This window comes from Patiria miniata, unplaced genomic scaffold (assembly GCF_015706575.1).
Source record: "Patiria miniata isolate m_02_andy unplaced genomic scaffold, ASM1570657v1 HiC_scaffold_13, whole genome shotgun sequence".
NCBI classification, from domain to species: domain Eukaryota; kingdom Metazoa; phylum Echinodermata; class Asteroidea; order Valvatida; family Asterinidae; genus Patiria; species Patiria miniata.
The window spans coordinates 16,471,351-16,613,752 of NW_024037051.1; the positions used below are offsets into that span (position 1 = coordinate 16,471,351).

Consider the following 142,402-nt stretch of genomic DNA (forward strand, 5'->3'; position numbering starts at 1 on the left):
CACCCAAAAGAATTAATGCACGTGTGCTGAGGATGGCCCAGGGAAAGTCCCACGAAGATTGGGAGTTCCTGCAGGTTAATAAAATGTCATTAAAGTTAATGGGATGTGTGTCTAGGTATTTAGGATCACAAATTGAAGGAGCCCCCTCGTTACTGTGTTTTGATCAAAGGGGTAAAAATAGCAATACAAAAACAGTGTTACCTTTTGTTAGGCCCGCTGTGTTTTTGGAAATGGTCCAAACTTACAGCCTTTGTTAGCCAATGCTCGCCGTTCTTGAAATTGTGGTAACAAGTGTAAGCTTTACAAGTATACATTAAACGGTTATTGTTCCCAGGTTGTCATTACTTCCGTCAAGGAGGTTATGTTTTCATCGGATTTTGTTAGTTTGTTGGTTGGTTGGTTAGATAACTTAAAAAGTTATGGACGGATTTGCATGAACAATTAAGGGCTGGTCCTTGGTACAAACAAATATACAAATCGATTAGCTGTTGGAAGTGATCCGGGTCTGGGTCTGGATCCAAGATTTTCGGTAAGGATTCTTCCCCATTTATGAGAGTATTCTTTTGGGTGTACTGACAATATGGCGGGGAATTGTTTAGCCTTGGTAGAGGTTTGCGCTCTCTGAGTGCTTCTAGTTACTGCTGTTTACGGATTCGATAATAGGGCCAATATACCTTTTTCTGGGTTTTATTTCTACTTCTAAGTTCTTGAAGACTTTTTGTAAACTCTTCCGAGAGAAAAAAGAGAGAAAGAGATGAATCCCCTGTTGAAGCAAGCGTGAACAGGTAAAAACACAAAAGTCGCATCGCGGCTGTCACTCAAAGATAATGTTGCTCCGTCCAAACGACAGGAAAAACAGAAAAAAAAATTGGAAGAAAAACCCTTGACAGGATAATTTGCGACATAGCATGCATCACGACTCGTGACACGTATTTATTTTCCCGCTTCGTATTTCTTTCAGTGTTCAAATCAATCAGTAACCAAGCGCTAGTGACTTATACCGTGAAACGAACAAACAAATCGGCACTACAAGAAGTCACGAGTGTCTCGTGCTCAGTTTTCCTCTGTGATGAAATTGCTTTCGGGTGAATAGCGCATGCGTCTCAGAATTTCAGACCATTTTTGTTTCATGACATGACTTGCCGCTCGTGCTGAATTTGATTTTATTGTTTCTGAATACTAGCTCGATTGTATCATTAATTTTTACACAGACCTGTTATATTACACATCCCCGTTATGTATGCTCACTACTCTCTGAAACTGGAGCCAAAGTAACTGTACACCCCGGCAAAATAAATCATTTAATTACAGGCCTAGAGAAGAGATTGCACTTGTTGCAAACAACCTTGCTCATGAACACAAAGGGAATGTACAACATTTGCTTTTGCTGTAATTTTCAGATATGGATGGATTTGGGGAATATACAAAGGGAGTATACAGCTTTATATCAACTATTGTAACACTGAACTGTTTAACGTTTTGTGTACGTAAATGCTGGAAAAGCTAAGAAAAAAAATCGTTTTTTGTAGTCTGGTTTCCTGACCCACTTCAGATGAAACGGAGCAATTTATAGACGTCGGGGAATCGTAAGGTTAGGGAACTATAGTCTAGCTGGTTTGTACCCGTTCACATAATTATGTGTAACCGATTGCAAACTAAATTTGGTAAATTGTGGGCAGTGTTTGAAACAAGTAAGTTTTTCTCCCAACCATGGTCGGCCGACCATCGTTTGAAATTGATACAAAAATTCCATTTTTTTTTAAATGACAGCATACCAGGTGCCATGATTTCACAGGATGCTTGAGGCTATTATTCATTTACAGTCAAGTAATGTGTTTCATAATAATTTGGTATAGTTTTGTTTTTTGAAGTTTGCAAATCTTGTAAATTACCTTTGAGCACAGAAGCAATTACTGTTGTTGCAAAGTGTCTTGCTTAGGAAAGTGAATCTCATAGCTTGACTCAAACCCACCTATCCAAAATACTGACCTCACTTTAATAGCGTTTGACTTTACTTAACATTATTTAATAATTTGGTATGCATGCAGGGCCCCAGTGGAAACAAGACTTTAACTGTCTTGGGCAAATCCTGGGTAAAGAAATGCAATAAATAAATACATAGATAAATAGAATGGACCACGCGGCACTACGCACGCATAATCCCTATACGACAATCCCAGCACGTAAACCAAATTCATCACGGGGCCCACGTCACGACAGGTGTCACTCACTGCCATCCTCGTCCATCGATGAGTACTCAAGCACCCGGACTCTTCGCTTGCCACTGACAGGTTCTGTCAGAGCCTAAGCTCGAGGGGTCGGTGCACGTGTTTGCTTGGTTAAGAACCCTCGGTGGAGGGACCTTGTCTTCAACAAACCTGCGAGTCATTCAGGTGATAAATTGCTTCAAACGTCAGCTTTTTGTCCTCACCATTACAAAAAAATGTAAAATCTTTTGTTATGTGGCTGTTTCCGAAATCCGTATTCGTTTGCAAATCCGTTTTCTTCCGTATCAATTTGTCGTGGCTGTATACACGTTTCCTGTTGAGACTAAAATTGATCTACATGTATATCGAAATGGACCAATGCCAGAAACTAATTACGCGGAATATATCCACAATTTATTGACCTGAAATTATTGGACTTAGCTGAATGCATGGTGAACAGGTAATTGTAATCCTTGCTCTACCTCATTATCATAATGAGCAGAGTGCCCACGTCGATACAGTTCTGCAGATTGTATCCGTTTTACGGCAAACAATATTATTGAAGATGTGACATATTAAAGGGGCATAGTAACACTACTGCCCTGCTCAAGGGTGCATAGATTTAAGGGCAAGGGTGGAGTGGGGGTATAGTTAGACCATAGAGAAAGGACAATGGTCAGACTATATAAGCGTCGCGATATTGGGGTCAATTCTGTTTATGACAGTGGCCTACGGACTTTTACCAACAGGTTTGAGACATAATGACGTCACACTTTGTTTACATGTGTGCCTGCTTGTGAGAGAGCTTTGCGATTCCTCTCTCCACCTGGCTCCCATAGAAAAGCGCACATGTAAACAAAACATGACGTCATAACGTCACAAGTCCATTCGCAGTTATGAGGTACTGAAGCACTACAAAGAACCCCATTGACGTTTGTTTTGATGTTGTATTTTGCTGATTTTAAGTTTCCTACAAGGGGATCATGTGACCATCTTTTTTTTTGAAGCATGAAACACTGAAAAGAAGTTGCTCTTAAGATCTTTAAAAACAATATAGATTGGACAAGACAAAAAGTCGGATACAATATTGACTGCTCAAGTCAAATCTGATTGAGTTTTTCACTTCAGCGAGTGAGACAAGTCTTGAAAGCTCAAATTACAACGCCATTTTCCAGACACTTCTCTTTGTTTTAGAATAAAAGTCAGTTGGTTTATTTTACCTCAAATCATAGAAAAAGCCCTCTCAATGATGATCAGAAATTGAACATCTTAATAATAACAACAACCGACTCCATCTACACTTTTTTTTCTCTAAACTTTACAATGCACGGACGAATCCGGTGCAACTTGAAAATGTTTTCATTAAATACTTCTACAACTTTTTTTTCTTATTCAGCCGAAAACAAGATGGCGAACCAGCGCCAAACTTAACAACACCTCATCAATTGCATCAAACTCTCACACTTTAAAAATCAATATAATTCTGTATTTTTGTTTGAAAGTATTTTTTCTCATATACCATGATTTTTTTTTAGGGCAAACCAATCCTTCATATTCCATTCATTGTGAATTTGTACCATCTTTATGACTCTTTCTCATTACAGATAGTCGGTTGCAAAGACAATAAAAATTGTTACAAATGTACAAAGACCGACTTGTATTCTAAATGATACATTTTTTTTCTTAAAACCATGTTAGTATAACCACACACACCAAAATATTCGACAGTATAATACTGCAATATTCTCGGAAGACATACTAAGGAAGCTACAGTGATTATTGTATTTTGTCCCGCCCAAAACAAATTGGTTGAAAAGCTTCAGTGCCCGCGTCACATTTCACGGGTTACCAAAAACCAAAATCGTGACTGAGACCTGTGCAAAAATTGCCGGGCACCACGAAACGCTTCAACCAATCACGGGAAGGGAACACAGTATATATGAATATTCACGAAGAGAAGGAAAGATTCCTCGGCGCCAAACAACTGAAGTGCCATTCCCCCAAATGTGTGAACCACACGGCATTTTGGCGGGAAAAATCCATAAGGCACGCGTTCAAAAAGACCCACATCTGAAGTCTCGCTCCCTAAAGAGCCCCTGATTCAAGTGACCCTCTGATCTTGCATTCAAGACATATCGGTTTTCCAACTCAGGAAGAGCCAGCCATATTCTCTTCTCAGCGGCAACACGATTGCTTCCTCTTCGAGTTGAATGCAAGATCCCAAGGGGACCTCTCTAAGATGCTTTTACAAGAGCAGAGGGACCCTTGATCGGGAAAGATGGAGCCTTTAATCTCCTCAACATCTCAAGATGGCTCATCATCTTCAGAAGTACAATGTATTAAAAACAAAACCTCCAACAGAATCTCAACTCTTCAAGTTCTCAACATCTGAATTCCAAACAAACTTACACCCAACCTTTAAAAAAAAAGGCAGCAAAATTATCCTTATCTTAAAACTCGTTCTAATGCCCAGGTCAGCTCGAAAACTCTTGCGAAATATTTATCATCTACACAAATAAAATAATCAGATAACATTGGTCTTTATCATAATACTGCTGACATCTTTACAAATTAACAAGAGTTCAAAAGTTAAACACAAGGCGAGAAACAAACAAAAAAATTTAAGCTGTTTAGAGTTCTGTATACAAGTGGAAAATTACTTGGTACATAACAAAATGCATTAATTATGATGGAATTTTTTATATCAAAACAATTATGTGCATAACCTGAAATTGATCAAACTCAAAAACAAAAACAAATAAAAACTTAAAATCAGGCTTAAGAACTCTTTTCACAATCTATTCACTACCTGTTCAGATGCAGCATTTTTTTTTTAATACATTGACCCGGGTCCCGTGCAATTACTAGAGAAAATTCATACCAAGGAATGTTGATAACGTCATTTTGTTTATAAACAAAATACATCATCCAGCCAAGGTGAACTTGTAGCGGACCCTCCAACCGCACGTGACCCCGCCAAAATTGCACATTCTAACAAAAAAGCACTCACTCTATATAGGAACATCACAAGAAAGTTGTCATTAATTTGGTCTACGAATATCTAGTTTTTGAGTTTGCACCTACTTGCTTTTGCGGCTCTTAAAAAAAGGTGAAACTACCAAAATAAACAACACAACATAATAACTTAATACTAACCAATTAATGAACCTATACATGTTTTCTTTGTACAACTCCACAAGTGAAACACAATCAAGTTTTCTTGAACAAAAACTTTAAGGAAGCATTTAACGGGATCAAACACAACTTCCTGTATAAAGGTACTCGAAATAAGCTTGAAATAAGCTTCTTAAATTCTTTTCAGTGAGGCTTTACTTGTGGATACTTGTAGTGAAACGCAAAACCAGATTAAGGTCTGGGTGGAAAAGCAAATTAACAGCGCTATAAACCAATAAAAGTAGAGCGTGAACAACCTTTACAAACTCAAGACGGTAAAAGTATTTTAGAAATTCCGAGAAAGCGTTATAGCTGAACAAGTATAACTCAATGTAATCTACTCGTTATTTAAGCATGACAGTACGCGAACCATGCTTGTAAAATTCTCACGTGCAATGTGCAACAAAGTTAACTGTTTTGCTCAGTGAGCGGGACTGGAGAACCAGCTTCAGTCCCCAACTTTCAAATAAACAAAAATGTCTCTCGAATCCACCTCACATGAAAGAGTTTGTCAGCATGTCTGTGGCGAAGTTATTGTCCGTGTAGGCGCTCTGTGGCGGCAGAGAGTCAAGCTGGTACATGTCCATGGGGAGATCGTCACGGTTGAGCTCGAAGAGAAGCTCCGCATCGCTGAGCTGCATCAGCCCGTTCAGAGTGGAGATTTGGTCAGGTGTCAGCCCATTCCCGTTCAGCTCGTCCGAGCTGATCGGGTACTGGGATGGAGTGAAGGTGTCGGCGGGTTGAGGTCTGGCTTGTTGGTTGGTCGTCAGGTTGTTCATCTGCTGCAGCTCCTGCTGCTGCTGTTGCATCAGTTGCTCCTGCTGCGCCTGCGAGAGAGCTTGTGAGATCAGCGACGTCACGGCGCTGTTTTGGTTATGCGGAGGTGCATTGACAAGAGCCCGGAGGCTGCTCAACGTGGCGCTCGCCGACATGTTCATGTTGTCAAGTCCTTGGCTGACCATCTCCGTCTTGATCGGCATGAAGTCACCGCATCCGGTGCTGTTGACTCCATCCTGCTCAACCCCATGACCCTCCATCTTGATGGGGTTGAACTGGTAACACCCACCGTTGTTGATTCTGTCCTGCCCAACCATGGGAGATGGGGGACTCTGAGCGCTTGTAGCGTAAGGCTGCATGTGATTTGGCCCCTCGAGTCCAGGATTGGGGAACGTGAAGACGTTGTCCTCCATCATCAAGGGTGACATCTCCGGTGTCGGAAGACCCATCGCAGCGAGGGGTTCCGAGTAGCCAGTCGCGGTGTAGCTTAAGTCGATGGTGTTGATCGGGGAGACCTTGAACTTGATTTCTGGCATGGCGTTGGCATTGTCCATCGGTGTCGGCGATGTGCGCGGTGTGATGTCAGGCGTCTGCAGGGAGCTGGTCCCCATGTGATCAGGGGAACTGGCCGACATGGAGACCGGTGTGGCAGGCGCTGACAGCGGGGTACCAGGACTGCTGGTGGTGGTGGATCCACCTGCTACCGTAGACCCACCTGTTGGCTGAGCGGTGTTGGTGTTCCTCTTCATGGTGCGCTTGGGACCTTTGCGGCGTCGTGGTCGGTACTTGTAGTCGGGATGGTCAGCCATGTGCTTGACGCGAAGTCTCTCCGCCTCATCAATGAAAGGCCGCTTCTCCATCAGAGACAAGCTGCGCCAAGATTTACCTGCAGAAACGATACAATGGCACAACACCAATTAAGTATTGGGAACAAGTAATTTTGTTTTAATCAAAGAGTCACGTCATGAAATTATACCATTATATAAACAACAGGTGTAAACGCTTCTGTAAAAAAAATTCTGAGCATGTCAGTGAACTTGTCTTTATTCCTCAGAGATTTGCGTTATGGTTATTTATTTTCTATTTCTTTAGATTTTGGCGGCGACAGTCTTCCCAAGAGGAGCTGCTTTCACTCCCGAGTCAAGTAAGTCCAGTCAATATTTTCATTATTTTGATATTATATTGAACGTGTATTGTGGCATAGTGACTTGTCAAAAGCTGTTTTCGTTATCCTGGGCCCGGTGCGTTATCAAAGTATCAGGGTCGGGAATGTCCTGTCAAGTTTTTTTCCCGACCGAATTCAATTAGCGAGTTGACTAAATAAAAAAAAAATCATCACCAGAATCGGAGGTCAAATCTTCAGGATAGCCCAGAACAAGGCTAGAAAGATAAGATAGACAAATTCACAGCAGACGGAAGGAAGCAAGACCAGGGCTACCAAGTCCCACACTTGGAAAAACAAGCGCTAAGGCAACAAACTCTTTGTCCTTCGCTTTTAGGGATAGAAAAGATCCCCACGCACACGCATACACGAGAAACCAGAGCTTCCCTTTTTCAACAACTCGAGGCTAGTGGACCCGATCAGCTGGTGGGTGAGGTCACGCGGCGATTAGTCATCAACTCCAATAGAAGCCCAGGTAACCCTCAGAAGAAAAAAAACCTTTAAAGGGATTTTTCCTTTGAGAATGGAGATCTCCAAATCAAGCGTAAATCAAGCCATGGTTGATTGACCCGCAGAGAGTAAACGAGTTTCACTCTCCATCCGTGACTACAAGCACAACTCTTAATAAAACCAAATCTGCAAGCTGCTAGTGAAATATTGCTCCAAAAATGTGACTGTCATATCGATTATACAATTCGAGTTTCGATACAATGGAAGCCCAACAAGCATCCTTGTTACAAAAAACTGACAAATAACACATCTTCCCCACGATCAAGCATAGGAACAACATTAAGTTTTTTAACAGTGATTCAGAAACACTTCAATGTTTTAATGTTTTGTAGAGTTGCATCACACATAATCTTAACGGCATGACACAGGGTCGTTTGCTTGACATGCTTTCTGTTTTTCCCAATAATAACGCCTCGACATCCAAAGAAGAATGTTCAAAACCTAACCTGTTGTAGTTTTAGCTCGGTGGATATTACACTTTCGAGAACTCTTCAACAATGATTCAGAAACAATGAACGTTTAATGTTATGTGAAGAAGTTGCATTACACATAACCGCTATCATCACTTCAAGTGTTCTATCCAAACCTCACTCAAACATCGCAGGCGCAAAGGAAACATAGTACATCCTCGTGCGACCAGAGAAAGTTGGACCCAAGCCACCATCTCAAAAAAAATCCCAACCTCAGACCACTCAACGCAAACTGAAGGTGCTCCTTTAAAACCTTGTTTTGCTCCCGTCCAATATCCCCAGGTACGTGTGTAATACCTCGCATAAATAACCCCACAGCTCTCTTGCCAGCTGACAGTATCAAAAGTGCCCGCTTGACCGCACACCCTTTATTATGTCCAACCCGCAGCCAACCAGTATAATATATTATTAGTTCATAACAACTTCCCCCAATGTAAACAACAGGCTCTTGTATTTGCCACGGCCCCAACACGGAACAGGCTGCTGGAAATGGAGAAAGGAGAAGGCACACAAGGCGGTGCACTGGACCACAAACACTAACCCACAAGTATTAAAATAGAAAGTGCAGCACTTCAGTCTCACTCCGATGAGTGTATAATTTCGTTTCGCTTTACAATTTGACATTTGTACTCAATTGAAGATATCAACTTTATTGTGACCATTTCGCAATAAGTGGACTAGTTGTTATACCTCGTGCAAAACCTCAAACACCTATTCACAACTGAAACATAATTATTTCCCCAAACTTCAAATGTGTTGCGCAAGTTGGTCCCTGAACAGGTTTTAAGTTTATTCACGAACCCCACGTGACCAACAAGTAAATGACAGCTATTGGTTGAGTGATTGTGAAAGTGCGTGCGGGGTGCCTCGATCAGTGGGCCACGTGACCTTGAGTAGGAGGAGTCAAGGCGGTTTGCTCGGGCAACCCCCAACGACAAGGGAACTGCCATTGCAATTGGTCGACCCGCAGTTGCGAAATGCACGTAAACAGCACTCATAATCATACTGTGGATCAGAGTCTGTGATCTGTATGCAAGCATGGATTGCATTTGTACATGAGCACGCACATAGTGCATGCACAACGCTTTCAAAATCAGTAATGTGACATGTTCTTGCTCTATGATGCGTTCAGTTCAACATTAGCAACTTGAAGTTACCGGCATGTTTTTATACGACATTGAATACTGTGCATTAACTTTCCTGTTTGAATTCGACATGATGGATGGTAGTTTAAACAGAAGTTTCAGTGAAACTCTGGCGAACGGGGTCATATTTCGTCCAAACAGAGAGAAGCTTGTAACAAAATCATAAAATAAGGGTTTTTTCTTCCTAAACCGAATCAGAATATACTAACATTCCTCCAAACGTATTTAACACTTCTTAAATGCTTCCCACTACTATCACTAGGCTACAATCGTACAATAACCGTGCTTCCAAATACAGAAGACGTATTTACCTTTAAGTCCTTACTTATTCAAGAAAATAACTTTTTTTTTTTTTTTTTTAATTGTCCGCATATTAGCTCATACCTTCCCATCATGCTTTGAGGCATTACTTAATACATTGGTCACTTGTGCTCACCCGGGTTTCATTATACAGGGCAATAGTTTACTATTACACCATATGCAGAAATGTATATTTCATTATCACACACCACGTATTACGCTCACACAGTACATGTACATGTTAATGCTTCCGTACGACTAAATGAAAACACAACAGTTGCACATCGTTTGATGGCAATTTCAATTTCAAAAACAAGACCTAAAAAAAATACTGGTACATGTTTATCCACACGGGTTCTCGTCTTAAAACCGCAGGGTTGCAAATGTCTTTTATTCTTCCAATCCCAAAGCGATACTTGCAATATCATCCCATCAGCAAAAAAAATGACAAAGGCTTTCCTTCACGCTAGACCTACGGCATGTGTTTCAAATTTGATTGTAATAGATAGGGGAATAGTTGCTAGTGACTCCATGCAATGCATCATATACAGATTCGCGACCTCTGACTAATACAATAATACCGTATACCGCTTATAGGATGACTCAAAATACACTGTTATGGTGATCCAAATTCAATGTTACAGTGCATTATAGGATATTTTTCTTATAACATCCAACTCGTAGTACAGCAACAACCAGTGCATTATAAGATATTTTTCTTATATTAACATCCAACTCGTACAGCAACAACCAGTGCATTATAGGATATTTTTCTTATATTAACATCCAACTCGTACAGCAACAACCAGTGCATTATAGGATATTTCTCTTATATTAACATCCAACTCGTACAGCATCAACCACTAGCATAATTGTTCTGGTTATATACAAACAGCCCGGAACAGTGTGTGTTTCGATACAACCAGGCACACTTAGAATATGTGTGTGTACATTAGGTCATCAATAATGCTACCATCGCCAATCATGTTGCGACCATGTGCATGTAGAACATGAAAGCGAGACAGACGATCGATACCAACCTATCAATAATGTTCACAATAAACGTGCACCCGCACAGACACCCCACTAGTTAGCTATGTATCCCACTAGGTTTCAGAATGGTTTTTGTTGTTACGGCCCAATACATTTATAGCCAAGATATTTTTGTAGGCCCGTTAATACCGTTAAAGGTCATGTCAAAATATGAACTGTGCTCCAAAGTACTGTACTATACACGCACTGTTGTTTTCCTTGCCTACTAAAAATGAAATAGTTCCCATTGTGACGCAACTTTTTATAACATTTGCTTTTAAGTAAAATTGAGGACTGAGTTTGGAACTCCGGAAGGTGATAAAAACTCAGCATGTTAGTGTCTAATATAATCCTTGAACATCCAGTGTCACCGGTGACTTGGGAGTTTTGACTGAAAGTTAGAACAAGATTTGTGAGTGACAGTCGGAGACTCACCGAAGTGCCGAGGGAATTGTATAATATTACGGGGGTCTGTTTTATGTCAAAGTCAAAATGACTGCATGGTTCCTATCAAGGCAGTGACTCCTGCAGTACTTAACATAAACAGTTCACAGCGCTAAAGGAGATATAGAGATATTTTCTGAAACAACACATGAGTATTATGAACAGTAGTTGTCATGCACACACAGCTTTAAACTACGCTGTAACATCCAACGCAAACTAATAATTTGTTCCAGTTTTGTTCAAACCACGAATTCCTGCGATTCAAATGCACAATAATTTGCCAGTTTATGGTCATACCAGGTTTTCCCCCACTTAATTCCAACCATTACTGCGCATGCAATTTCTGAGAAATTTATGTCCAACTTCGCATGCAACTCAACAGCTGTTTACAAAAATAGTCGTACAAATACACAAGCACGGCAATCACATTTCATTTTCCCCAGTCAATTATAATTCCCTTTGCAAACACTAAAATATAATGTCTCAGACGTGAAAATACCTCGTTTCCACTTTCCACACACTATTAGTATTACTATTAATAAAATCTCGCAGCCCATTTAATAAAAAAAAAATCACCGCATTTGGGAATTCAGATCGGCAATTTTCAGGGATCCCTAGTCCGCGCACGGTGTTTACTTGTAACGTGAGTAGCCGAGCTGTCATTGATTTACACGGGCAAGTAAGAGCATCGCTGCGGGCACTGAAAATGGCCTTGACATGGGTAGTGTATTAAAGATCATAGAAAACTGTACAACGCAATGGGCCTGTTGACAACACTGCCAACAAACTGCGCACAATATACACAACACGACCAAAACCATCGCACATGTGTTCAGTTAGAATCTGTGGAAATGGACATACATGTACAGCATGGAGTACATATGGTTCGCACACACATACACATGGTTTACAGCTTTATGTGACAAAATATGCGTCATTGGTATTACACGGAGCACAGACCCGCCGTATGTATCGCGCAGTTGGTTTCCGTTTTGTTTGCTCGCCAATCGCATGTGCATAATGATTTGTCAGGGTTCGGCTCCAAGCGTAAATTTGTAAGGGTCCGGCTCGATCCATAAATTTTGCATTGCGACATGCTGGATGGTTGGACTTGACAGTCATGGTAGTTAATGCATGGAGATCGGTGGTTAAGCGCGTAGAACGCACAGGTTTAAACCGAAAAGCAATTTGACACCTGATGTGTGTGTGTAGATTGAAAAAGGGCAAATGTGCTTCTTCCTTGCGTGAAGCTGTATCAAGATTGCTCGTACTTGTTTTAATTTGTTGTATGTGGAACTGGAGGGATGAATAGTGGTTTCGTTACGGAAAAGCAGCTCCGTGTTTAAAATACCGGTAATAAAAAGTTGATGTGGTAGTATTGCAGAGTTTTCTGCTATGGTAATGGATTATTCATGATACTCACCTAGCATTTTACTGAGATCGGCGTTGTGAAGATCGGGGTTCTGATCCGCTAGTCGTTTTCTCTCGTCCTTGGCCCACACCATGAAGGCATTCATAGGTCGTCTTATCCTAGTTTCCCTCTTGCCTCTGCCGTTGCTCCCAGCATCGCCAGAGTTCTTCTCCTTCATATCCTCCAGCCACTTGCATCCGGCCTGCTGGAGCAGCGCGGCGTTGCCGGGCTCCGAGAGCAGGGCCACGGTGCTCAAACCCCCGCGGAGCATCAAGGTATTCCTGGTCATGTTTAAGTCCTGTTGAAGCATTTCCGAGACGGTTCTCATTGTGCGATGATAGCCGATGTCGTCAAACCAACTAAACTCTCCAAGAAGCAGTAGTGTTTCTCACCGACCGCATCCAGTGAGAGCTCACCAAATTGTGTTGTAATGAACACCCCGGTTTGGGTTATTTCACAGTTCGCGATCAGCTGGAGCAATCAGCTGTTCTGCCTTCATTGACACACTAGTTCTTTAACCGGCATCCCCGTTAGGTCTGTCAGTCAGCGACCAGGAAGGCCCGCCCCCCGTGCGCGTGAACTAATGCGCCTGCACGTGACCTTACGGGGCTCGCACAGTGACGCGTACCTCCGCCCACTTTGTCATGCGGTGGTGTCGGAGCGGATCAACTAGTCTAGCGCCCGCTACGTTCACACCACAATTCTCACTCACATGCACATCGCACCTGCGCTGCGTGTACGTTGATATGCATTTGGCAGATTCACCGATTGTATGGCGTAACGGTAAAGTGGAAAACTAAACGCGTGGTTTGTTTATGACCTTGGGATTATTTGAGTTAAGTTGAAAGCTCTCCGGGCATGATTGATTGTGTTTCTGGCACAGTGGTTCGCTGTCATATCATAAACCTCTCGAGCTATTGCGAAATCTCAAGAAAAGAAAGGGCTTACAAAAAAAAAGGCTTTTAAAAGTCGGTATCACGATCGCAAAGTCCATGGTCAGCGTGAAAACAGGCAGATGGGTTGTAATAATAGAAAGTCAGTAGGGTCAAGAGTTGATGCACAAGGAATCAAAACATAATTTAGTAAAGAAAAAATTCCTTTAAATTAGATTTAAATTAGATGTAATCCAGTCTGCTTGATGTTATACCTTTTGGTACTCGGCACTTTTTTTTCCTCAAACTTTGGGCCTACATGTCATGTTTTTGGTTTTTACTAATATCTTTTTGTTCAATGCAATATTTTTGATGTTGAGAGTCCACAATTGACAGAAACACTTCGTTTTGAACTATCCTGCGGAGTCCGACTGACTTTATTTCTAACTTTCTTTGCGTTGTCCGTTGCTCTTTTGCCACGAAATTGAATAAATATACATGTGCGATAAATTTGTCATCAATGTGACCAGATGATGGTGATTCAGCATCAAAATATTCACCATCTTCATCATGACTGAGTAATCGCCATGTTAATTAAAAGTTATACTCGTCAAAACCACCTGTTATGTTTACCTGATTGGCCTTCGTATTCATGAATTTGAGCAATTCCTCGCTTGCGTGCGAACAGTGTCAACATTGAGATGCCAATAAAACGGAATTCCTGTTTACTGTCAATTCCACTTCCCTGAAAAAAAGGGTCAAAAAGCTTGCCGAATAAAACAACACATCCTGCAAAACTATCTCACGGTGTGTTGTAATTTTGTGAATTATTAACTTTTTTTTTATTAAAGATCTTTATTTTATGCGGCGTGTTTCAGCTTTTTCTAAAATGCAGCTTTGCTCATCTCAGTGACAATTTCTGATCCAAGTTTACAATCGCGTTAGGTAAACAAATTCTTACAAGAAATTTCCCAGGCTTCCTCGACAATTACCGTAACTGAATTCCTCGCGTCAAGATGATGAGAAGCTTAAGAACATAATCCCTTTCCGCGGAGACATGCAACAAATCGGATTAAACAGGATTATTCTCCCCATCGTCTTTAACAAATGCACCGAGATTAAAGGATTTACTTGAGGGCGACATTTCTGCTATAATTCTTGATGACGAAGGCCCCTTCGGAACATAGTCGTTAACAGTTAAACGAAACAGAAATGATTTCTTGAACTAATAAGGTAGAATCACTGTTCCCACTACATTTGTACAGCTTGTTGTCTCTGGGAAATTATAAGGATTCCCTAGCTAGCTTTAGAATTAAGAAAAGAAATAACATAAGCATCCTACAGAGGACCCCCCCCCCCCAAAAAAAGTTCCTAAGCAAGAACTTCTCTTAACCTTGGCCGTAAGTTTGCCATTTTTTAGTCCACGAACATCGTACATTCGCCCACAACCTCAGAACGTCCTATTCCCGAACCGAGTCCCTCTTTTTTGAATCTTAGTTTCCCAGGATTTCTTGTGGCTGCCGTGGTTCCTCTTTTACAAAGCCTTCGAAGAAGATGCCAAGCTGAGGATTCAAACCATCCCTTTTTCTAGCTCCATGTTCCCAGCGATTCTTGGATAATGAGTTCTACAGCTGTAAGGGATTAAAGAAACACCCTGTCATTCAGATTCCTCCATCTTGAAAAAAAAAACCCAAACACAAAAACCTTAGATCCTCAAATTCCCAAAGAAAGAAGTTTCGTTGCTCCTACATCCCACCCCTCTCCCCTGTCAGCTTGTTGATTCACAGACCCCTCGATCCCCTGTCAATCAAACTGAATTCCCCGTACGGCTATCAATATAACTGACTCCCGGTGCGCACGGAAGTAGTAAACAAGAAAACCGCAAAAACTTGTTTGTCGTAATTATTATTGTGAAGTAAACCCTAAGAAGTAACAGGTCTGCGCTGTATACAACATTTAAACGGGCATGCCTGTACATGTACAAGTACATGTACATGTACATGTACATGTACATGTACATGTACATGTACATGTACGTTGCGCGTGCACGCGTGTAGCGAGTCAATACCAAACAACAAAGGTTCTTTTGTTGTATATTTTAAGTATCTACCAGCGCAACAGCAAAAACAACCCCTGCACGGGGCATAGTTCATGAAAATGCATTCGACTATCAAAACAGCTTTTTATTATTCCTCATTTCACGTACAAAGCCGGGTTCGGGGCCTACTTTGGGATAGTATTGTATCAGATAAGAATTGTATCAGATCATAATGAGAGTGCGTTATGTTTTTTGCAAAAATGTGAAGGGGGCTGAAAAAAAATCAAATAACAACACCTATTGTTTTGGGTACAAAGTCAAAGTTCCTTATAATTTTTATCTATTCATCTATAATCTAATTTCTGTCGTGTCAAAAGTTTTTCGGTCATTTATATTGGGCCATTCTTCTTGTATAAAAAGTTGAAAACACAAAATGATAAAAAGACAGTAACTTTTAATCGTTGTGGGTTTTTTCTTGTTGGTTCTCTCTGTTTCATTTTCATCTCTTTTTGCAAGTGCATGCAGCTTCGCTTCAAATTGACGATTCGTACGTGAAGCAAATAATCAAAATCTTCCTTCCAAAACCGAATACCCCCTTCTAGATCGAATAATCGAAGAAAAAAAAATAGTTCATCAAAAAGCGAATACAATCTTCTCAACTTAATAATCGAAGAAAAAAATCATCCCAAAACGAATCCCCCTTTCTTGATCGTATAATCTAAAATATTTCCTCCAAACTTTAAGAGTATGCGATTCTCCTTTAAAAATGAACAATGAAGATGACTATCTGGATCGTATCGTGCTCATTTGAAAGGAATCATTCAAAACATGAGTTCAAATATATGTCAATTTTACTATCACGCACGTGCCAACGTAATGTTCGCTCCTAGACTCTGAACCCGTAACTGCAAACATTGCATCATTACTCAATCATGTTGGAGCGTGACAACCTAAGTATTTTTCAAATGTGACGCGCAACTTGAAAACAAGACTAGGCATGCCAAGTTCAGCTGGTCCCTCACTAGTTTGGTCCAAGTGGTATAAGGTAGTCATCTGAGTCAAATTTGTGGACCAAAGTGAAGCTACAGCAAGTCTAATTCACAACTGCATGACATGCAGCAAGTGAGTCGGTCAGAGAGTCAGTTAGTCATACAAAAAAGGACTGTAATCTAGCTCTCTGGGACCAGCAAAGTCACGTTTGTTTGCCAAGGTTTGACTGATGCAAGTCTAATTCACAAGTGACAGTCAGTGAGTCAGTCAATGAGTCAGCTAGTCATTCAGTCCGATAGGTACACAATGAGTCTGTAGGCTGGCCCTCTGGGACCAGCAAAGTCACATTTTTGGCCATGGTTTGACTGATGCAAGTCTAATTCACAAGTGACAGTCAGTGAGTCTGTCAATGAGTCAGCTAGTCATTCAGTCAGATAGGTACAAAAGAAGTCTGTAGGCTGGCCCTCTGGGACCAGCAAAGTCACATTTTTGGCCATGGTTTGACTGATGCAAGTCTAATTCACAAGTGACAGTCAGTGAGTCAGTCAATGAGTCAGCTTGTCATTCAGTCAGATAGCTACAAAAAGGACTGTAAGTAGCCCTCTGGGACCAGCAAAGACATATATTTTTTGGCCATGGTTTGACTGATGCAAGTCTAATTCACAAGTGACAGTCAGTGAGTCGGTCAATGAGTCAGCTAGTCATTCAGTCAGATAGGTACAAAAGAAGTATGTAGGCTGGTTCTGTGGGACCAGCAAAGACTTGGACCAAAGTGAGACCTAGTATGCAAGTCTAATTCACAAGTGATGGTCATTCATTCATTCACTCAGTATTAAAAATCAGTCCGTCGGGTCGGCCAGTCAGTCAGTCAGTGAGATAGGTGCAAAGGGTACTATAGGCTTGCCCTCTTGGACCAGCAAAATTCACAATTTGGGGCCAATATGAGACTGCTGGAAGTCTAATTTAAAAGTATCAGTCAGTCAGTCAGTCAGGCAGTCACAAAGCCTCAAGTCACAAAGACGATTATGGGCTGGTCCAAAAAAAACAAGTTTCCAACCATCAAATCTAACAAGGAAAGACTCACGAAACTACTGTAAAAATAATCATGATGGTGCATTTTGTGTCATTTTGTTTTCGGATGGCTTGTTCTTCCGCATAGTTGAGTCAAAGTACAACCGTTTGAACAACAGATTCCCCCTCAAAGTGACAGTGAATTGTTTCACATCTGAACCATATCAAAACCGCGAAGGTGAATATATTCCGTTTCCTTCAAAGTGTTATTTAGACAACTAGCCTATTTCCCTATTCGTTATGGAATGCCTTTCCAGTAATATTTTGTGGGAAGTTGAGAGATACTGGAAAACGATTATGATAGATTATGCATACTCTTATAAATACTTATTTAAACAAAACCACGGCAACCATATACTGGAAACAATAATTACGGGGCCAGTCGCACAGGTCTATTCTTTTAAACTTGATTTACAACAATTATCAGCGTTTGAAGTAGGTTTCTACCGCTTTTGTTTTTAAAAATCGAGAAAAAAATTGTTTGGCCGAGTGTCGAGTGTTAAGTTTGCCAGGCCCGACAAAACATCAATTTTCAGTGAATATTCATTTAGTTTGGACTTCCCAACTATTCCAAGTTACCGCTTGACATTCGACATCAGCTTGTGTTTTTACCCGATGTATTCTGTACCTTTTATGTGACCCACCGTGTGAAGTAACAGTAAAACATGCATATTTTCATATTCATGAGCAAAAAGTGTGCTGTCATTTCAGGCAGAAACCTCAATGTTACAGCTATTTCAGCCCCAAACTTTTGCCAGATATTCGGATACTTTGCTGTCGTAAATGTTCTTTTCTTCGGTGATTCGTTGTTGGTTCAGTAGACATGAGAGTAGGCCAATGAGCAAAGTTTTCTCACAGATGTTTTCAACGAGCAACTTTTGGGTTCACAATTTGAAAAGAAACCCCCTAAACTGAACAGTGTCTTCCTGAAATGACATCATATTAACAGCACCTTCATTTGTCAGGAAAAGCATATTTAAAAACAAATGTTTAGACCTAAATAAAAGTGAGCTTTTCAATAAAAAAGTAACATTTTTCATGCACTTAAGAGGAGTAGAAAGTCGCACAAAATATGTCTTCAAGTAAAATTCATGTCATGGGCCCTTTAAGCCAAAATAGAACCCAGATTCCGGTCAGCTCTGGCCAGGGACATTTTAGAGTGTATCCCTCGCCACCCGTCTCACACACACCATAACAAGCTATACAGGGTGCAGTCACCAAAAAAGCGGAACCCAAACCCCCAAAATTCTATTTCATATATAAAAAAATATGTAGCACCAAAAAAAATAATGAATGGAAAGCCAATTTCATGAGGTACTTTTAGATGAAAAATGACTGAAATTGGTCAATCCGTTCAGAAAATATCACCATTTAAACACAATGACCCTAAAACATGTCTCGTCCAAAAAAATGTGATTTCAAGAATCGTCGTCGCAATTGTCTTCAAACATCACCAGCGATAAAATCTCAGTTTAAACCTTAAAATATTCAACAAAATCCCTTTGAAGGCCAGTCCTTTACAAAAAGTAGATTTTATAAATCGTATTATTTGCCTAACCAGGGTAGTTAATAATGATGTTGTGTACTGCAGTTGGTGACAGTTGTTGAAACAAGTATCCTGTGTCATTTTCTTTGTTGTTCCAAACAGTCCAAACACAATGAATTGTTTTTTTTTTTGACGAGACAGGTTTGAGGGTCATTGTGTTGAAATGGTGACATTGATTCTTTGAAGGGATTGAGAAATTTCAGTACTTTTTTCATTTAAAAGTAGCCTTTGAAATTGGCTTTCCAGTCATGATTATTTTTGGTGCTACATATTTTTTTAAAATATGAAATATATTTTATGAGGTTTGGATTCCGCCTTTTTTTTTACTCACTCTGTATTATATAATGAAAATACCCTTAGAGCATTTTCACAAGCTTCCTCATAGCAAAGAACAGCCTTCAGAATGTATTAGTACATGTATCACTAACGCTTCTTACTTGTTCAAATCTCTACCCGCTAATTGAACCAATAAACCTTGCCTGGTAAATTGGTTATGCAAATTTGTAATCGGTGGTGAAGGCGAGTATGATCTCCCATTCACGTTTACATCATTAAAATGAGATTGGAAAACGCACGCGAGCGTGGAGACTTAAAATGGACAGTTTAAATGTAAGTCCATGTAATGCATTTCAGCTGCAGAATTAAATCGTATTCAGTGTTTTTAACAATTTCCAGGTACGGTACGCATAAACGGTTATTATGAAACAAGGGTTCATCCATAGTGCATAGGCACTGTAGCCCGAAAGCCTGGGAAAAAAAAACTAGAGAAGGACTATAATGAATTAGTATGCAAAGACCAGTATAATGTCAAAAAGCACAGAATTTTGTTAGCTTGATTCCCAATATTCACTGGCAACCTTTTTATGCATCTGGTCTACACTATGGGCCGGTTTTAGCCCATGCGTTGCCGCTCCAGGTACTCCTATACGATTGCACTGCCGGCTCTCTTTTTCAGCCTACAATCATTTTAAGGCACAAGTGCCATTTAGCCAGTTTGGGGGGTCAGTCAGTCAGTCGGGGAGTCCAGTCAGTCGGTTGGTCGGTCGGTCGGCCGGCGGTCGGTCGGTCGGTCGAAAGAAAACAATTTGCCCTGGGACCAGCAAAAAATGATAATGTTGATGTGTTAGACTATGCTGTCCTCAAGAATACATTATGTTTACGACATCCTCGCGTGAGTACAAATGCAGTCGTAAACACTGGATCTATTGAGTAGTTTTAATGATTTGCCGGGCGATAATTGTACAGGTAGGATTGAAGTGACGGGGCTTATTAAAACACCTGTCTGGCTGTGCAAGGCCAACGTGAACGTGTTATCAATCCAGCAAAGCAAACAGTCACGACCGGCTGTTGACTAGTCTGGTCACAGACTCCCGTACAGGGTGAGTCAAAAAAAAGTAGCACCAAAAACAATAATGACTGGAAAGCCAATTTCATAAGCTACTTTTAGATGAAAACATTACTGACATTGGTCAATCCGTTCAAAGAATATCACCATTTAAACACAATGACCCTAAAACCTGTCTCGTCCAAAAATGCGATTTCAACAATCGTCGTCACAATTGTCTTCAAACATCACCAGCGATGAAATCTTAGTTTAAACGTTAACAATATGCATAGTCCTTTTGAAGGCCCGTCTTTTCAAAAAGTAGATTTTATAGTTCATATTGGTTGCCTAACCAGGGTTGTTAATCAAAATATTGTGTACTACAGTTGATGACAGTTGTTGAAACAAGTATTCTGTGTCATTTTCTTTGTTGTTCCAAACAGTCAAAACACACAAAAAATTGATTTTTTTTGGACGAGACGGGTTTTAGGGTCATTGCGTTTAAATGGTGATATTCTTTGAACGGATTGAGCAATTTCAGTAATTTTTTTCATCTAAAAGTAGCTTTTGAAATTGGCTTTCCAGTCATTATTATATTTGGTGCTACATATTTGGTTAAATATGAAATATATTGTTTGGGGTTTGGGTTCCGCTTGTTTTGACTCACCCTGTATTAGTATTTACCTAATTGATGTCTGCTTGGGTGATCGATTAAACGGAAGTTGATGTCAAGATATTTCATGTTATGTAGTCATGAAGTCTCGATATTTTCAATATGTGTTGTAAAGTGTAATGATTAGCTTCAAAGAGTCCATCTACACGTTTTTCAAACAAAACAAAGTTTTCATAGTTGGTGCAACGTTCAATAGACAGATGACACTAAGAGACAGTCGGAATATCCTCATAAAAAGCTTTTTTCACGTAGTCTGTTATGCTTTCAGAACATTCGTCCTTGTATTATCTGCTAAGTGGCACGTGCACTTTGTTTTAAAATGTTTTTTTTGCCCTGAGCTTTAATGATCTGGCATGCGATTGTACTAAAATTGCTGGTAGACAGCTGCGAGTAAAGGACAGTTCACCGCGACTTGAAATAATGCACTGGGTCCCACACCTCTGATGACGGGTTTTGAGAACGAAGGTTCGAATGCAACCAGGGGATGATAGTGCTAGAACCTTAGTGGTTATTCATGAAGTTCAAATTCAGTCTGAGGACCGTGGAGCTTTCACTTCATGGGCAATGCATGCACAGCATGAGTTCGAATCCAAGTATGGTACTTGCACCTTCCTGGCCATTCATGGGGTTCGAATCCACTCTAGGGATTATGGTGCTTGCAAATCACTAGTCATGCATGGGTTCGAATCCAACCTGGGATTATGATTTTTGCACCTTTGTGGTCATGCATGAGGTTCGAATCCACTCTGAGGATTATGGTGTTTGGACCGTGAGTATATAGTCGTGCATGGGTTCGAATCCAACTTGGGGACTATGGTGCTAGCACATCATTGGACATGCATGGGTTCGAATCCACTCTGAGGATCATGGTGCTTGCACCTCAGTAGCCATGGTTCGAATCCAACCTGGGGACTATGGTGCTAGCACCTTAGTGGTCATGCATGAGGTTCGAATCCACTCTGAGGATTATGGTTTTTGTACCTCAGTATAGTCGTGCATGGGTTCGAATTCAATCTGGTACTATTGTGCTAGCACCTTAGTGGTCCTGCATGAGGTTCGAATCCACTCTTAGGATTATGGTGATTGTACCTGAGTAGTCGTGCATGGGTTCGATTCCAACCTGTGGACTACTGTGCTAGCACCTTAGTGGTCATGCATGAGATCCAAGCCAACATAGGGACTTCGCTGCTTTCACCTCATTGGCCGCTCAAAGCATGGGTTCGAATCCAGCCTAGACACTATGGGCATATTCGAAACTCCGTTGACGAGTTGAACTTACGCGAGAACGGGGTTTCAAGAGACGAGAACCAAAAGGCGAACGGTGTTCGCGAAAAATATTTTCACTCCCCACTTGTTGGGGAGTAGATGAAGAACGTCAAGAACAAAGATGACGGACCTAATCCCCTACCGCAACTCGCGTTATTTATTTTGCGTATAAAATTGAAAACACTCATTCATTGCAGGAGCAGCAATGATAAAAAAAAAAAGTATACGTGATCATAGAGTGGGCTTGTCTTTGACAAATTTTATAACTGTTCCGAGATTTAAACTACATTTTCGTAAGATAGGTATAGTTTTCCCTTCTTTTCATTCGGCGTTTTAATATGGCGGCTGCCATGTTGGATTTTCGCCCAGCTGCACTCTGCAACCCGAGAACGCTGTTCGCGGGTCATTTAGAATTCGCCCTATGGTGCTTGGAAATCACTGGTCATGCATGGGTTCGAATCCAACATGGGGACTTTGGTATTGCACTTCATTGGCCATGCTAGGCATGGGTTCGAATCCAACTATGGTACTTGCACCCCATCGGTCATGCATATAGGTACGCTTCTATGGTGCTTTCACCTCGCTAGTCATGGCATGGGTTCGAATCCAACCTTGGGACTATAAATGCCCACGTCCCATCTTGGTCGCGTTCCCTACCTCTTTACCTACCACTTTTCCTGCATCACCTATGAGTATTCTCATTAGCTTGTTGTCATTTTAAAAGATGTCAGATCCGATGCCTGTGCTTTGCACACGAAACATATAAAAAGTGTCATGATCGAAACCTGCATGTGCTTGCATGGCCTTGCATAAATTGACGTAGGGAAGACAAACATATGGGCGTGTCGCATGGTTTCAGTTTGATTGCTTGCTAGCTTGGATCATCTTGTCTCTCTGTTTGGATAATGGATATTGCAAGTCACGTGACAGGGTAAATGTACTGTCAACTACAAGGACGGGCATATACTTTTATTGTGAATAGTGATAAATTGTTTTCAAAGCTTAAAAAAAGATCGACGGTTTTATGCTCTTTTTGCATATTGCTCATTAATATTCCTTGTGTGATATTACTAAAGCCTTTTTAAAAGGGGGGGGGGTTGAAAATGTTTGTGAAGTATATTTTAACATACAATCGGTAAATTTACCTCAACTGTTAAGTTAGGTGAAAAACTGTGTCAACTTTTGGAAAGAGTTTGCCCGAATTGAAGGCAGTTATCACGATATTAACGTTGGCAATAATTGCTTAATTTTGACTTGAAAAAAACAGAAAACAGTGGATTTTTTTTCAGTATGGTCCGCCCTTGAGGAAATTAGAATTTGTGTTCACAGAGCATCGTGTCACTATGGTAATGTCTACAGTCTGGGGTCAATGACCCCTACATATTTAGGGGGTCGATGACCGAAGTCATGAAATGAGCCGTCCATACTTGATAATTTGTTTGTCTTCCCTTAATTCGTAACGGTAAGTGATCACGTCTGCACAAGTACTTTCCCTGGTTTAGTGTTTTGGATTGTGTAATTAACTTGGAATCTGTTCACCAATTTTGTTCGAGTTTTTTTGTTCTTCTTGTTGTTGGAAAACAGCTGTAATTCATCAATGAGTTTTACTTGTTTGGAAATAATCCTCCATTCAGGTTCAGAAAAAACGTGCACATAATTGTTTTTGTTCACAATTCCCTGTTTCAAAATTCACAACAGCAGTTTTCATTGTTTTACCTGTGGTAATCCCTTCCCTTCAAAATAAGTGCTGATACAAGAGCGTTAAACTTCTATTCGATTGATTCAGAATGGTTATTCGTTGAATTCTTTTTATGCATCTGGTGACTGGTGTACACATCTAGTATCGTTACGGGGTAATCCTATACGATAGCACTTCCCGGCTCACACGTGACAGTCATTGAGTCAGCCAGTCAGTGGTTCAAATATTAGACACCAGTCTGGCCATCTGGGACCAGCGATAAATCTGTCGAAATATACACAACGATACACATACCCTAGTAAGTATAGGACCGCTCGCTTATTAAACACAACGAAAAAAATTGCTAACTGGATTGATGCCAAAGAAGACACGTTTTGCTATTCCATCAGGTCTTCTTACCCACTTCGCTATTCCATCAATCGACCTCACCCACCTATTTCCATCAATCTACCCCTAGCCGGAACTCCCCGGTAATCAAATGCATGAATTCATTCAGGAAACGATGTATTTTCTCCCTCCGTTTATCTCGTTAGTGGGGCGATTATGGCAAGTCCAAGCGCCTGCGGCTCCCCCATGTCTGACTCATTGCGTTAGGGTGGGAACGCTAATTTCATAACACTATTATGTCGACAACATCTCGTCAGGTTTGTATTGGACTACACCCAGTGATGAAAACTTTCCTTCAACTTTCAAGGATGGTAAAGTTAGCGAATTACAGGTCCCCTCCCCGCCCACGAAACTGCCTTTCATCATGTTGATCTAGGCAGAAGAGAATTTGAATTCCCGCATTGTCAACATGGAAATTTTCTGTCAAGATGTCAGTTAAAGACGGAAAGCGCCAACTTTGAAGAAGGGTAACAAGAGCGTGTGTCTTGCAATGACTCGGAGCCGAAGGTTACGTTCGGTTTATCTCGGCATTCTTCGGCTCGGTTCGGCTCAGTTCAGCTGAGATCTTTTGTTATCATTCCTTTGTTATTTTCCTAAAGGATATAATCCCGTGTAGCGGTCGTATTTCTGATCTGACATATTCCAAGTGGGTGCATATCTATGTTCCCCAATACCTATATGTCCCCCAGTTCCCCAATACATATGTTCCCCAACCCTAACCCTAACCCTAACCCTAAGGATTTTGGGCCCCAACCCTAACCCTAACCCTAACCCTAAGGATTTTGGGGAACATAGGTATTGGGGAACATAAATAGGTATTGGGGAACATCGGGTAGATCCCTTCCAAGGGTTGCCACTTGAGCAGTGGAGTTGCATTTTCCATACCCGTGTCGACGGGACAGGTCACCGTTATGTGTCAACTAGTTTGATGTCAGTGACCTGGCCTGAAAGAGCTGCTCAGGTCGACTTATTACTCAGTACAAGCATAGTCCATAAGGTTCCGGGGCCACTGGACTAATGCGATGCGGCTGCTTAAAAGATAGCAAAAACGAGAAGTGCTAACTAACTACAGCAGAGAAATAGTGCTTAAAAAGCATGATTAGTATAGACGCTTGCGCGTGCTCGGCGCGCGTGGCACGCGCGTCGGGCGTCCTATGAGATTGCTGCGTAATCGTTTTATGCAAATTCTGCTTCAACAGCTCATGATTGTGTAAAATGGACTAAGATAATGTCAGCCAAAAAAAATCACATGCTTAGCAGCGGCATGAAATGAAGTCAATTAAGTAACCAAATACTGGCTGTCAATATACTGATAGTGGTCAGCTTTGCTGGACCAACAGTTCGTGGAAATATTGCAGTATCACTCGACGCAGTATTATCATGACTGACCAATATCGGTGGAAGGGGAAATTGTGCGTTGTCAACACTCGGGCTATCGGCCTTCAGTAGGTCACGAGGTGTGAAACGTGGGCAAGTAACACAGGGGCTGGAGATCGAAGGAAATGAACAAGGAAAGATTCGTCACTCTTTAATACACGAGTTTGCTTCGAACATCTGCCTCAAAAGGGGCGGGGACAGGATGGAAGAAAGGGGTGGGCACCATAATGAGGCATTGGGGCGTGGTTATAGAAACCTATATAGGGAAGATGAAATAATTTCGGACGGCCAAACAACTAGGCTTTTTGACACATGTATGAACATGATGGTTCGTGACATGTTGTACAACAGGGACAGGTTTGTGGGGGGTTAAGCCACGCCCCTGATTTTTTTTTTATTGGTCAGTACACCTGTAGATCCATTCGCACCTATCTAATCAATTAATCATACACCTTTTATAAATTTCATAACCGGAATTTTGTAACATTTGTATTAAGCCAGCAAAATATATAGGGCCTTCTTTACGCATTGGGAGATTGTTCATGTTCCTTTGGATTCCACGCGGTTATGATTTTGCAACAAGCCAAATAAATAAACAACAAACATAATAAACAAACAAACTCGAGAGAGTTGTGACCCATTTGAGGGTTAAGTGGCCTCTTCTAACGGGCCCCGAATGCGGGTCATTCCCTGAGAAGAAAGTCTAAAGTTCTGATCGGGTTATGATTGGGCGTAGAACTTTGATATTTTGACAGATCAAGAGTTCATCTTGATTGTGAAGATGTGTAGATACAGTAGTTACATCGAGAAGAAACGAATGTCAAAACTTTGTGATTGAGTGGTGATTCAGAGATAGGCTCATATGCCTTCATCTGGGATGTCAAGTCGAATTCTTATTCCAAAAATCTCTTCCTATCTCAACTTTCAGGTAGCAATTTTCCCGGTGACTTAAATTGAAGTGAACTTAAATTAAAGAAGTCTCACAAAAGGGGCGGGGTTTGGATTTTGACAAATACATTGCGTGGGAATTAGACCATTAATTGGCGTGACATGGTAATCCTATACAAAAGCACTGCCCGGCTCACAAGTGATATTCGGGGAGTCAGTCAGTCAGCCAGTCAGTCTGGCAGATCTGCTCTGGGACCAACAAAACGAATTCATTCAAAAACCAGCTATTTCATTCAAAAATCAGCACACTGAATGACCTGTTGATTTTTGTTTTAACTCGATTGGAGAAATTGTTAATTTTTTTTTTCTCGAAAAACCCATTAGCCGTGTCAGATAGATTACAAACTCGGAAACGGCTCTTGTATTCGTTAAAGTTACGTCACATTAAAGGTGCATTTTTGAAAGCCCTATATCTTCTGAAGTACAAGTCCGATTGTGTTGAATCGTTAGTTGGTACATAGACAGGAACGTGTTATAGATGTACAAATTAAGTGACGTAATGAAGACGTCATCACGTGTCATGTGAACTCACATTAAAGGGGTATTTTGCTGAGGCCTATATCTAGAGAACTAAATGTCCGGTTCACTTGTACTTAGTTTTGTATTATACATGATATTTAGTGACATCATGATAAATCATTTCGTCATCATGGCACATGTCACGTAGCCATTTCAAAAACAGACGAAACAGCTTGTGTTCGTACACGAGCACATTTCTATCGTTAAAATATAAATCCTCACGAAAAAAAATTACAGCTTTGAGAGTTTCTTGTAGTTGTAGAAAGGGTTCTGACTGAGCAAAAAGGCATCATAAAATGCGGGTATTTCGTCGCCAGGGGGTACATTTTGGAATCAAGGTGTCTAGGGAGAAGCTGAGTTTGAACTGTACGGTGATAAACAACCCGCTGCATGCCATAAATCACAGATTCCCCTCGACAGGTGTCTATGGGAACCTTGTGTTTTGGTCCGCTAGCCAGCCCCCCTGATGACGCCCGGGTCTGTTTTGTCTGGACCTAATTGACCCGTCAGTACAGACAAGTGTGTTCCTAATCACAGGTGAGTCTTCAATAATATGGGTGTGTCGTGACTTGACGAGATCCTATAGAGGTCTCAAGGCAGTCACTTATAGCATATATAGCCACAGGTGTCTAGTGACCGGTACATAGTTTTGGCCAGTCAGGGGCATGGGGGAATATGAACTTGAAATAAGACAGTGTAATAGGTCCGGTCTAGACGCTCAATGACCGCCAAACTTTCCAGACTTAATCTCCTGTTTATTGAGAGGATAGGCTTAAGATAGTGGATTTTTTTTTATCTTGTATAGTTGGAGATAGTTGGGTTAACACCTGGGCTTTATTACACGGAGCTAAGCAGACACTGCGACGCAAACTTAACGTGCTAAGCACAATTTAGCTGAGTACCAGTCAAAGGTAGTTGTCACCGCGTGACATTTTAGCTGGTGGCCTAATTTCTGTTTAGCAGGTCCCGTGGAATTGACCTCTGGCATTGAAGATGCAAACAGTGTCATCCGCCCGGCATCTCAAGAGAGATGGGTTTCCGTTCAGCAGTTGTTTTTTTCCATCATGTCTCGTAAAATTTGGTCATGGATGAACATGGAACTCTCACCAAATGACTTCAGTAATGACATTACAGTCGAAAACCAATTAATTAAGGTATATTGCATGTGAGTTTTGGAGTATATTCAAATTACCTCTTAAAGTCAGATAACCGATCTACCATATAAACTTTATTTCATTCAAATCGGTGCATTGGAACAAACGCTATGCTTCGTCGAACTCAAGGGTTGAAAATCGTCTTGGGCCACTTTCCTTGAAAGTGAGAAAGCGCAGTTGGAGAAACAAACAAAGGATTTATTTCCTTTGTTCAAGAGTAACGCGTGACTTATTCTACCGGCTTCGATCTGTAAACTTAAATAAATAAAAAAGTGGCCCAAGTGTTTTTTTCAAGTGTCGTATTATGATTGCTGTATCTTTTGAACAAAACATAGTGAAACCAACTTGTTTCCCCTGAGGAACCAGTGAAAACGCATCTTCATTTTGAAAGCCACCCTTTCAAAATGTTTTTTTTACTCACCCTGTATATGGGAGGTAACATGATGTGACTTGTGAAGGTAACTTCTTGGTACCGTAGAATCCCTTCTTGTGAGATCGCTTAAGGAAAACAATTTGTGAAACTTGTGTTTTAAAGGCATATGTACGTATATTATCATTTGCTTTTCACGCATGTTGTTCGTTTCCCATTATAACACCACTCAAAATCCGAAAAAAGAATGCTCAGAACATAACCTGTTGAAGTTTCAGCTCAGTGGATATAACATTTTTCGATGAAACAGTGAAAGGTGCATGCACAACCTTTTGATCGCGAAATTGAACGATTTCGTCCATAGCACTCTTTTATTTCATCAAATCGGTCAATTGACTGATCGTTGGAAATCACCTACATTTCTTGATTTATAAATGACAGTGAGCCAGACGGACTAATTTAGAGTGTTTAGTACCAGTACAATCTTAAATCCAAGTAAGCTTTTTGATAATATATCGGCAGGTTACGTGTGGGATCAATGCAAAATGATCCTATATGCTTTCAAAAAATATCTAGTCAATTTATCAGCTATCGCATCTCAATTTCCAATCGATTCTCCAGTGAATTCCAATCATTATATTTCCTTCAATTCAGTTCATAATGAAGTGTTCCTCTTGCCATTTAGGAAAAACAAAATGTCAAGATTGTCGAGGGAACACCCTGTTTATTTTCCAAGAGTACAATACGAGAAACTAATAGGCCTATGGGTGCAGGTGATGTGCAAAGTTGAACGTCCCTTGCCCCGGGGGAAAATTTTACCCACGCCCTTCCCTGGCCAATTCGCACCCCGTAATCACCAACAGGGCCAGACGAGTAGTCAGCGGATATTCCTTGTTCAATATGCTACCTGTAATTACCGCTGATGGTGATTAGGGGGGCAGGGGGGGCCATAGGGGTTGAAATTTAGGGGGTCAGATCGCGGGGGGTAAACGGTACCACCCAGAACTTCCATGAAGCAAACGAATGCTCTTCTTGTTTGAAGATGAAATTGTTGAGGTTTTTTTTCTTTTCTTTTTTAGATTTTTTCTATTTCATTTTTTGGCAAAACAAACGTTATTCTGATTTCTTGATGACACATCAAACGAAAAAACGCCTACGTTTAGTTATGAAAAAAAAATAAGCTGTTTCGGCAAGTCAGCCGAAACAGCTATTGTTTTCGTTTAAGTTTTTCCCCTCCCTTTTCAGACTACTCTCCATAGGTTTTGTACACGTATTTTCTTCTATACACCCTTACACTTTGGCACTTTTGTAAGTCCGATAGACTTACAGATCCCTTATAGTCCAACAGATGGTCCTAGAAGATTTTCGTCACGATGACGTCATTAGGTGTTAAGTTACGCCACATTAAAGGTGCATTTATTCTCCATAGGGTCAGTGTACACGTTTTCTACCACCAGTAAGCTTTGGCACTTTCGTAACTCCAAACGACTTCAGATTTGGTACACATAGACCACCACCCGCGGATGGTTCCGGAGGATTTCCGTAATCATGACGTTGTCAGGTGTCAAGTTACGTCTCATTAAAGGTGCATTGTTCAAGGCCTTCTATCTTCTGAAACTCCAGTTGGGTTGAATCTTTGTAGGTTCATAGACAGGGAAGTGTTATAGATGTAAATTGAAGTGACGTCATGATAACGTCATCTTGTGACCACATTAAAGGTTTTTTTCTGAGGCCTTTATCGACAGAAGTAAAGGTCAGATTCAATTGTAACTTCGTGATATAATTGTTATGTGTTATACGTGATATTTAGTGACTTCATGGCGAATCATTTCGTCACCACATGTCACAAAGCCATTTCAAAAACAGACGATATTTGTACACGAACATATTTCTAGTTACAGATATGAAATTATTTGCCGCCCGACAGTAATTCAGTTGTCGCATGGTCGACTTATTCCCGTCCCCTCCCTTATCAAGATGCGGATTTTTGAATGGTTGCAGACGCCCAAAATTGAGGGGAAAACAGGGTTTCCATTATTAGTAAAACATACGAGTAAATTTCATCTTATATGAGTAAAACATACGAGTTGAAATTCGTTAGAAGAAGCAAACATGTGTATCGAATTTGTTAAAGAGCAGAGACAATACATCATTAAGTAATTGTGCAACAGGTGCAACGTATTATACCCGAAAATTCTGAATGTCATTTTCCTTTTGTCTTACCCAACCTTAATTTTAGTTACAATTTCCGGGAAGTTTCGAAATTGGCCACCGGACAAACATTGTATGAGCTTTTCCGACTCTTCCTACTTTATACCCACTCATCACGGTGATGCTGTTAATAATCCATTTTGTGTTTCCATGGTTGAAGTGTTGGTTTGACTGTTAAGTAGGCCTGCAGAAATTTCAATCATTTCGAGTCCGGATATCGAAAACTAAACTGAAGTAGTTTCAACTACCGAACGAATGTGCATTGACAGCGGAAACAGTATTTGATGTATAAAGTGACTGCCATGCGTGCGTTTAATATATGTTTGCTAGAAACCTCATCTTCCACCGGGAAATGTGTTTACTCATCTGATAAATGATGGAAAAATCAATTATTAATGTTAGTTTAGGCGTCAATAATTGTGCAAGGTTGCTTTACGAATGCACATCAAAGGGTGCCGCCTTAATGCAAAAACAACTTAAATAGCAATGTCGAAAAATAATACAATTTTTCGTGCCAAACGGTTTTCCAAATGCTCCAGCGATTTGAATGCATTCGTACTAGCTTTGAAACTTACATACCGGTGTGGTGTGAAAATTGGACTCTAAATACTCGCTCATTGGTTGTATTGCGCAGGCCTCAGTGTACAGAATTAGAACAATGACAAGTCACATGTGAGGGGTATAGTCCATATAAGGTAAAAGAGACCAGATTTCCTAGGAGTCCAAATTTCATCTGACACCGCTATCGAAACCGCGCCATTGGGGTTTTTGTTTTCCAGGTGCAACTCGACTTTTGTTCCAACTAAACGAGCCATGTCGGTGTCATACGAAATTTGGACTCCTAAGAAGTCTGGTCCCTATTACCTTAGGCCTATATGGTAATATAAAGTAAATTAGGGCCTGTCACTGTCCTATACACTGCGGCATGCATACAGTCACTGAAGTCCGTATTTCAGTAAGTCGAGATTTTACACTTCACCGCGTTAGTCAAGCTGGCCACAGAGCGTACAAAACTCTATTCAATTGATTCAGAATGGCTTTTCACTGGAAGTCTTTTCACGCATCTGGTCTTCACAATGGGCCCGATTGAGCCCGTTCATTGACGTTGCTGGGTAATTCTATACGATAGCACTGCCCGGCTCACACATAACATTCAGCCAGATAGGGACAAATAGGACACAAGGCAGGCCCTCTACAACCAGCAAAATGCATTGGCGTTATGGGGCAGGCCATCTGAGCCCAGCAGAAATGGCGAATCTGTGTGAAGGCCACTGTGCGCCACGAAAATGTCAAAGGGTCTCACCTTGTCAAGTTTGCAGCAACGCCCTTTTATTTAGGATAAAAAAGGACATGGACTGTGTCACGAACATCTAGGTTGAATGATCGTACTTCAGACGGGACAAATCACCATCGATCAAAGAAAATTATTTTGGGAAGGAGCTGAAATATTAAGATATTAAACATTTCCTGACGCGCGCTGACAAGTGCATAAATCAACAACACGATGCAGACTCAAACAAATTCCTCTTTTTCCTGTTCCACTTTTGATATTTCTTCAAAAACAATTTTTTTTTAACCCACGTTCCTGTCTAAATCGGAGCTTTAGGGCTATGTGCTGGTCTGTAAATTGCCAGATATACTAACTGTGACCCTGTTAGCGGGTGGTCATTTTACTTCATGTTTCCTACCTCCATGATTTGAAGGGAAAATTGTGAAATTTTAGTATAGTATCTCATATCACGAAGGAATATTGATCCATATGCATTCACTTTTTGAGGGTTTTATTAAGAGGTTTGAGGTTTTGAAGTCTGAAGTAGAGCCCTAATGGTAGAATTTACTTTGCTAATTTCAACCCCAGTTCTGAATTCCAGACAATGTATTCACATTTTCTGGATTCTTGTGAAGATTCCAAAATTACGTGGACAATACAAGAGACTGTATACGCATTGTGCTTTGTATATAGATCGATTGCATTAGGCAGCCATCTTTAAGGTGTGCTTTGTTATGTTAATTCATTAACAATGAATGCACCCGTAATTGGTCGATTCATGCAAACATATACTGTTGAACAAAAGCACACACATCTAAACACCTGCAGTGCAAACAATCTACGGTTTTACAGTAAATTTGTCGTGCTCGTTTGTTTGTTTATAATTTATAGTATGGTTTCTGCATGTTTTTACGACTGTTTTCAGCATCCTATTCTGTTGCAATATGTTTTTAAGGAGAGGCAATGGATGTCTTTCCATGAAATACTCAATATGATATTTTCATTCGTTCAATAAAATACCCGTGCAAGGACATAGTCCACGTATGTCGTATTTATGAGAATAAGACAAAAAAACAAAGACTCGGTCTGTATTCACTAAGTGCACAGGGAATGTACATCATTGGCTTTTACTGAAAAATAGTTAGGTTTTTCCAACGGTGGTCGGCCGACCACGTTGGAAATGTATACAAAAATACCATTTTCTTAAAAATGACTTCACATCAGGTGCCATAATTTTACAGAATGCTTTAGACTGTCATTTACCAACATCCTAGTAAGGTATTTCGTAAAAACTTGGTAGTTTTATTTTTCGATGTTTGCAAATGTTGTATTTTCCCTTTAACTGTGCGTTTTTAATATTGAACATGAAACTTGGTACAGGGTGAGTGAAAAAAAAAGCGGAAACCAAAATATGTAGCACCAAAAATAATAGTGACTGGAAAGCCAATTTCATAAGCTACTTTTAAATTACTGAAATCCCTCAATCCGTTCAAAGAATATCACCATTTGAACAAAATGACCCTAAAACCTCTTTCGTCCAAAAATGCGATTTCAAGAATCGTCGGCACAATTTTCTTCAAACATCACCAGCGATAAAACCTCAGTTTACAAGTTAAAATATTCAACAAAGTCTTTTTAAAGGCCCGTCTTTTAAAAAAAAAAAAAGCGGAATTTATAAATCATATTGTTTGCCTAACCAGGGTTGTTAATAAAGATATTGTGTAGGCCTACTACAGTTGTTGACAGTTGTTGAGGCAAGTATTCTGTGTCATTTTCTTTGTTGTTCCAAACAGTCAGAATACACAATAAGTTGCTTTTTTTTCCCGGACAAAACAGGTTTTAGGGTCATTGCGTTTAAATGGTGATATTCTTTGAACGGATTGAACAATTTCAGAATTTTTTTCATCTTAAAGTAGCTTATGAAATTGGCTTTTCAGTCTTTATTAATTTTGGTGCTACATATTTTTTTTAAAACATGAAATATATTTTTGGGGGTTTGGGTTCCTAAACAAAGTTTAGTGACTTCAACTAACCGGTCAATCTAAACGTTAAAGCCTACAAAATTGTAATTTTTGAACTGCAGCAATATGCAAACTTCAATAACTCTCGATTCACTTATGATTATACCCAAAACAGCGCACCGCTTCGCTCGCGAATAAGGCCTATTTTACGAATGCACAAGCTAATCTACTTATTAAATTTCAAGCGCTGCATAATTCTGCGCGCTTCTGCAGAGTTTTGAAATTGCCCAGGGGCGCTTGTTTTTCCCCTCCACGAAAAAAAGCTCTAACACAAACTTCGCACTGTGTGAGCGAGCACAAATACACGTCTCTGATAGGAGCCCTCGTTTGCAGCCTGCCACTAACTCCGCCTGGCAGTTTTGGGGTTGGGTTTATTATGACTCACAATGGAAAGTTATGAGATTTGGGTTGGCGATTTTCCCAGGGGCGTCCAAAAGTCTATAAGCCTCTACAATGCAATAAACACGTGCCTGGACAACAAGTGAAGCTGGTGCCCGTGTCAGCTTTTGTTAGGATTGCCATCTGTTTTTGTAAATCATGGGTTGGAAACCAGCGGAGTTTTTTTTTACCCCATTAGTAAAACAGGTGTTCTGATTCCACGCAAAATTGACGAGCGCAATATCTCGTAGCGCTCAGTGCCACGCGTGGTCAAAATCTTCATGTGACAAAACCAATAAGCTGATAGGCCTTATGTGGAGTTGAACGGCGGTTGAACGAATTATTCTCGATGAATCACAGTTCCTTGTGGTTTCGCCTTCAATATTTGCCATATTTCTGAGATGAATGTTTCGCGATTAACATCAACCTGTTCGCTTGTCTTACGTGTTAAGTCTCTCTGACTGAGCCATATGTGGATTTTAACGCCATTAAGTCGTGGTCCAAGTTGAATTTAAAAAAAGAAAAAATACCAATGGATTGCCTTAAACAAAATTATCACAGTTCTACCAATTTCGTTTCTGTACCCTGCATTTATAATTACATGGCCCGTGTAATGTAATTTATGTTAATGCAATCCTTGAAAATGCACCCTTGTGTCCCAATTCAATCATTCTTATTTTCCCAATTAATCTTATTTTCAATTTTCATTTTGCCATTTTCAAGGGTGTTTTTAGTGGTACCTTTTTGGATTTTATGCTAATGTGAATGTCCATATTCATGAGCAAATTTGTGATGTCATATCAGGCAGAAACCTCAATGTTACAGCTATTTCTGCACTGAGTTGCCAGAAGTTTGAATACTTTGCTGTTGTAGATTGTCTTTTCTTTGGTGATTCGTTGTTGCGTCAATACATGGCAGTAAGCCAATGAGCAAACTTTTCTCACAAATATTTTCAATCAGCAACAGAAAACCTATAAACTGAGCAGTGTCTTCCTGAAATGATATTACAGTGACAGCGCCCTTGAGCAGTTGTCCGGAAAAACATGGAAAATGTTTAAATGTCTAAAGAAGTGCACTTTTCAATACAATTAAGGGATTTTAAATACTTTGTATACATTTAAGAGGAGTAGAAAGCTGCACAAAATATGTTCCTGAGAAAAAAAAATCATTACATGGATCATGTAATCGGAGAAAATTGCACTATGACCAGATACGTTATTTTTTTGGCCTGGACTTTAAAAACAGAAAGAACGAAAATCCCCACTTGAAGTGGCGAGCGAATCCGAAGTTCAAGGGGGTTGATATCGGGACTTGTATCGCAGATGATATGAATTGGGTCAGAGGTAATGGAGAAATATGTCAAAGCATAATTGGAGTCGCAACTCCGTAGGGTGATTCACCCAGCTCCCGATTGGCAAACTGCCATGGAATTGCCCGTGAAATGCAAACGGTAGGACATCTGGCTTGGTTTATAGAGTGGATGACAATACTTAATTTGCTGGATGGCATTTGGGAAATTGTATTTTTTTTCTTCACAGTAGTCACGATGGATGATAATTATAATGCACGCTCTGAACAAGCAACAACTACAAAGCGTGAAAAGCGTTTGACTTGTGTAAATCAAAATGGAGCGCTAGGGGCGTGGCCAGGAGGGATGAAATGAGAGGGGGGTGAATGAACAGCTGCCAAGTAAACTATTATATCGTATTCAAATGTTTAGAATGCTGAGAAAGATTAACTTGTTCGGTAAATAGTGGTCAACATATTGAGAATGACGGGTTGCAACTGGCTTGAAATGAGTTTATTTAAAAAAAAAAAAAAACACACACACAACTATTTCTAAGATTAGTTGAACCAACACTACCTGGTACATGTATACTCAGTGGTTTTTAACCCTATACTGTGTATTACCAAGTGCTGGACCAAGTCCGCCAAAATCCATCAACTGCTTCCAATGCATGCTTTGCTTTAGGCCTCCAGGCCCAAGTCCATCATACTCCATCAACATTTATTCAAACCGGGCCTGCACCTGCAGGACCAAGTCCCCCAAAATCTACTCAAATTGGGGGATGTTAATGGACGTTTTGACGCTTGAAATGTCCCCCTTTTTGGATAGTCAGCCAGAGGGACAGCCTAGTGTCTTCTTTTGTATACCTACCTGGCTGACTGACTCACCGACTGACTCACTTGTGAGCCGGGCAGTGCTATCGTATGGGATTACCCGTAAGACCAGATGCAATGAAAAGACTCTCATGGGACTGTCTCAATTGAACAGAAGTATGAGCGCACGGGGACCACCATCACCAGTCTTGTTAGCACAGTCACTTGGCCGATATTCCTAAAAAGATAATTGACACAATACATCATCATCAAAAAATCCAAACAAAGTATGATTGAATTTATTATTTTGTGTCACCCAGCTGTTGTTTCAAGTGTGAGTAACCTTAACCATGATGATTTTCATGAATTTAAAACAAGAGCAGCTGGTTCAGTTATGAACGAGTCATTTTTTCGTGTCATCTGTCACCGCTGTCCAGTGTTTGTTTGTTGGCCGTTTTCTTGTTTGAGCACAGTCTGCGGTCACTTTTCTTTATCAGTCGTATCAAACTTATGACCAGACGGAGCAATAAAGGCGAAACGGGGGTGGTTTGAGCAAGGGTCGTCCTTGGCCTTTCGCAAAAGTTACATGGCTGACCACACTACTAGGAAATCAATAGGTCTTAATCTTCAACGATCGAGGGCCTTGTGCAACAGTGTATTAAAATTCCCATAAACACCAGTGCTAAATGCCAATACTTCAAAATTATTTTAAATGTACCTAGAACTTTCACAGTTTTTTTTATTAAAGCTGCACAGGAAAATGATGATCAACATGTCATCATTCATTTTCTTTTCATTTTCGCTATGGGGGTGACGCCATTTTTGGACATTAACAGACATGTATCTAAAGTTATGGATGTACGTTTACATGTCATGACCTGTTGTCAATTTAATATTGCCTTGGTTTTTGCTGGTCCCCGAGGGTCATTGTCTTCTGTGTACTGTTATTTCGAAGTCGGGCAGTGCTATCGTATAGGTTTACCCCGTAATGCTAGTAAATGCGCTAAATCTGGCTAATAGTGTAGACCAGATACACGAGAAAAAAAAACTGTGAGTATCCATCGTGAATCACAGCAGCAGGAAAAAGGCACCTCTAAAAAGTTCAAAAGCTGATATTGCATACTTCGATACCGATAACCGATACCGATAATCGATACTGATAATCGATGATCGATAACGAAACCGTTAGGTCGCTGCACAGTTTACCATCAACATGTTTTTCATACCAGAATGATGCCAAATAGAGTCAACAACATTCTTTTCGCGTTATGCATTTCTAGGGGATAAACACCTCGTACTAATCAAACAAAAACAAGATAGTGAGGTGCCTCTGCTTCGGGGAGATACCATATTTTTCTTTAAATATCGATTGCAGAATAAACAATTTCTGAGGTGGAACACCCACGTGTAAACTTTGGTAAACAGTAAACAACCTCCTTTAGAACGATCTAGTTGATTATCGACAACTCGAGGCACTTGAACTTTGAATCGGTATAACGTTCATCTTGACTCAATCCCGTAAAACCCCCAAAACTTTTTTAAGGCAACGCGATAACCGTTCGTGCCCTCAGTAAACTTTGGAGGGAACTGAAATAATGATGATGAGCCTGTAAATTATGCCATAAATGTGGGTGATTTTCCCCGGGATTTTTCGCAAATTAAGCAATCGTATTGGGCGGGCCTGGACTTTATTTTTTGCAGATGATAATCATTTTCAAGCTGATCGCTTGTTGTTTCTATCAGTGTGAAAAATAGTCCAACAGAAATGAAGAAAATAAAATTGAACAAGATATATTCAAATTTAAAAGGAATTTAGAATAAAGAAATGTTATCTTGAAATGAAATGAAAAGGGGGTTCAAACAACTTAGCAAAAATTCAGTTTAATTAAAACAAAACTAAAATACGACAAAGTCTCTTTAGAGTTTTATGACTTTGCCTTCATTCATACCCATCCACTCTTCTTGTCTTATTTTACACTTTCATATTAAACCAAGTACAACAAAAGTAGTTTCTCATGCGGACTTTTTTGGGGAAAATAAAGGAGGTGGCAAGCGCTTTTTTTCCCCAAGATGGCGAGTTTTCCAAGATGGTGGATGAATTCTTCCAGTTTCTCGACTCTTTTGCTGATACTAGAGTTGTGTCCAAGGGAGCCATCACCCTTTCTACATAGCTACAGTTGTGCTGAAAGCAAACAAAAAGGCAATACATTGACTATATATTTGCAAAATATATTGCAAATGTATGAATTTGAAAAAGAAAAAAAAAAATAGGAGGCGGGCGCGGAAAAAAGGAGCGGGTGGGAACGAGAAGTGAGTTTATTTTGTATTTATAGTCTTGCAGTTTAAGTCAGATGAAAATGTTTAAAAAATCAAGATTTACTTCTTTTGTTACAGAAAAACCCATTTCCTAAAAAATTAATTGTTAAAGGGAATTGTTTTTTTAATTACCAGTTTTTTTTCCAACGCAGGTCGGCCGACCAGCATTGGAAAAACACAATTTTTCTTGAAAATGTCAGCACACCAGGAGCCACGATTTTACAGGATGCTTTGGACTGTCATTCCCTATCAATTCAGTAAGATATTCCATGATAATTTGATCATTTCGTTTGTTCATGTTGGCAAATGTTATATCTCCCCTTTAAGGATATTCCCCCATAAGATAATTAGTCTCTTCACTATGAATAAAAGGCTGTCTCCGATATGCGGGTTCATATAACGGCTGGCAGGACAAGACTAGGCAAGGCTATAGTCAAGCTGGTTCCAGAGTGCACACAATTCTATTCAATAATTGATTCAGAATGGCTATTCCCTGGAAGTCTATTCTTGCATCTAGTCTATACAGTGGGCAGAATTTAGCCCATTCTTTGACGTTACAGGTAATCCTATACGAGAGCACTGCCCAGCTGTCAAGCGACAGCCATTCAGTCGGTGAGTCAGGCACAAAGAGGACACTGGGACCAGCAACAATCTGAGACCGATTCGAATATTTTCTGCTCAGAAACTTCACAAACGGAAGACATTTTTAATGGTGTTATACTTTTCTTAACTTCATGAAATGAAACCTTTAAAGAGGATGGAAAGAGGACGGAACATGAGAAAGAAAATTTTAATTTCGAGCAAATTCAAAAAAATAAATTCGAACTCCGCAGGCCGGCAGAAAGCAATCTTTGGACCCGAAACTGATTGTGCAATGCCACGTTGGAAATTTCTTTTCTAATTGGAGAACTCCTTTAAAAGCGGTGATGGTGCACGCACTTGTCATTGCGAGCAAACAATATTTGCTGATAAAAAAACCTCCTGGACCTTTGGACCTATTTATCAAATAACGCTCTAGATACGCAGCAAAGAAATCGCTGCCGAAATGTCGACCCGTACTTGTACTAGATCGTACTCCCTCCTTAAAAAAAATAAAAGAAGCTTGTTTGCTGCACGCGTGTCACGCTGCAATAAACTTGTTATTGTCAGCTCTACCACCTACCACCCACAAATACCCTGGATTTTTTAGGGCGTTGCCATGGAAACGCCTCTTCCACTGACAGCTGGCGGTGTTGAAATCGGTCACCCTGGCCAAAGTCCAGAGATTACGAGAACTCATTTAGGTGTTTCCCTCGTATTTTGCGGTTTTGTAACAGAGGGTCCAGGGTTAGATATTAAATAGGGTTACATGTGCACTTTGCATTCGAGGTCCCGGTGCATTGGGTCAGCTGTAGGATTCCTTGCCCTTTGGCAGTTGATTTGGTAACAAAAAAAACAAAAAAGAGTTACAAATGGATTTTGCAGAGTTTGGGAAACCAAATTTATAACGCACCATGTCCCTTGAGAAACCACGAAAAGGCATTAAAAAGTTCACTGCTTGCTGAAAGCATTGACATTCAGTTTTATTTTCGGTTGGAAATCGGGTAACATGCGAAAGAACACGATTATTCGCTGTGGCTTTTTGAATTTTAAACACAAACACCGTTTTAAACTTCTGTCCACGGATCACAAAAAAAGTAAGTGTTCTTTCAGCAAAACGAAAACATTTCACGCACATCCCTATGTGTATTGTTTCGTTTTGCTGAAGTGAAAGAACACTTACCTTTTTTTTGTGATCCGTGGACAGAAGTTTAAAACGGTGTTAGTGTTTAAAATTCCTTAACTTGAAAAGTGCATGAGTGATTTGAATGATTCTTGTACTAAAAGAAAGCTTATCAATTTGGCTTTCATATGATAGATTTTGGAAGTGCTACATGCAGAACTTTATTAAATAATTGGTCCTTCCTTCTGGGTTTCCTTTTACATGCCCTGTAAAGTTATCACGTCTGCAGTTGTTTCTGTAGCCTACTGTTTTAGTTACTGTTGTATAAAATGAAGCTACTTCAATGTACCGGCCTTTCTATATATCGAAAGTGACCTTCCTTAAAAAAACAAACCAATTGCATCCTGAACTACTGGTCAGTGTGCCCGTACGAGGCCAAAATGTCACCAAAAGAAATTAAAATAAAACCACATTTTACTACTGGTCACAAACCTAAGTACATCTTCTTCATCCAAAACCAGTTTTATATATTCTGGTCCTTGTAAGGACGATTATATTTATTGAGTAAAGTATCTTGCAGTATAGTGCAGTTTACTTCAAAGAAGAACCGGTTAAATCGACGTTTCGAACGTTGTGTTCGGTTCATCTTCAGGGACACAACCGAAAATATGGAAAACTTAAAAAGTTATTTGAGTTCGAAGCTTTCCTCATGACTTTACAACGAGGGAACGTTATCATATTGGCATTTACATTAGGCTAAAATCTATAATACCAAAAAGTGCAACATAATCCCTTCAAATTGGTACATTTCTCACGCTCATTGCATAACTTCCTATTTTGCAACCCTAACCGTGCATCTGACCATTACACAAATAATGTGGCCCTCAAAAAAGAAAAAAGATAACAGTATCCCTACGCATAAACACTTAATCACAGGAAGATGATTAAGAGGCGTGGAAGCCCGTATCCAAATACCATGCTGTTTCTCTAGTTAGACAGACCATGTGTTTTATAGCTCCATGGACAGACTGTTTCCGATACCACACACTAGGGCCGGAACGGCAACCCACCTCAATAACAGGAAAAGATGGGTATTGATAGACGCGGTATATCGCTTTGATGAAATGTCACACTTCGAATAGTTCAACTAGTATGTTTTCTCTCTTATAGTGCAGATTGAACACGTGCATCCTCGAGAGGATGTGACTTAATGACGTCAAGAGAGGGCGCTATACCTGCCGAACATGTGACGTCGATATGACTGGTAAGTTGTCGGTTTCGAAAATCCACAAAATGTACAATGTTTGTCTGAGTTCGAGTGCCCGACGTGCATTAAATTGTTTTTGTTGAGATAATTGGTCAGATAAAACTGGCTTTATCTTTAAAAGTTATTTGAGTGTTTTGTTGGGCAGAGGGGAAATGTTGAATGCGCACCCTTTCCAAGAACTTTTGTAACCTACAATCCTGGCCAAAATCTCGCTGGGCCCCGAACCCCCCGGCCCACGTTCAATGTTGTCTCTCATTGCGCGGTGTGTGCTCCATCAGCTGGAGAGAACAACATTGACCGGGGGAGCGGGGGAGTGGGTGACCGTGGCAGGCTCGGGAAGTGTCCCAGCCATTTTGACCGGGATTGTAGACCCGTCCACTTTCGGGACGTCCAAGTTTATCGGAGAGGCCACTGAAGATGGATGCGTACCAGAAGAACACCCCCCCCCCCGCCCCCGGGTTGTATAGACCTTTGCCGCCTCAGGGACGGGACATGGGCGTATTGTATCATCCATGATCCCTCCCTCCTCCCCAACCCCACCCACGGCCCCTCAACCCCCCCCCCAAACCCCCCCCCCCCAAAAAAAATCAACATTGGCTCACGCCCCTAAAACAACAAAAACTTGTTTGTCTTCAATCATCGCTGGTCCAGTGTGCCCATCGTACCACCAATCACTGGCCAAAATGGAAACTTTCATATCGACACAAACAAATAATTGACATCGATGCACAACCACCCACCCATACTTCAGGTGTTTTCCATTCAGCCCCTTTTGTCATGTTCCGGTGGAGTTGCCTATCAAGTTTTTCCTTTTTTTTTACTGCGTAAATCCCGGGAAATCTCAAGGCCAAAAACTTGAGCCTCTGTATACAACAGAATAATAGCGAAGCTTCAGGGACCTTGATCAAAAAGCTCGTATGACTTGAACTTTCAATTACTTCAATTCACCCGTATCGGCAAATACAGAGGATAACACCCACCCTCGCGGGTCGACAAACTTTCCATTCCCAAGGACCATGTGTTTTGAATCCGCAGTACAAACTTAACGTGCACGTGTACAAATGTACATGTTTAGTACATGTACATGCCTAGTTGGACCATGGAGGTAGAATTGTTGGACCTTTATACTTTCAATCGAGCACTAGTGGAAAACTTGTGTAGGTTTTGTAAAAATTTAAATTTCCAAAATTTCTGAAACAGGATTGCTTAATTCTTGAAGAAAACAACCATCCTTGTAGAAACAAGTCACGTGACAGCTTTACTGACCAATAGCAGAGGGTCGTATGGACCAGAAGTCAAGTGACTTTCTTCAGTCTGACCAATAGCATGGGTTCTTATTGATGTGAAGGTTTTACTGACCAATTTCAGGGGAACTCTTAATATGGACCAGAAGTCACGTGCCGGCTTTACTGACCAATTGTAGGCGCCAGTGACCAATAGCGTCCTTTGCACTGTAATTGGTTCAAAAGATGGGCTAAAGTGGCTAAACTTTCGCCACTGGAATGGATTCTCAGCTTCTCACGTAGCTTTGCAACTACGTACTTTTGCCGTTCCAATTTTCGTTCCAAATTTATGGCGATTGCATAGACCGTTTCATTGATACCACGATCGTTCTGGTCACGTGGTAACCTCAATTTCAAATCCATCCCATCATGCCATTGTAACCTAAGCATGATGGGACGGAATTCTGTTGTAATGTCAATTTAGATTACTATACGTGACCACAAAGATGTAGCCAAAAAAAACCTATAATGTCTGGAACATCGGCCGCTAGGAAAATTATTTAACGTCATGAAAAGAATGTAGTATCCCGACGCCACTTCAGCGGTTGTGTACAAAGTCTATGGAGAGTCCAGAACATTTTCAAAGTATTCCCTTATTGGAAATGTTTCTCAGTCCCAGATTCATGTCTTTTCAACAGTTTCTGCAATGACTGACCTTCATTGAGATGATATATGATGAAAAAAAGTGTCAGGATGCAACATTCTTTCTAGTAATATTAGTATTTAGTAGTATTTCCATGCATTCAACTACGAAATTATGAGCCAACTGCCATTACATTGCCAACACCCGTCGCTCAAACGATTTGTTCATTTATCCAGCACGCCATATGGTATTTTTTAACTGAGCAATTTTCGCAGAATTCGCCATGCACCCGTTGTTTATTTTATTGTACAATCAAAAGGGTTACACCCTGCCACTCATTTATGACACTGCAACGCCCCCAGCATCCACATGCAACCTTGAGAACAAGTGCTGCGTAACATTGAGTGAACTCCAACTGTAGTACAGATTAATCATTCCCCACCCCCACCCAGCCCCCCCCCCCCCAACACCCCCCCCAACACCCCCCCCCCCAGGTTCATTTTTCATTGCTGAGAAGCATTATCGGTGTTGTGTGCAACATATTCACATAAATACATTGGAGTGTTTCAGATTAATTGAAAATGAGCCGACGAACTCTCACTTATACTTTCAGGAAAAACATTTCATCATAGTGCAAGACTGCACACCAGAAACTGGCGCGTCCGATCATCAGTATTCTTATCAAATCGTTCCTGGTCACTGACTGACTCACTGACTCGCTGCCATAAAGGATTCGGGCAGTGCTATCGTATAGGATTACCACGTAACGCCATAAATATGCTCAATTCGGTGCATTGTGTAGACCAGATACATGAACAGAGGCTTCCAGCGAATAGCCATTCTGATTCGATTGAATAGAATTGTGTGCACTCTGGGACCAGCTTTACTGGGCTTTCCTAGTCTTGTTAAAATGACACGTGTTGCAATACTGAAACTTTCACAAGAATGTGTCCAAACTAAATCGACACGTACAGATATTTGCACATACCATGAATACTTGTGAAAATATTCGACAGAACATGCAGTTGGACTTTCTTTAAAGGCAGTATACAACATTTGCAAACATCAAAAGACAAAAGTACCAAATTGTTATTAAATACCTTACGCGATTGTTAGTGAATAATAGTCTCAAGCAAATCATGGCATCTGGTGTGCTGTCATTTTCAAGAAAAGTATATATTTTTGTTTCAATTTCCAACGATTATCGGCCGGCCATCGTTGGAAAATAAAACTGACTTTTTTGTTAATGCTGCCCCAACTTTACCAAATTTATTTAGTCCACATTTGGTTGCAGTCGGTTACACATGCATAAACAGGTGCAAGCCTTCTAGTTTGATTCCCTGACCTGACAATCTATAAACTACCCTGTTTCCTCTGAAGTAGAATCAGGGAACCAGACTACAAGAACAACACATTTTTCCTTGATTTTCCCAGCATTTTTGAACACATAACTTTAAACTGGTCAGTGTATCAACATTTGCTGTAAAATACCAACCCCCAAATCCATCAACAGCAAACGCAAATGTTGTACATTCCCTTTAACGATAATTTTCAGAATTTTTTGAAGATGAGTCATTATATTTTTTTAGTTTCCCCTGAGCTAATATGCAACTAGTTTTCGCTTCCTTTGGTGTTGATTTTGGTTGTTGAATAACTCCTTATTTACATACGCAATCCACGGTGTATTCTATTCAGAATGAACTTGCCCTGGATACAATTATTATACAACATTAATTCTATGAATTATGAATCTGTGGCACGCGAACTATTGAGATGGATTATTTGGAGTTATACATTTTATCCATCTGTCCTTAAATGATTGCATTGTTTCCAAAACCTATTTATCAGCACGTGCGCTCGTAGGAATTAGCTTAATTCGTGTTGACAAAACAAAATTACAAAACATAATTGATGCGAATATGGCAGGGCACTGCTTTTATGCTGTTCCTCCGTAGTACAATACATGTAACGACTTGACAAAATTGGTTTCGTAGACGTGTGTAGGCCTATACGATATTGTGTTGTAGCAAAAAAATGAATTCCAGTGTCATGCACATGCGCATACACAGTTTCACAGAATTTTCTTAGAACGAGGCTACACAACTGCGCATGCTCAGAGTATCTGCGTGCGCAACACATATAGACTGCCCTCAAAGGGTTGGTATCTAAATTAAGTGTCCTCTGTTTTTCATATTCAATTTGTTTTTGTGCGGTAGTGACCGATGACTTCTGGGTTATTTGTCCCTCCAAAAAGCAATCCTGATATCCATCGCCATCTTGAAAATTATCCATTCATTCCATTGCAAAACCTCTGGTCCAATTTCATCCTCATTTTGAGATTTCTCAACAATTGAAGTCCACTAGTCCAAATCACACCTTGGACCCTTACTTGCTACAAACCCTCAAGTAATAGGACCACAAAACTCTTTATTAAAGAAGAAAACTGAGGGTATACAATGATGATTTTGAAATGTTGGGCCTATTTACTGGTCTGTGCAGCCAACAGGTGCGAAGGCTAATAACGACCTGTCACGCGCCGACCATGACTAGTCACGAGACCTGTGCCTCCAACTCACCCGGGGCTCGGCCGTGAGAAACGACTAAATCCCCCATGGCTCTGAGCTGCGCGCGTGGAAAAGGAAAGTAAGAGAGTGAAAGCTTTTGTAGTTGTCTCCGGGGGATTCGTATTATGGAAGGGTGAAGAGTGATTTGATGCAAGTTTCGATGATGGCAAATGCGGATCAAAATTTAGTTTCCATATATTCAAGGGAGGTCCGTTTGGTGTATGTTACTTACTTGGTGTACATGTTTGTAAGTGTTCCAACTTGCCAAGAATTTCTTATGTTTTTCTTTAAAATCTCGATTTTTGCTACCCTAAAAGGGTAGCAAAATTCCAACCAATCAGGGCGCGCGAGGCTACCACCCAGATGCGCGGGGTAGCCCCGGATGCTTGAACAACTTTTAAAAACCAAAAATGCGAGTCTAGTTTTTCACGAGATCGTGACCGCCTAATTGTTCTTTCATTATCTTATTTTAATTTCACTTATAAAAGTATTTCAAGAAATTATTCGAGTGTATGAACTTATTTTTTCATCTGAACTTACAGTTATTTCCTCTAACGCTTTCCATTACTCACCCTTCTTTCACAAATGGAAGCAACTAGGCAATATCCGCGCTGTGATTGGTTAACCTTTCAGCACTCCACTTATTTGCATAAAAAAATATGAATAATTCAACAAATTCAAGTTCGGAAAGCCGGGAAAGGTCTCGTGGCTTCGCCACTCGTGCGTGCTGACTTAATCTTTGCTCCAGTCGCTTCGTGTTTCGCAGCTCTGCCGCTGTAAGCCACGATGGTCTTGGCAAAAAGCTAATTAATCACCAGCAATCATGCACTTGAGAATGTGCTTACAATAATATTTCCCAACACGTAACTTGAGCACTTCCCTGCGTATCAAGCTACACACAATGGCCCACTAGAGCTACATCACTTCGCATTATACTCAACAACAGCGTCAAAAGTGTCGGTTGATTCCGCTCCACTGATTCGCTTTATCCCGCCACCAATTGCATTTCTAAAAGCTGAACTGGCAGAGGTTCAAATCGATTGTCGGGAAGGTTCTAAAGGCATAAACAACTTCAATTTGTTGTATAATTCATGCTCACTGCAATTTGGAATTGAAAGCACCGTAGGAGTGTGGGCGTAAGGAAAGGCCTGAAATCTCGATGTTTACTCCAAAGTCTTTCCAGTTCACCCCATGACCCAGTTTTCGGAATGTTCTTCCCTCTTCTGGTAACACCCGAATTTCCTTTCTGTCAAACATCAGGCTTGCCTAGGCCCGGGTCCCTGCACCCCTTTCCCTTCCATCTGTGTCCCTTCGAATTAACCCCAATCAAAGACCCATTTCCCATATGTCAGGCCCTAGAAACCCGGGCTACACCTTAATGGGGGGGGGGGGGGGGGGGGGGGGGGAGGGGGTTGAAGAAATTAGCCGCCACCCCCCCCCCCCCGATTCCCTTGCAGCCCATGACCGACACCAAGAAAACACTTCTTTTTAGGATGTGAAAAAAACCCAATCAAAATGTGTTTTCCCCTACCCAGCAGTGGGTCTATTAAAAAAAAATCCATCAGAAAAAAATCCAGTCCTTTTTACTTCATTACCCTTTCCAAAACAGACAATTCCCGCAACTTGCACCAACCATGATTTTATTCGTTCAGATTGTTGTAAGAATAAAAATTATGTTGATTTTCCTCGTATTAAATGAACACAACTAGTTCCTTCCTATATCAGTTTATTTCACCTCGGCTCGACACTTCCCATGCGTGACTGAATGGAATTATATCCACACAGCAAGGTTGAATGTTTTTTTTCTAGGAAAAGCCAATTTCGTTAGTTGTTATGACATAATGCGGTGAAAGGCCATTATAAAAGCCTGTTAAGATCGTTATCGGTTTACAAGCTGTGTGCTTACCAGGCCACAAGAGGGCACGCTCTGTGTCAAAGAGAGCATGCGTGATCATCATGTGCCATCTTGCTGGGAATACTCTGTCTTTTGAACATGAGGCGGTCTCTTTGATGCTTGTACTAGTGGCACTTAAACAAATAAAGATCGGAAGTGTGCAATAAAGGTATATGATACATTGCATTGTGGGACAGTTTATGGTTACGAATGGGTTATGGAGTGCAAGCTGTCCCACAGTGCAGCGCAACGTATGCCTTCAATGCACACTTCCGGTTTGGCTTCTGTCCGTAAAAGGGTGACTGCTGCTATAGAAGTACTTAGGGTTTCACCGCTATATTAAAATTCCCATTGACACCAGTGCTAAATGCCCATACCTCAAAATTCTTTTTAAAATACTCAGAACTCTCACGTAAGTTTAGGTTACACTGAAAAATGATGATAAACATGTCATTTTCCATTTTCTGTTCATTTTGGGTGGGTTGACCATTGGCTAATCGAGAAATTCTCACCCAAAGAAGACGACCCCTATTTTTCCCAAAGCGGAAAGTAGCCATCTTGAAAAAACAACGATCCCACCACAACGTGGTTAAGGCCAAAAAAAAAGTCTCCGGTTTCTGGTATGCGCGCGCGTCGCCGTAACCATGCGCGTCGGCAAAATGAAAAAGGTTTTTTTTCCAATGAAAATTGATGTCTCAAAACCGCCAAACTCACTGGTTTGACTGGAATCCTGCTGCTGCACAATTTTAACGTGTTTTAGATGGGGTTATGATCGAGAATAAGCTTTATGTGGCCTCTCTGGACTCCCATAATATTTGCACTAAGTTTAGTCGGGCACCATTTGCAGTCATCAGCCGACATTTGAAGCAAAAAAAAAACAGGTAAAAAAAAAAAAAAGCCGCGTCGCCGCACCACTTTTTGGGCAAGCTCCATACCAGAAACCGGAGACTTTTTTTGGCCTAAGCAGCGTCCCTTTCGGGCCCAATCGCATGCAGAATGCTTAGAATATAATGAGGTCCCATTTCCGGGCTGGAGTCTTCAAGTGCCTTCAAAGTTCAATTCCCCAATTCCATTGCTCTCAGAACTCTCTAATATAGAATATTTTGAGGGTATAACTTTGAATCATGAGCTCGGCGGACGGATATTTGGCCTATTTAAAGGTGTGCACCCTAATAGCGAACCACAACACTTTGACTATCCCCGTGATTGGGGCCAGAAAGAAGTTTATTAATTTTAGCGCATTCTTTTGGTGACCCATGTTCGAATCCAATCCGGAAATCGAATCCCATCCGAAGCACTTTACAGGCATAGATATCTGCATATTCAGCATTGATTACCTTGTCATTCCTTTCCTCATCACATGGGCTTTCCTCAAAAATAATCCCTTGATCTTTCTCCTTCCCTTGTCACTCCCCTTTTCTATCATCGGATCCTTGGCAACTCTCTTAAGAACGCATTCCTTGAAAATGACTTCAAGGTCCTTTGGCCCAATGCCATCAAGAAATGAATTTTCGAAACCCCTGGATATCCGTAGGAGCAGTGTCCGCGCCAAAGCTGAACTATCTGCCAAGGTTCTTTGCCCCATTGCAGCGCACGGCCACGGGTGAGGCTAAAAAGCATCAAGTACCCAAGTCTATTAAATCCTCTTGTATCTTCAGGAGTTTTGATGACTCATACGAATTTCCAAGAATCATCAACATAGAACGCCAGGAAACGCTAATACTCCAACTTGTTCTTGACTTATTTACTCAAATTCATCAGATCCCCGGGTATTTTTTTGGAGCTGTGTAATATCCATTACGGTGTGGTATTGTGGAAGTTACGTAACGAATAATTGGAAATCCTTGAAAATTTCATAATTGAGAGCGCAGCTGCCATTTTTTTGCGGCATATTAGCGGGAAACGTCCTTGGGAATAAAACGGCAGAGTTTATCAGGGAAATGAGGTTTAAAGCGGCTAAATGAGTTTTCCCAATAGAGGTATATTAAATTTAATGTAGCTCCATGGTTTTCCCAGAAATGGGAGTCACATTGAAAAACTATATTATGGTTATTTTAGCTTTTCTGTCTCTTTGAAGAAAAAAGAGGGTGTAGGCAATTCGTTGACGAAAAATTTGTTTACAGTGTTTTTTTAAAGCGTAGAGTGGACAGCGCCCTCTTTTCTCTTTTGGCAGTCAACAGCGTGCCGTCATTTTAGAGGTAGTCGTATAAAATAAATCGGCAGTTGTGTGGCTAGATTGGTTTTGCATTTCCCTTGACGTTAACATTTAGCAGTCAAAAGAGGGCGCGTTTTATGTCGTCGAATCAATAACGAGATAACATCTTTAAAGATGACATCGCAGTGCACTGACCGTTGTAGCAAATTGTATACAAAATAGTGTGAAATGCGAGCTGTATCGATTATTCGATTGGGATGAAGAAATGAAATCCACAGAAGGGTGTACTTCTTGGAAATGGGTATAAAAATAATTGTCTAACCCTTCTACGAGATACCTCTTTAAAGGAAATGTACACATTTGCTTCAAAAGTTTGCTGCAATTTTCAGGAAAGAAAAAGATGAAACGGAGCAATTTATAAACTTAGGGGAATTGTAAGGTCAGAAAATCAGTCTGGCAGGCTTGTAGTTGTACCCCATCAAAAGTGTGTATTGCAAAGAAAATGCGGAATAACTAAAGATGAAAAGTAGGAGCACTTTTTGAAAATAAAAAGAAAGTTTTCTCCAACGCTGGTCGGCCGACCATCATTGGAAAAATACAAGTTTTCTTGAAAATGTTAGCACACCAGGAGCCACGATTTTACAGGATGATTTGAACTGTCATTCCCTAACAATCCAGTAATATATTTCGTGATAATTTGATCATTTCCTTTTTTGATGTTTGCAAATGTTGTATGTCCCCTTTAAACTTCAGAGCACTGACCGTTCTCCTCGACCTCCTGAAAAAAAAATCCACCTGCCCGGTTTTGTGTCCAGTGTAGTTATCATCATCGACATTTTACCGTTATTGCCGCGGCTTTATTTCAAAGAATTCACGTGCAGAGTGTGCATCATATTATACTTCGCAATACAGTAAATGGAGGTTGAAGGCCGTTCAATCCTCGCACTTGTTATAGGTTATATCTCTATTATGTAATCGTTGTTTGGAAGGCCTTGTAGAATTCCCTGTAATGTTTTGATGAAAGAGTGCTTATCCACAGACGCACACGCCGTGAGGCAATTTTAGCGCCAAGTTGTTGTCAAGTGATGTGCTTCGAGGAAATACAGCGCAGCAGGCGATTACATAATAGTTGGAAAGTTGCCAATGTTTTTTAGGGCGAAGTACGTTCTGCTGTATTAACATATCGCGTTAGAATCGCGTCAACGCAGCTTGTGAAATATTGTCCAATTACGTTTTATACAAATGAACGCGGAACGCGCAAAATCTGAGACAAACAAAACTTAACGTACACAATTCTATAGGGTTGCCTTATAGGGGCGTGGCTAACTCGCAAACGGCGATAATTCTGATGCAGGCGTTTCAGAAAAGGACAAGCGATCTAAAACTGCTTTATAAGTTTATGTGGAAATAAAACTTGAAATGTTTGGTTTAGCGTTTCTTCAAATAAGCATGTGAAAACGACAAGGTTTACTTTCAATCAGTATAATGTTAAACAGATTGACTCTCGAGCGGGTTCGAACATGCGATCTCGCAAAACCTGACCAGTGCTCAACCAACGTGTTAACGTGTACATGTACTTCACCGCAGTATACTTTACCAAAGCCAAACACCATCATGACAGTAACATCTGTCATAATATACGCGTGCTTATATTTCTGTTTCCCCTTTCGGTGGTAAAATTTATAGATATATCCGTGTGTCACGGACAACTGATCTTTTTTGACAATTGACTTTTATTCCCGCAATGAATGTATAGGATGTACATGTGTACGTGCCGCGTGCTGGAACTGGGCATAAATTGAGTAATATGAGTTGCAGAATATGTTGACGGTTGCATATTTATTATTAATTGGTGCGTTTGTCAACTGGAAAAATGCCAAGTATAAACGCAAATAATTTCAAGCTGTGTACATGCATAGTCACAAACCTGTTTTTCTACTTCCGTTGAAGTTTGCCCTCTATAGACAGGAAATCTTTTGTCTTTTGATATCTTGAAGCCTTGAACGGAGTAAAAACGTCAACCGCGTGTCCACGCTTTTTGTCAAAAGATGACAAATCTTGATGCCTTTCTGTTTTCTGTTTTTAAGGCCCCAGATGCATGACAAGAATAGCCAGTGAATAGCCATTCTGAACCAGCTTTGTGATATGCATGCTTAGTCTAGTTTCAAGGTTTGAGGAGAAAGGTGTTTGAAGGGGGGGGGGGGGGTCCCTATTCAATGGCGCACCCAAGGGAGGGGGCGGCTCGGGGGGGGGGGGGCTTGAGCCCCCCCCACCAAGAGGTTGTCATTTTTTTGGGGGGGGGGGTAATATTTTTTTTAGTTCCACGATTTGACCTGGGTGATATGTATGTGGCCTATTTTCGAGTAGTGTTGTAGGGGTTTAAGTGGCGCCACCAACGTCAAAATAGTCCCCCCCCCCCCCCCCCCCCCCCCGGCCCCCCCCCCCAAAAAAAAAACACCTCGTTTTTTTGTCTGCAGCCAAAAATGTTCGGCAATTTTTTTTCTAAAAATGTTAACTTCTAAAAAATTTGAAACAAAAAATTATGAGCACTCCCCCCAAGCCAAATCCTGGGTACGCCACTGTCCTTATTACCCAATCAAGTGTTCAATCTCGACCATGGATCTCTGAACTTCCTCTTAGCAGGTTATTACACACCGTTTGCACACTCAATTCCCTCATCACATACCGCGGCCTACTGGCCCAGCTACCTACAGTCACTTCCTGGTGACGATGTTGACAAACCTCGCTAACCTTGTCTTCACCCCAAGCATCTAGCTCCCCCGGGAACGAGTCGACCTTGGCACAGATGGAAGCTACGATGACATTGCTATTAAAACGCTTTGATATTTCTTTGAAATTAGTAAATAGAACATTACAATTTATAAGGCAAGGCAAGCCAAGTAGAGATGGTCCCAGAGTGCACAACATTCTATTTAATTGATTCAGCATGGCTATTCGCAGGGAGTCTTTTCATGCATCTGGTCTACACAAGGGGACGGATTTGGCCCATGATTCTTTGACCTTACGGGGTAATGCTATACGATAGCACTGCCCGCATGGGCGTCGCGAGGGGGGGGCAAGGGGGGGCACTTGCCCCCCCCCCCTGGAAAAGCAAAAAAGAAAAAAAAGAAAAAAGGGGAAAAAAAAAAAAAAAAAAGAGGCGCGAAGACAAAGTGGTGTAAATTTAATGAGTTGGGGGGGGGGGGGGCAAAATGTCCCTGCCCCCCTCTAAAACTGATAAATCGAGAATGAGTTGAGAAATACAAGCATTTTTGGGCAACAATTTTTTTTGCCCCCCTCTAGAAAAAATCCTGGCGACGCCCATGACTGCCCGTCTCACAAGTGACAGAGAGGCGGTCGGTCAGATAGTCGGTCAGTCAGTGAGATAAACAGGACACTTGGGGTGCAGGCCAGTAAATCGGTCCGAAATTGCCTACGCCGGCCAAATCACGATTTGTGTGCCCTCAAAATCTTCAGTATTTGAGCATATTGTGGGCAGTGAACTCGAGGGCTTGTAAAAAATATGGGTGGAAGCCGTGCACAGGACTGTGAGCTTGTAGTTCTGTGCAATTTGGATGAAATTGGGGCCATGAAAGCGCTCTATTTTGCCATGGAGTGTAGGCATCGTTTTTCAAAATGGCGATGGGCTTCAGGACTATTTTAAGGGGTGATCATCTTCGAATGGAAATTTCTCCTAAAAGTCATGACTTGACCCCCGAAAATGGAAAAGAAAATGAAAGATGATGAAATAAGCTTTAATTTGATGTGTGTCTGGAACACCTTGCAGAGTTGTGAGTATTTTTCCTGAATTTCTGAAGTGGGGGCATTTATCATTGGGGTCTAATAATCTATGGAAATTTATTTACTGGTCTGCAACCCTAGGCTGACGAGGGATATACTATATTGTTTTCTTACTTGTATGTGGCTTACTGCTGTAACAGTGCAGGGAAACATGTTCAGTCAGTGTTTGTATGCGTGAGTGTTCAAGGAAGGAACCAACATCGCTCCGGGACCATCACGTATGGATGATGAACGATGAAACAATACATGGGCCACATTCCAAACTGGGTCAAGGGATTCCATGAACAGCTGCTATTGCCGGATCCTATGGGGGTTCACTCGACCTTTTTGGGGGTCAAAGCGTACCTGCCTCCAATCTGGCAGTATTACTGTTCTGAATTGAAGCCCACTTCTGTTTGTGCTGGTCCCAGAGGGCCAGCCTAGTGCCCTCTTTGACTGACTGACTCACTGATTAGCCGACTGACTCCCCCACGTGAATTAGACTTGCTTTAGTCTCTCACCGACTGACTGCCCACTTGTGAATTAGACTATACCTATCTCACTGACTGAATGTCACTTGTGTATTATTACCTATCCCACTGACTGTCACTTGTGAGGGAGACTTGCTTTAGTCTCTCACTGACTGACAGACTGGTTGCCTATCTCACTGACTGACTGTCACTTGTGTATTAGACTGGTTGCCAAACTGACTGACTGACTGTCACTTGTGTATTAGATTGGTACTGAATGTCACTTGAGAATTAGACTACACTAACTGACCGTCATTTGTGAATTAGACTAGTTACATATTTCCACCATGTTGCCACTACAACTTATTCAACGAACTTTTTAACCATTCTCAGGCCAGTTGAACACTGTTATGTGTGCTCTGGAAGTTAACTAGGTTTATCTAGTCTTGTTCACCAGCGTGGTCTACACTCTACAGCAACATTCTATAATGCACAATTTTATGTTGCGCATAAAATATGCGGTCTCATAAAACTCGACGATTGACGTTTAATGTGTTTTGACACATTTTAACATTATGTGCAGATTGATTGGGCCTCTGTAATTCGGTTATTCCCGTCAGGTTGAAATTGTGCCAGCAACTTTTGAACACTAGGCCTACATGTAATTCCAATTCCATGCATCATTATTCCCGTATGTTGTTACAATCAAGAACCATACCAGCAATATTGAACAAGTCGGAACAGTATGCCACTTAATTCAGTGGCCCTGAAAAAATGAATCATCTGCCAACATTTTTCTGACTTGAATTCCTCAAAACCGCTCTATAGACACCAGCTCGCAAACCTAAAGAAAACTGCGCAGAGAAGACAATGAAGAAATTACAGTCAATGGGCCGTATTCACGAGTCGGACATATTGAATTGAAAGTTAGGTAAAATCTTAATTTTTTGAACTTGCGAAGAGAAATGAAAGCAACTGAATTTATAATCGATTCCAGTCTGCCTCAATAAATAATTTCAAATTTGTCATTAAACATTCCCTAATGTTTAAATCCATATTAAAAAAAAAACAAATGACAGTATAAGGCTGCATTGTGCCTGCATAAATAGTCTGGCGCCATCCCATTCAACAGTTAACAATTAATGAAATACCGTTCAGGTAACTCGACAAAAATGGCCAACTCGTGAATAAGGCCCATTTACAAGTGGGAGGAAAACCCCAGAAGAATATTCTGGGGCCGTAAACCCACGGAATCAGGTAGGGAATGAAAACCCAATCCACAAGTGAACCGGGGCAGGAATCGAACCCGGGCCATAGAAGTGGAAGGTGAGGAAATTAATGAAATCAGGTAGGGACTGAAAACCCACTCCACATGTGGACCGGTGCAGGAATCGAACCCGGGAAATTGAGGTGCATGGAAGGCGAGGAAAGAACCACTGCACCACCAACCTGACAACCCTAATTTACATCCTTTTGATCCGTAATTGACCAGCAATATTTCACTATACATAATGAACAAGCAGGGAACAGAGCGCGTCCGAGTCTGTATGATGATTAAGAATCCCAACAGCCCACCCCCGGCAGAATTGATTTCTGGACTATCCGCTACGGCACTTGTTATGTTGTATCATGCAGCAGCCATAGAACGACTGCTTCACTGGTCACTGAATGAAGAAAAGTGAAGAAAAAAGAAAAACGAAGTATGCAGTTCGCACTGCAAAAACTGCTCTGTTAACTGGGTGCATACTTATGTTCCCCAATACCGATGTTCCCCGAGAAGCCTTACCCTAACCCTATCCTATAGCCCTAACCCTAATCCTTATATAAGGATTTCGGGGAACATCGGTATTGGGGAACCGTTGAGGAACATCGGGTAGACCCCGTGTTAACTAACACATAGAACCTAGTTGATGTCTTTTGCACATTATTTTTTGCTGATCCCAGAGGCCTTCTTCGTTCCTATCTCACTGACTGACTGATTGACTGATTGATTGTCACACGTGAGCCGGGCAGTGTTATCGTATATGATTACCCCGTAACGCCAATGAATGGGCTAAACTGGTCCATTGTGTAGACCAGAAAAGACCTCCAGTGAGCAGCCATGCTGAATCAATAATTAATGCTATTTGTGTGATCTCTGGGACCAGCTTTACTAGGCCTGCGCAGTATTGTTGCAGTGTGAGATTGCACTCTAAAGGTACGAAACTCGCATGATGCTTTGGTTCGTTAGTAGAAATTTATTCTCATATGGGTGAGGTATCCGTGCCGAAGGCACCATACCGCGCTACCTGTGCTTACTCCTGAATTATGAACGCTCTTGAAATGGAGGCATTTTTCTCTAGGACACTCCGTATCTGTTTTCGAAATCTAGAGCACCCGGACGTTACACCGCGCATCCATATTACACAATCATAACAACTAAACAGGGTACACACGGGTCCATAATAGCAATAATAGCAATTGGCCCCATTCTTCAAGCCGAAATATTCTGTTTGTGTGTCAAGGTGACGTACGTAAACGGTTGCCCTCGAGGGCTTTCCATGCAGTGTAGTAGTACAGCTGTTTTAAAGCTCAGTGGCTTTGCGTATACTTAAAGTTGATCGCATCACAACATAACGCATAATTCGTGTCAGTGAACGCTAAAAGGTCGTCAGTGCAAACTGAAAGGCATATTAGGATCATTTGCTTTCGTTCATTTTGATCGTTTCCAATGATAACACCACTCGAAATCCAAAGAAAAATGTTCAAAGCTAACCTGTTGAAATTTCTGCTCAGTGGATCATTTTTCGAGAAAACAGTGAAAACCATGCACATCACGAAACATGATTTCGTCAATAGCATACTCTTTATTCCCAAAAAAAATCGCCTACATTTCTTGATTTCTTCTGAATGACAGCAAGCCAGACGGAATAATTTCACTGGGTGTTTTGTTTTTAGTATACCAGTACGATCTTTAATCCAAGTAACTTGTTGATATTATAATTCGGTAGGATACTTTTGGGATAAATGCAAACAGTGATCCTATGCTCGACAGGGACAGTTGGGCCCAACTCATCAAGTCATCATGAAAATGAATGAATGAAGAAGAAGAAGATCCTATAATATGCCAGCCCTTTAGAAGTAATGGACATCATAAGCAAACATACAAAAACGAAACTGCCAAAATAGTACGAAATATTCTATTTGATTGCAAGTAAATAATACTATCCAGCATCCTGTGAAATCGTTGTGCCTAGTATGCTGTCATTTTCAAGCAAAGAGGAATTGCCATCATTTCCTCGCGATGGTTAGGAACTAAACCATCGCGAGAACAAAAAAACATCTTTTTTCAAAGACTGCTCTCAGTTGACCAAATTTACTTTTTAGTTGGCAATCGGTTCCATATCCGTGAATGGTAATTTCCCGAGTGACAAACTGCGGATCATACCACAAGAGGGTGCTGCAGGTCAAAGCGTTTGCATAAACATTTTAAAACGAAGATGCGTTTTCACTGGTTCCTAGGAAAAGAAGTATATCTACTGAGCTGAAATTTGTACAGGTTGGTTTCTTTTTAATAACCTGCTTCGGCTTTACTGTATCGTTGTCCCTTGAAAAGGTAACAGTTTTTGTGTACATTATCTTTGAAACAGTCACTCCGTGGTTGCAGGTCATGCCTAAAATTTCCAAATAACAATTTGAAAACTAGATTCGCGTTTTGACTTCCTACCAAATTCTGTTAGATCAAAGTGCAGTAGAATCGATTTATGAATATTAAAAAAATTGACCTCTTTTCCGCCAGCGTATGCCCTATGAGACTTATATACAGGATGAGTCAGAAAGATAGGTACCTGATTTAAAAAATATATATATTAAAACTATTTTTTGAAGGCAGGGGGTTGAAAATAGTACATAACTGGAAAGCCCTGTTACTTAGCTGTCATTTGGTGAATTTCTGGACAACAGGGCACGACAAATTTTCTGAAAGTTACAATGTTTCGAAACAAAAAATACGGGGGGGGGGGAACAAAGTTGTCGGAACACCCAAAATGCAAAGACGTGTCAGTTTTACTACAGGCTAGGCGTGAATCACATACGCACACAGATGGAATCCTTAATCATTCCCAACTATATAAAGGAATAACAAAATGAGACGTCTTGGTTTCAGAAAATTGTATTCATGTCAAAATGTGTGTAATCTATATCACCTCTGCAATAATCAGAAACAGTGTTGATTAAACAATACAAGTAAAGAAACAAAGCCTGACATTGTGTAAGGTTTAAAATGCCGGGGTGTGTTTTAGCATGATTCAATGATCATGTATGGACAAAATTGATGTTCATGGAATTTGGGGGAAAAATCTCCGTATCCATCTCCCGAACCACAAAAGCAAAATTGATGAAACAAAAATTAGGTGTATGTAATAAAACCTTGTACAAATGTAGTTTGTGTTTCGCTCTTTAAATTGTTTATAGTTGACGGTTGACAGTTTAAGTTGACGGTTTTTTCTCTCTTTTTTTACAGGGTACCCATCTTTCTGACTCACTCTTACGAAGCTTATGATGGAAGATCCATCTGTGTGTCAGTAATAGTGCAAGGGCAAGGACGATATCGCAATAACAAAGTCCATCCAGGCTAGTGCCTGTAGAGCTGAAAACGACCTGGATCAACATGGGATATACGGTAAATAGCCTATAAGATAGTGGACGATCCCCCATGGGATATCCCCAATGGGATATAATGTTATTGGTCGTATATTATTATTGGATATATCCCCAATGGGGTATAATATTATTGGTCGTGTTGCGGGCATTTATAGTCCCTGGACACGAGAATGACCCGGCCTGGATCGACAGAGATACGGACTATGCATTTACTATCTCCCATGTGATCATGTACATCTGTTGCACGCGTTGCGCTATCAATTGCAAATCCGAGTAATAATCGTGAATTTGCGAACTTTATAGGACACCCGGCCGTCCACATGAACACGTAGTGAACATTGGTGACTGCTCTATGTTCGGACACTCCTATGTTCGGACACCCCTATGTTCCGACTACCCCACCTTATAATAACAATAAACTGTTCTTATAAAGCGCATTTTACACGGGGTCCCAATGCGCTGAACAATTAACAGAGAAAACACAAACATTATATATTATTTGCAGTGAACAGATGGGTTTTAAGATTAGCTTTGAAAGTGACCAGGGTTGGGGCATCCTTGATGTGATTGGGTAGTTTGTTCCAGAGGGTGGGGGCTGTAGATGAAAACGCTCGCTGACCGTATGACCTTGTCCATGTTGAGGAGCAGGCGAGCAGGGATTGTGAGCTTGATCGAAGATTTCTGCGAGGTTCGTATTTATGGATTAATTGCTGGAGGTAAGTAGGGGCGATACGATGGAGACATCTGTATGTTAGGAGAAGGGTCTTGTAGATTATCCTCCTCTTGACTGGGAGCCAGTACAGATTACGCAGAATAGGTGATATGGGTTGATGGGGCTTCGAGAGAGTGACTAGTCTTGCAGCTGAGTTTTGGATGCGTTTTGTGAGTCTGGTAGTCCTTGAAGTAAACTGTTGCAAAAATCTAGGCGACAAGTTATGAAGGTATGAACACAAGCTTTTCTGACACCCGACACCCCTATGTTCCGACAACCTGCACATAAGGTGGTGTTACTGTGAGGGTTAGGGTTAGGGTTAGGGATATGGAAAGGAATAAGAATATGTGCAGTCGGAACATATATTTGTCGGAAATAGGGGTGTCGAAACATAGGTTGAGTAATCGGAACATAGGCGTGTCGAAACATAGGGGTGTCGGAACATAGAGGTGTAACCGTTAAGATCAATTTATCATTAGGTCCACGTGGTTCGTTCATGATTCAACGGTGCCTAAAACGAAGGTGATAAAAAACATCCTCTATAGGGCGAGTCAAAAAGAAAGTGACCTGGATTCATGATTTTTTTTTCTTCACTTAAAAAGCAATTAAATTTGACACACCTGTGATCAGCAAGTATTAAACGAGCATGTTCCTCCACTCGTGAAATTAAAAAAAAGAAAGAAATCGATCCATGCTACAGCTGTCCGTGTGGAATGCCATAAGTTTGAAGCCATTCAGCCGAGTGAGAACCAGAGATTACAAAATTCAAATGAGATTCTAATATTTTGAGTCAAGACTGACACATTTTTACCGTCAGATTTGGTGTTTTGTATTATGAGGAACGAATCAAGTCATTTTTTCCTGCAATGATAACTGTGATTTGTGTATGTTTTCCTTTGCAAGTTTTCGTTCATTCATGGAGGTGGGAAGACGTCCATGTTTCATTGTATTTAATGGGTATTCATCAGCTCGTAGAACGGTAAACAGTCAGTTTTTGACAGCTGAATTGTGTGATCTTTTCGTTAAAATAAACATAACTATATGTGAATTACGTGAATTTTCACAGTTATAGGCCTATACTAGTCAATAACATGTACTTTATCCCTGTGTTATTTTTATGAAACTGAGCAAGTCACATATTGTTTAAAATATGTTTTTCTAATTCGGTTACTTTCTTTTTGACTCGCCCTGTATTTAAAGTGTATTCATCAATGCGTATTGGTAAATTATCAGTGGTGGACAATCAGCTGAATTTTGTGATATTTGTATTAAAAATAGAAATAACTTGTGAACAGAGTGTGCAAATTACGTGACATTTTCAAAATCACTCGTCAATAACATTTTATTCCCAATGTTATTTTTATGACATGGAATGAGTCACATATTGTTAAAATATTTTTTTTTTCGAATTCGGTCACTTTCTTTTTAACTCGCCCTTTTTTTTTAAGGGTAGGCCTATTCGTCAATGCGTATCGGTATTATGATCAGTGGTGGGCAGCTGAATTTGTGATTTGTATTAATATATAAATAACTTGCGAATGGTTACACCTCTGTGTTTCGACACCCCTATATGTTCCGACTACTCAACCTATGTTCCGACAGTCTTTGTTCCGACACCCCTAGGGGTTTTGGAACATAAGGGTGTCGGAACATAGGGGTGTCGGAATATAGGTTAAGTTGTCGGAACACTGTCGGAACATAGAGCAGTCACCCTTGCGAATAGTGCAAACTACGTGACATTTTCACAGTTACTGGTCAATAACATGTACTTTATTCCTGTGTTATTTTTTTTTATTAACAATTTTAAAATATTTTCTCTAACCCGGCCAGCATCTTTTTGACTCACCCTGTAGTTTTAGCCTCTCGGATGTCCGGTCTGAAATTGAAAAAATATATATCCCTATCCATCTGTGCAGTTACTGACCTGTAAAATTCGCCAGGCACCGTGAATAATCATGCAAGACAGTTTACTGATTTATTGTGAATTGGTCCCCCTTACACGAAAGAAAATATTTAAAAAAATAAAGAAATAAAAAAACAAACAAACAAAAAACAAAAAAAAACCGAGCGAGCTTTTAGATAAACTCCAACAGTTCTTCCAAGGTTTACTTTTTCAAAGCACCTGTGCGCCATATTGTGCTTCAAAACGATGGTCATGAGTCAATCGCTTTAATTCGCTTCTCAAAAGGTTGGGGACATAGGCTACCTTGAACAGAACTAATGCGAGCGCGAAGCCCTAACAGCTTGAGGTGCGGAGCCCGCTAACAAGTGCCCCGAAAAAACTTTGGATTCTAGATGCACTCTGGTGCAATTTGAGGCAATTATTTCTGACCATTTCAACCAAAGTTTGTTTAGCAAAAGATCATCATTTAAACATCATTTTCGAGTTAGTACCGGAGTCTTACTGGAGTTGGAGTCATCGAATTAGCTATTTTGAGCTATCGAATCAATTTTTTTGGGGGGGGGGGAGGCCTCCCCCCTTCCCCCACCGATTGACGCCCATGCTAATGTATGCATGTAGTTTGCTAAAGTATTACGTAAGAACCCTTTGACGTGTGCGAAGCTAATGTCAGTGTGGCCTCTCTTTCAACTCTCGATCATGCAAAGGGTCTTTAGGTTAGGGGGCGTGAGTGAGGCGTTACCCTTTGTTGTAATTATGATATTGATGTATCGGCACAGTCATTTAATTCATGGTAACGGGCGGTTGTAATCCTAATGTTACAACCTAGTACTATAGCAACCCATTCTGAAATGTAGTTTTGCTTTCTGTTTCTTTGCAATTGCGTAACAAAACCGAATACCTTGCTACACCATGCACGCACACAATAAATTACAATGCTTTGATCTGTTTTAAAAACCTGCCGTACTTCTTTTGCAGCATGATGTGCTCGCGTCATGGAACAGTCGCCGCCACGAACCGCGCAGTAAAAACTGTGCTCGTATTTTGATACCCCGACCCGAATATACGCGGGAAAGTGTTTACCCAATAGTGACGTCACGAGTTGTATTTGTACAAGTAAAACCCAGTGGGCGATAGGAGTCACGATAGGTATCAGCTGAGTGACGTGGTTTCATGGAAGCAGAAAACACAATAGAACTCTATGGATTATATTGTGTAACAAACAAATTTACTTTGAAATTGATGAACTCTCGATCTAGTGAATAGCAATCGTTACAACAAGTTTACTGAACTCTCGAGATCGTTCGCAAAAACTTGAAAATTGGTCAAAAGTCCTGCAAGCATTAATTGATGACTACATTATTCCTAGAAGCCCATCCTGCTTATTCAATCTTTTTTTCAGCTTGTTAACCAGCCCACTGGACCATTTTTTTTTAATCTGTGAAGCAGTAGTTCAAACATCATGAGCAACACGGGAACTAGAAAGCCACGGTCTATAATTTTTAACCCTAAAAGGGCCGGGGCGGAATCCGCCCCCCCCCCCCTCGACTTGTTCCGCGATAGCCTTGAAAAATGAATTTTCCCATATACGTCGTGTACACAGAGCAGAATTACCATTCCTACATATGAATAATTAATTAGCCATAATTCCAAAACCCTATGACCTATACTCATGAAATTTCTTGGGTGTGTTCATGATGAGTTGCTCTATGCATGTACCGAGTTTCAAAATTTTTCGTCACTCGATGGCCGAGATCTTGGGGGGGGGGGGCGGAATCCGCCCCCCCCCCCCCCTCTCGGCTGAGTGATGGTCAAAATAACTCGGCTCTTTTAGGGTTAATCAGATTCGTTGATTAATTATGCAAGACAACCGCATCTTGACCTCTAGATTTTGACCAATCCGCGGGCGCTTTCTATATCGGGTCTTCGGTCATTCACCTGTTGCGCGTTATAGACACGGACACGCGCTCTGTATCATGTTACGCGATATGCGCCCGCGGTTGTTGTTGTATTACAAAACACAGCATTATTTTGAATTGACCAATCAAACTATTAGTCCTGATTTGGGAATAAAATGACGTCACGATTTAGTCGACTCCGATTGGCTGGCGCGCGGCTTGCATCATTCTGCATGCTTAGCCATATCAGACGTTATACAGGAGACTTGGCCCCGTGGATAACGGGTGATACTCGGACTAGTACAACACGTGTGGCGAACGCAATAAATGAGCATTTAATTTTTAACACCCACTAAAAATTTAAACAACTCGGTTTTTTGTGTTTTTTTTTTGGGGGGGGGGGGGGGAGGGGGATTGCCAATGGCGTCACCAGGGGGAAAGGGGGGGGGGCACTTCCACCACCTCCCCGATATACAGCCCAATGTACTCAACATAATACCTCCGTTTCAAAAAGCTCGATCTCAACCTGCCCCGCACTGAGTTTTCCTTTCATGTGCCAAAACAAATCTTCGCTCTTTGCAAATTATGGCCTAGCTTCATAAAACACACAACCGACGTGACACTGTACATTGATAGATTTGTGCCATGTCGTTCAGCAAACAACCCCACTGAACTCCAGGGTCAACAAGGTTGGAATTACAGTGTGAAGGTTGCCCTGAATCGATTCGAGTTAAGTGAACAACAGTATCCTTCAAATCGTAAAAAAGAGCCTCTTTCACCTCCAAAACAGCTAAGCGGAACAAAGACACTCAAGCCCCATCACGTGGCTCTTTTCTTCAAGGCCACAAGTTATTGCAAATTTGTTTGAGAGGCGTAATCTTTGTTTTTCATCTAGCCTGACCCCTTTTTTTTCATGACGACCGTGGAGCGCACGTGCGCGGTGGCAAGAAATCTCTCTTAAAACTTTCGTTTTCGGTGAATGTTTTTCAACACTTTTTATTCACTTGACAGCAAGGGCAAAGTACGCGCAAACAAAAGTGGAACCAACGGCCGTTTCATGAGTGTACAGTTTAATACACTGAAACAGGTTTAGAAGAATTAGTTACTCAATTCACACAGTTTATTGACCTGAGATTAAATGACAGAAGTCAGAGCAGGGCATTGTAACTCGTTGTTGAAACCGAGTTGCCGTCCCTTCGATCTGAAAATGTTAGGCAATCATTCGACATATATTTTAGCCTAACATAAATAAGTTTTATAAATGACCAAAATGACCAAAATGGGCATTTTGCCTTTTGGGAAAGACACAGCTAGTGTCGAAACATCATTCCCTCTAACTTTTTTAATTTATATGATTTATGTCAATCCACTCAGCAGTTTGCAGCATTTTATTCATTTTCATTTTTCCCCTTCAAGTCAATACAAGCCTACCGGTGTGTCACGTGTGCACCAACTTTCGCAATAATCGAAACCTCGATGTCGTGTGGGGACATCTTCAGATGTGCAACCGTGCATCAACAATGACCAAGATCAAAAGCACACGCAATCAAACAAAAGCCAAAACATAACAGGCAAATCGCCTTGAATTTCAATAATATTTGGGGAGTGCGCCCGACACACCCTAGCCCCATTGTCAGCGTGTTTATGGCTTCACACCTGTGCCGTACCTGCGGCACGTTCTGCCCCCCAAAGTCAAGGGCCCCCAAAACCCACTCCGCACCACCGCCTACGCTCGCGTGTCACTTCACAAAGGATCCCATCTTGCATTGAACAAATTATTGACTATCAATTCATTAACTTTGAAAATCGTAAACTAAACAGGCCGCAAACTGCCTACGCAGATCAAATCACGATACGGTGACGTACAGAGTCAATTTCTCTTTGAGAGTTTTTTGAGTTTTATGGCCCTTGTACTCGAGTGTTGGTAGAAATAAGGCTCCCAGCTCTGAACCGGTCTTTAAACTTGTATTTCTGAGAACTTCAGGATGTCATTATTGGACCCGAAACTTGCTCTATTGTGCAATGGAGTGGTAGGATTACTATCAGGATGATGTAGGGAAAAATCACCAAAAATGAATTGGTTATCGCCCCACCTCCCCCCACCACAAAAAAGATAGAGAAAAACAAACAAATAGACAGTGAAAATGAAGCTTTAATTTCATGAATGAATAAATGAGCTTAAATTTATTTTGAACAACTTGAACAATTTCCCTTATATTTAGAAGTGAGGGTATTTATTATTAATGTCTATGGCGTGGGTCTACATCCGTTTGCCCTCTGTTGTGCACCGGCGAAGTGTTGGATGGTGTCTGCTGCCCTCAAGGTAATGCGCAAAGCAGATAGCACACTTGACCGTCGGGAGCCGTCATACAATACAAGAATATTGCCAGATTTTATTCTTAACATGTTAGTTAGTTTTCAGATCAAATTACAAATCCTACTCTAAAATTTGATAGATACCGGTATTGAAATTTTACTTTGTTATTTCGACATTTATATAAATGCATTACGATACATTCGTTCCGAAATCGGATAAAGCGGTGAAGTTTTGTGAGGTTTTGTTCCGTGCTAAACACACAGAAGCTAGTAAGTCCATTCAATCTTGTTATGAACTGAAATCTCCTTCAATAGGCGACAGCCTTTTGCCCAACAAACTGCCATTTTTGTGACAAAAGGTAGTGCAGGTGTACCGGGACCTTTTTTTTTTTTTTTTTTTTTTTTGCACTTTGTAACAAAAAGGTAATAATAACAATAACCTTTGTATGCAAATTTTCGTGTTTTTTTTCTATGATATTTTGTCGTGTTTGTACTTTCTTCCTGCATGACCCTCTATTTTGTTAACAAAGGGCCCACAGAGCAGCTCTTGTTTGTGAGATAAAGTTAAAGGGAAAATACAACATTTGCAAACATCAAAAAATAAAACTACCAAATCATTTTGAAATACCTTGCTGGACTGTTAGTGAATGACAGTGTAAAGCATCCTGTAAAATCATGGCACCTGGTATACTGTCATTTTCAAGAAAAGTGGTATTTTTGTATCAATTTCCAACGCTGATCGGCCGATCAGCGTTGGAAACAACTGGCTTTTTTTCAAATACTGGCCCCAATTGACCATCGCACTTGTTTGCAATCGATTACAAACCTATGAACGGAACGGGTACGAGCCAGCTAGACTGGTTCCCTGACCTTACAATTCCCCAATGTATGTAAACTGCTCTGTTTCTTCTTATATGGAGTCAGGGAACCAGACTACAGGAAAATGATCGTTTTTCTTGGTTTTTATAGCATTTTCGAACCCAAAACCTCAAAAAAGTCAGTGTAACTATATTTGCTATATATTTCCAACCCCCCCCCCAATTCCATCCATTTCTGAAAATTACAGCAAAAGCAAATGATGTATATTCCCTTTAAACGGTGTAAGTTCTCACCAAAATCTAGACCGAAAAAAAATCAACTTGTCCACAACGGCCGAGCAACATACCGCCCTCTATTGACAAAAAATGGAATTTTAGGACCGCCATTTTCGAAAGCGACAAGTTCCGACTTGTTTTCGTTTGCACGGTTTGGTTTTTATAATGAACGATAACAATGGAATTTTTGCCAAGACGGAAATCCTCGACCGGCTTATCTTTGAAGGTAAAAATTGAACCAATTTCTAAGTAATTATACATATGGAACGGGTGGTGCAAAGGGAATATGAAATGGTGGGAGTAATTACACTACAGAGATTGCAGAATCCTGCATTCAATTTCATAGCGATCATGGCGATCGAGATCGTGTAGTAGGGCCCCTGTATTGTTTTGAACAAATTAGAGTTAAAAATGTTTCTTAATTTAAAATCTTATTGCTCAAAAATCACCTTTACAATCAAAAGCAGACTTTTCTCAATTCCAATGACACCCCTTTTGCAATTTTGAACAGACTTCGATTTTCCTGCGCGGTTTGTGCTTTGCGATTCAACGCGCCATGCGTGCTGACGGTACATTGCGCAGTGTTTCGCGAATACAGGTCAACTCGTACGCGAACCAACTCGTACGCGACCAACTCGTACGCGGGTCAATTCGTACGCGAACCGACTCGTACGCGGACCGACTCGTACGCGGACCGACTCGTACGCGGACCAACTCGTACGCGGACCAACTCGTACGCGTGAGTTTAGACGATTGGTTTAGCTCCCATGGACAGATGAAATTAGGTTCGGTACGGTAGGTCGGCATAATTTTACCTTTTCTGAAAGGTTGAGATTTTCAAATTAAATGTAGTTGATTTTTGAATCCGCCAGTGCTACTTACATTCGCGATTTTTTAGAGAAGAATTCTGCGTTTGTTTTTTTACAAGTTCGCTTGATTGATTGGGAAGTTGTCTTCGCGATAACCAGTATGATTGGTTCCCGCCGCACCGCGCACTGTATAAACAGGCATGCAACTTTTCCTCGGATCAGCTGATTTCCTCTTTTTTTACTTCCCATGTGTGCCATTGAAAATAGAAAAACACTGTACAAAGTCTGGGAAAAATTTGAATTTCCTCTTTTTTTGTGATTTCCCAGTTGCATGCCTGTATAAAGAATCGCTGAAACCTGTGTATGCCGCGGTACAATTGCTGGTTGGTTAGACAAGTAAAATGACAAGAAAACACTGATATTTGCGAGGTCTATTGTATAAAAAGGAGCTACTATAAAAAAAAAGGAATATAGCATCACGCATGCTTATACAGTTGTACGGACAGTGTCCGCCAGTTTTTTGCTTGGGTCAGATAGTTTTTTAGTCCTAATTATTATATATCCAAATAATATTTTGTAAAAAAAAGAAAAAATGGGGAGTTGATTTTTATTTTTTGTTAAAATCAGAATTTTATATAATTTCACCGGAAATGCGAGGTTTCTTGGGTCAAATGCGATTTTCTTGGGTCAGAAAATTAATTTTTTGCTTGGGTCCGATTATTTTTTTAGTCCTAATTATTATGTATCCAAATTATATTTTGTAAATTAAAACAAGTGATGAGCTTGGCCTCGGTGTGGAGCAGCGGGATAAGCTTGTAGAGCTGTAAACCAGCTCTACCAGCTTTACAGTTGAGTCTGCGATGCCAGCCCTCGACATCGTTGTTGGTCCGGATGCTGTGCTGGAAGATGGACCAGTTGATTGTGGTTGTGGCTAAGTTTTTCTGAGGATTTCTCGTCAGTCGCAGTTTAATTTATTTGACAACATGAAGTATCAAGCATGTCACACTACCCGTCACACTATTCCCAAATTCTTCCCAACCATGCCAACCCAATCCTCGAAACCACTCCTAAAACGGCCCGCGTACGAGTTGGTTCGCGTACGAGTTGGCTCGCGTACGAGTTGGCACGCGTACGAGTTGGTTCGCATACGAGTTGTCTCGCGTACGAGTTGACCAATCCGCGTACGAGTTGACTCGCGTACGAGTTGGTTCGCGTACGAGTTGACCTGTTTCCGTGTTTCGCCATCTATATTTTCGGGTTGTGTGTTGTCGCCGCGCTGTCATCGTCATTTTACCCCCAAATTTCCCTCAAAAAATCAAAACCCTGTCCTCTATCTATGACATTTACTTCTCTATAACTAGAACAGAAGGCTTCTCTCCATCAGCCTTCTAGCATGGTGATTTTTCAGGGGTCATAACGCTGTGGCTTTTGGAAATGCCCTTTGATAGACAAAATACCTTTGTCTGAAATTCCACTTTCTGAAACACAAATCCACCAAAAAAGTTGAGCTGGTGAACTGTAACTCTGAAATGTTTTAGAACGATTGACATTTGGATCATGGGAAAAATTTTTGGGTGGAAAATCTGAGTTTTTACCCACCAACGTCGCCTTGCCGATCCGACGAATACAGCGGTCATGTTCATGTGTGTTTACTTACGTTGCGCGTGCGCTGATCTTCACGTGACGTCAGCAGGTCAACTCTACATTCGGCTCGACTATTTGGGATGGAGGGGAGATTTTATGCTTTGCAAATGTTGTATATTCCCTTTAATGTTTATCTGACCTGAATTTTGTGTGTGGGTGTCTCAGAAAAAGCACCGTGGAATACGTTTCTCCATGGATTCCCCCACTGTGAGCCCAGCAGGCTGCAGCTCTGCAGATGAAGGAATGATCATAGACAGTGACAATGAGAACGATGTACCAGAAACAGGACCATCGGATTACAAAGTACTCAAAGGTAAAATCCATCAAATCCCTCCCAAAATCCTTCAAAATCTATGTGGAGGTTTGAAGGATTTTGAAGGATTGAGGATCAATATAGGAGGAACTTATGAGGAATCTAACTTCTATGGCAATGATGTACCAGAAACAGGGCCAACAGATGCAGTATAACAAAATGCTCACAGGTAAATCCATCAAATCCCTCCAAACATCCTTTAAAATATATCGGGAGGTTTGAAGGATTTTGAATGATTGAGGCATTTGTGAGGAATTTATGAGGAATCCTATTGGAAAGATGTACCAGATTCAGGACCAACAGATAACAAAGTACTTCAATGTAAATCCATCAAATCCCTCTCAAAATCATTCAAAATCCATCGGGAGGTTTGAGGAATTTTGTAGGATTGTGGAAAGCTACGGTAAAGCCTAGCAACAGTGGGAATGATGTATCAGATAATGGACCAACATATAACAAAGTGCTCAGAGGTAAACCCATCAAATCCCTCCCATAATCCTTCAAAATCTATCTGGAGGTTGGCTATATTTTGAAGGATTGAGGAAGCTGCGGTAAAGCCTGGCTACAGTGGAAATGATGTACCAGAAACAGGACCATCAGATAATAAAGTACTCAAAGGTAAATCCATGAATTATTGAATTCCCTCCTAAAATTCTTCAAAATCTATCGGGTGGTTTGCAGGATCTTGTAGAATTGAGGGAGTTGCGGTAAAGTCTAGTTACTATGGGAATGAAGTACATGTATCAGACACGGGACCAACAGATAACAAAGTACTCCAAGGTAAATTCCTTTCAATAACAACCTAGATCCTTTAAAATCCATTTATTGGTTTGGAGGATTTTGAGGGATTGAGGCAGTTGCGGTTCATCCTACCTACTGTGTTAATTATTTACTCAAAACACAACTGCCACAAGTCAAAAAAGGCAACTGAAATGCCTCATCATGAAAAACACGTGGGAACATTGGGAAATTTCCGGAAATGCACCCGCTGAATTTAGGAGAAAAAACATTTGCTCAAAGTGAAGACAAGGCTGGTCCCAAACATCTTGTAAAAATTATTCCGCCAGAAATGGTTTGAAAGAAAACAATCATTAGAAGAAAAAAAAAATCGCTGAAGGTAGTTTAAAAGTGTGGAAGCCAAACAGTATTTCTGGGCTAGGAAAGCATTTAACTTAAAGTATTTAAAGTCATTGAAGTATTTCTGTGCTTGTCATACTTAGATGTTGTGGCGTATGTTGAAGTCCGCACCAAAATGGAGAATCGGTCCAACAGTGTGTGCAAACAGCTGGAGCGTCTGGGTGCTGTGGTGAGTTGGTCTCTGTCTTTGCTTATACATTGTGTGTCAGTAATTATGATGACAGCATGAGAAAACTAAACTTGCAATACTTCTTAGCTGCATCAACGGATGTCTTGTAAGTTGTAGGTGTCCTCATCTGTTGACTAGACGTGTTAACCATTGTCAGTTAGACAAGAGGTATAGCTAACTGTAGTTGACAAGCTCCAAGAATTACTTTAAAGAGTTTTAAAATCTGGTTTGCATACTTGTGGAAAAACATCGCGGGAAAAATTACCTCTCAAAGGATCTGGTAATCCAATTAGGCCAAGTAAAAAAAAACATGTTTCGTCCGGGATTTTTCAAAGAAAGGAAAGAGGCGGCCCTTTTTGTTTTCAAGATGGCAGATTTTCCAAGATGGTGGATGGATTCTTCCATTTTCTCGACTCTTTTGCTGACACTTTTGTGTCCAAAGGAGCCGTCACGCTTTCTACTAGATTTTGAACATGCATACGTAGGCAGCTACAATTTCTCGTGAAAATGAATAAAAAGACAAAATATGTTGGAAATATGTGATAAAAAACAAAAAAGGAACCGGGCGAAAAAAAGGAAGCAGGGGTCGAGACACTGGTATATTTTTTTACTTGGCCTTAAACTTGCGTAGATAGCATCGTTGGCAAGTTCACAATTTGCATGATTTGGATGTGTTCTTTTTATGCTAAGGTAGTGAAGAAGTTTACCAATGACGAGCCGGTCACTCACGTCGTCTGGAAGGACGGTAAGAAAAGCACCAAGGATAAGGCCATCAAACGAGGGATCCATCTGGTGTCAGTACTCTGGGTGGATAGGTAGGTGCTACAGATAGGTGCTACAGAGGATGCATTTACCTTAACCACCCCAACCCTTCAAAATCCAACTGCATGTGTTTTGTTGGAATCTGTTGGAGTGAGGACTGCACTAGTAAACTGATTATGCTTTACATGGGGTCAGGGATACCACCATAATCAGAGTCCAACAGTTTGGGTATTTCCCATGTTTTGTTGGAATTTGTTGGAAGTGAGCACTGCACTAGTAAAATGTTATGCTTTACATGTACATGGGGTCAGGCATATACCACCATAATCAGAGTCCAACAGTTTGGGTATTTCCCACGTTTTGTTGGAATTTGTTGGAAGTGAGCACTGCACTAGTAAAATGTTATGCTTTACATGTACATGGGGTCAGGCATATACCACCATAATCAGAGTCCAACAGTTTGGGTATTTCTCATGTTTTGTTGGAATTTGTTGGAAGTGAGTACTGCACGAGTACAATTTTATGCTTTACATGGGGTCAGGCATACCACCATAATCAGAGTCCAACAGTTTGGGTGTTGAGTTTGCCATATGGTGTTGGATTTTGCAAGAGTGAGGAAGGTTCCTAGTAAATCACCGATGGGGTTAGGGCTAAGCCCTTAAAATTTCTTTTGCAATGAGATAAATGGTTTGTAAGAGAGACTGTTGTAAAGAAAATGTCTGTACTTATTATTTTAGTTGAGAAAAGAAATTGACTGTTGCAAGATTTGTGCTTGCAACCTCACTTTATGTGATTATTTGTAATAGAAAGCCATTTCCTCCCTGAGCGATCACTGTTTGCTATTTCCCAGTGAGCTAGCATCATGACTTTGGGCGTGATTTCTGGCTACATGGCATGTGCGGGTCTATGGCTTCTAACTAGTGCCCCGTGAATAAAGATAGTGACAAATTGGGGAACCGCCAACATAGGGCTGGATATCTCAGTTGGTAGAGCACCCGAACGGTAATCCGGTGGTCGCAGGTTCAACCCTGCTCCAGTCAATTCCTTTGTTCAACATTGTAATTGTTTTGGTTGCTGTAAGGATTCTATATAAGAGGGCCTGACTTTGCCTTTGAGAGCGACGATAATTAAAACTGCATTGAGGATTAAGGTTAAAGACCAAAATGACCGAGTTAATTTATTCCATGTACATGTAGTAGCACTGCTTCACTGTGAATCTCCCTGTAAAAAAAAGTCTGCTTTTCCCCATCTTTTTTATCCGTTTTTCCTTTATATTTTCTCTTATGACTCCAGTTGTAAGCAAAACCAGCGGCGTGCTGAAGAATCTTTATTCCCTGTTACCGACTGTAATGAGGATACAGCAATTGTTATCCCAAGGGTAAAAGTATGTTTAATTTCGTCGAATTGCATTTTGAAATAGCGAAATGTTTGAAGGCCCTTTGTGCCATGATAATCTGGCAATGTTAAAATCTTCCTTGCGTCATCTAAGTTTCTGAAATCTTATAGCATTCAGTTTGGAAAATATTTGGCTGGCAATAAACAACCATGCAATCACAAGTGTTTACCAGTCCAAAACATTTCTTACAGGACTGTTTTTCATGAACTGGATTGATTAAATTTTTAGTCCAAAATGGGGAGTTGATTTCCTCATTTTTAAAAGAAGAAAAAATGATACACTAATTGACATCATCAACAAAGAAAGTCGCACGTTTTACATATTTGTCCAGTTTGAAACAATCTGTTTTGATGGTGAACCACTGTTTTGCAAAAGTCTCTTGCTTTTGTCAGAAACCATTTAAGGATGCGTAGGATCATTTGTTTGTTTGTGCTTTTTCCTCGTTAGAAGCTACAAAATTGCTCAAATTCTTAAGTGTGCATAACAACCAACCGGTTGAAGTTTCAGCTGAGTGGCTGCAACACATACAATAAAACACGTACAATTTTGTGGGTCTCGTAACTGGAATCCGTTGCTAACTTCTGTAAAACCGTCTGAAACGATACCATTTCAGGTGGAATAATTTCAAAGGGTATTTGGTAGCAACCCTATCTCCACTTTGAGCAAGGTTTTTCTCATTAAATCAGTACTTCCATTTTCAGATAATTACCCAAATTCCTGCGTGCCTTAAACAAATAAATCCAACTAGCCAGGGGCCACGCCGTAAGTTACCGGTATTTTTTTCCTCTCATCCGCCCATCAGCGCATGAAATCCATGCAGCCCAAGTCTTTTGAGGAGGACCTTGAGAGCAGCACAGAGCGAATGGTGAGGAAACGAAAGAAGAAAGAGACGGTCCAGCCTTCAAGACTCTACCTCAACTCACCTGGTAAGTATATGATCTGTTGGTAATTGAGCGCACAACGTTATGACGAATTAATTGGGTGTACCAAGCGTGTACATCAGCTAAGCCAAGGTCCCCCCTCCGAGTAATTCTTCACCTTTAAAGCTACAGTCCATCATTTTTGTAATTTGTGCATTTTGTTCGTTTGAAGCAACAAAAGTGCTCAAAATCTAATGAAGGATACTGAACAACTAACCTGATGAAGTTTCAGCTAAGCTTCAGCTGTACATTCCGAGAAAAACAGCATTCTAAGATCTCAATTTCAAATCAAAAGTTACTGAATCATGTTTTGAATTGTTTTGAATTGCAGATATACGCGACGTAGCGCACTGATCCGACGAATTATAACAACCGCGTGTGCGTGTGCGTCGTTCCAATACTTGTGCGCGCTGCGCTGAATAACAAAACGAACTACTAATTTAAATTTTCCTACGGTGCTTCTTAAGAATCACCGTTGGAAATGCCTTCTTTCGTTAATTACTTCAAAATGACAGCTTCCCAGAAAGAATAATTTCACAGGGAGTTTAGTTCCCTTACTATCTTTCAACCAAGTTTGTTTTTCAACAATAATTACGCCAGTTACTTTTCGGATGGCTGCAAATGATGGACTTTAGCTTTAAACAAACTTTGATTCTTTGAAAAGTGGCATTCCCCCTACTATTTTCGGGTTTCAACCCGAAAAATAAAGATTCCTTTCCCAAATTGCTGTTTCTTTAGCAATACAAAATTTAATCACTTTTGAATGAGATTTCGACCCCCAAAAAATCAGCCCACTGTTAGTTAAGGCCAAAAAAAAAAATATTCGGTCTCTGGTCAGACCAAAGTTCCGGAATTGACGCGGCCACGCGGCTTTTTTTTTTTCGCTTTTTTTTTTCTTCTTCCAGCTTGGATTGTACAGACAAGGTGGGGTACTATTTTGCTTTTTTGGTGTCCTCGTGTACATTGGTGTCCTCCATAATTTGCCTTGGTGCTTTCGATCATTTGCCTTGGTGCAATTTCCCATTCCTTGGTGCTCTTTGGTAAAAAAAATTGAGGAGGTGCGGAAATAGAGGGCGCTGTTGGAGCTACCGCAGAACATTTTTTGGGAAAAAAAGATCGACGCACATGATTAAAATCGATGCGCGCGCTGACCAGAGACCGACTTATTATTTTTTTTGCCTAATACTGAATATTTACTTTTACAAATTTTGAAATACATGCGGACCGACAACAAATCCATTTTTGCAGGATAGGCTGGTTCCTGCCCCACAATCAGTAGCACTGATGTACAGATCGGGAGCCAGTCTGCTTGCAAAGTGGATCTGTTTGTGGCCCCAGATAAATCCTTTTTTATCCAAGACTGGTTGCAGACATCCAAAACCTTTTTTTTTAAAATAGCAAACATTTTGGTTGGAATAAAACTAACAAGTTGAAAATGTTTCAAGAGGGAAAAGTTGACTTTGTTGAAGAGCATGAGGAACACAACTTAACTCAAAAGTAAATTTGATTTTTTGAACCAAATATCCTTTTTTTTCCTACCCAGTTGCAGTAATGAACCCTTTAGTCTATGCTGCAGAAACACAGGATCCATTCACTCCAGTAAGTAAAGATAAGATCCTTAAAAGCAAATTTCAGTGTGCCATAGACTCTGTGTACACACAGTTGATGGGGCTTCTTGACCAATATGAGAGCTAGTGGGAGGGACTAACAACATGCATGTACTGGTTCGTGCTTGTATAGCACTAAGTATGCCTGACTTATTTAAATTCTAAATCGGCACGAACCGGTTACATCGTCACGTGAGTGTCAGGTGTCATTGGCAATGCATTCAAGCATCCTTGAAACTGCGCAGTAGTTTAGTATCACCTGGATAAGCACAAGTAACCCTTTGTGTATTCATTGTTATGATACTAAAAAACACACCGAACACCCTGTAATATATCCGTAGCACATAAGCTCTATTGCATTTGAAATTACTTTTTTTAAAGTTGAACAGGGAAATTGACCGGAGCAGAGTTTGAACCCGCAACCTCCGGATTACCGTTCCAGTGCTCTTCCAACTGAGCTATCCAGCCGTATGTTGGTGGCGTCCCCATTTTTGTCAATGTCTTTGTTCAAGGGGCGCTAACCAGAAGCCATAAACCCGTATATATGTGCCATATAGCCAGGAATCACTCCCAAAGTCATGATGCTAGTAACATTAGCAATGCTGCAAACCTAGTAATAAATGTAATAGTGAACGAGGAACACTTACAGATTTTTATATCAAAATAACAAAGAATGTCCTCAGAGGTATCTGCAACATGTATTGCTTCAGAAATAAGTTACAATTTCCTTTTTTTCATTCAAGCTCAAAAATCAATGCAAACACAATACTTTCTATTTGAGCATTTTATTTTCTAATTGAGCATTATAAAATGTATTCTTTTAATTAGGTCGGAACGCCTGTTCCTGGTCAGGGCGGTACGCCATCTCTTATCCCTGATACACCGGCCAGTATGAGAGCTTGTCTAGATGCACTCAGTAGAGTCAGGAATAGCGCCAACACGCCAACATCAGGTGAGTAGTACATTATAGACATAGAGTAGTACGTCTCTTATCCCAGATACACCGGCCAGTATGAGAGCTTGTCTAGATGCACTCAGTAGAGTCAGGAATAGCGCCAACACACCAACATCAGGTGAGTAGTACATTACAGACATCGAGTAGTACGTCTCTTATCCCTGATACACCGGCCAGTATGAGAGCTTGTCTAGATGCACTCAGTAGAGTCAGGAATAGCGCCAACACACCAACATCAGGTGAGTAGTACATTATAGACATAGAGTAGTACGTCTCTTATCCCTGATACACCGGCCAGTATGAGAGCTTGTCTAGATGCACTCAGTAGAGTCAGGAATAGCGCCAACACACCAACATCAGGTGAGTAGTACATTACAGACATCAAGTAGTACGTCTCTTATCCCTGATACACCGGCCAGTATGAGAGCTTGTCTAGATGCACTCAGCAGAGTCAGGAATAGCGCCAACACACCAACATCAGGTGAGTAGTACATTACAGACATCGAGTAGTACGTCTCTTATCCCTGATACACCGGCCAGTATGAGAGCTTGTCTAGATGCACTCAGCAGAGTCAGGAATAGCGCCAACACACCAACATCAGGTGAGTAGTACATTACAGACATCGAGTAGTACGTCTCTTATCCCTGATACACCAGCCAGTATGAGAGCTTGTCTAGATGCACTCAGTATAGTCAGGAATAGCGTCAACACGCCAACATCAGGTGAGTAGTACATTATAGACATAGAGTAGTACGTCTCTTATCCCTGATACACCGGCCAGTATGAGAGCTTGTCTAGATGCACTCAGTAGAGTCAGGAATAGCGTCAACACGCCAACATCAGGTGAGTAGTACATTATAGACATAGAGTAGTACGTCTCTTATCCCAGATACACCGGCCAGTATGAGAGCTTGTCTGAATGCACTCAGTAGAGTCAGGAATAGCGCCAACACACCAACATCAGGTGAGTAGTACATTATAGACATAGAGTAGTACGTCTCTTATCCCTGATACACCGGCCAGTATGAGAGCTTGTCTAGATGCACTCAGTAGAGTCAGGAATAGCGTCAACACGCCAACATCAGGTGAGTAGTACATTATAGACATAGAGTAGTACGTCTCTTATCCCAGATACACCGGCCAGTATGAGAGCTTGTCTGAATGCACTCAGTAGAGTCAGGAATAGCGTCAACACGCCACCATCAGGTGAGTAGTACATTATAGACAGAGAGTAGTACGTCTCTTATCCCTGATACACCGGCCAGTATGAGAGCTTGTCTAGATGCACTCAGTAGAGTCAGGAATAGCGCCAACACACCAACATCAGGTGAGTAGTACATTATAGACATCGAGTAGTACGTCTCTTATCCCTGATACACCATATGAGAGCTTGTCTAGATGCACTCAGTAGATTAATATACCTAACAAGTGCGAGTGCACTTGTTTAACTTAACGCTCTGGCCCTGTTTAACTCAAGCGACGCTGACGTTGCAAGAAGTCTTACATGAAAGTCTTGCATGTAATCGATCAAAATGATCCCTGCCAGAGCTTAAAAATGCGACGCTGAAAAATGGGACGCCGAAAAATGTGACGCAGATGGCACATATGGAACACCATACTTTTGATAAATTTTCAAGACAGACAGACAGACAGACCGACCACCAAGTGACATGTAGAAGCTCCTGCCAGAGCTTATTTTCCTTCTTTTTTCTCCCCCGTTCTTTTGCTTAGGATCAGAGAAACCGGTGATCGGGGAATCGCCAACCTTCGGCGGTAAGCCCGACGTTCCTCAGAAGAAACTGAGCTTCAGTCCGTCCATTGATGCCAACTCCCCAGCAGATGGTACCAAGAACAGGAAGACGGATCCCAAGAATAAGCCTAAGAAAGGTTTGTCAACCTTTTTGATTAATGAAAGGTTTGCGGAAACACCATGTGCGAATAATTTCTCAACTAAGAGAATGGTTCTGAAAAGAACCAGAGGTATAAACTCGACGTTCCGGTCAGTATGCTCTGACCGTCTTCAGAAGACGGTCAGAGCATACTGACCGGAACGTCGAGTTTATACCTCTGGTTCTTTTCAGAACCATTCTCTTAGTTGAGAAATTATTCGCACATGGTGTTTCCGCAAACCTTTCATTATTTAGTATCTCCACCATGCAAAGCCTCAAATCTTACTAACCTTTTTGATGATGAAGAATGAAAAAAAAATTAAAAGTTGAACAATCCGCACCAAACGTTTTACAAGGAATTGCAGTTTACCGATAAAATATTTGAAAGGATCACTTTCATCTGGAAGGTGACATTTTTCTCTCCTAAATTGCATTTGCCATTGAAATTTGTGGTTTTCCTCTGATTACAGTAAACTCTCCTTAAGTCAAATCTGAAAGGAATGGATAATCAATTTGAGGTATCCTGAGTTCGAGTTGAGCAAGGTTCCCACGTTTTCTATTTTTTTGTACATATGTACAAAAATGACTTCCACCGTAACTCGCTATGCCCAAACACGCTATTTGGCACAAAATACTTCTTATTTTGTTTCATTCTAATGGTGTTATTTTTTCAGTTAAAAATCATGATATTTACTAAGATTTCATATTGTTCTTACCTAAAAGTGTCTGCTCCATAGATAAACATAACATTCTCTTGATGGGAATGAAGTATGACGTAAAGATAAGCGGAGATTCGACTTATCCGACTTTGACTTCAGCGGTAAATTTTGGTCCGTGAAAACTGTGCCGTTTGAGTGCTGGTCTTGATTTTAGTTACACTTGTGTGAATTGTCACTTGATTGGATGCATTATACCCGAACCCTACTCTGACATTGACAGCTGTCCTGTTCATCTACTCATTTACTTTAGTGGGACTCGAACCCACAACCTTAAATTTTCACCCAATTATTGTCATTTATTTGAGCGCCTGAATAGCCATCTGACCTCGGCAAGCATGAGGATTGAGTCTGCACCACCAATCGGGAGGTTGTTGGTTCGAGTCCGTCACGATGTGAATTCCTTTTTTCTGTTTTTTTTTTTTCTATGACAGGACGTCGATCAGAAGGTCAGGGGTCGGCCAAGAAGGATTCCTCCAAGGTCCGTCGGCTATCGTTGAGGATTGAAAAAACTATAAGCGAACAAGAAACGGACGAAGATCCTATTCAACCCAACAAAACTGGAAACCTTCCTGAAATTCCCCAAAACGGTCCGACGCAGAAACTCGTCTTCCCCGATGTGCAGAAAATCTGCACGGACTCTAACAAGCATTCGGGAGGCAAATTTAAAACCAAAACGGACAAAGCAGTTTTATTTTGCGAAACAAACTTGCATTCTCGCGCCGTCGAGCCGCGAGTGGCCCAACCAAGAAAACGGAAGCTTCTGTCGACAAACACGGACGTCATCCCAAATCTGGTCCTCACGGAGCCGAAGAAATCAAGCAAGAAAGACGTGCTACCAAAAAAGGCCCGACTCTCTGGAAAATCGTCCAGAAATCTCAGCGATAGATTTGAGAAAGCCCAAGACATCACACACCAAGGTAGCAACAGTAGGGATGAAGGACTTTTGAAGGACCTTAAGTCGACAGAGTTTTGTGGTAAAAGTGACGGGAAATCTCCCGGTGGAGGGAAAAGCACGAGGAAAAGGAAAAAGGAAGTTTTGTCATCAGAATCATCTGGAGAAGAGACGACTCAGCCAGTAAAGAAGAGAAAAGGTACAATTAACAATACTTCAATCTTAGAAATCCTGTTTTGTTTTAATATCACACTTGATTTTGATTAGAAATCGATTGCACAATGGGCCAAAAGCACGCAAAGGAGTTTTATGTAACCGTGTCTTCATGACATCGTGAACTTTTTACAGCTTTGCCTTGACTGTAGGAGATTGATAAGCCAGCTGTACCTACCAGTTACTTGCTTTTGTCTGTTGATGGAATTTGACTAGTCATAATACTTTGTGGAATATGATCTGACTGTTGATGACCAGCCTGTGTATAAGCAATGGGAGGGGAAGTGGACTGACTTTCTGACTGTCTATGATTGATCAAACAGTAGGAGGGGTTCATTAAAATGCCACTGAAACCTTTCGTGACTTTTCTTTTAAATAGAGAACAACGATAAAACTCCGCCATCGGTTACGACAACTCAACATAAGAGAGGAAGCAACACACCGAATAGCCGCAGAAGTCTGGACGACTTTGCCCAAAATAAACGTCTGAAACAGCTCAAGGCGAAACAACGGAAGCCGCCCAAGAACAGGTCTGCGTCTTTGTCGACTCTAAATCCGGTCTCCGAAGAAAAAGTTGAAAATCCGGTCTCCGAAGAAAAAGTTGAAAATGGCATCGCTGAAAAACCCAAACTTGTCAACAACAAAAAAAGTGCGAGGCCGCAGTCACTGACTGGTGATTCTACCACGGGAGGGGGCAAAATCCGCAATGAAAATCACTCCAACGGAAAGCCCCGTAAAACATCCAGAACTAACTCTGCCATGCCGGATGATGATTCGGATGGCTCTGCATCAAATTCTGAGACTGACAAGACTTCCCAAAAAGACAAAGCCATCAAGGTGACAAAATCCACTAAGAAACTCAAGGTAAGTAGTGACAATTAATGCAGGCGTCAATTTGAAGCCTGAACCCACCCTCCTCACGTCATCACCTTTCTTCACCTGAGCCAATTATGTATAAGGTCAGGATTTCACCACCACTTCACTCTATCAGCAAGTGTTAGTCCAGGCTTCACCCTTTGAATTATTTCCAAAGGTGAAGCTTCACTTTTTCAGTTTTTGCCAGGTCTGACGCTTCACCACTGTTTCACCATATTGGCCATCTGCATAGTTCAAGCTTCACCTCTATTAAAATCAAGCTTCATTAATGTTTACTTATAACTAGACCATGACTGCAATGGTTAAATTTGTAATTCCACACTGCTAAAAAAGTACCAAGTCAACCAGGTTTCAATCGTTGCTATTAAACTTTCGCTAACGTTGGCGCGGCGCCGCACAGCTTGTTCGATCCACTCAAAATGAGATCGGTAGCAAACGTGCGCAAACTTGGCAACGTTTGCGCAAGTGGAACCACCACAGGATACAGTTTGCAAGGTGGTGCGGCGCGCGATGTTAGATTGTGTGTATTTGTGTGGGCAAACTTCAGTTCAAAAATTGCGCGCACGCAAATTCCAAGTTGGCTTGCGCGAATTTCAAAACAGGCCATCTTAAGATTGCATCACAATTACAGTTGTTTGAAACGCCACGACTTCGACATACTTTCGGCGCGACCGATGTCGTGGATTCGATGTCACATCACCAAACACAAATAAGGCTCGTCAACGCTTCACCCTTTCATCAACTTTATAGGTAACGCTTCACCCAATTATTAAAAAGGAACGTTACGGCTTCACTATAACAACAAATTATTGACCTCAGGCTTCGGCGTCGAAACGGCGTCGATATTTTGCGACCTCTGAGGAGGGTGGGTCCACGCTTCAAATTGACGCCTGCATAAAGGCACATAGGAACTTTGGTTATTAGTTGGAAATCCACCTTCCGATTTTAATAATGAGAAAAACCTTGCTCAGAGAGAAGATAGAGATGGAACCAAATACCCTGCGAAATTATTCCGCCAGAAATAGTATTGCTTGGAAGAAGACATTCCAGGTGGTTTTAACCAGTTTTCGCCGGAGGCCGTGTATACACGCAAAAGTTTTGCGGTATTCGGAACGGATGACAGATAAACACGCAGGGAGCGAGGCCGGAAATTTCTGTCGGCGACCCGCTTGCAGCGAGCAAGGCCGGAAATATGAGTGTGCTGCCCGAGGGTGATGGCTTCAACCCGCCTGGCTTGAGGTCGAGGGAAAAGTAATCACGCCTCGTTCCGTTCTTGTCAAAATAATCCCGGCGTCAACTGGTTAAAAATTGTGCTGAGGACACTGTTTTTTTGTGAGTTAGCAACAGAATCCAGTTAAAAGACCCACAAATCATGCAGATGTTTTTTTTTCTGTTTTTCCCAAAATGTATTGTATCCACTGAGCTGAATCTTTAACAGGTTAATAGTTACGCATTGTGAGCAGTTTTGTCGCTTCAAATGAAAAAAAAATACATAAAAAGCAAATGATCCTAAGTAGCATTAATTAATCAAATTAGGTTTTGCCCTTCACCGACGTTTAAACACTGTATACTCAGTGTGTTACCTCCCGAGTGAAAGTTGGAAAAAATCACCCAGGTAGGACTCGAACCCACGACCTCCTGCTTTCTAGTGCAGATGTCTTACCACTCGACCACCGAGCTAATGGGATCAGTTGGCTGGTTCGAATCTGATGTACATAGCAGCGGGTACCGCATAAACTATTATAAGATGGAATTTTTCCAACTTTCACTCGGGAGGTAACACACTGAGTATACAGTGTTTAAACGTTGGTGAAGGGCAAAACCTAATTTGATTTATATCACCCCGACACGAAATTCCATCTTATAATACCATTGATTAGCAAGATTATTTGAGTTTCTTCCCAGGCATCATTTATTGCATCGATTTCCAATTTTGCCAAAACTTTGAAAAAGTAATTTATGTTTTGTTCCTTTTTCTTCAGAGTGTTAAACCATCCATTGTTATGACAAGCGTCCATGCTGGGTAGGTGTATTGTTTGTGAATTAGTGGTTTCACGTACTTTTTCATTGTCTTTTCAGACTGATATTTAAATATTTTGCAGTGTGATGTATATATTTGAATGGCTAGAAGCTGGAAGTGCATTACGTTGCAGTCTTTGCAAAATTCTGTGTGGCTTCATTTGAAAGATCAATTTAACTTTTTATTATGGAGTTTTTATATATATACAGGGTGAGTAACTCAAATGGCAGGACCAATTTTTGAATGAAGCTTTGCCAGTGGCACTTGCAAAATCTAGGAATATGAAAGCCCAAGTAATGAGGTTTCTTTTAGTATATGAATCATTTAAATCACTCATGTACTTTTCAAGTTACAGCATTTTGAATGATTCTTGTACTAAAAGAAAGCTTAATGACTGGGCTTTCATATCCTAGATTTTGAAAGTTCTACAGGCAAAACTTCATTCAAAAATTGGTCCTGCCATTTGCGCTGCCTTTTTTTTTAATCACCCTGTGTAGTCAGACTTGCAATTCACTTTAATTCCTGTAACGTAGTTTAGCAGTTTTTCAAAATATAAAAAAGAGAAATCTTATCCGAATGTCCTTGTCGTGTAGAGATCAAGACCTAGTCACATCCGTCATCAAGAAGCTGAAACGTTTCACGATGGAAGACAATGTCTCCCATACAACCACACACATCGTCTGCGGTGAGAGTCGCCGAACCTTGAACCTGCTCCGCGGTATCGCCAGAGGATGCTGGCTGCTCTCTGTAGAGTGGGTACGTAGAGAGCTATAGACTGCGTGCACATGTACCCCCCTCAATGGCAAGAACGGGAAAGTTGGGGAAAAACAGCTGGGAGAGACATTCAAACGCATTGCCAGCGACGCCCGATGCTTACGCAGAGACGCTGTTGCTTTTTATGCACATTCATATTATATAAAATACATTGTGTGTACCTCACGCCATACATGGCCGAAGTGGTACATGCATGTGGTGTGTCCCATACAATGAGCTCTTGAAAGTGATTAAAAAATGCCCGCTCTTGTTCACGCACAGAGCTCATAGACAGTAGATGGCGCTCTTTGGCCATTCATAGAAGGCGTAAATGTGTGGGACAACCCACGAGAGCACTGCTTTGCGCATGAATTGCACTGAGTATAGTTGACGCCATTAAATTAATACAAAGCCAGCCAGACCTAGACCAACCGTTTGTTATATATCCAAATTTTGTATTAAAGAGAGTCAAATGTACATACAACTTATTTCATCTGAAAACCATTAAACTGAAGGGTGTCTGCCTAACGTGAAATCACAGTAACAGCGCCCTCGGATGTCAGCAATAAGCGAGTTCGTTATTCCAACTTGGGCATGTGCACATCAAGATTTGCCGATTTTTCTTTCGGGATAAACAGTTCATCGTATGCGTGCAAAAGCATAGCGGGGTATCAGCAAAATTGTAGAGAGCGTCGTGTTCTGAAGTACAACATTTTGCAAAAAACCTTTGGACAGCAAAGTGGTTTTTAGGTGTCTTGTGTTGTCATAACTTTTGTGCGAACGAAAGTTCCATCTCTTTTTGATTGCACAGAATGCAGATTTGGTTACCATAATACATGTATAAGCCTTGTGTGCATTTATCTACTGCGGTTATCCCGAAAAATCGTCAAATCTGGCTGCATGCATCAGACTATTTTGGAATACCGAACTGGCTTATTGCAGGAAACAGTTTAAATGTTTTGAAGAGGGGCACTTCACCAAAATCTTATCCAAAAAGGGTTGTCTCATAGTTTTTATATCAGAGGAATAGATATTTGCACGAAATAGGTTCCAGTGTGAAATTCTTGTCATGGTTGCTTTAAAAACACAAAGTTACCGATGGAAAAGCTGCACAGCTCATCATTTGACTTGAGAATGGATATTAACTTTTGTGGAGCACCGTGGTCCATTGGTTACGGTGTTCGACTCATGTGCCACGGTACATGGGTTCGAACCCTGATGGGAAACCTGATGCTTGTGTTCTTGGGCAAGACACTTTACTACAATTACCTCTCCCCGCCCAGGAGTATAAATGGGCACCTGTGAAGGTAGAGACCAGATTGCGCCTGTCTCGAGCTGCTGCAGGAAAAGTAGTCTCATGGGCTGATGAGCAGGGTAATAGTTGTGAAGCACTTTGAGACCTTTGGTATAAAGCGCTATTTAAGCACATTATTATATTATTATCATGACGACTTCATTAAAGCTTGGCTAGAAGATACCGGCAGGATTTTATTAATGGATTGATGTTGCACCAATAGTTCCTCCCCTTTATTTTTTTCTTTGAAGGTCTTGAAGTCGTTGGAGGCTGAAAAGTGGCTGCCCGAGGAACCCTATGAAATCCAGGATGCCTTCCCAGCAGCAAAGGTTAAACAATATTCAGAGATTTCAATCAATTTGCTGTAGAAAAACCATGGAATTTTCAATTTAGAAACAGAACTCTTCGCATACTAAATTTCATGATCCTTTTTCTGTTTTGACATAAAAAATATTCACCAACATAACTGGGCGGCGTCTAATGAAATAGTTGTCTGCCCGATCACGCTGTGTTTGTAGATCAACAAACGCAAATCTCTAGTTTTACATTTATTTCACAAAAAAAGTACATGAACATCGGAACATTTGCTTTTTGTTATTTGTTATTTTTTCATTTGAAGCAACAAAATTGCTTAAGATCTCAAGAAGGGTACATAACAACCAACTTGTTGAAGTTTCAGCTCAGTGTTTACTATACTTTTTCAGAAAACAGAAAATGTATGCATAGTGTTTGGGGTCCCTCACTTGCTTATTTTTTGCACATAAAAACTGCCACAGGCACATTTAAAAAAAAAAAAAAACAGCACAAAGCAATGATTGTTTACTTCCAAATGATACCATTTCGTTCACTTGGTACCAGTCCTATCTTCACTTTGAGCTAGGATTTTTTTCTTTAAAGGTACAGGACATCATTTGTAATTTGTGCATTATGTTCGTTTGAAGCTACAAAAGTGCTGAAAATCTTAAGCTGGGTGCTTAACAGTTAACCTGATGACGTTTTAGCTTAGTGTATGCTGTATATTCTGAGAAAACAATATTCTGGGATCTTGATTTCAAATCCAAAGTTGCTGAGTCATGTTTTGAATTAAGCCCGAATTCAGCATCTGGACACGTTCCCATCCAGCCGATTGCAGCTTGGAAATTTCCAATGATGCGTCTTTAGATGCATCGTTGGAAAGGCCTTCTTTCATTGTTTTCTTCAAAATGACAACTTGCCAGAAAGACTAATTTCACTGGAGGTTTAGTCCCATTATTATCTTTCAACCAAGTATGCTTTTCAACAATAATTACGTCAGTTACTTTTTGGATAGCTGCAAATGATGGACTGTAGCTTTAAATTGGTAGGTTCATTTCTGGGTAATTGCAAATGTCCACCTACGTTCCAATAATCTTTGGTTTTATCCTCGCGTCTAATTCTTTCAGATAGCGAGACAGGAGCGTTGTAAGTCAGGCAGCTCCTTCAAGCGAGATCTCTTCTCATCCCTGGGCCCTATCTACGTCAGTGAGACGAGCAGCCCGCCTAAAGCCCATCTGGTCGAACTGATCGAACTCTGCAGCGGCATAACGTGCGGCTATGCCAGCCAAGCTAGTCTGTGCATCGGCGGAGGCAGGAACCAGACTGGAACACCAGCGGTTTTGGAGAAATGGCTGCTGGGTATGTATGAATATTCATATTCTTGTTTGCATATTCATATTCATTTTTTTAAAAATAGTTAATAATGTGGCGCCTGTATAAATTGTTGACCAAAAGTCGCAAAGTGCTTCACGATTATTACCCCTGTTCATCAGGCCATGAGACCAGTTTTCTGCAGCAGCTCAAGATCATCGCAATCTGGTCTCTGCCTTCACAGGTACCCATTTATACTCCTGGGTGGAGACGGCCCATTGTAGTAAAGTCACTTGCCCAAGAACACCATATTCCCAGCCCCATAAACCATCTATTGGGAATGCTGTTCAAAACGGATATTGGGTATAATCGGGCAATAGTTGGCACAACATACAATTTTTTGGTGATAAGACGACAGTGCCCGTGCATTTAATTTTTTCCCCGTTTTTCCCCCTTTTTGTTCTATTTTCCAGACTGTATTTCTCAACACCAGACACTCCCCCTCGACAATTACTTGCTGTGATGGACTTCAATTTTATCTTTACATCCACACTTTTGTAATCGAAGAACATCATCTAAACAGATTAATGAGTTACTTACAACAAAGAAGAAGAAACAGAAACGGAACATTATTTATCGGAGGTTATGCTAACCCATTAGCAACTGTACTGCATTGTATTACATTGTGTTTATTCACTGAAGAATCGATAAAATTGACCATAGATTGCTCGGACGATTTTGGGCACTACATGCATGGTGGTTTGGTGCGTTAGCGTAAAGGGTCAATGAATTATTTTATATTTGAAGCAACGATTGAGATTTGATCCATGAAGTTTGATGCATTTGAGGTGTTATACTTAAGGAACTTAAGTTGATGGATCACAAGTCAGTCACAAGTCAGTCACAAGTCAGTCACAAGTCAGTCACAAGTCAGTCACGATTCACGTCACCAGTCTGTCACAAGTCAGTTAGAAGTCAGTCACAAGTCAGTTAGAAGTCGGTTAGAAGTCACGTCACCAGTCTGTCACAAGTCAGTTAGAAGTCAGTCACAAGTCAGATCACCAGTCTGTCACAAGTCAGTTAGAAGTCAGTTAGAAGTCAGTCACAAGTCAGTCACAAGTCAGTCACAAGTCAGTTAGAAGTCAGTCACGAGTCAGATCACCAGTCTGTCACAAGTCAGTTAGAAGTCAGTTAGAAGTCAGTCACAAGTCAGTCACAAGTCAGTTAGAAGTCAGTCACGAGTCAGATCACCAGTCTGTCACAAGTCAGTTAGAAGTCAGTTAGAAGTCAGTCACAAGTCAGTCACAAGTCAGTTAGAAGTCAGTCACGAGTCAGATCACCAGTCTGTCACAAGTCAGTTAGAAGTCAGTCACAAGTCAGTCACAAGTCAGTTAGAAGTCAGTCACGAGTCAGATCACCAGTCTGTCACAAGTCAGTTAGAAGTCAGTTAGAAGTCAGTCACAAGTCAGTTAGAAGTCGGTTAGAAGTCACGTCACCAGTCTGTCACAAGTCAGTTAGAAGTCAGTCACAAGTCAGTCACGAGTCGGATCACCAGTCTGTTACAAGTCAGTTAGAAGTCAGTTAGAAGTCAGTCACAAGTCAGTTAGAAGTCACGTCACCAGTCTGTCACAAGTCAGTTAGAAGTCAGTCACGAGTCAGATCACCAGTCTGTCACAAGTCAGTTAGAAGTCAGTTAGAAGTCAGTCACAAGTCAGTTAGAAGTCGGTTAGAAGTCACGTCACCAGTCTGTCACAAGTCAGTTAGAAGTCAGTCACAAGTCAGTCACGAGTCGGATCACCAGTCTGTCACAAGTCAGTTAGAAGTCAGTTAGAAGTCAGTAACAAGTCAGTCACAAGTGACTAGACTCGTGAATTGATTTGTGATAACTTGTGACCTGGCTTGTGAGCCATCACAATTACAATGTAGCTCTGCAACACACACTACGTCTGATTTCACTATGTACAGTAAACTCCGGCTAAACCGGCACTCTCGGGACCCGAGAATTTGTGACGACTTACGCGAATGCCGATATGTGCTGTAAGTCGTCATTTTGCCGACTTACATGAATGGTCTTTTGCACACATGATTCATTGCACTAATTGGCTTCGATTTACCCTGGATTATCTCCTTAATGCTTGAGTTGAATCCAGCAAATTAATCCTCGAATTGTATCATCACGTTTGGGGTATGGATAGTGGAGACCAGACCACGATACATATGTACGTACACAGTAACGAATTAAATGCGTGCGTGGTCCAGTATAGCTATACCTCGCACGCATTGACTGCAGCACTAGTCATTCAATAAGACGACCCCCAAAATGGACAGAGCGCATGCGTACAGCCTAGACGATGCATATGCGATGTATGCAGTAGGACACCCTTTTGTGACACCGATGCATGCAGCGATCACGGGCCGTGCGAAACCACTTTTCACTCGACACTTTGCCAACCGCAGTACAGGAAGTTGATGCAAATGCGTGATTTGTTGAATGCCGACTTACACAAAGGATTTTGTAATGCTTTTTATGGAAAGGGGACCAGGAGTAACACGACGACTTGAGCGAAATGGCAACTTATAAAAATGGAAATGCGTAACGGACAATCAGGACTTGAGTCAGACGGCCGACTTGAGCGATTTGACAATGTCGGTTTAGCTGGAGTTTAGTGTTATTACATTCATAAATACCTAAGACAGTTTACCCATTCCAATTGGTGGAGAGCCCTTCACCTGGCCTGTTTTAAACGGTTGATAAAGACTGGCTGGCACTTTTCCAGTGTCGCATGAAATTTGGACTCCTATGAAATCCGGCGCCTCTTACCATTCTATTGGTTGAATGTTCACGATCCTCACGTAGGCATGCGCAATCTACCAGTGAGGAGAAGTCCTAAAATCACTGTACACCAGAACAGCTGCGTTCTGCGCCACTTGCGCAGTAGGGGCGACGTGCGCTCCAATTTCCATATAAGGAGTTGTTTACGAGCTTTCGCGAGATGGATAAATTCCATAATATAAGTAAGCCTGGAGGGGTGTTTCGAAAAACCTGAAGTAAAATTGTCAACAAATTTGTTTGAAATTTATAATTTTTGATTTGTTTTGACTTTTGAAACGAAAAATTTAATTTTTTTTCGACTGCAAAGGTATTTTAATGAATGGGAATAAATAAGTGCTTCGGCTTGGGTAATCATCAGCATCCAGACTTCAAACGGTCTTAAACAGAGTGTTCAAAACCGGCCAAGCACACATTTATTCCCGTAGTAAAAGCTAAACTAGAAGCATTCATACAGTTTTTGTAAGTACGTTTTCAGAAAGTGCATTTTTTTTTGGAAATCCAGCATTTTTTGTGAACGTTTTACTGGTAACTAAAGCTTTTGGCAGCTCGTATTTTCATAATTTCTTCAGCATGGACTAGAATTAAAATGAATTTCAGATTTTGTACAAAGATTAAGAAGCAAATCTGTTTGTATCAACACCTCAATAAGTAGTTGTCGGAATTGTTTTTGTAAATAGAAAAAGTTGTGCAAACGTAACTTTACAGAGCTCATAATTGGTTACGCGTATGAAATAAATTAAAAGATACTTTTGCCTTGACCAAATTAACTAACATTTGTTTTTTGTCTCCAAAACTGCATTTCTAACCGAACAATTTGTAAACCTCCAGACGTGTATTAACATTAATTTGCATGATTTACCTAATTCTGTTGTTTTATTTTAACTTTTTTATATGATATTTCTCTTCATATTTTGTTGAAGAAAAAATAAATTGATATTTAATATTCACACTCGCATGGTAGCTGTGTTTCCCATATTGTATTGGTTGATTTTTTTAAAAATTATTATGATAATAAGGCATTGATTTTCATATGGAATTATTCTTGTAACGTACCGGTATCATGATGCACAAGTTCATTAGTACAAAGTTCACATTCAATAGGGCAAAGTCAATAATTTAATAGCCCAAGGTTTTGCAGATTAAAATCTCTTAAACCCTGGATGGTTTTGGTTTCAGACCAAGTAGACAATCTCATCATTCAAGTGACGTGGGCGTTGCAAAACTCATTTGACATGGTTGTGTCAGTTGAACTTGTACTATCGGACCCACAATAGGTTCAAACGCAAAAGGCAGAAAGTTGCTTGAACTACATGCGCATGCAGGGCTCGAGCCCAAGTAAACCGATTGTGAAATCCAAACTTGAATTCTTGCATTGCACACATACTGAAATTTGTATCCTTGTGGAGACATTTCTTTGTTCTCGTGTAGTCAAGTACTTTCAAAATGTTCTTATTTTAACCATAATTAATTTCCTTGGCTGAAATTCGGACTTAACATCCCTTTTCTAAAACTCTTCCATTTGCGACGGATCAACCCACCTTGGAAATTACTAGTTTTTGAGTAAAATCCAATATCTATTTCGTGAAACCTTGTGGAGACGTATTCATCTATAGAAATTGCCCTGTTGAGACGTATGCAATCTTTTGTTCCCTATTGTGTGCATGTCTCCAGAGGGCACGGTGTATCAGATCACAGTACCCTATTGAACCTTGGTCCAGTTTCTAAACAGTCTGTGCACGACTGCTCAAATAGGGCTGTGCGTCAGAACCGGGTACCGTACCCGAGTACCCAACCGTTATTATCAGGAATTTTGTTCCAGATTATGGAATCGATTAGAGTACCCATAATTAACTTAACATACCGGTATACATAGTAACTTCTCAGACAATGATAAAGAAAGGTTTTGAATATCATTCATGGGGAATTTTCCAAATGAAAATCATGCTACATATGTGCATGGAAAAACAAAACAGATGCAGACTTTTGTCTGTAATCAGACGTTTTGAATGTGAGAGAAAGATTTTATCATAGGTGTGCACCTTTTCCTCGGATCCGCTGATTTCCTCGTTTTTTTTTTACTTCTCATGATATGCCATTACAAATTGAAAAATACTGTACAAAGTCTTGTGTATTTTGGAATTTCCTCGGTTTTTTTTCTGAATACATTTGTACCCAGTTGCATGGAGGTCTGTTTATCAGTACAGAAAGAAATGCATCTTTCAGACCTTTCATCAAATTTTCAGACATTTGTTAAATTGACAATCTCATCCCTGCTTATGACAACCCAATGTTTAATAAGAAGAGCCCACTTAACCTAAGGGATCACAAATGACTTCCTGTGAGTTATAAAGACAAGCAACATGTTGCTGCTGAGTTCAGATTGTTTAAAGATCACGGGAAAGTTGATTTCACATTTTAGGGAAAGGTGTCTCAATATACACCCTGCTGATCCTTGTTGCCTTGAATGCCGGAGACCGAGTCTCAAGACCAACAACACTGATGTACACCCCTCAGTTCAGAATGGAACAGGCCCAATTGTGCTATATTATCTTTTACCATAGAGCTAGGACCGAGCTCTATGCTTTGGCCATGAGTCCACTTATTGATTCTATAGCCCCTGGGATGTACTGTACATGTTGTGGTTCTGTACATGTACAGTGTGTGTCACTACATGTACATGTACATGTACTTGCAGAGTAACCACTGGCGTCAACTACATGTAGTATTTCTACTCACAATTTTTGTGTGCTCGGTTTCCTGAGAAGAGTACTATAGTTTTAGTGGTAAAATGGCAGCGTTACCGCTATTGTCAGCCTATGGTCCATACATGTTGTATGTGCTGGGCTTAACTCTGTGCGTTATCCTCGGTTCCTGTGTCGTGCTGGTGTTAGCATGGGCGCTGCACACCTACAACGTTTATCAGAAGTATCGTCATCTGCCGGGTCCAAAGGTGGCACAGTAAGCATGAATTTCATTTTTTGGTAATTAGTTCTCCTATTCTTTCATTAAACTTGTTGATAAGGCAACTTTAGTTAGGCCTTTTTAGGCTATTGTCGCCCCTACCCGTAAACTAAAGGTAGGCCTAATAACTAATATATTATTATAGGGCCTAGAACATTTGCAAACGTCAAAAAACAAAACCAATTATGAAATACCTTACGTGACTGTAAGTGAATAAAAGTCTCAAGCATCCTGTGAAATCATGGCACCTGGTGTGCTGTCACTTTCAAGAAAAGTGGAATCTTTGTATAGATTTCCAACAATTTTCAGCTGACCATCATTGGAGACAAATTACTTTTCTTTTCCAAATGCTGCCCCAAATTTGTCAAAATTAGTTAGTCCACATTTTGTTTGCAATCAGTTACACAAGGCAGCTATAGTCCGTTTCCCAACATGTGTAGGCAAGTTCACACTTAATAGTGGAGCTGCTTAGGTCCATTTTTGGCCCAAATCGTGCACTTTGTGGTAAAAGCATGAAATTTGGCAGGTGGGGTCCAAATGGGCTAGAATTCATTTTAAGATCGGGACCCATCATTTTGGGGGCGGAGCTTGATTTTTTTTTTAAAGGGGGTGCAAACAATACAAACTCATAAAAACTGTATTTAACATCCATTTTCCTTGTTTTTCTATGGTTTGAAATAAACTTAAACATAAAATATAGCATTCTAGCATTCGAACACCAGTTAATTTCCACCCATTTTGTGGGCGTGGCCTAAATGTACAAAAGAGGCGGTATATATTAGCAGTTTTGTTCTAATATGGAAAACATTATTCGGTTTGGTAGTAAAATCCTGAAAATTGGCAGGTCCAGTTAAAATGGGCTGAAAATAATTTTAAGAGGTGAACACATCTTGGATCTTGCACAATTTTGGGGGGCAGAGCTTGATTTTTCAAAAAGGGGAGTGCAAAAAATTAAAAACCTCAGAAAAACTGTATTTAACATCCATTTTCCTTTGTTCTTCATGCTTGAAATAAACTTAGACATGAGAAATAACTTGAGGAGAAATAACACGTTAAAATTGTGCAGCAGCAGGTTTCCAGTCGAACCAGTGAGTTTGGTGGTTTGAGACATCATCTTACATTGAAAGACATCATCTTACGTTGCCGACGCGCATGGCTATGGCGACGCGCGCGCATACCAGAAACCAGAGCCTTTTTTGGCCTAATAATCGTTTACTAATTCGTTTCGTATGAATACAAAGGAGTAAATGCTTCAGATTTCAAATATGCACTTGTCATTTACAAGGCTGGGTTGGGGCAACCTAGAAATTATAAAGCAAAATAATTCTGCACAAAAACTACTGCATTTATAAAGTTCATAAAGTACAAATGATACCATATGTTTGTATGAATAAAGCATGGCATTTGCTTTTTCTACCACTTTCGAAGCATTTACTCCCATCTGCATGAATGAAAATTAAGCAAACACTTTTACTAAAAACCATTTGCTCTTGAGTAAATGGCCTGCAAAATGTAAAGCTTTACACGTTTATAAGTTTGCAGAAAATAAAACTATCGTAACCGAAACGGAAAGCGGCACTGGGGAGGGTCACGTGCTGGAGGACAGATACAAAAACAAGCGCATCAAACGCGACGAACGCAATGCCGTTTACGCACACAATGCGCTGTGCATCGGCACCCATGGTCTACATGTGGATTGGGTTTTCAGTCCCTACCTGATTCCGTGGGTTTTCCCCAGACTATTCTTCAAGGGTTTTCCTCCCACCTCTAAAACTGTAATTTCTTCTCATTGTCTTCTCTCTACGTTTTTTTTTCGGGGTTTGCGAGCTACAGTGCCTGGGGCATGCACTTTTGAGGATCCTTGGTTTCATTACCAGAAAAAAAAATTATTTATCGTTTACTTCGTTTCGTATGAATATACATGTAAAGGAGTAAATGCTTCAGATTTCAAATATGCACTTGTCATTTACAAGGCTGGGTTGGGGCAACCTTGAAATTATAAAGTAAAATAATTCTGCGCAAAAATTACTGCATTTATTAAAGTTCATAAAGTACAAATGATACCATGTTTGTATGAATAAAACATGGCATTTGCTTTTGCTACCACTTTGATGCATTTACTCGCATCTGTATGAATGAAAATTAAGCAAACACTTTTACTAAAAACCGTTTGCTAAATTCTGAAAATAATTACTTAAAATTTACCTTTAAGCTTTTGCTACACTATAAGCGTTAACTTTGTTTCTTAAGAATAAAAAGGAGTAAATGCTACAAATTTTAAATATTTACTTGTCATATTTCAAGGTTGGGTTGGGGCTACCTTCAAAATATAAAAGCACATAATTCTGCGCATAAATTACTGCATTTATTAATGTTAATTGCGAAAAAGTACAAATAATACCATACGGTAGTTCGTATGAATAAAAACTGGCATTTGCATTACTCCCATCTGTATGAATAAAAATTAATCAAAGGCTTTTACTAAAAACCATTTGCTCTTGAGTAAATGGCCTGCAAAATGTAAGCTTTACACGTTTATAAGTTTGCAGAAAATAAAACTATCGTAACCGAAACGGAAAGCGGCACTGGGGAGGGTCACGTGCTGGAGGACAGATACAAAAAAAGCGCACCAAACGTGACGAACGCAATGCCGTTTACGCACACAATGCGCTGTGCATCGGCACCCATGGTCTACATGTGGATTGGGTTTTCAGTCCCTACCTGATTCCGTGGGTTTTCCCCAGACTATTCTTCAAGGGTTTTCCTCCCACCTCTAAAACTGTAATTTCTTCTCACTGTCTTCTCTATACGGTTTTTATGCCCCGCGGCGAAGCCGAAGGGGCATACTGTTTCCGCCTTGTCCTTCCGTGGGTGGGTGGGTGGGTGGGTGTGTGGGTGTGTGTGTGTGTATGGGTGGGTGGGTGTGTGTGTCCGGACAAATCTTGTCAGCACGATAACTTGAGAAATACTTAACATATGAACTTCAAATTTGGTCTGTGTATTGTTCTTGGTAATCCTAAGAGGCCTATTGCATTTGGGGCCGAAAGGTCAAGGGTCAAGGTCACAGTGGCTGAAACAATAGAAATTTTGTCAGCGCGATAACTTGAGAAATACTTTACATATGAACTTCAAATTTGGTTTGTGGATTGTCCTTGGCAATCCTGAGAAGCCTTTTGCATTTGGGGCCGAAAGGTCAAGGGTCAAGGTCACAGTGGCTAAAACAAAAGAAATTTTGTCAGCGTGATAACTTGAGATATACTTTACATATGAACTTCAAATTTGGTTTGTGGATTGTCCTTGGCAATCCTAAGAGGCCTATTGCATTTGGGGCCGAAAGGTCAAGGGTCAAGGTCACAGTGGCTGAAACAATAGAAATTTTGTCAGCGCGATAACTTGAGAAATACTTTACATATGAACTTCAAATTTGGTTTGTGGATTGTCCTTGGCAATCCTGAGAAGCCTTTTGCATTTGGGGCCGAAAGGTCAAGGGTCAAGGTCACAGTGGCTAAAACAAAAGAAATTTTGTCAGCGTGATAACTTGAGATATACTTTACATATGAACTTCAAATTTGGTTTGTGGATTGTCCTTGGCAATCCTAAGAAGCCTATTGCATTTGGGGCCGAAAGGTCAAGGGTCAAGGTCACAGTGGCTAAAACAAAAGAAATTTTGTCAGCGCGATAACTTGAGAAATACTTTACATATGAATTTCAAATTTGGTTTGTGTATTTTTCTTGGTAATCCTAAGAAGCCTATTGCATTTGGGGCCGAAAGGTCAAGGGTCAAGGTCACAGTGGCTGAAACAATAGAAATTTTGTCAGCGCGATAACTTGAGAAATACTTTACATATGAACTTCAAATTTGGTTTGTGGATTGTCCTTGGTAATCCTAAGAAGCCTTTTGCATTTGGGGCCAAAAGGTCAAGGGTCAAGGTCACAGTGGCTAAAACAATAGAAATCTTGTATTTATTCTGAGATCATAGGGATTAGGGATTAATTCATATAAAACCTACAGAAGACACTAATGCTGTCAATTAATGAACGTTCCATGTGACCAAGGTACATGTAAGTTGATGTTGAAAGAGTGGTGTTATGTCATGGGAACAGTCACGGTTGCGGGGCATTTGTGTTTGTAAACACACCTGACTTGTTTTTTTCGGGGTTTGCGAGCTACAGTGCCTGGGGCATGCACTTTTGAGGAATCCTTGGTTTCATTACCAGAAAAAAATTATTTATCGTTAAATCGTTAAATATGCACTTGTCATTCACAAGGCTGGGTTGGGGCAACCTTGAAATTATAAAGCAAATAATTCTGCGCAAAAATTACTGCATTTTTAATTCCCCAGCCTAATTTACTACGAACCGTACCCATTCAGGCAAATTCCAACACCCACATGGGAAATTGTACACACACGCTGTTGGACTTAGTTTCTCTGGAGGTATGCCAACCCCAGTGTAAAAGACCATCTATTTAGGGGAACTGTACCTATCCCAACAGATTTAAAAACTGCCAATATATACCGCCTCTTTTGCCATTTAGACCACACCCACAAAATTGATGTTAAATACAGTTTTCATGAGTTTGTATTGTTTGCACCCCCTTTTTTGAAAAATCAAGCTCCGCCCCCAAAATGGGCAAGATCCAGGATGGGTCCAGATCTTAAAAATGAAATGATTTTTAGCCCATTTTGACCCCACATGCCAAATTTCATGCTTTTACCACAAAGTGCACGATTTTTCGCTTAGCAGCTCCACTATAATTACAGCTGTAGATTTTAGATGTTCTCCCCTGGTCCTAACCATTGTGGGTTTTACCTAGTCCGAAACTTTGGGACTCTCATCAATACTGTGTATGAGAGTCCCAAAACTTAAGGTATTGAAAACATGCAAAACAAGAATATAGACTGGCACCTAAAACAACCAGTCCAACACAGCTTCAGTACTGCATCAATCAACCATGCCAAAAGAATTTAAGAAACATGTGGCATGAAGCGGGAACTAGTCTCAATTTACTACACATTTTTCCATAGTCAAGCCACCAGACTATTGACACTGAATGAAGAGGTCAGTCTTTTCAAATAGTTGGACCATGGTCTAGTAATAGTATTTAGCCCCATTTTGAAATCACTTGACTTCCCTCTCATGTGCAAAATATTAAAGAAATGTCTCCTTTCAAAATTGAATTGAGTCTGCAAACTTGGTTGGTGAAATACTGAGGACATTTTCTTTGCCCCAGTGGAATTTTACCCATGTAGACTGCTGGACTGTACTTTAGCCCAGGTGGACTCCCTTTCATCCCTACGTAAGGGTGGGAGTCCAGGGTATAAAGTGCTCAAAACCGGGCGAAAAAATTTATGACCAGTATTTTCAATATTTTTACCTTGTTGGAGAAGCTAATTTTTACGTCGTAGTATTCTATGTAGCCTTATCTATTGGGCCGCTGGGTTCAGAAATTCCATATGCGATGCTGACCGACCTTAATCTGGAAAATAAACTCAAAAGCAACGTTAAACTTGTACGTGTTTGTAGACTCTTTTCATCAGTTTCTCACCGCCGAGTCGTACATGGTGTACGTCTGTGCAGCTTGTAGTCTGGTTCCCTAGACCGGACAATTATTCTCGACGCTCATATCACGTCTGGTCCGGGGGCCAGACTATGCAGCATGAATATGCAGTGCGCACGCGCGATTTGCTTAGTAACCACCCTCATACGCACGCGCACTTACTTGAAGGCGCGGTCGCTAATCCAATGACCGAGCGTGTTTTCGTGCCAGTTACCAGAAACACGTTTCGGCTTTGGTCATTGGTTGAGCGTTTTCGTGACATCGGTTGGCTGGAGTGACGTCACGGTTCCAACCAAAACTAAACAAATGAGGGTGCTAGCATGCGTGCGCGCTTTCGTAGGTACGCACGTACATTGTACATGACGTACGACTCTGGGAATAAACTGATGAAAAGAGACTACAAACACGTACAAGTTTAACTCTGCTTTAGAGTTTATTTTCCAGATTAATGTCGGTCAGCATCACATATGGAATTCCTGAACCCAGCGGCCCAATAGGTAAGGACATATAGAAAATGTAGGCGTGAAATAAGCTTCTGTAACGAGGTAAAACATAACAAAAATCTGGTCCAAATTTTTGGTGGTCTTATGTAGAGAATTCTCACCCTGGACGTTAGTCATAATGCAATGAAGACTTCGTCCAACCTGGGCTAGACTGTACTTGTGTCTTGTAATGTATTTCAGTTATTATTTTGTCTAGCTTCTTCAGTGGACATGCCATGGCAGTAAGAGATGCTCTTAGCCCGGGCAAGCTCATATTTGGTGATCTCATCTGTCAGTGGTAAGTGAACAGATAGATAAAAATGCACACACAAAAAATGTGTACAAAGTCTGTGGGATCATGGTGGGATGTTGGATAGAACAAAAAGAAGAAAGAAGAAAGACACAACAAATCCGAACAAAAACAAAAGCTTTTCGGCAACTATGCGGAGAAGCCAAAAAAAAAAAAAAAAGATCACTTTCACTTTTTTCTGAAGGCAAGCATTTACTTAATAAACTGATCCATGTATACCCTGCCCCTTGATGTTTTGACCAATCACAGCCTTGTTAACTATCCGACGTGTGCACAAAAGTCTGAAACATGTACACAAAAATGACACGCAGGGTGGGCACACACAGGTTGGCATTGTATTTGTATGGAGAGGTGCACATGTTGTTGCCATGTTGTACGCAGTGGGCGGGGCCTATATCGTCCATCATAAACATGATTGGATGTTGATAATCCGGTTTGTTAGTGTGACGTCATCTCAATTCAACAATGCGTACTTGACACTGTGTAGCATAGCAGGAATGGAACCAGAAGTTAACGCAACTCGAGCGTTTATCCAATGGGCGCTAATAATCAGTGGAGCGCGTGGGTGTATGACGTTTTTATTAACAAACCAGATAAAACAATACATGTAATGTGTCCATATTACCAACAACAAATTGTGTAGTGTTTACATGGCAACACATTCTCTGTGGTACTACTGACTACATACAAGTTATCTTTGTCAAGGTTTGACATTATATTTAGCCCTAACAGTCCTGAAGCCTCCAATTTCAATCCGATTTTGCACACCCCCTAGGGAGTTAAGGTTTTAAAGGGAAAATACAACATTTGCAAACATTGAAGAACAAAATGATCCAATTATCACGAAATATCTTTTTGCATTGTTAGGGAATGACAGTCTTGTATCCTGAAAAACCGTGGCTCCTAGTGTGCTGACATTTTCAAGTAAACTTGTATTTTTCCAACGCTGGTCGGCTGACCAGCGTTGGAAAAATACTGTAACTGTTTTTTTTTTGGTTGTTTTTTTTTTTGCTCCAGGCGTCAAGAACATGGACCAGTATTTGTGCTGTTTTTCTTTGCTCGTTCAATGATCATTGTGAGTTCCCCAGACGGCGTAAAAGTAAGTCACAACATAAAAAGTTGAACTGTTACCCTTCGGGCTATTGAACCTTTGGACTGTCGAGCGGTAACCAGAAGGACACACCACATACGCGTACTGGTTCCTGTGCGTATTGGGCGGTGTTTACATGACTGAATTTATTCTCAATGTGCACAAACCCATAGCAATTTGTTGTGAGTCAACAGCTACGTGTTCAAATGTTCCGTAACTGTTGAAGGGTGGAGGGAGCTTGTATTTAATTCTCTCTACCTTTTTGACCAGGAGCTGATAGTACAAGCCAAGCATCCTAAGGACAGCGGAACCTACACAAGGATTCAGAGGCTCCTCGGTGAGCGTTACATGGGGACCGGTCTAGTCAGTGAGAGAGATCACAGCACTTGGGCTATCAGACGAGCTATCGTGGATCCTGCATTCCACCGAAAGTAAGCATTTGTGTTTTGTTCTCACAAGCCTCACAGGTCCTCACAAGTCCTCACAAGTCCTCACAAGTCCTCACAAGCATCACAAGCTAACAAAAGTCCTCACAAGCATCACAAGCTAACACAAGTCCTCACAAGCATCACAAGCTACCAAAAGTCCTCGCAAGCATCACAGGTCCGCACAAGTCCTCACAAGTCCTCACAAGCATCACAAGCTAACATAAGTCCTCACAAGCATCACAAGTCCTCACAAGCTAACACAAGTCCTCACAAGCATCACAAGCTAACAAAATCCTCACAAGCATCACAAGTCCTCACAAGCTAACACAAGTCCTCACAAGCATCACAAGCTAACAAAATCCTCACAAGCATCACAAGTCCTCACAAGCTAACACAAGTCCTCACAAGCATCGCAAGCTAACAAAAGTCTTCACAAGCATCACAAGTCCTCACAAGCATCACAATCTAACAAAAGTCCTCACAAGCATCACAAGTCCTCACAAGCATCACAAGTCCTCACAAGCTAACACAAGTCCTCACAAGCATCACAAGCTCACAAACGTCCTCCCAAGCATCACAAGTCCTCACAAGCTAACACAAGTCCTCACAAGCCCCATAAGTCTTCACAAGTCTTACGGGTCATCACAAGCCTCACAAGCCCATCACAATTAAGTCCTCACAAACTAACACAAGTCTATCACAAGTCCTCACAAGCCCGCCAAGTCATCACAAGCCTCACAAGTCCTCACACTTGAAACGGAGCGATTTATAGACTTTGGAGAATTGTAAGGTCAGAGAATCAGACCAGCAGGCTTGTACCCCTTCACATGTGTGTAATCAAATGCAAAGAAAACGCGGAATAACTAATTATGAAATATTAGGAACAGTTTTTGAAGAAGAAAAAACAGTTTTCTCCAACGCTGGTAAAAACGATTTTACAGGATGCTTCAGACTGTCATTCGCTAACAATCCAGTAACGTAATTCGTGATAATTTGGTCTTTTCGTTTTGTGATGTTTGCAAATGTTGTATCTTCCCTTTAAAAAAATTAAAATAAAACCGACACCACCTCTTGGCCTCCATTTGACTAGGTACCTGAAGCAGTCCATGACACAGTTCAACAGCAGCTCGGATTTGATGATCCAACGACTGCAGAGCAAGGCAGACGGCGCTACACAGGTCACATTACTGGATGAACTCAATAAAGTCACGCTGGATGTCATTGCTAAGGTATAGCCAGTCCAAATCCAAGTAGAAATGTTCAATTCTGCCAATTGGGATTTAATCGAGTATTATGTTGCTAACTGATATTTGTTGTTGAAGTGGAAGAAATTCTAAATGGGTCATTCTATAAAGTTAGGATCTGACGTGTGACCTTTTTTCTGTCGCTGTTACCGTGGTACTCCATTAAGAAGACTTAAATTTGTTTTAATGCTATGCTTGAAAATGCACCTTTGTGACCCCTTTAACTTCATTGTCAATTTTCGTTTTTGCCATTTTGAAAGGTATTTTCTTGCCGTTTTGGTGTATATGCTAATGCAAATTTCCGTATTCATGAGCAAAAGTGTGATGTCTTTCAGCTATTTCAGCGCAAAAAGTTGCAAGAATTTTGGATGGTTTGCTGTCATATATTTCTTTTCTTTGGTTATTTGTCGTTGTGTCAGTAAGCCAATGAGCAATCCTTTCTCAGATGTTTTTGTATATTTAGTTATTCCACACTTTCTTTGCAGTTGATTACACACCTGTGAAGGGGTATGAGACAGCTAGACTGATTCTCTGAACTTACAATCCCCCAAAGTCTATAAATCGCTCCGTTTCATCTTAAGTGCAGTCAGGGAACCAGACTACAAGAACATGATTGGTTTTCTTGGTTTTTCCAGCATCTACAACCCCAAAACGTGAAACAAGTCAGTTTAACAATATTTGCTATATCATACTTATCCTCCAAATCCATTTATCTCTGAAAATTGCAGCAACAGCAAATGTTGTACATTCCCTTTAATGTACGTGGCATACAATGTATATCTTTCCTAGGTGTCCTTCAGTTGTGAGCTGGACATCATGGTGGATGGACTGTCTCCGTTCACGGACGCTGTGCGTGTAACTCTTGATGCATTGGGGAACTTAAGTAGAGCACCATGGTTTGAGGTATTCACTTAAATATTCCAGTCACAAGTAAATAACAAGTCCAGACACAAGTAAATAACAAGTCCAGACACAAGTAACTCACAGGTCCAGACACAAGTAAATCACAAGTCCAGACACAAGTAAATTACAAATATAATAATCGGCCTTTAACCCCATGCGTACGGGAAGCGGTCATGGCTGCGGCCGCTAATCCTCATTGGAATGCAGTTGCCAGCTGTGCTATGCCGTGGCACACGGCTAGTGGGTAGTTCCACAGCTGCTGCTTTTGTGCAGTCCCGCTACCACACAAAGGCTGTGCAGTCATGCGGGCCACTTGCTCTATGTGTGGAGGAATGTCCCCATTACACCCCGTCCTTAAGGGGTTAAGAACGCTCTTATTAGTAAACTTAATCACAGCGCTTACAGTATTATTATTACCCCTGATCATTGGGCCAATTAAACATTCCAAATACCATCTCAGCTCCCTGGGGACTTTACAGCTGGATGCTGCCTGTTAGGCGCAAGCAAGCTAATTCAATAACAGTAACCATCTCTGCCCTCACAGGTACCTATTTACTTCTGGGTGGAGAGAAGCAATGAGTGACAAAGTGCCTTGCTCAAGGGCACACGCACCATGACCCCGGCTGGACTCGAACCCACAACCCGCAGCTTTACCCACAGACCACGAATCCAGTGCCCTTAACACGAGGCCACAGCACTCCACAAGTCCAGACACAAGTACATCACAAGTCCAGACACAAGTAAATCACAAGTCCAAACACAAGTAAATCACAAGTCCAGACACAAGTAAATCTTAAGTCCAGACTCAAGTAAATCACAAGTCCAACCACAAGTCCCGTCAAAAGTCCAGACACAAAGTAAATTTCAAGTACACTCACAAGTAAATGAAGAAGTACAGTCACAAGTAAATCACACGCCATTTCACAAATCCAGTCACAAGAAAGTCACTTCAGAAGTCACCTTGTTTATAGTACTGCAAATGCTTGACCATGCTTGTAAGCAAGGACCTACTGAGTCAGAAGAACAAATTTCAAATCCAATCTTGGATCATGACTGATGTGTACCGGTACACCATGCAATTTCTTTACCGTTAAAAACAACTTACAATGCTCCGTTATGAATTGAAGAAATATTCCCACATTTTTCACGTTTCTACAGTACAGCCCTGTGAAAGCTGACAGAGATAAGCGCAAGCAGATCCGGGATAGCTGCAAGCTGCTACGCCAATTTGGCGAGAAATGCATCCGTGAGCGTCTGGCGGCCGTCCAGCGAGGCGACGAGGTACCAGCTGATTCCCTGACCTACATCATCAACGCGACGGGACAGCTCACGCATGATTGCTACAGCGTGGAGAACATGGTGGACGACTTTGTTACCTTCTTTGTCGCAGGTATGGCCTGCAACAAAATCTAATCAATTCATCACCGACACCACGAAGTAACACTCTACCGTGTTAAACCATATTTTTTTTCGATTTCCAGTTTTTTGGATTTTTAAACATTATTCATCAAGGCCTACTATTGCACGAAGTTTCAAAGCTTCAAGAGCTTTACTTTAATAATTACGCTAAGTATCCATGGCAACTTTTGCGCAAAAGTGACAATTTTCGTTTTCACGAAGTAACACTCAAGTTCCATTTACCACTCTGCACAAATGCGAGCAAAAACGTTTTCACGAAGTAACACTCTTGTTGTTTGGGCGCGCGCGTGCTGACCTCCGTTTCCACGAAGTAACGCTCTTCTAGTGTTGTAATACATTAAAGCGTGCTACTTCGTGAAAACGAAATTTTACAGTTTCGCAGCTTTTTTGGTTTCACGAACTAGCACTCATCTTTTTTCTCTTATTTCTTGTTGTTTTAATACACAAACGGGTCAAAAACAGCAAATTTAATAACATCAATACATCAAGTGTCTACAACGAGAAACTCAACTGAAAATACTCTGTAGTTTTGACGCAAAGTGTTGTTCTAGAAGGCGTTCAACTTTAGATGCCGTTTTCTCCGATTGCTAATTTTTACCGGTATGTACATGAGTGTTACTTCGTGGTATCGGTGACGAATTTGTACTTGTACCAAGGACCACCCCTTAAAAAAAAAATTCATGAAAATCCGTCCAGAATTTTTTGGGTTATCCTGTTCACAGACAAACACACTAACCGACCAACCAACACACAAACCGACGTCGGTGAAAACATAACCTACTTAGCAGAAATAATAAGAGCAAATGTACTTCTTTTAGCTGGTACGAGTATGAGCACATTCGTTGGAGTATAACTGCAAGTAGGAGTATTAATTTTTTTAATTAAGTACGAGTACAAGTACTTAGACACTGCTGTTCACTGTTTTTCCTTATAGGCCAAGAAACCACAGCCAACCTTTTGACCAGCTGTATGCTGGAGCTTTTCCACAACCAGCCAGAAGTGTTGTACAGGTAATGAATTTTAATGTTTGTCAAAACCAAAACTGCTTACACACCTTAATCTAGGAAAAAAAGGATGCATCCAGAATCCATATCATTCAGTCATCTCGCAGTTTCGAAAAATATGTTTGTACGTGACGTGACGCAATGCAACGGAGATAACGGGTGAGCGCATATAGGGCATGTAGTCTTTCAAATATGTGCGCAGTATGCTCCGAATAGTACGCTCTGAATAGCCGGTCAGCGTCGTTTACGTATTCCTCACGGCCAGGGGTTAGTGAATGAACTGCGCCCATGGAGTCGAGGCTGCCTCGATTATTACAAATGCTAACTCGATTTGTAATAAAAAAAATAATAATCCATTTTATTTAATATTCATTTGCTGTTTTAGATAACAAGACGGCCCCATCAGAATGAAATCTGCAATTCTTAAGAGCTCTGTTCACGTACTTATTAGTTAAATATAACCATATGATTAAAAATTAATGACCATGGAAATACAAAATAAGTCTGGACTAAACAATTAAGATGCAAGTAATACAGGGTGAGTAAAAAAAAAACGAAACCCAAATGTCCGGACCGTTTTTGTAGTGAAGTTCTGCATGTAGCACTTTCAAAATCTAGGATATGAGAGCCCAATTCATAAGCTTTCGTTTAGTACAAGAAGCATTCGAATCACTTATGTACTTTTCAAGTTACGGAGTTTTAAACACAGCCGCCGTTTTAAGGTTCTGTCCACGGATCACAAAAAAAGTTCAGTGTTCTCTCAGCAACTAGAGAAAACAAATCACATAGGGATGTGTGTGAATTGTTTTCGTTTTGCTGAAAGAATACACACCTTTTGTGTGATCCGTGGACAGAACTTTAAAACGGTGGTTGCGTTTAAAACTCTGTAACTTGAAAAGGACATGTGTGATTTGAATGATTCTTGTACTAAAAGAAAGCTTATGAATTGGGCTTTCATATCCGAGATTTTGAAAGTATTACATGCAGAACTTCACTAAAACAATTGTCCCGACATTTGGGTTTCGTTTTTTTTTTTTACTCACCCTGTACATGTGAAAGGGAGAAGTAAAACTGGAAACTTTGCTTTTCAAAAATAATAAAAACTAAATTAATAGTCAGGTGCTCTCTAACCAACTTGCATCTTTTGTATGCTCCAGATTGAAGAACGAAGTGGAGAGTGTGATAGGGGACAAGAGTGACGTTGCATTTGAAGACCTACCCAAGCTGGAATACATGGCTGCGGTAAGTTCAGATCACTAATCTGTAAAGCTATCGGCAGTGGAAATGTCCTTCCACGGGAATATCAAGACCAATCTGAGAATGCTGTCAATTCTATCACGAAGGCCCCCTTCAGTGGCCGAAGCATTGTGCTAGCTATTGTTCAGATAATCCGTCACAGGGCAGTTTCTTTGTACAGTAGCGTGCTCATAGGTTTCTCAACTGAAAGGAGGCCTCGTTAAAGTGTCACTGCATCACGTGTTCGGATTCGTCCACAGTCCCCGTAAGGAGCAAACACTACCAATCCAGTAGCCGATTTCATGAAACTGGCATAACGTCTCCTTGTGGCATAAGTCTGGCATAATGTCTCCTGGGTGGCATGGGTGGCTTGTGCGTAAAGCGCTCGCCTCTCACCAAGGTGACCACGGTTCGAATCCTGGCCGCGGATCACATGTGAGTAGAGTTGTGCGTTGGTTCTCTCCTGTGCCACGAGGGTTTTTCTCCAGGCCCTCCGGTTCCCCCCCCCCCCCCCCGGAAAAATCAAACACTTTCGATTTCAGGCTGTGCTCCGTGGTCATATATGGGTCGATGTGACTGGCAGCCATAGGCACCTTTACGTGCCAGCGGCCCGACCACGTTGTAGCCACGTTGTAGTAAGGATGATTAGCCTCCCAAATTATTATTATAGTTATTATTATTATTATTATTTAAGTCCACTTGATAAGCTTTAAACTTGTAATGGTGCTTATTTCACATTTCTGATCGAAATGACGTCACAGTTTCTAAAGTGGTCTCCACTTTGCTGGTGCGCACGGAGTCGCGTACGATTTGCATGCTAGGATATATCAGACGTTCATTCGTGTGGCTCTGCACACGTGAATGTCTGCTCCTCAGACTAGACAAAAGACACCCCCACTAGCAATTTCACTTCAAAGTCTCTGGTCTTACTTGACCTTGCCAGGAATCCTTTTCTTTTCTTATACAGGTTTTGAAGGAGAGTTTGCGCCTTTTCCCACCAGCTGGGGGTACTGTCCGTCAGACAGCCGAAGAATGCTACATAAATGGCCAACGGATCCCTGCTGGTGCCACTACATTGGTAGGTACCAAGACGTACACGCACCTTACATTGTATGTCCTCACTTTAAAACATTAACACCTGTACTACATTTTATTACACTGTAGTACTTTGAATTACACTGTATTACATTGTAATACAGTGTATTACATTGTATTACACTGTATTACACTGTATCACATTGTATTACACTGTATTACATTGTATTACACTGTATTACACTGTATCACATTGTATTACACTGCATTACACTGTATTACACTGTATTACATTGTATTACACTGTATTACACTGTATCACATTGTATTACACTGTATCACATTGTATTACACTGTATTACATTGTATTACACTGTATTACATAGTATTAGATTGTATTACATTGTATTACATTGTATTACACTGTATTACATAGTATTAGATTGTATTAGATTGTATCACATTGTATTACACTGTATTACATTGTATTACATTGTATTACACTGTATTACATTGTTCCCTGATGAATCCATAAAACCACAGAGTGTTGGGGCGGTTTGGGTGCTACAGAGAAAGTAAGTTTGGGGTGCTACAGAGAAAGTTTGTGATGATAAAGAAAAACCTCTGGAATGATGAATCATTCATGGCAACATTATTATGTACCATTTTTGTACCACCATCTCCAACATATATGCCTTTTGGCGCACTGTTCACAGCGACAGCGCACTCTAGCTTCTTTTATGGGGTGCTGTGGTCCAATGATTACGGTGTTCGACTCGTGTGGCGTGGTACATGGGTTCGAATCCTGACCGTGGGACATGGTGCTTGTGCTCCTGAGCAAGGCACTTTACCATTATTGCTTCGTCCTTCGGATGGGATGTAAAATAACCCAGTAACACTTATTGCTAAGAGAAGGGGTTTGCCCCGGTGTTTCTGGCAGTGGCTGCAATATGCGCCGCAGCACCTTGTAAACCCTTATAAGGTGCTACATAATGGGTCTCATATTTCTCATAAACTTCATTTACCTTTCTTTAATAATAGACATAATTTCCAGCGCCTTGAGTACCTAATTGTTGGTAGATACGTGCACTATATAAGACTCCGGCATTATTATTATTGTTTTTTTGATACACCCCGTATAACGTACTGACTGAGACCAACAGCAAGAAATTGACACCGAAAATGAACTTTTGGTTTTATTTTATGTAGGTGTCCATTTACGTCATCGGACGCATGGAGGAACACTACAAAGATGCCACAGTGTTTGACCCGGACCGCTTCATGCAGCAAGATGAACAGTGAGTGTCGTAGCGCCCTCTGTTGGCATCAATCAGACAGTGACAGGCAACTAATCAAACACAACTTTTCACTGGACAGAGATCAGACTTTCCAACCACTGTTTTTTTTTTTACAAAAACTAGTTCAACTTATATGAAGACTGTTTTTCTCAAACATTTAAATAGCAATACAACTTGAAATAGTACAAATGTTTTCAATCCTTGAAGGTAGGATGTAGCATTTGTCATTTGCTTCTTTTTTTTTCGTTTTAAGCAACAAATGTGCTCAAAATCTCAAGATAGTTGCTTAACAATTAAACTAACATGATGAAGTTTTAGCTCTGTGAATGTTTTATTTCTTTGAGAAAATACAATATTCTGGATCTCATTTTCAAATTGAAAGTCATATTTTGAATTGCGCCCTCTCGTGACACCATCCTGAAATCAGCATTGGGACATGATTCTCATTCAGTCGATTGTAGCTACATCATGCGTCACACACTGAACCGACACATTCTAGAAACTGCACGTTCGTGTGTCAACGCTTGCAGTTTCACAGATTTGCCCAGTTAAAAATCAAATGTGATGCGATCAAGCTACATGAGTCGTTTGTCGACCCTGGTCAAAGAATGTTTTATTACATATTTGAAAAGAGCACAATCTCAGCATTACTGCCTCGAAACCGCATGCTGATACCATCTTTAGTTAAACAATTATGGGAGTTGGAACACCAAGAGATGTGATGTGATTAAGTGGCCCTATTTTGGCCTGTATCTCCAAATAAAAATTCCCAACAAACGACTCATTTAGCTTGATCGCATTACAAATGCATACAGAATTTTCCAAAAATGTGTTACTTGACACATCATTGGAAATGACCTTTGGCTTCTTTTATAGTTTTCTTCCAAATGACGGCATCCCAGAAAGAATAATTTCACAGGGAGTTTAGTGGCATTACTATCTTTAAACCAAGTAAGCTTTTATGCAATAATGTGGTCGGTTACTTTTTTGAATAGCTGCAAATGGTCCACTCCACCTTTAAACATTCCCAAATCACTTACAGAATGGACAAGTAAATTGTTAAATTTTGACACCATTTTATTTCCAACTTATCTCTTTCCTTGTTCCCTCTGCAGTGTTCTCTTTACATTTCTTCCCTTCTCCCTGGGCCCAAGGATGTGCATCGGCAAGAATTTTGCACTGGTAAGATTTTCTTCTCAAATTAACAAACTTAGGTTACTTAAAGTCAAGGAAAGAGATTTAAAGATAAAATGTTTTACAAGAAGAGACTGGTTCTTAAAGGGCCCATGTAATGGATTTTTTTTTCAAAATGCAATCCTTGAAACGTGTACCTTTGTGTTCCATTTATGTGTAACTGTATTTGTAATCTTCATATTGCCATTTTAAGGGCATTGTGGTGCATTTTTCATTCTTGTTGTGGCAAATATTACTTGTTATGTGAACGTAGTATAGCCGAGCTTACGCATGAAGTCAGAAGCAAGCTTGTGCCCGTTAGCAGATGCCATTTATTTCCCAGCAGTCCTAACCATCGCAATTCCTCTTTTTTTGAGAATGAAGCTAACCTGGTATAAGATGGAATTTTGCGTCGGGGTGATATAAATCAAATTAGGTTTTTGCCCTTCACCGACATTTAAACAATGTATACTCAGTGTGTTACCTCCCGAGCGAAAGTTGGAAAAAATCAATCGGGTGGGACTCAAACCCACGACCTCCTGCTTTCTAGTGCAGATGTCTTACCATTCGACCACCGAGCTAACGGGATCGGTTGGCTGGTTCGAATCTGATGTTCATAGCAGCGGGTACCGCATAAACTATTATAAGATGGAATTTTGCGTCGGGGTGATATAAATCAAATTAGGTTTTTGCCCTTCACTAACGTTTAAACACTGTATACTCAGTGTGTTACCTCCCGAGTGAAAGTTGGAAGAATCACTCGGGTGGGACTCAAACCCACGACCTCCTGCTTACCTGGTGCTATGATTTCATTGGAAGCTTGAAATGACATGTATTATTTTCTTTTAATCAAGCAGGCATTTCCATAATGTTTCAGCAGTTTAGTTTTCGAATGTTTGCAAATGGTATACAATTCCTTCAGAAGAAATGTAAATTATTTCTTTTGTTTCCTCAGATTGAGGCCAAAGTTCTGCTGTGTAAACTCCTGACCAACTTTGACTTCAGCCTGGTTCCGGACCAGTCATTTGACATGGCCACCATTGGAACATTGCGTCCAAAAGATGGCTGTAAAGTCACGCTCAAACCAAAGAGTACTTAGGTGGATCAAAGCTGTGTTCCCTTTTGACTTTCTTTGGTTCACTTACTGTGACTTTCTTGCAGAATGACAAAATTAAGTTGACCTCCCTGTCAACTTACCGCGACTGTGATGTAAAATTACCAGACTGAAAGTGGTCATGGTAAGTTATCAGGGACATTCTGCCAGTTACTCACATTGAATAAATGTTCCGTCGGTGTTTAGAAAAGTCCGAGTGGGAACGCACGGTAGACTTACGCAAAGGAATGTTGCAGTAAGTTTCTGGGCAAGATTACCATATGCGAAGTTCACTAATTTTCCTCTGTATTGACTATTACAAGCCCCCAGATTGCAATTTCATGTCATCAAAGTCAATTTGAGCAGTGAGAAAATACAAGCATTTTCTTAGAAAACACTTAGAATTTTTCAGTCCAATCTCATAGGGTTTGTACACAGGGTGTTGAGTGAACTTCGTATATGGAAATCTTTCCAGTTTCTGCATGGCCGTGGAAAAGAAAAGTCCAATGGAACATGGCTATAGGTGGAGGGGCGTGGTTCTGGGACAAAAAGGGGAGGGGGGCATAGACAACAGATAGCATCTGGAATTACCATGAGATCATATATACTCAAGAGAAATGTGGTGGAAATGAATTTAGGCAGAGCTGGATTTAGGGGCGTGGCTAAATAGAATGCGCAATTTTTGTTCAAAGCCTGCACTTGAAATTCAAAATCCAAGTTTAATACTTTATTCAAGCACAAATGTAAAGTGCTTGATGTTATCAGAATGCAAAAATGAAATAAACACATTTTTTTTTCACAACAAAACTTATACATTTATTCTAAACATAAAACCACAAATTCCAAAAAATTCCTGAAAGTATAACTGATTGTATGATAGTTTTAAAATACCGCTATTTTTAAACAATAGTGTGTTGTATTTTTATTACAGTACTTGAAATTACCATATTTCTACTTTTCTAATGTACTGATATATTTGTTTTTTGTATCAACTATTTCGCTTAATTTTGTACAAAGTGTGTATTCAAAATCTGAGTTTATTATTATCAGGCATGCAACTTCTCCTCGAATCAGCTTATTTCCTCTTTTTTTACTTCCCATGTGTCCCATTGAAAATAGAAAAACACTGTACAAAGTCCGGGACAAATTTGGATTTCCTCTTTTTTTCTGATTTCCCAGTTGAATGCCTGTATTATGCTACATGTATGTTATTCAGGCAAAAATGTAAAGTACTTTTTACAGGAATGCAACTTTTTTTTTAAATATTCACATTTATGCACTAAAGAATATATATTCCAAACATTGTAAAAAAAAAAATACAGATACTAAAACATTGTGATCGTTTAAGTAATTGTAAATGACTTATGTGCTTATAAAAATAGGATTGCATAAAATGAATTCCAGACTTGAATTGACAACTGTAGGCAAATATGTTAACGTCTTAAAGTTGATCAAATTAGGTATCTGCCCTTCACTGATGTATAAACACTGTATACTCAGTGTGTTACCTCCCGAGTGAAAGTTGGAAAAAATCACCCGGTGGGGACTCGGACCCAGACCCACGACCGCCTGCTTTGTAGTGCAGACGTCTTACCACTCGACCACCGAGCTAACAGGATTGGTTGGCTGGTTCGAATCTGATGTACATATAGCAGCGGGTACCGCATTAACTATTCGTAAGGCCAAAAAAAAAGTCTCCGGTTTCTGGTATGGAGCTTGTCCAAAAAGTGGTGCGGCGACGCGGCTTTTTTTTTTTTTTACCCGACTTTTTTGCTTCAAATTTGCTTCAAATGTCGGCTGATGACTGCAAATGGTGCCCGACTAAACTTAGTGCAAATATATGGGAGTCCAGAGAGGCCACATAAAGCTTATTCTCGATCATAACCCCATCTAAAAACCAAGGGCGGATCCAGAACACAATTTTTGGGGGGGCCAAAAAAATTTTTGGTCCCCCCAAAAAGTTGGTAAAAAAAATTACGGCGTGGGGTTCGGGGCCCGCTTAAGGGCCCCGAATTTTTTTTGGATTCTAGATGCTCTGTGGTGCGATCTGAGGCAATTTCTGACCACTTTAACCAATGTTTTTTTGAGGAAAAGATGGTGGTGTACTCATTGCCTGCCTTTATTGCGATGTCACATAAAAAAAAAAAAAAATTGGTTTCGTTTTGGGGGGGGGCCATGGCCCCCTTTGGCCCCCCCCCCCCTGGATCCGCCCTTGCTAAAAACACGTTGAAATTGCGCAGCAGCAGAATTCCAGTCAAACCAGTGAGTTTGGCGGTTTTGAGACATCATCTTTCATTGAAAAAAAAAAACGTTTTCATTTTGCCGACGCGCATGGCTACGGCGACGCGCGCGCATACCAGAAACCGGAGACTTTTTTTTTGGCCTAAGATGGAATTGTTGCATCCGGATGATGTAAATCAAATTAGGATGATGTAAACCTAATTTGATTCACATCATCCCGACGCAACTATTCCATCATAAAGTTGGTATAACGGGCCTATATGTCCTTTTTGGGTGTGGCATTTCGAAAAATGGATTTTCAAATTGAATTGATAGGCATTACATTAGTTATGAGCTTTCCAATGAGATATCGCATGAAAAAAAAATCGACCGACGATTATAAGTAACCATTTCATTAGTTTGAACTTTTGAAATAGGAGCATCCTGCTTCTAAATCATTTCTAGCTGGGGCATAACTGCATTTCATATATGGCTTATTCAAAGCCAATGTTTAATAAGAAGAGCCCTCATAACTTAAGGGATCATAAATGACTTTGTGTGAGCAATAAATATACAGTCGAGTCTCGTTAATACAAACTCGTTCGGACCTAGCGAAATTGTTTGTTATATCAGAATTTTGTATAAAGGGGAATATCAGTCCCATTCATTGTGCACATACATGCACAGTCAGGACCAAGGCTTTATGTTTGTTATAACCAGAATTTGTATTAATAGAGTTTGTACTAATGAGAGTCGACTGTACATCAGCAACAAATTGCTGCTGAGTTCAGATTGTTTTGGGTTCATGAGAATTTGTGTAAGTTGAATTCACATTTTAGAAGATGCTAAATGCATCCTGCTGATCCTGCTTGCTACCTTTAGTATTTGTGATTCTATATGCTGCATACTGATATAGTCTCAATCGTGAGACCAGCAAAATACCAAGGCCCGCCTTCAATGTCCAAGATATGTGGTACCAACTGAGACAGAGACACCATCTTTCAGTGGGGGCGCGCTGTTCAAAACCAAATTCACGGTCATGTTTAGGTATGGATATCGCTTTACGCATTCCACGGGACATTAAAATAAACAGCCAATCGCAAAAAAAACAAAAAAAAACTAGAGGTTCGCGTTTGTTGTTACAAACGCAGAGTGGTCGGGTAGACAACCATTTCATTAGATATTGTCCAATTAAGTTATGAATATGTTTATGTCAGAAAAAAAGGACCAAGAACTTCAACATTTCCAGTACCAATTATTTTTTACAAAAATAATGCGTCTTTTAAGGTGTGATAAATTTCAGTAAACAGTTTGAGTACAAGTTATTTCCGGTTTGATGGCGTCATCAGTCAAAACAGGGAAGGGAGGACACTTGTTAATCATTAAGTAAAAATAACGCATGGAAATATGGAAATTAAGTGTATGTAATAATAACAGCTAACTTCCAGTTTGATGACGTCACAGTATTTGGAAGCAAAAGGTCAATATAAAGTGTAACAGATGTCATTTTTTTTTGGGGGGGGGGCAAAAAACAAAGTCATGAGACAGGGATCAAATGATGGATTTAACTTAACACATAAAATGGTCATTGTTGAATTCTCCCTACAGTAACTTCCGGTCTGATGACGTCATGATTATGAAACCTTGCAAATTCATTTGTGGTTGCTCACGGGATATATAGGGGCAATTATATCATAAAAATTTGATTGAGGGTTTTAACATTTTAAAAGATTAAACTGTTTTCCATGTACCGCTGGAGGGCGCCCTTTCGTGGATGACGTCAAAATAATGTTTTTGTGATTGGCATTCCTCACTTAACACTTCCATAATGTATTTGTCTGTACGGAAATGCTTCCGTTTTAGAGTTAGATTCAGTTTCTATTGCACTTCCGGTAACACCGGAAGTAAAGGTCAAGCAGTTTTGTGCCCGGGAATAATAAATGTTGCTCAAGGCACCGTCTACAACCTCACGAAAAAACGAACACGATACCCTATTTAGTTCAAGAGATATAGGTCAAAGTATTTTGTCAAATCGTGCAATCATATCGCTTGTAATTTGATACCTGATGACGTCATGATGACGTAACAACAGTTATACTATCTTCGTAACATGGTACAAGTTCACAGTAGGTTTTATGATCATACCGTAAACCGTGTGGAAGAAATTGTGCTTTGTTTTGATTTCAGGCTAAAGTCTTCATTTTCAATTCACGTAACTTTGACCTTCCGGTGGACCCGGAAGTAAAGGTCAAGCGAGTTCACGTACACGACAAAAAGTGTTGATCACCTAATGGTCTATCTGATTACAAAGTTGGAACATATTTGATCATTTTGTTTAAGAGTTATAGATGAAAGTATTTGGCCCTTTTTTCCTCTAAAATCGCGTGTAATTTGACACCCGATGACGTAATCGTGACGTCAGAGTAATATGCACCACTTCGGATGAGGGTCGATATATATTGAAAGTTACAAGTTCATACCATATACCGTTTAAGAGAAAACCCGCGGAGAAGTATTGTCCGGAAAAAAAAAGAAAGAAAGAAAGAAAGATTAATCGTAACAGATCCAAAGAGTGGTCGGGTTGTGCCCGACCACTCAAAAACAGGGTTTTTGCCAAAAATAAATTTAAAATGTGAAAAAAGGCACTTTATGTAAAACTGGCTAAGTATAGTTTCGTGATATTTTTGCCAATTTTTTCTTTTATGGGGACCCCCCCCCCCCCCGCCCTGCCATTTTTTTCTGTGCAGTCTGAACACCTGTGAGAGTTCTGAGTTAAAAAAAAAAAATTAAAGTTTGGGGATTTATCACTGATGTCCATGGGAATTTATTTACTTGGTTGCCCAAAATATCATACACCCTCAAAAATGTGCCCCCTTTCATTTCAGCGCACGCACGTGCCATTGTAATTATGTCTAACGTAAGAGGGCGCTCGGCGTCTCCCGCGCTATATTTTAGCCATGAAAACTGTCGGACAAAGATTTAGAGAGGGGGGGGGGGGGAGGCTTTGAAAAATTTGGGTGATGACTGATCAACAACAGATATGAAAAGGTTATTTAAAATATGAATTTCGTATCTTTTTAGAGTTTTTCTTTTCTCTTCAACTGTTAAAAGAAAGGCTTTTTTACGTACAAAAAAATGTTTGTGGAATTTTGGGCAACTCATTTATAGATTTATGAGTTAATAAAAAAAATCGAGTATTTTTGATAGTTGATCATTTTTAGAATCATAAGTTTGTGTTTTTGTTTTGTTTGCCTTATTTTTCCTTTGGTTTCTTGTTCATATTTTCCAAGCCTTTTAAAATAATGACTCTCATAAAATGTTGGCGCGGCAGTGCAGTAAATGAATGTAGTGCGCGATATGCATGATACGCCCTCAAAATAAAGATGCAGAAATTGCGCCCATTATATTTGTCTGGTTCCTGTCTCAACGTAGGTCTCAGCGCCTCGTATTCAAAGACGTGTGAGATGTACACATGTACATGTCCATGGGTCGAACATGTACATGTGTACATTGTATTGGACATCACACACATGTGCATGCAAACAACATGTTGTTTTCAGACTGAACTTCAGTCTCGGCTAAAATTGAATGCGTCCGCTAAGAGAAATAGTGCCGACTATAAATAATGAAATGAATTTTAATCGCCGGTCTGAGCGTGAATGAATTAAATCGGCACTGAATAAACTCATTTTAATACATATGAGAATTTGGAGGGAAAAATTCCAGAATTTAGAGGTGATTTTTGCTTGAGCGGCGTGATCTAATTTGGGCACTGCGGTTTTATTTACCTATCTAGCGTTCATGGCGGTTCGAGTGCACCAGGCTAGACGTCTAAAAATGTAAATTGTCTGAGACGGTAATTATCGTGGAATATACCTGAAAAATCGCGTTCAAACGCAGGAAATTACAAATGAGAAGGTAGGACAGTATGCGTGTCGCCCTTGTATCATTTCTGTAAAATTTGGTTGCATTTGGGGGATTTTTTTCAAGTGCATTTAGACCAATGAATTCGACTGTAGCAGTACGCTAGTATGGGAAAACCGTTGTGGGTTTTGGTCCGCATTGTTTTGTGTGTGTGTACGGCGCGGACTGCGGCTGCCTAGTGCATTGCAAGGCATATCCGCATGTGCACGAGAAAATGGGTAGGCGGGTTACATCATTTAAACAGCATAACAAATTGTCAATGAGAAGATTGCTGAAAATGTGTGAAGTTTTGGAAAGAATGTAATCCAGACGGTCGACGGTACCTCTTTGCCCAGGGCCGAGTGCATTTTAAAAGTATTTTCTAGTTAGTAACAAAATTGGAAACGGTTCTCATGTCTTTTCAACGTGTGTTCTAAATCTAGGCCCTAATCTTATTCCTCCATGGTTCAACATTTGGTTTTGTAATGACATGAATGACTGACCTTCATGATGAAAAAATTGGTGTAACTAAGGATGCAACATTCTTTCCAAATTCTATGTGTCTGTTTTAGTTAAAATACTAGGCGGGCCTACCGGTCATGCCGGTACGGTAGGAGTTTAATTAAGAAAAAAAATGCAACAGAAATAGGCCTAAGCATGCTAAGCAAACGTTACTTGTGTTCTTCGTTTTTGTTATTTTGGAAAATTTGATTTTTTAATTGGAAAAAAGTCGGTCTATTGCAAAACAACAATTTCATGAAAACGATATTGATAAATTTAGAGATAATTGTCTTGCTGAATTGAGATATTTTTGAATTCTTCCTTGAAAATTTGAAACCAATTTTGGATTGTACATTTATCATGTTCCTACATCATGTACCTTATGTAGGCCTATATCACATAACATGGCCTAGAAATGGCCTGACCAACATGTGGTCAAAAACAAGTTGTCCACCTTCCGCAAACTAATTTTAGTAAACGACATAACCATTGCACTGAGGTGTTTTTTTTTAATTTGGAAGTGAAATACAAACTAATGACAGGTACATTTTATGAGAGCGGAATTGTAACGTGCACAACAACAGGCTCTATAACCTACTCATAAGTTCCAAATAGCTCGTGTATGTAGCAGCCGTGTTAAACTTAAAGGGTGATGCCTTTGTTTGGCTGTAATGCATGAGTGAACATTGTGTGCCTTCATTGTTACTGAGCTAAACCCATCATTGACAGGCACTAGCCAGTGCTGACCCACCACATCTATCAATGTCAGTCAAGGCATGGTACCCATAGTTAACATACCTACATGTACAATGTACCACAGCTCGTCAATTGTACCAATATGAGGCCAGTTTACAGACCTGTTAAAACCTGTCACCTGATAGATTTTGACTTACGGTGCTCTGTCTAGAGATTGTCACTGAGAGAGGGAAGTGTTAATGATAAACATAGAGTACCGATTGTCACAGCTGTCAGAAGTTTTGAGAACATTTTGATGTTCATGTACGTGGTTGTTTCTGTTCAAATTTGTGCAGTGCGTTTGACCAAATATGAGCCAGGATTATACGGAGACTAACGAGAATACTCCCCCACCCTCATCACCAGAACTGCAGTCGGAAGAGAGGCCGAAAGCACCCGTAAGTATTTCGGTATGTACAATCCTGGCCAAATCTTGCTGGGCCCCCCACCCCCGGCCCCCGGTCAGTGTTGTCTCTCATTGTGCAGTGTGTGCTCCATCAGCTGGAGAGAACAACATTGACCAGGGGAGTGGGTGACCGTGGGAGGCTAAGGTTATTTCCAAGTGTCCCAACCATTTTGGCCGGGATTGAAGTCTGCATCCTAAACTTCCAATTTTATGTAATGCAGGTGCTTTCAATGTTGATAATTTTCGCTGGTACAATGATTTAACTGCAGGAATATTTTTCTCCTGTGGTATATTGTGAACTCTGTGCGGGAACTTTAGAGGGCGCTTTTTTTTTACGGCATTCGAAAGCTCCAGCTGGAGGAATACACTGCGTGCGTGCACTGGTTTCTGCACATATGCGAGCTGCGAGAAGTATGCGCCGCTAAATCTAAATCTCTGATAGTACAGGCGCGACGACAAATATACTTGAATGTCTGTTTGAGTGTCTCCCCAAACTCTCCCTTTGTAACCGTTAACCCTAACCGCCCTGAGTCCTCCAAAATCCTTTTTGCAAATTGGAGGAATTTGCAGGATTGAGGTTACATGGCCAAAGTGCGTTGCTGATTTCGGAGTACGCACTGTGTCAAGGTCTTGGGCCGGACCTTGTGTTTATGCTCATCCGTGCATAAATTTAGTCCTTGATTATACTTGACATCCTCCGCACTGTTCTAGGATGTCACTGCTCCTCTGCCTCAGCCTATTGACAGTCATAGCCGGAGGATTTTGCAGGATTCAGGCAGTGGTCACCCCTCCATGGACCATATTCAAGAAATAGCGGAGGAATTTGCAGGATTGAGGCTATATGCTATTTTTCCATGAGGCCAATTGGACGATTTTGCAGGATTGAGGCTACATCCTAGCAAAAAGGCCTAGGGAGTTACGGTTAAAAAACACAGTTTCTTGCCTTGGTTTGAGGTGTGTGAATTTCACACGGCACACCCATTTTATTTTTTCAATAAAGTGAGACCGATTCAAAATGAAAGTGATCTAATCATCACCAATTTGCCATGCTACACAAAAATAGCGCAAATTATTGATGTAGCTTACAATCCGGTTCAGTTTCAATTTCGTCAAATTTGCTTCACGGAACATGTTGTTTTTAATTTGTTTAATTTATTTGGTTTGGGTCAAAACACCATGGTGTGGGGTTTATTAAATTGGTCTATTTCTGTGTCGAATTTTATTCTCTACATTCCACTTATTCCATATCGATCTATTCATAAATGTCGTTCATTATTTATTTGCAGGAACCTGACGTAACCCAGTCTGCTCAATCGACGCAGCAATCCCAAGCTCCCAAACCTTCCAGTTCCCCCAAGCGAACCCAATCTCAACCCGCCAAAATGCAGAGGGTTACCATCTTGTTGCTTGACGACACAAAGTTTGAATGCGACGTTGAGGTGAGCCAAAAAAAAAATATCTAAATTAACAACTAAATATATAACCAAAAAGCAAAGATCCTTATATTGTAGGGATTTCGACATAATTAAACGGAAAAATTATGTATTTAAACAGTTTAATCTTAGCTTCTATACATCAAACTTTTCTTGAGTGTAACAAAAATTTAATACAGTGGGATGAACAAATACATGTAGGATATTCTTTGTGCCGAAACTCACAACAAAATGTTATCATCTGGCCCCTTGGAAAGTTTTAGCGGCTGTGCTGTACCCATCAAGACTCCTGAGCCTTTGTATGGATTTTCTACTTCTTTGAACTGGTTATGGTCAGGGGTGTGAAATCTCAGCTTTAAAGCTGATTTCAGCTTTTTTGTTTTGGATTTCAGCTTTTTTCCTTCACTTGCTGTGTACAAAAGTATAGGAGATTTCCAAAGTTCAGCTGTTTTTACACCTTTTTCAGCTGTTTTCAGCTATTTTTATTAGCGGTCACTCACACCCCTGTATGGTTTTAATTTTTTGAAAGAAAATTTGAAATTGTTTAATTGTTTAACGATTGCTGTTTACATGTGTCTACTGAACATCTGAAATAGTAAAAATAGAACATGTTTAGAATGCGATCAAGAGTTTGAACAATTGCAGAAAATTTTCCAGGCTCCAAACTTGTTAGTACGGAGAAAACCAAAGTGTATACCACACAGCACAGGACTTGCTGTGTTGAATTAGTTGCATACAATGTAACGTGTAGCTACTGGTACATGTTTTGCTTGACTGGTACAGTGATAGTTGATGCAGCCTGGGCCTCCTCTTCATTGTGTCTAGACATTGTATAGCAGGCTCACAATGGCTCATAGTGGTTGACTCTGTAAATGGGCTTTGGTGTCTCAGCAGCATTGCTCCTATGGGAACTCTAAAAGCAATTACCCTACATTGTAGCTATGCCTAATGGCTGTTACTACAATAGAAATGATTTGCATATGTTACTGGGCCCAGTATAAATGTCTTTAGAAATAAGAAGAGCCTTGTGGTTTGGTTTTGTGAGAATTTCTGTTTCCCTAAACTAAGGCGCTCACTCTGAGTAATTTAATGCACAAATATTGCACAACGGCCTATGCATCAGTATCATTGAGTTTCATATAAATTTAACAGGCAAAAATGTAACAGATGTCAGAACATAAAGATCGTTTAATTAAACACATGTTTTTGAACTTAACCCATACCTGAATGTGGCTGGTCCGTGGTAAGAATTCTCCCCAGTGCTGTTACCCTGGCCCAAATTCATACCAAGATAGCCACTAAGTTGGGGAACTTTAAAAACTTCATTGTTGTTCCATTAAAATCTGCTACGCGTAATAAATTGCACTGTGATAAACAAATGTAAATATCAGCTGAATTATGAAACACGTACTCCATCTTACAAACTAAAATTATTTGTTAGAGAAATTTTTTTTTAATAATAATAAAAAATATAGTGCAAACTTTACTAACATGGTTAAAAAATTACAATAATTCTGCACACATACATTTGTACGTGTAGTGCATACGGCAAAGAAATGTGGGCCATGCTTTTTCTCCTGCAAAGCCAACTTTGTGTAGATTGTTATGAAAACCTTGACCCACATCAAACCAGGATCGTCATACAGCCATCTTGAGTAAACAGACCTGTAGCCCACACACTGTCTGGTCTGCCTCGAACAAGTCAGTCCGCTAAAAAAAACCTCATCTCGTTACTGTTGACTTAGCCTGTGGAGCACATGAAATCAATCAAACAAAGCGACTGTGGGGGCCACATTAATGTGCAAGCACGCCCCAAAAACCCTGGCGTCGCTTGTAGTCCCATCGGGTTTTCCATGTTTTGTTCAGTCCAGCTGCGCTGTGCCAATTTCAAAAGTGACTGAATGCGGGCGTTGCATTACAAGGTGTTGATAGCAACGATCAGTACTATCTGTGTCTAAAAATACCCAGGCGTTGTCGTTATTGAGGCTTCGCTTGTGAATGGTCGGCATTAACCCAAATGATGTCCAGACACAGCTGTTGTGTTATGTTGTATTGGTTTTGTTCTCTTGTTCTTTTCACAGACTACACATGTGCAACGTACAGTGTGTGTGAATCCTGGTTTGAAAATGTCCCGTTGTTATTGCGCAAGGGAGCACAGTCAATATATATACAAGTGTATTGTGCTTACTTTCTCATTGTTAAACCATTTTATTGAATGTGGCTTAGTTTTAGGGAAGTCTGGAAGACCTGAATTTGTAATTTAGGACTAGGTTTATTTCTCTCAAAAAGAAAAATATAGAGGGGCACTGAACATTTTGTCAACATCATTAAGTCCTTTTATCTAAAATAAACAAACAATATCACTACATTTAATCAAAACTGTACTAAAGAATGAAATTACTCTCATTGATTATATTTAGGCATTATATTACATGTTTACCATACATACAAAACATGCAGTTTGCATTGAACGCCAATAAAATGGGCATTCTCCGAGCCTGCGTAAACAGTTTTCTTCGTTATTCATCAGTGCAGAAACATTGTGTTACAACTTACAACCTTAATTAATCTTAGTACTCGACACAGGCTGCAAGATTTACGAACAAGTTGACGCAACCTTTTACCATCCACAACCCGCACGTGTAGCAAATTACTGTATTTTGTCTCATTCAAAAAATATCAGCGTGATTAACATCAATCTTATCACTATCAGCCAATTTCACAATTCACACACCCCACGCTGCACTAGTGCTTGATACTCTGCAAATAGTCCATTGGGGTCAACAGACTTTACACACAGAAAATGTTCATGCATATTATGGCTCATAAATTTTTAGCACCAGTGTTTTATTGATGAGAACATTGTGAATATAAAACAAAACAAATCCACATTTTAATTTTTGGCCTTGTTCAATTATGCATTGCTTAGTACACCAACCAAATACGTCAGAAAATAATATGTGTACAGTACATGCGGTCACAGTGTAAATATCCTGGGCCTGTAGTGTTGTGCAATATTACTGCATTTTATAGGCCTTTGTCTGCAGGCACAAAGGTTGGACAAATAGTCGGCCAGGGTTGTTCAATGGACAAGGTCAACGATGCATAAAGGTCAAATCATTGACACAATAATTGGACAGACTGTACTTCTTTCAGTGGGCAAACCAACCTACCATTGTGATTCAATGCTAGTATTTGCTTTGCCCAAACAAAGGTTGTGCCGTTCCCAAATTGCAACTTGTAACATCCGAGTTGTCCTTTTAAAAAAAGTTATTTACAAAATTGGAATATTTTCTGAATACCCACGTACATTTCGGCTATTATTATACACTACATGTATGTACAAATTCTCATTCAAAAAGGTTAACAAAGTTATATGGTTTCTGTGAAGAATCCAGTGAAGCAAAATCTTAATCTCAACTGTAATAACTTCCTGTTTTCAAAACTCGGAGAACAATCTCTGAATAATATTCACTTATAAATATTTCAGCAAATATATTTCACTTTTAGTATAATATTTCTGAATCATGACACAAATCACAAATATTCATTTCCAAAGCATCAACATTTTAAAAAAAAAACTGTATGGTCTATGCGGAGAATGCAGCATGACAAAAAGTTACCGGTAATTGTAATGTCACAACTGTCCTGCTGAATATATTTTTGCATACAAAATCAGAAAATTGTCTGAGAATCTGAATTTATCCACCTAATATTCACAAACTTCATTTCACATGTAGTAAAATATTTCTAAATTATGCACAAATCGCAAATGTCCATTCCAAAACGTCAAAAAGCTGTACTGCTTATGCATCGGATCATGCACGGCAAAAAGTTAATTACATGAAAGCTGTCTTGTCGCTAGCATTTAAAAAATGTATACGGTATGTAGATCCCTAGATTAAAATGCGCTACAGATGCGCTTATGCATGTCAGTGCTAGCCATGGCTTTGAAGTGTGCATAGCGTATGTGGATTATGTACTCTAAATAACGACCAGACTTGGCCATTTAACCTTTAGCATTTTGGGATTGTCAATACCGATCTGTGTGTGGAGGCCGATGTTTTATGTCTGCCAGACATCATTGGATTGGCATCAAGGTCGCAAAATTCTGGGTTATTTTTTTATTTATTGTCTGCAATGTATTCGACATGTTATTTTTAATTAAGAAAACGTAAGCGTAAGAGGGCCCAACATTCCTATAAGAATATTTCTTGTATTTTAAATTGAAGCCTAACTGTGCTGAATCCAACAGGATCCAACTACATGTATGTCATATACCGGGGTGGGGGGGGGGGGGGGTAATGATGCTCTTCAATGTCATGCAATTTGGAAATAGCATGGACAATACATGTATTTGAAATATACACGGTTTGCAGAATCATACATTTTTGATTTCTGTATATTTTTTACATTTTTATAAAATTTTCAGCAAGTCGCGGACATTTTGTAATGATGGTATTTTTTTTTCCTTTTTTCCAGAAACGTGGCAAGGGTCAGGCCATTCTTGACAAGGCATGTCAACATTTGGACCTGATGGAGAAAGACTACTTCGGTTTGGTCTACAAAGACAACCAGGATGCAAGGGTAAGCGTTTTCAATCAATTTAGTGTTTGATTCATTGAACTTGGACTTTATCAAATATTCAAAGATTTTTCGAAATGCGCTGATTAAGTATGACTTTCTTGTATGGCTGGATAGATATTTCACGGGCCGTATTATAAGTCTGACGCCTCATAGGTCCGACTCCTCATAAGTCCGAAATTTCGGACTTATGAGGCGTCGGACTTATGAGGCATAAAATTTATTTATTCCGCTTCATAGGTCCGACGCCTCATAAGTCCGACGCCTCATAAGTCCGACAACGGAAAAACGACAACGGAAAAACGAGGCGTTTAATTTGTCGGACTTACGAAGCGTCGGAGCTATGAGGCGTTGGACCTATGAGGCGTCGGACTTATGAAGCGTCGGACCTTTGAGGCTTTGGACTTATGGGCCTTTATTTGGTTAGGGGATGCGATTCTGTCGGACCTATGAGGCGTCGGACCTATGAGGCGTCGGACCTATGAGGCGTTGGACTTATGAGCGGACCCCGATATTTCACAATGCCACACAAAAACAAAGCCCCCTAAAAAAACCAATTCAGACCAACCTTAACCCTAACAGAACTCAACCCATCAAAGCCCAGCAGGTTTTGTTGAAATCCGTTGGGATAGGTACAGTACCCCAAAACTGATGGTCTTTTAAAACACTAGGTTTGGCATACCTCCAGAAACTGAGTCCAACAGTGTGTGTGTACAATTTCCCATGTGGGTGTTGGAATTTGCCAGAATGAGTATGGTTCCTAGTAAATTATGCTAAGGAGTTAGGGTTGTAGTCACAAAAGTTTAAAAATGACTGATTTTTCATTTAACGTTGAAATGTTTTGAGGGGGAAAAAACCAAAAAACGAGGGTTTCAGCTGAATATTGATGACTTTATGCTGAGACATCTTTTCGAAATAAAAAATTGTTGCATTCAAAAGATAAAGAAAAAAAAACAACTGATTGACGTGGATTGGCAGATTTTCGTAGCTATTCTTTGTAATTAACTTCTGGATGTTTGTGTAACTTTATTCCTGTTTTTTGTTTAAATTGTTTATTAGACATGGCTGGATCCTACAAAAGACGCCAAGAAACAGATCAGAAGTAAGTGATTTTGTTGCTTTCACCAACTCAAAATGTTAAATTCACAGCGTAATACCGAAGAGCGGACAAATTGAAAATGATGAGTTGCCTCTCTTGTCGGGACTCTCAGATTGCAAAGCTGGAAGTGGCTGCCAACAGCACTCGAGTTCCCTCCAAGCTTTTGCAGATAAAAATGTGTCTCGTTTTCCACATTTGTATTATGTCCCCGTAAAAATAAAGCCCCCAGCCCATACCATCGTCGGTGATATATATTCATTAATTTTTTTGCATGGTAGTCTGACAAGCGCAGATTCCCTGCAGAGTATGCCTCGTGTCATCCGATACGTGCTGTCGTGTCATCCCAGGTAGTTTTCTTCGTGTGCGTATCCACGACAGACACAAAAAATATCGCCGGGGAAAATTCGCGTCTAATGTTGCTGCCAAAGTACTTGTACATGTACCAAACAAAATCCACGGCACTTTGAGCAGACATTTTTGCTGGTGGTTAGATAACTTGTTAGTTCCAGGCACAATGTAATGGAGCCGACCGATACTTTTTTTCTCACGAAGACTTGGATATTTTGCTGAGAGATATACCAGCTTGGCATTTTTAAAAAATATTGCTTGGTAATATATTTATGCTAACTGCAGGACTCACAGCGAAATCTATACCGACACATGTAAAACCTATAAACCTATAAAACCTATATTTCAACTTGGGAGCCTATTTTATTTTTAAGTAACCTACATTGTATTTAACTTGCATATATTTTAACAATTTTAAAGCAAATTTTTAAAATTAATTTGACGGACCCACAGTTTAGCTATCGTAATTCCAAAATAACCACGTTGTCAATATAGGCCTACCTGTCGAAGATGTGTGTTACAAGTGTTTACAAGAATTTGGCAGTTCGCATGAAATTGGTAACTTTAGTGTGGAGAACTTGAGATAAGCAATTTGCTATATTGCTGCTACCTCATACTGAAAAGTTTTACAGTTTTGCATCCTAAAAACGTATAAAGTGCCTACAGATATTTTGGCGCTTGGAAATCCTTTAAAAAATCTAAATTTTGATTTTCAAAACCTATTAAAAAACATATATATTGATGAAGAGGGGTACTTTGAGGCCTGCTACTGTATCACTATTGACGCTTACTGGGCATTTTTGCTAGGATGCAACCTCAATCCTGCTTAATCCTCCAACTGCCTCTATGTTAAAGTTGCATTTATAAGTACTGCTTGAATCCTGCAAAATCCTCCAGCAATCACTGTCGATATGTTGAGGCAGAGCCAGTGACATCCCGGAGCAGTGTGGAGGATTTCAAGTACAATCTAGGCCTAAATTTATGCACGGCTGAGCATAAACAACTGCAAGGTCCGGCCTAAGACCTTGACACAGTGCGTCCTCCAAACTCAGCCCCACATTTTTGCCATGTAGCCTCAATCCTGCAAAATCCTTCATTTTGCAAAGAGGATTTTGGAGGATTTTGGAAAGGTTAGGGCTAAAGAAAAAAAAAGTTGCTTAGAAAATTTACCCGCTTAGTGAAATTGTGCTATGTACCAGTCATAAGCAATGAAAATCCAATGGTAATCTGGCGGGAAACCAGTTTTAGCTCGGCAAATTTTGTTTGCGCTTAGCATTATTTCTGTGCTCCAAGAATCTGGGCCCTGAAACGTGCTAACTACAGAAAATATTCGCTTAACAAAAAAACTTGTTACCGGCTAAAAATGCCATACGATTCACATTGCACGTGACCGGTTCCCAGCCGATTCTTGCTTAGCGCAAAATTCTACTTAGCACTAGTTTCCGTTGAGAAGCTCCATGGAAATTGAGGCCCAGGTCTGGAACCATAATTCACGCTGTTTGAAAGTTCACCGGTGTCACGCTCTCTGTATTGATATAGCACTGTCTGCATACCAGGGATGCTGGCGTCAAATTGCTTGTTAGGGAGTCTGGTCCCCTGGCCGACGACAGATGGAAAGTGTGCAACTTAAATCGGGGCTATTTTTATCCATGAGAAATATATCACACTTATGTTAATGTAGACGTCTTAGGAATTGTACATGCTGACTGCACCTGTACATACAAAGTAATGACTCATATTACGTTACATGTATGCCAGCTAACCATACTCATATTATGGGAACCGAACCCTTGTACGTACAATGTATGTTCTTTGTTGTTAAGTCACCCTGCCTACGTGGTGAATCCAAAAAGATCCAACTACTAGCACGGCCACAAAAATCGTTTGTTCTAGTTTTTACTTGTTTGTTCCGATGAAAAAAAATCAAACAATATTACTCAAGGCTAGATATCTTTGTACGTGTATTTGGATCAACCTAATTCCTAGGCTTCCAACCTCGAGACGCTAGGAGACCCTGTTGGCATGGTAACTTCCTTCCTGTATTCTGATCCAACTCTGCAATATCAAGTAATGGATTTTCATGCATATCTTGTACTTGGTCAGTTTGGATTATTATGTCCAAATCTTAAAAAAAAAAATCCTCTTCACCAGTCTTACTCTTACACATCATACTTATCGTAGCATACATGTACATGTACATGTACGTTGGATGGGTACATGTAAGATGCAAACTTTGAAATAATCATGTTTTCTGATCTGATTATTATTATTAATCATTTCTGGTAATGAAACCAAGGATTCCTCATAAGTGCCCTAGGCACTGTAGCTTGCAAGCCTGAAGAAACCTGTGGAGAGAAGACAATGAGAATAAGTTACAGTTTTAGAGGTGGGAGGAAAAGCCCAGAAGAATATTCTGGGGAAAACCCACGGAATCAGGTAGGAACTGAAAACCCAATCCACATATTGGCCCAGGCGGGATTCGAACCCGGGTCACAGCGGTGGAAGGCAAGGAAAGTACTGCTACGCCAACCTGACTCCCCCTGTGGATGACATGATGATTTGCTTCAGTCTCTACCATAGAAACCCATAGCCAGAATCAAACACTGCCTCGCAGTGTTGTTAAGGCACCAGACTGTTCCTGCAACTTTTTATAATATCCAAGACTTTTGGACACGCAAATGATCCAGAACCATGGTGAGATATCAGCTAGTGGGAGCGTACCGCTCGACACCACGGGGACGAGGTTGGGGTAGGGAGCATCTCAACATTTCTATGCCCAAAAGACCTTATTCACCGCGAGGAAGCCATTTTTGATTGTGTTCCCTGAATCTATTTTACAAGTTGTAAGCTGTTGAGTGGGATGGTGCCAGACTATTTTATGATTGGAGTGCGTGCCAAGCCTCACTTCCATTACTTTATGTTTTGAAATATGACTTAAAACATTAGGGCATGTTTAATCATAAATTTTGAATTATTCATCAGAGCAGACTGGTAGGCCCTTTTACTTTGTAATGAACTTTTATTTCATTGCTTTCATTTCTACTCGCAAGTTACAGAAATGAAGAGTTTACCTCGCTTTCAATTTAAAATGGCCGACTCGTTGAATAAAGTCTATACTGAAGTCCTACCCTCTATTTGTCATGGGGGGAAAAACAGCTCTACATTAAATTCGCCTGGGCTAGTGGCTAGTCATGTACATGTATGTGTTTCTACTGTTAATGCCTACAAAGCAACTATTTCATGGCCAATAATGGCCAGCGTTTTGCATTACCATGTGAACTGATTTATAGACAGTTAAGTCTATGTTTCTCGTGGTATTTTTAAGTCCCCTTGACAAACATGTTGCACCTGGCCCGAGTGGCTGTTGTGACTCATTGAACTTAATTTGTCCTGACAGAATGTGGGTCAGAAGACGTGTGGATGGTGGGCGCGGACGGAGGGAGAATGGTCTGAATGGGAAATACTTCATGTGAAGAAAATTGTATTCACCAAAAAAATTCTGATTGTGCACCATTCTATTCAGTTTTGCTCAATTCAAACGTGGTTCAATGCTGATAATTGTCTGGATTTTAATCTGTGGACTCTATGAAGATCGGCTTCTCTACCGTTACCCTATCCTGACAGCCCCTACCCTATTTTTTTTTATGGGAAAATGAGGGGGGAAAAACACCTTAAACCATCAATTTCTACCTTTGACCCTTGACTACTCGCAGACGCCTCCATATGACCGTAAACCAAAAATATTTGGCACAACAAAAAATTTCCCTGCCTACATACCATATTTTCAAATGCCATGTAATAGGAAGCAGAATCATTTTTTTTGTTGGCCTTAAATTGAAAATTTGCAAATTGGGTTGTTTTAGGGGTATCTTTTCAGACAAATGAGTTACATAAATTTGTATCATAGATAGAACCTGTGTTGCTCTGGCACTCCGACATATATTTAACCTGGATTTTGTTTTCACCAAAATCTGGAAATAGAATTTTAAGAGGAATATCGAAGTACCGGGTACCTACCGGTAGGTTCATCCATGTTATTATGGAAAGCCAGTAACTTTGAATGGAGCCTTTATATACAATGTGCATGTACTGTACATAGGCGTCTGTCCTCTGAAAAATATTACATTGAGCACTCAATCAATACGTGTGTTAGTAATTACTTACGCCTTTTTGGTCATCAGTCACGGATGGTTGGATATTCCGGGGCTGGCGCTGGCGGACAGCTTTGTGTTTGAAAAATGTGTGTTAACTGACAGATGTGGGGCGTATGGGACTCAGGGTAGGGTTTATAGCTGTGGTGGTGTCTGGAATACAGGCTAGGTCTGGCACCCCGCCCTTGTCGCCATGCGTTGTATTGTCATTTGAGGTCCAGAAACCAGGTTTTTTGCAGGGTTGTTGAAAAAAAATAATAACCAGATGTTAGTTTGTGAAAATATTGTGTTGTTTCATGTGATATTAAATGTATTTTTCACATAGCAGTATCCAGGCATGCAGCTTTTCCTTAGATCAGCTGATTTCCTAGTTTTCACTTCACACTTATGCAATATTTTTTTTTTTAACCACAATATGAGTCTTTTAAAGCTTGGAATTTCCTCCTTTTTCGTTAATTTCAATTTGCATGCCTGAGTATCACTGTTAAAAAAAACAACCCATGAACAATGTATAGAATCTGTTATGTTATTTATCCTTTTGTTTTTGAGGATGGATATTTCTCTAACGGGCCAAAAAAACTTAATCATTGAAAGTGGAAAGTTTGAATATTCACAACATGCTGTATTCCTATAGTATAATGGTTTGGCAGTTGTTGGTTTAAAAGAAAACCATTTGAAACCCAATGTATATACTGTGTATGCGAAAATTCCCTAGAAAATTGTGCATGACTGAATATTTTATGATGTGGTATCAAGTATAGAATGAATGTCCAGTGACATCATAAAGTCTACCGTATTGACTAGACAGACAACAAAAGGATGGATTACAGACACAAGTCAAGCAGGTTGTGTTGAGATGAGCTCATGAGATTAACAGTGTGTTTTGTACTTTGTACAAGTCAAGCAGGTTGTGTTGAGATGAGCTCATGAGATTAACAGTGTGTTTTGTACTTTGTTGCTTTAAGCATGGAGTTATAAATGCTTTAAGTGCTTGGACATTTACTGGTACCATGTACAATTGTACATAATGTACATGCGCATATTTATATGTACAGGGTGGTTTCAAAAATGTTTGCACTTTTCAGACGTAGATTTCTCAAAATTGGGGAGACGTATTGTAATTGTTTTAAGATATTCCTAAATTACAAAGATCTTGGTAGTAAATGATGAAAACTGCATCGAAAATAAAGCCTTAAATAAGAAATGGCGGACATTTACAGAAAAATTGTCAAGAACCAGTTTGTCCACGCGCAAGTCTGTGAGATATGGTCATCGTTATTACAGTTCTTTGTGCACGCAATGCTGTTGTTTCAACCATTTCTCATAAACGTGCGAGTGTCGACAAACTGGTTTTGGCCCAGAAAAGACTCTCTTTTTTTGTTGTGATGACCCAAATGTGTTACACGTTGTAACTTGCAAAGTGTTTCAAACCATTGACAAGGAACTTCAACGCATCAAAACATTTGTTTTATGGATCTGCACCACACGTTGCAAGATGCGTGTTACGCATCGCAACTTGAGTTACCGCGTGTACAATCGGGTGCTGGTTCTTCGTATGCACCTTCTTGCTTCTTAATGGCATTGATTTTTCTTCTTGGCACTTGGATGTTTCCTTCTCTGAGCTAACGAATCGCATTGAAATGAAAACCTCACCGATTGCCTCCACTCCAGGTGGGTGAATATTTGTTCTAGCGGAGAACCAGCACTTAAGACCGCTCATGATCCATCAATTAACTTGAGATAACCGCGTTAGCTTTGCCCATAAGTTAGTAACTTTACGATTCCATCTCTCACTGTGGTTAAAGTTGGATTTCCCATGCAATTTTAGGGTTTCATCCCAAAGAATAGATTCCTTTTTCTGAATTCCTAGCAATACAACAGTTGTTCACGTTTGCGTGAGGCATCGACTGAAAAAAAATCGGCCCATGTTTAGTTTACTGAATTATGACTTTGCGATTTTGAATTACATGTATTGGCTGCCAGACAATAAATCGCGTTCGCTTGAACTTTGAACACAGCATACAGCACTGATTCGGGGGAACCGATTTGCTGATTAATTAGGCAAGACCCCGCCTCTTGACCCCGCCTCTTGACCAATCAGCGGACGCTTTCTGTATCGAGTCTTCGGTCATTCACCCGTTGCGCGTCACCCAGACAACGGATTAAAAAAACTTGTCATGCGCTCTGTATCATGTTGCGCAATATGGAGCCGGTTGTTGTTGTATTACAGAACACTGCATTCGAATTGACCAATCAAACCATTTAGTCCTGATTTAGGAATGAAATGACGTCACGATTTAGTAAAGTCGACTCCGATTGGCTGGCGCGCGGCTTGCATAAATTTGCCTGTCAAGAGATGTCGGACGTTATACAGGATTTGGCTCCGTGGATAACGGGTGATACTCAGACTATGATTCGTATGGATCCACAAAATATTTTGTTCCATTATATGCTAATTGACATTTCTACTGGTACAGGGAAGTTTGTACCCGTATATGTACTATAGTATTAGTACAAAACCAATCAAGTTTATGTCTGCAGTTCGCACAGCAGTGGGTAACATAATCTCATTTGCCAATTGATTACGCTTCCTGTTGTTATAACTTAAGTGGTTTTGTAAAGTTAAAGTGGTAATTCTCGACAGTGAAATACTACCTACATGTACAGTTTGTCCATGTAGTTGTACAATCTTTTTGGTTGTCTATACTTGTACTAGGGCTAGTGAACTTTTTTTTAAATGGTTGTATTTGTTTAAGAGATTGCTTTCATTGTAAAGCCCACCCAAAAAGAAAACAAATGATGGTAAAATTGCAAAAATTGACCCATGCAATCCAAAGTTATGGCCAAATATATGTCGATCAAATGACGTTATTTTGTATAGGAAATGTGTACGAAAATGGTGTATTTTTGTGGAATTGAATAAAAAGGCATATTTGAACATCTGTTATGGTGTAAATAAACACTTTGGTAAACTTTAACTTGTTTTTGTCCATTGTTTATCACAAATACTATTGGTTTCAGTTGGTTTTGAGTTGATAAAAAACTTGATATGCAATCAAATGAATGTTAAAAATGTACTTTTACTCTAAAAATCATGAACGGCAAGGTTGAAAAATGACTAAGTCCAACCCAAAAAGCACTAAAAGTAACAAAACTTCCATTCACTAGAACATATTTTCACCAAATTTGGATGACACAAGGATTGTGTGTAGATACAGCATGTGGACCCAAAAAAAAGACCACAAAAAAATCTAAAATCTAAAAAAAACCCTACTTTTTTTGCTAATTTTTGGCCAAAATGGAGAAATTTCAGTCTGGCATGCGTAAATGTGTACGTGTAAACTGGCCCAAGCTGAAGTCCAATTCTCAATGCCCAAAATCCCCAAATTTGACAAAAATTTAAACAAAGATATAAAACTTGGGTATCCCATTTAGGTTATAAAACGAAGTTTCTCTCATATTTGGGTTATTTTATCCCATTTTGGTGCAAATCTCATAAGCCTAGTAATTTAGTAAAAAAAAAGTATGCGCTGTGCGTAATGATTTTCCTGCGTAATTCCAATGGCCTAACGTTACATCAGTCATGTCAGTGCCCATCACATTTGTACACAAAAATCGTACATGCTGTAGCCACCCAACAAACTGTAAAAACATCAGATTTCACTCTCAAAAACGGCCACAAAGTTATTAGATATGCTACCTGAGATACAAGGAGAGATCAATTATTAAGATCGAGGAACTACGATGTGGGCAAAAAGTGAAATGATCGCCGGTACTGCGGTAGCAAAAACACTCCGAGTTCCATTTCGTTTAATACACCACGTGCGATGGAGTCTGGACGGTTTCCGAAAACGAGGAACTTACACTGGTATCCACTGACATATTCTGACCGTACGGGCCATGAAGGGAACCAGTGTAGAATATGCGTTACGCGACGCATCACGTGACAATGTTTAGGCTGCACTCGATCTCAAACGTGATAATTTTCTGTTGCGTTTACATTATTGCGTGCCGGGAACGAAACAGTGATGCTCACACGACGGGCGCTGTCAAACAGAAGGCGCCATGATGAAAATACATCGCGACACAAATGTGTCTATAACTCTAAAATACAATCATATTTTGAAGGTTTTAAAAAAAGCATTGCAAGCTTCGATATCACTTATTACAATTTTCAAGGTTCCATTATTATTTTCAATGTATTTCGTGATGAAAAAGTTTTGGGAAAAACAAAAAGAATCGTAACTTTGCAACGCGTAGGCCGATTATCATGGAACGTGGATGGTTGAATGGCATTTTCAATAAGCTTTCGACTGACGTATGGTTTCTTGACGTCTGCTATGCTACACTACTGTCAAGACCGAGTTAAACACAGTCACCAGGGCAGACAATTCTTGCCGTGGATCTTGAACGCATGGACCGGTCTGTGCGCGCCGCATGGCCCGTGAACGTAACATGTCATGCGCGCAGCATTTTTCGTACTCCGAGTTAAAATGAGACTTTTCAAACAGCAAAAACAAGTGTAATTTCGACTCAAATCACAATCACAATGGGAAAATATGTAAGTTTATTACATCATTGAACTATCATCATAAATTACGAGGAATATTTCAAAATTTTAACTTATAAATGGGGAATGAAAACATCCGGCTTTTTGAAACAAAATCACCGGGCGTGTGTATGTTGCGCGCATTCGTTTTGTACACAAAGTGATCACCGGCAGCAAACAGCGAGTGCGCGAGCCCTACTTGTACAATCCTTTGTAATACACAAAACAAAGTTTGTATTTTAAAGCAGTGAGATTTTCCAGACGTTTGTCTGCAATCAGGCGTTTCGAATCCGAGAGAACGACATTATCGGTATAGAAAGAAATGCATCTTTCGGAGAGCTCTTTCATTCAATTTTCAGACTTTTTTTGACAATGACGTCGGTAGTTTGTGTCTGTGATTTCATGCATTCTGCACTGACAATGATCTTGACAACTTGACCAGTGACAGTCAGTCAGGCTGTTAGTCAGTCAGTCTGTTAGTCACTCAGTCTGGCACAGAGAATTTCAGGCTGAAGCTCTGGGACTTGCAACAACAACAAAAAAAGTGAGAAAAATATCAAAGAAAATTGCGGCAATAGAAAGTGTTGCCTGCGATTCCTATATGAATGTGAAAGGTTGTTGCCTATTGAAACCTCTAAAACCTGTCAGACCTGTACTTTGGGTAGCCCATTGTTTGTAATCTGATGAGGCACTAAGGAAGTCGTGGTCAATACTTGTATCTCCTCTTCTGTCATATCAGAGCTTTTCATAACATCAACGAAGTACCAGCACTGTTTCCTCCCTTTCAATTTTTGTGTTGTTTTCGCGGTCTCTGATAATGGTTTCCTTTTGTTAGCGTAGAGTGTTTACATAAAGCATAACAGCCTGTGTGAAATCCCATTAACCATTGTTCCTCCAAAGAAAAAAAAAATCAATTTATTAATCTGGCGTCGTGAGACATTCTATTGAGGATTGAAAGTAGTAATTAGAATAGCTAACTGTACATGTACTGGCAGGCAATGTTTGGTGGATTTAATCCACTGATACCCTATGTTGAAACCCCCTTCAGTGGTATATTGCTTCCAAATGTAGAATAATTTCATAGGGTATTTGATATCTTTACTTAATACTTAAACCCTAACCCCTTGGGTATTTTTACTAGAAAGTATCCTGAATCTGCCAAAATCCATCAATTTTACCATGCAAAAAAATGTTGGTGGCCAGTGAGTCCATCAGAATCCACCAGTTAGCCGGGAGTACATTTTTGTTGTTGTAAATCTGTTGAGATCCTGAATCCATCAAAGTCCCCCAACTTCTCAATGTGGAGGTGTATCCTGAATCCATCAAAATTCTGCAGTACCGCTGGGCTTACTGTCCTGAATCCATCAAAATTCCCCAACTTTTTCAATATGGAGGTATCCTGATTCTGCCGAAATCCTCCGAAACAGGGGTGTGGATTTTGATGGATTTAGGTACATTAGGGTTAGGCAAGGTTTCTGTCGTTAAATCGGCAGATACTTTTCTGAGTAATTTGAAATGGTCCTACCGGTACGTGGCGTTAAAAAGCCTTGATGCCAAACTTTTGATGTTGAAACTGTGCATATTATTCAAATTCTTTAAAGTCAATCTCTAAATCTGTTGTCCTACTTTCCCAATCAATCCACGTTAGACTATCTATTCCCGATGCGCTTTGCCTCCGAGATTTTCCCAAGCCACCGTCTAATTGAATTCATTTATGATTTCCAGCCATACACCCCCCCCCCCCCCCTCAGGCTCCAGCCATGCCCAGTCATGATTTGACTTGAATTTATAGTTTATATAACTCGTACTCGCTGAGTACTGGGGGATTATTGATGGCCCAAGCCGGTTAATAAGCTCGGGAATATTGACGCGAGATGTACATGCATGCGTTGTGTACCCACTATGCACTGTAGGCACATTTTTGGATATTTTCGTAATGCCGGTATGCACGCTGCATGGACGCAGGGGTTGATTTTCATGAAAAGACTACATACATGTACATGTAATTTTACATTATTCATTTTTCCCCTAAGTGTGAGACACACTCATGCTAAATGAACATCCATGCGAGACACACTCCTTAAATGAACATCCATGCACATTCATTTAGCAGTAGTACTACATGTACGGTACATGTAGATGGCCACGTCAGTTTGAAATCAGATAAAAGCCGTTTAGAAGATTTTAATAGGTGCTAAAGCCAAAATAAAAAAAGTACTGTGTTTTCAGTAACCGAACCTAAAATTTGGGGTTGCATATGGTTGGCATTTGATTTTTTTGGGGGGGGGGGGGAGAGGTAACTTAACAGGAAACATACAATTGTGTATTTTTTTTTTTAAAGTGAAAAATACCCAAAACACAAGTCAGAAATAATTGAAAGTAATGTGATAAGTACTTTCAGTCAACAATATATTGTGTACACGTGTACGTATTTAAAAAAGAAAAAAAGAAAAAAACCCCAAAAAACCAAAAGAACAATGCAAATTAATGACCCGAACTTTTATTAGCTTTGTTACCAGAAACACAATATTAACTTTTTTGGGGGCTGTACATAAATCTTGGCAACATTTTAATGTAGGTACATAAATCTTGGTAATCCTACGTACCGGTACACATGTGCATAAATTTGGCTCACATTTAAAAGTTTTAAAAGGTGTAGCAAATCTTCAGCGCTTTACATTAGGCCAGTAGCCCGCCGTATAAATTTCCTGATGCCTGCCATTGAAAAACACATAGATCCGGGAGCATTGAGTAAATATCACCCATAGTATACAGAATCACAAGCAATTTTTTTCGTATTTTTCTAATACCAGCCTGTAACACACGGACGCGCAGACTATGTTTACTCTGCCATGTGATTTACAATAGGATCAAAGTCTACATCAAGTGCGAGACAGATATTATTTGATTACTGCACAATGCTGGAGTGGGGTGTCTGTGCTGTGCCTGTGCATCTCAATTGGAAATTCTCCAGTGTAGTAATGGCGAGGCCAAGACACTAAAAAATGGTGTTGCCTGTTACTTTGAAAAGAAAAATGCAGTGGTGGATAGGTACAAGGTGTTTTTTTATAGCCACCAAAAAAACAGGTGGGATGATGGTAAGGCCAAAAAAAAAAAGTCTCCGGTTTCTGGTATGGAGCTTGCCCAAAAAGTGGTGCGGCGACGCGGCTTTTTTTTTTTTTTTTACCTGATTTTTTGCTTCAAATGTCGGCTGATGACTACAAATGGTGCCCGACTAAACTTAGTGCCAATATATGGGAGTCCAGAGAGGCCACATAAAGCTTACTCTCGACCATAACCCAATCTAAAAACACATTAAAATTGTGCAGCAGCAGGATTCCAGTCAAACCAGTGAGTTTGACGGTTTTGAGACATCATCTTTCATTGAAAAAAAACTTTTTCATTTTGCCGACGCGCATGGCTACGGCGACGCGCGAGCTTACCAGAAACCGGAGACTTTTTTTTTTGGCCTAAGGCTGTCCTGAATATACTGAAAATTTAAACATTCGATCATCAGTAGAATATTCGAATAGTATTCAAAAAGAAAAAAACTTTTGCGCACTTGACTTTGGAGTCATTTTAATCGTACAGTTGCATTCTTGTCCTAAGGTTCTTCTTGAATTTCTAGGGTGGGTGTGCCAACTGAAAATACCTGTATTTTTTTCTAGCCCTCAGAAATTTTGTGCAGAAAATTTATAGTGCACATGGGCAATTCCACGGTTACTCACGTTACATTTTTGATGTACTTTTGTGTTTCCTTGGGCTGTGTAATTACGGTACCTTACTGAAAAGGTGTAATAACTGTTATCTCCATGGTAGATAGAGTAGACCTAAACCTACCTAAGCACCAAAGATGACATCCAGAAAAATGTGTTATAAACAAGACGTACAAAATTGGTTACTCATGTTTCGAAAATGTAACGTGAGTAACTGATTTTGTGCATCTTGTTTATCATACATAATACATTTTTCTGGATGTCATCTTTGGTGCTTAGGTAGGTCTAGGTCTACTCTATCTACCATGGGGATAACAGTTATTAAGCCTTTTCAGTAAGGTAATTACAGCCCAAGGAAACTCAAAAGTACATCAAAAATGTAATGTGAGTAACCGTGGAATTGCCCACATGTATGTCACGTGTGTATGTGTGCATAATTTATAACATCGAAGTACAGAAAACAGCAATATCCAATTTATACAATGTAAGCGTGTTCCTGCATGTACACATTGTGTGGTATGCTTGACTGCACTGTCTGCCATTTACATGATACATGTATCAGTCAGTCTGCCAAGTGGTTATGGCTAGAAATCATCCTATTAATGATTCATGCGAGCACTGCACGGTTGAAATGCGCTCACGTTGTGATCAGTTGAACAAGTCGTCATTGCGGCATCTTATTTGATGTACAGTACCTAAATTACTTTTCAATTCAATTCAACTTAACATTTATTTCCATGCTTCGTTAAAAAAAAAAAAATTCAAACTTTAGAGAATATGGTTAAACCATAAAGCAGTAAATATCAAATTAACAGCTAAATAAAAAAGGCAAATCACATGGTTTTTGTATTGGTCTTTTTTAATTGATTGCTTAGTGGTTGAGTGGCCAAATTTTTTGTGCTACCAGCACAAGGTTATGGATTCGAAAGCTTGTGAATTTTTTTGGGGGGGGGGGGCAAGCTCATACAGAGTAGACCATTTCAATTACTAGTTTTCAAATTTCACCAACATTTATCTCCATCAAAGTCAAAATTATCAAATAACCATGAAAACAAAGTGGTCATTGCATAAGATGGAGGCCTGATCTTGAAAAAAAAAACACATCCTAACTATATACATACCAGTAACTACAAAAGTTAAAAAATACAATTGATAAATTGAAGAAAAAAAATACGATAGTAAAGAAAGACGGACATACCACAGACGGACACAAACAATAACCACGGACTGTTTTGTGTGCCATTTTTAAAATGCAACAGTGTTGAAGCAGAATTGACACATGAAATAGTTAACATGTAAGTTGTTTCTTGAAAATGTACCGGTACCCGTATGCAATTGATGCCTGGTGGCTGTGTATACATGCACATTTCAATGTTTACATGTACATGCAGAGAGGACATGTACAGCCCATAATAATGTATAGTTCAGTATACAATATGTACATGTACATACACATGCATGTAGATGGCAATCTACATGTACATGCATTCTCACATTCCACATTTAAGCACCATCCCAGTACCCAGTACCACATAATCTATTCCATGGCCATGCTACGCTCAACCCTCAGCCATCGTATTTTCTGCCCTGGAGGACGTCTTCCTCAGCTACCCCCAGGGATCAACCCCTTTCCCCCTTCCCCCCTCACCCATCTACCTCCCTATCATCTTAGAGTCGTTCATTCCAGAGGCGTCGTCTTCTCGCCGTGCCTCGCTGAAAAACATTTTCAGCGATCTCGCACAGATTTTTCGCATTACTCCGCCACCGCCAGTCCCTCACCAAGACTTGTTTATGTTCCGCTAACCCCAGCAATAACAGTATCAACTCATTTTCTCTCTCTTGTTTTTTTTTCCTTCTTTTTTTTCTATTTTTGATGTACATGGCTGGTATAGAGCAGTCTCTCTTGATTTATGTCCGTTCCAAGACATTGCACGTAGCTCATAATCTTGTTGATGGATAGGTTTAAAGGAAACTTATTAGCTGGATGGCACACCCCAAGAGGTTAATGTTAATGTGGCTTGTGGATTTTTAGTTTTATTTGTTTGTTTTTGAGAGGAGTTTCAGACTTGGTTCTTGCTGGTCCCAGAGGGCCATCCTCATGTCCTCTTTGCACTACACAGACAGACAGACTGACTGACTGACTGACTGACTGTCACTTGTACATTAGACTGGTTGCCTACCTCACTGACTGACTGTCTCTTGTGACTAAAGCCTGGTTCATATTTCACACGAAAGTGAAAGCGAAATTTGTGACGTCAACAATTCCAAGCGTGTCCACCATTGTTGATGACATGAATTTCGCTTCGTAGGCCTACCGGTACTTGCTTTCGCGTGAAGTACGAACCGGGCTTTGCACTGGTCTGGGAGCAGCGTTATGAGGCTTGCCCATTCATGGGTGTCATGTACTGGTTACATCCATACCACATGTGCATTAGTCTGCTGTCGCTTGTTTCCTGTACTTTCATGAAACGTGTAGGCCATAAGTCAAGTCTCCGTGTAAACGGCAAAAGTGGATTTTAAAAATGTTTTCATCACGTTACCACTACAGCTTTTTCTTTGAACGTTTTAAAGCCATTCTACATCATTGGCATAGAATTATGTGTACTCTGGGACCAGCTGTAGTTGGTTTGCATTGTCTTGTTTTCATTGAGGCACATTATATTCACAAGATTGAATCGTAACTTTTGAAATTTCAATAATCTTCCCACAATATTTACACCTCCAAGCACGCATCACTTTCAGAACATCGTCTCACATCCGTCATCAATATGGACAAGCCGAATCCATGCAGTTTGTTTAGCTACACACATCTGCCCGGGGAAATGTGTAGCATCACAGGCACAGTCACCACACTGTCTCGCGGATCCTTTCCCCCGAAATTCATTTACTTGCTTCAGAATCATAGGGAGTTGATAATATAAGCATCTCGCGGGATGCCGTGTTGTAGTGATGCAGACACGTACATGTAAATGTACGTACCGGTACCGTAGACATGCAAGGAGCGCGGGTTGAAGCAGAGTTCGCATGTAGCCTCGTCGAGGAGGCGGTGCCCGTGGCGATCTATTTTTATCGCTGCCTCGTCGATAGTTTCTTTTTTTTTAATAGCGTGAGATTCTCAAAGAGTTTTTGAAGAGCAGTGGATGGCAGAGTTGAAGCCAAATTTGGTACATTTCACTATTATGTTGGTCCATGTGGCTCAAAATTACATGTATCTAATACAACCTCTCTATTGGTACAATACTTGTACTATACTCGTATTTGTACAATCACATGTTATGAAAGTAAAAGGGTCC

General features: G+C 40.4%; 4 protein-coding genes and 1 long non-coding RNA gene across 13 annotated transcripts; 3 read left to right on the forward strand and 2 right to left on the reverse strand.

Moving 5' to 3' along the window:
- Positions 1–3,391: 3,391 nt before the first annotated feature.
- LOC119721411 (transcription factor SOX-17-like) lies at positions 3,392–12,960 on the reverse strand. The gene is made up of 2 exons (XM_038191482.1): positions 12,645–12,960; positions 3,392–7,044 (listed from the first exon to the last, which is right to left on the reverse strand). Exons 1-2 carry the CDS (start codon positions 12,958–12,960, stop codon positions 5,876–5,878), a joined length of 1,485 nt encoding a protein of 494 aa, XP_038047410.1. The 3' UTR covers positions 3,392–5,875.
- Positions 12,961–42,054: 29,094 nt separating this feature from the next.
- LOC119721413 (microcephalin-like) lies at positions 42,055–88,315 on the forward strand. 5 transcript variants are annotated; one of them, XM_038191488.1, is made up of 17 exons: positions 42,055–42,128; positions 59,362–59,520; positions 70,040–70,187; positions 71,408–71,493; positions 72,184–72,308; positions 73,549–73,639; positions 74,454–74,577; positions 76,115–76,170; positions 77,007–77,130; positions 78,866–79,021; positions 80,174–80,833; positions 81,227–81,711; positions 83,706–83,746; positions 84,337–84,499; positions 86,042–86,119; positions 87,212–87,443; positions 87,869–88,315. In XM_038191488.1, the coding sequence occupies exons 2-17, from the start codon at positions 59,509–59,511 to the stop codon at positions 87,916–87,918; spliced, it is 2,631 nt and encodes an 876-aa protein (XP_038047416.1). In that variant the 5' UTR covers positions 42,055–42,128; positions 59,362–59,508; the 3' UTR covers positions 87,919–88,315. The 5 variants fall into 5 exon arrangements, with proteins under 5 accessions (XP_038047416.1, XP_038047412.1, XP_038047411.1 ...); XM_038191484.1 differs by lacking the exons at positions 42,055–42,128; positions 59,362–59,520 and adding exons at positions 67,495–67,647; positions 77,177–77,251 and having other exon boundaries at positions 77,007–77,055; XM_038191483.1 differs by lacking the exons at positions 42,055–42,128; positions 59,362–59,520 and adding an exon at positions 67,495–67,647 and having other exon boundaries at positions 87,869–88,314.
- Positions 68,333–68,949, reverse strand: LOC119721414. The gene is made up of 2 exons (XR_005270189.1): positions 68,588–68,949; positions 68,333–68,416 (listed from the first exon to the last, which is right to left on the reverse strand). It is a non-coding gene; the product is annotated as an uncharacterized LOC119721414 (long non-coding RNA).
- A 4,492-nt stretch (positions 88,316–92,807) lies between the features above and the next one.
- On the forward strand, positions 92,808–112,875 carry LOC119721415 (cholesterol 24-hydroxylase-like). Of its 3 annotated transcripts, none has more exons than XM_038191490.1 (13): positions 92,808–93,209; positions 99,449–99,529; positions 100,559–100,640; positions 100,902–101,062; positions 102,150–102,288; positions 103,093–103,206; positions 104,365–104,596; positions 105,560–105,635; positions 106,787–106,871; positions 107,833–107,943; positions 109,110–109,198; positions 110,314–110,380; positions 111,327–112,875. In XM_038191490.1, exons 1-13 carry the CDS (start codon positions 93,121–93,123, stop codon positions 111,468–111,470), a joined length of 1,470 nt encoding a protein of 489 aa, XP_038047418.1. In that variant the 5' UTR covers positions 92,808–93,120; the 3' UTR covers positions 111,471–112,875. The 3 variants fall into 3 exon arrangements, with proteins under 3 accessions (XP_038047418.1, XP_038047419.1, XP_038047417.1); XM_038191489.1 differs by having other exon boundaries at positions 92,809–93,186; XM_038191491.1 differs by lacking the exon at positions 99,449–99,529 and having other exon boundaries at positions 92,808–93,186.
- Positions 112,876–117,452: 4,577 nt separating this feature from the next.
- On the forward strand, positions 117,453–126,404 carry LOC119721416 (band 4.1-like protein 3). 3 transcript variants are annotated; one of them, XM_038191492.1, is made up of 5 exons: positions 117,453–117,602; positions 119,120–119,233; positions 120,516–120,668; positions 125,145–125,249; positions 126,306–126,404. In XM_038191492.1, the coding sequence occupies exons 2-5, from the start codon at positions 119,135–119,137 to the stop codon at positions 126,354–126,356; spliced, it is 408 nt and encodes a 135-aa protein (XP_038047420.1). In that variant the 5' UTR covers positions 117,453–117,602; positions 119,120–119,134; the 3' UTR covers positions 126,357–126,404. The 3 variants fall into 3 exon arrangements, with proteins under 3 accessions (XP_038047420.1, XP_038047422.1, XP_038047421.1); XM_038191494.1 differs by having other exon boundaries at positions 117,457–117,602; positions 119,120–119,221; positions 126,306–126,403; XM_038191493.1 differs by lacking the exon at positions 117,453–117,602 and adding an exon at positions 117,803–117,826.
- The last annotated feature ends 15,998 nt before the right edge of the window (positions 126,405–142,402 follow it).

Excerpts from the sequence above, each read along its gene's own strand:
- LOC119721411 (XM_038191482.1), bottom strand. The coding sequence starts at position 12,960 with ATGAGAACCGTCTCGGAAATGCTTCAACAGGACTTAAACATGACCAGG. Across the intron at positions 7,045-12,644 it reads CGATCTCAGTAAAATGCTAG|GTAAATCTTGGCGCAGCTTG; the intron begins GTGAGTATCATG and ends TCGTTTCTGCAG.
- LOC119721413 (XM_038191484.1), top strand. The coding sequence starts at position 67,600 with ATGGAATTTTTGCCAAGACGGAAATCCTCGACCGGCTTATCTTTGAAG. Across the intron at positions 74,578-76,114 it reads ACTCTACCTCAACTCACCTG|TTGCAGTAATGAACCCTTTA; the intron begins GTAAGTATATGA and ends TTTCCTACCCAG. Across the intron at positions 81,712-83,705 it reads AATCCACTAAGAAACTCAAG|AGTGTTAAACCATCCATTGT; the intron begins GTAAGTAGTGAC and ends CTTTTTCTTCAG.
- LOC119721415 (XM_038191489.1), top strand. The coding sequence starts at position 93,017 with ATGGCAGCGTTACCGCTATTGTCAGCCTATGGTCCATACATGTTGTAT. Across the intron at positions 101,063-102,149 it reads GATCCTGCATTCCACCGAAA|GTACCTGAAGCAGTCCATGA; the intron begins GTAAGCATTTGT and ends CCATTTGACTAG. Across the intron at positions 103,207-104,364 it reads GTAGAGCACCATGGTTTGAG|TACAGCCCTGTGAAAGCTGA; the intron begins GTATTCACTTAA and ends ACGTTTCTACAG.
- LOC119721416 (XM_038191492.1), top strand. The coding sequence starts at position 119,135 with ATGAGCCAGGATTATACGGAGACTAACGAGAATACTCCCCCACCCTCA. Across the intron at positions 120,669-125,144 it reads AGTTTGAATGCGACGTTGAG|AAACGTGGCAAGGGTCAGGC; the intron begins GTGAGCCAAAAA and ends CCTTTTTTCCAG. Across the intron at positions 125,250-126,305 it reads AAGACAACCAGGATGCAAGG|ACATGGCTGGATCCTACAAA; the intron begins GTAAGCGTTTTC and ends ATTGTTTATTAG.